Consider the following 144,179-nt stretch of genomic DNA (forward strand, 5'->3'; position numbering starts at 1 on the left):
TAGCTTATCTGTTGGACTGGGAAAGGAGCTCCGAGCATCATCTGCTGTCCCAGTCTCTTCCTTTGCTATCCTCTCCTCCATGAGGCCACCCAGGGTCACTCTGGCTAAGGTAGCATTGGCTCCTTCATGGAGCAACCTGACCCCAGGTTCTCCCCTCTCTTCCTCCATTCTCTCTCCAAATCTTAGATCCTCCCCCTTCTTTCAACATATTTCCCCTCCCAATTCCAGGTCCTCCCCACTCTCCAACCTGAATCCTCACCACCCCCACCCCCACCACTCCCTGGTCCTCCCCTCTTCTACCACCCCAACCTCAGGTCCTCCACTCTGTCTCATTGACATTATATATTACTTCTTATAGTCCCTTCTGAGAGTGTGAGTCTAAACAAACAATTCTGACATCCTCATTCTGGTTCAAACCATACTGAGGCTTCATAGATGACACTGCAGAGCCCTGCACAATTCAAAATGCAATGAGACTGCTAGAATCACTTGGTTTAGACTCAGACTTAGAGGTGGCTACACATGGCATTATGCTTCTCTTTGCTGCTGGCAGCCAGCTAGGTAGAGAAAGGGCAGGACCTGGAATTGAGGATGACCCTGTGAGCTGGCGCACTTACCAGACCCCACTAGGAACTTCTTTTTGACTGAAAGCTGTCATCACAACCGGCACGGTTGGACACCACCATCCCCTTCTAGCGCACACATGCACCAATGCCAGGACACTTAAAAGGGCCTATGGCAGGAAAACCCCTGCAGCACCCTTAGATGACTTCATCAGCCTTCTAATATATAAGGCCACCTCAAACGCCCTTATAATGCTTCAGCAAATAGTTCCCTTGCTTTGTCCCCAGCCTTCAGCCTCAGCTGTGTCTCATCTCCAGCCTTCAGCCTCAGCCTTGTCTTCAGCCTCGTCTCCAGACTCAGCCTTGCCTCATCTTCAGCCTCAGACTTGCCTTGTCTTCAACTTCAGACTTGCCTTATCTTCAGCCTCAACCTTGTCTCATCTACAGAATTCAGCCTTAGGCTTGCATTGTCTTAAGCATCAGCCTTGCTTTGTCTTCAGCCTCATCCCCAGCTTCAGCCTCACCCCAGCCTTGTCTTCAGCTTCAGCTGGGTCTTCAGCCTCAGCCTGGTCTTTGGATCTGACCTTAGTTATAGATTCAGACTTTTCCTTGCCAGCCGCCCGCCCTGACTCCTGGACCATTCTGGACTTTGCCTTAGCCTGGCCCACATAAAGACTCAATAGCCTGCTATTGGCACAGACCTTGGGCTCTGAGGTTGCATCAACTGGGCCACGGCAAAGGGGCTCACGTTCACACTGTTCACAACAATAGGTGAGAGAGAAGTGAAGACCAAAGATTAGTGAGGGTGGAATACTTGACATCAGGGATGGGAAGAAGGGAGTTTACACCTAATCATCTGGAGAGGTAAAAATCCAGATATTTTTCAGGTATTCCCCCTACATTGCTAATATTGATTACCTTAACTTGTTAGTGCTAAATGGCTTCAAGGTATATGTAATTGTGTAAATGTCAGCTCATGCTCTAAATTTCCTTGAATTTATGACTTTACCAGGTTTTGACCTTAAGGACCCAGCGCACATAGTAAGAAGCTCACCTGACTCCATTTTTGTCTATTTATTTATTTATTTTAATACAGTTATATTCCACCTATAATAACAAAATGTCAGGCTAAGTGGATCACAATAACAAGGAACATGAAAGGAATGAGCAATAGAGAGAAGTTTTTGACTTCAGAAGATGTTTACAAGTATCTTATGCCAAAAGTGCAGTGATATATGTATTACTTAAAGTTCATAAATCTGTTAATGACCCACTTGGCCTCCCTATAATCTCTGGGAAGGGATCAGCTCTGGAGCCTTCATAGTTGTGGATTTATTCTTTGACCATTTGTACCTTTAAGCAAGTCTTATATTACGGACACTGCACACGTTTTGAATATTTTACAACCACTTGCAGAAGATATTCAGTCCATCACCTTTGCTGCTTTTGACACTGAAGCCTTGCACACAAATATGCAAGACCAGACTTTACAACGAGTGAAACGTTAGACCAGCTGCCACAACCCCTGCAGGCTCCTTCAGAATTTTTGACGTGATTAGCACAAGTAGTTCTAGATAATAAATATTTTCATTTTGACAGTGATTTTTATTTACAAGTTCGAGGAGTAGCTATGGGTGCTAGTTTAGCACCAAATGTAATTAATTTGTATATAGCCCATTCTGAAGAGAGTTTTTATACTCTTCTGAGTGGTGGAAACATGTTGCTTTATGGAGAAGATATATAGACGATGTCCTTTTGTTATAGCAAGGAACAGGGCAACAGGTGAATAATTTTCAGCACCTTATAATTAATTCTTATCTTTCACCTTTCACAAATTTCATTTTTGTATTTGATCATAATAAAAGTTCATGGGATATTAAAAATGTCTGTTTATTGAAAACCTACTGATAAAAATTATTTGTTGAGATATTAGAGTTGTCATTCCAGAGCATTACACAAATGACTCCCTATTGGTCAGTGTTTGAGAGTTAGACACAATTGCACAGAGATAAGAGAGTTTAAAATTCAAGCATTTTGGAGTAGAGATTAATTATTAGAATGGAGGTACGCCATATATGTGGTTTAACAGCCTTATCTTCGAGCACGATATTTTAATAGAAATCTTTTAATACAAGATCATCCTAAGCAGAAGGATGATAGAATAACATGCATGTTAAAGTTTTCTGATAAAGCACATGAGATTCAAAGTATTATTCAAAAAATTGGCATGTTCTGGTGCTTCAACCAGTGTTTAAAGATTTCCCATGTATTGCTTCTGCTTGTGCTAAGTGAGGGGTGGCCAACTCTGATCCTCAAGAATTACAAACAGACCTGGTTTTCATGATATCCACAATGAATATGCACGAGATAGATTTGCATACACTGCCTCCACTGTATGCAAATCTATTTCATACATATCCATTATGGATATCCTGAAAACAGAGTCTGTTTGAGGCTTTCAAGGACTGGAGTTGGCTACCCCTGCACTAAGTAAACTCATAAGAACATAAGAAATTGCCATGCTGGGTCAGACCAAGGGTCCATCAAGCCCAGCATCCTGTTTCCAACAGAGGCCAAATCAAGCCTCAAGAACCTAGCAAGTACCCAAACACCAAGATGATCCCATGCTACTGATACCAGTAATAGCAGAGGCCATTCCCTAAGTCAGCTTGATTAATAGGAGTTAATGGACTTCTCCAAGAACTTATCTAAACCTTTTTTGAACCCAGTTACACTAAGGGTAGATTTTCAGAGGGTTACATGCGTAACCCCCGAAAACCTACCCCAAACCCCCCCGAGCGTGCCGAGCCTATCTTGCATAGGCTTCCAGCGCATGCAAGTCCCGGGGCTTTCCTGGGGGGGGGGGGCGTGTCGGGGGGCATGTCGCGACTGGCGTGCATCAGGGGGCGTGTCAGGGGGCGTGATGCGGCCGGCGTGTCATCCAGGGCATTCCGTGGGCATGGCCGCGGCCTCCGGACCAGCCCCCGGACCGGAACATAGCGCACGGCAGCCGGCCCGGCGTGCACAAAGTTACGCCTGCCTCGAGCAGGCGTAACTTGTTCAACAAAGGTAGGGGGGGGGTTAGATAAGGCCGGGGGGGGGGGGGTTAGGTAGGGGAAGTTGTGGGGGGGGGGGTTGGAAGGAAAGCTCCCTCCGAGGCCGCTCCAATTTCGGAGCGGCCTCGGAGGGAACGGAGGCAGGCTGCGCGGCTTGGAGCGCACAGGCTGCCGATTTTGGGCAGCCTTGCGTGCGCCGATCCCAGATTTTAATGGATACGCGTGGCTACGCGCTTATCTATTGAACTCCTGCGTACTCTTGTTCGTGCCTGGTGAGCAAACAAAAGTACACGTGTGCGCAAATTTATAAAATCTACCCCTAACTGCACTAACCACATCCTCTGGCAACAAATTCCAGAGCTTAATTGTGCATTGAGTGAAAAAGAATTGTCTCCGATTAGTCTTAAATGGGCTACTTGCTAACTTCATGGAGTGCCCCCTAGCTCTTCTATTATCTGAAAATGTAAATAATCGATTCACATCTACTTGTTCAAGACTTCTCATGATTTTAAAGACCTCAGTCAACATTGCTGCTGGTGCTGGGGACCAGGCTGATGTCAACACTCTGGCTCCCATACCTGTACTGGCATAGCTTGAGGGTCTGTATAATACGTGTAAGGTAAGGAAGAGTGTGAAAAACTGGGGCTGATGTGGCAACCTCTATGTGAACTGTGCATGATACGAGCAATGGAGAGGTGGCAAATGAGAACCATGAGAGCAAATAGGGACTATGTAACAGGAGCTCCGCAATGCGTGTTGCGCATGCCATCGAATCAACAGCAACCCCCCCCCCCTCCCCCACACACACACACACACACAACCTTGCACCAGGTTTCTCAGCACATGCAGCGTGTAAAGCATCATCATGGCCCTATAGGCATAGCTTTACACTTCCTGTTCCATGCATCATAGCATTCCCACATTTACTGGGCAGTTTATTTACCAGCACTTCCTCCCTCCTTATTTTCCAAGCCTCTGGGCCAGGCCTAGGTGTGCGTAGGCAGCACACCCCATAATATCAGCGCTATTTGTCCTACTACAATTAGTTTGTGCTAAAACATCAGTGTGGGGGAGAGACCATGACCATAACAGGCAAATGTAAAGTATAACATTAAATGTTTTAAGCATACTGGATGTTTCTCCATGCCCAATTAGAACACCTCTTCCCCTCTGTGAACACTACATATTAACTGTGAGTGTACTTGTGGAAAATTAGCAGTACAACCAATCAGACCACTCCTACCGCTGTTCATACGCTGCCCTGTCAGAGATACGCCTTCTCCAGAGTGCAAACACTTGATCAATGCAATGCTAAACCTGTCTGTGTGCAGTTTTGGTACACACACTGCCTGCTAAGTGGTATTGGATAGCAGGCCCAAAGGAACAACCTCCGAAAGCAAGAGAACCCACACACACTGATTGAACAAGCCACACGTCCCATGTCAGTCACCGAGTCACACACTCAGTTATGTTAGCAGGAGGGACTCCAAGTTCTAGTTCATGCACCTACACATGTGCAAGGCCTATGTTTCTGCAATGTTTGTCATAAAATAACACAGAGGTGTGTGCCAGCTTGCAGTAACTGCTAATGAGGCTGGGTGAGTTCTTCCTATACAAACATTATCTATAGCTGGCCACAGGAAATACTTCTGTCAAGGGCATGTATCACCCATAATTACTGCAGTGTTCTGAGATGGGGCCCTTGAAGGGCTTAGGTGGCACAAAATGTGGGTCTGTGAAGAAATCAATATATAAAGGCCATCACCTGCATTTGTGTAGGTGTAGCTCTCCAGGGTCCATGTGGGCCGCCATCACACTTATGGCACTATGTCATCCACATGTGAATGGTAGAATGCAGTCCGTTAGTGATGGCTCTCAGGCGATACCATGCTAGGTAGGCAATAAACTTTAATGTCACACAAGCCTCTTTTACTGTCACTATCAGGCAGAACAAATGGTGGCTGCAACATGTCTTTCATGTAATGTTAACTTTCAGTAGTGTATTTCAAGTACAGCGTATTGGTGCATTGTGAAGATGAATGCTGAGTAGCCATAGGTGGTTTAGGCAACAGGATGACTTATACAGCCAACCACTGAGAGGAAGAAAAGGGATAGCGAGGAGAACAGCAGCTAACCAGCCTCTGACGCATCTTCCCTGGAAGGGGAAGTGGTAGGCGAGGCCTATCAGGCAAAGTGTCTTTCTATAAGGTTTTGCCAAATCTGGCTGCCACTCAGCATGCTCTCCTGGCCTCCTGCAGGGATACATGGGGGATCTGGGAGGGAGGTGCGTGGTGGAAATATATGCTCCCTGCATCTCCAGCGCTGTGGCCGCCTGCGTGCTGGACGCTCGAACAGGCTCTGAGCCGGTGGTACTACAGCCTCTGCATGCGGTGCTGGTACTTCCATGAAATGTCTTGGAAGCGGCCTTGACTGTTGTTCTTCTTCTATATGTTCTCGACTGTGACGAGCCTGGTGAGGCATCATATATGCCTCTACAAGTTCACTTGACACAAACAAAATGGCTTTAATAGAGTTGACCTGGTAAAAATTGGCATTTTTTTTGGTCCAGGAAGGCGTGATAGGTGTGTGTGTTATGTTTGGAGGATTTTTCACTCGCAAAATACAATACTGGGTGCGATAACTATTTTTTTTTTTTTGCCTGTAATGCCAAGAAAAATAGTGTAATTATTTGCCACGGTAAAAACCCGCGATAATGTGCGAAAGGGATAGCAGGAAGTGCTAACCAACCCTATTTTACATTTATCATACCCACACTCTGCCCACTTTAATAGTAATGTGAAATTTGCATTTGCGATACGCCATTTATCGCATGTATTACGGAGACAGCGTGCATGATAACACTGTAATGTACACGATAACGGCCTATAGCAAATTGATGAATGACACTGTTAGCTGAATAAGTATCGATAGTCATAGAAACATAGAAATGACAGCAGAAAAGGACCAAACGGTTCATCCAGTCTGCCCAACAAGCTTCGGTAGTATCTGCCAATCTGTATAGGTCACCCCCATACTTAGTTTACTAGACCATAAAAGCCAAGGTGCTTCTTTATTGCTGTCTGAGTCCAATTCCCCATTATTTCTTGCCATTCAAGCAGAGAGCAGTGTTGGAGTTACATCAAAAGTATCAAACTTATTGGTTGAGGGTAGAAACAGCCACATCAGCAAGTTACCCCCATGCTTATTTGTTTCCCCAGACCATAAAAGTTAGGGTCATTGTTGGTTGCTGTCTGAATCCAGTTCCCATTTTCCTCTTTCCCCCCTGCCGTTAAAGCAGAGAGCAATAATAGAGTTGCATCTAATTTATCCGATTAAGTTAATCGGACAAATTAGACCTGACATAGAACAGGTCTAACTGCTGGATATAACTTATCTGGCTAAGTAACACCAAATAGGGGATTTTCAGCAGCATAACCATGCTGATGAATATCCCATGTAAGTTAGCTGATAAGAGTTTTCTGGCTAAATTATCTAGTCATTTTCTTCTGAATACTGATCCCTTTAAATTTTAATGAGTAATCTTGAAAAATTAAAAACCGTTGAATCATTTGGAATGAATTGTGAACTTGAATGGAATTCTTTAGTAAAATTTGTAGCATTGTTTGATTTAAAAAAAAAAAAAAAAAAAAAGATTGCTTGTTTTTATAGAGCAACCTTACTTTAAAGGCCTGCAAATTTGTGTTGTTGGGTTGTTTTTTTTTTCCCACAAAGTATTGATGTGAAGAGTTGAACAGCTCTAAATGAGTGCAGCTATGCAATTACGGGCCGATACAGTAAAAACCACGGGAGATCTGGTGCTCCGAGGCGAGCGCCCGCTCTCCCAACACACGCCCAGGCCACTCTCCTGGGTGCGCGATCGAGTATTTAAATGAGGGCCTGCAGTAAAAGGAGGTGCTAGAGACACTAGTGCATCCCTAGTGCCTCCTTTTTGACAGAAGCGGCAGCTGTCAGCGGGTTTGACAGCCAACGCTCAATTTTGCCGGCGTCGGTTCTCGAACCTGCTGACAGTCACGGGTTCAGAAAACGGACGCCGGCTAAATTGAGCATCCGTCTTCCAACCCACGAACTGTGGGCAGATTTTAAATTAAAAATTTTTCTTTTAAATTTTGGGGCCTCTGACTTAATATCGCTATGATATTAAGTCGGAGGGTGTACAGAAAAGCAGTTTTTTCTACTTTTCTGTACACTTTCCCTGTACCGGCTGAAATTAACTTCTGCCTTTGGGCAGGCGTTACTTTCTGAAAGTATAATGTGCGGCTTCGCTGCACATATTACTTTCTGTTTCGCGCGGGAATAACTAATAGGCCCATCAACATGCATTTGCATGTTGCGGGCGCTATTAGTTTCGGGGGGGTTGGCCACGCGTTTTCGACACGTTATTACCCCTTACTGTATAAGGGGTAAAAATAGCACGTCGAAAACGCGCAGCCAAACCGGGGCTAAAGGTTCGCTCGGCCGAGCGCACCATACTGAATCGGCCTGTTAGTCTGAAGTACTTCTGAAGCAGATATTTGAAACATGGGACCATGTGTGATGAGTTAACAGGTATCCCTGTGCTTAACCGTGGGTAAATCTTTTGAAATTCCCCTTAGTAGGGGTTGCTTGGGTTAAAACAGTATTTAGTATCATAGTATCACAGCTGCCTTTAGGGACTATAATTCCCCGAAAACCCTAGCAGTCAGCTTCTAGGAAAATCTGCTTAGAGAGCAGCTGAAGGCAGGGTAGAATCACCAATGCTTGGTAAAATAAATGAGGTAGCTTGGTGTTTCTAGGAGAAGATACAACCATGTCATGGAGTCTGAGGCTGACGAAGAGACAGAAACACAGCATGCTTAAGCTATTTCACATCCTGTTTTAAAGAGATTGTTACTTACTTGGAAAGAAGGTTAAGTGCTCTGGTTGGGGAATGCAATACCTGTAGGTACTATAAGAAGTTAAAGGAAACATTAGAAAAGGCTAAATCTGCACAGCACAGGTCAGAGAAAAGTCAGCGAGATAGAAACCTCAGTAATTGTAAAAACTTAAAATTAGCACCTCCATATCTCACAGAACCTTAATTAAGTGAGCAGTAAAATTAAAGCAAAGGGGTTTGTGACTTTCTCCTTAGTGGTTTTACGTTATTGACCAAAGGCAGTTTCAAGGAAAAATGCAATGCACACTTAATAGAGAAAGTTGACTATTTATTTATTTATTTATTTAACGTTTCTTTTATACCGATGACCGTTCGCACATCGCATCGGTTTACAGTGAACACAAAACCATTGGGCGGGGCCCTTACATAAAACAGATAATATACTGAACTAGGAAACATATAATTGAAATTAGGGGGGAGCCCTTACATCAAAACTATTTACATCAAAACTATATACAGAATTAGTGCACAGTACCAAATCGACAGGCATAGAGGTGGTCATATCAGGAAATCCGAGTAAGGGTAAGGGTCGGAGGGGGAGTTATGTAATAGGGGGTGTGATGGAGTAAGCTTGTTGGAAGAGCCAGGTTTTAAGTTTCTTTTTGAAAGTGGGGGTATAGGTCTCAGTGCGAATATCATGGGGCATAGAGTTCCATATCGTGGGGCCGGCCAGAGAAAAGGCTCTGTTAATAGTGGAGGAAAGCTTAAAGGATTTAATAGATTGGGCTTGGAGTGTTCCTTGGAGTGCTGGGCGTGTAGGTCTCTTGGAGGTACGGGGTACGAGGGGGGGTTGAGCCAGTTGAGGTTGGAGTTTAATAGACTTTTGTGTATGATTGAGAGAGTTTTATAAAGAATTCGTGACTGTATAGGGAGCCAGTGTAGTTCCATAAGTGCGGGGGTGATGTGATCTCTTTTCTTTGTGTTTGACAGGATGCGAGCGGCGGCATTTTGTAGAAGTTGGAGTGGTCTAGTGTGAATTGCGGGAATGCCAAGTAAGAGCGCATTACAGTAGTCAATCTTTGAAAAGATAATAGCTTGAAGGACTGTACGGAAATCATTGAAATGTAGCAAGGGTCTGAGCTTCTTTATTGTTTGCAGTTTAAAGTAGCAGTCCTTTATAATGGATTTGATGAATGGTTTGAAAGAGAGGTGATTATCAATAATAACTCCTAGGTTGCAAGTGTGAGGTGGGAAGTTAGTAGCAGAGTAGGCAGGGGGGATGACCGGGAGTGGCTGCTTATTCGATATGACTAAAAGCTCAGTTTTGACTAGATCAGAGGTTCCCATGCATGAAATAAATCTGCATGCACTGCCTCCATAGCATGCATTTTATCTCATCTTATTCACTGTGGATATCCTGGGGGTTCTCCAGGACACATTTGGGAACCACTGTTCTAGAATATGTTTCTGCCTGCATGGATGATAACTGGCTGATTTTTGTTCTGAAATTTGTATCATTCATACAGGCTGCTGAACCTATGCTGTTAAAAGCCTAGCATTTGAAAATTGGTTATGGGGAGTTCTGTTGGAAATGGTGGTTTTGTAAACTCTGCAAATATATCTTTAACCTAGAGTGTACAGTGTCATTAATTAACAATACTGTCTGCTGCACAGCACGTGTTTAAACTCTAAGGCTGGAGTCTTTGTTTTAGCTGGACTATCAGAAACTCTGGCATGAACCTGAAGCTATGATTTGGTAATGCTGTAAAGGTACATTTAAATTTGAAATATGCAGTGTCCTAATTATCATTAATTTGGACTGCATAGTGTTTGTTTAAACCCCAAGAGTGGAGTTCTAGCTTTAGCTGGTTCTCAGATACTCTGGCATGGAATGAAGCTATACTTTGCTAAATTCTGTAAACGTACATTCAAACCAAGAGCATGCAGTGTACTAATTAGTATAATTTGAGATACACAGTGTGCTTAAACTCCAAGACTGGAATCCGTGCTTTAGCTGGAGTATCAGAAACTCTGGCATTAACCTGCTTATTATAGATACTGTACTGTATATACTTCATTGTACAAATCAACTCCTCTTGTACCTTTTATCAATTCAAATGATAGAAATTTTTCAGTGATTTAAAATTTGCAGTTAATTCCTGATTGTGTATATAAAACCACCCCCTAAACCCACCTTGAGTTGAATGTGACCATTTACAGTTGATAGGATTAGTGTGTAGGTAGACCCTTGGCCCGAGGTGCGAGTTGATATAGCCTGTGGGGAGGAGCCCCACAGGTCCGCACCATCAGCAGGCGAGGTGTTGGAGTGTAGGGAAGCTCTGAGCACATTCGAGGGGAAAGCCCCAGAGACCAGGAGATGACCCCCATAGGGTAGCAGTCTGTAGATGGCACTTGGAGAGACTGAAGAGAGAGGGCACCAGGCACTTAGTTGTTCGGGCGCCCATCATCCCGATCACGGGATGATGGGCGCCCGAACAACTAAGCAGGATATTCTCCGATGGTGCAGCCCAAGGGGAGGAGCTACAGCACAGTGGGCGTAGAGGGAGAATGTAGGCGAACCCCCCCGGGGCGGAGAGCCCGAGCCCAAGTCCAGTAGCTCACAAAGACAGGTACCTGGAGATCGGAGGGTAGCTGGCTAATGGAGAAACAGGCCCGTGCAGCAGGACAGCTATCAATTGTAGAATCACAAGGAGCAAGCCCCGAGGAGCGGGGAAGCTCAGGGTAGTCTTGGAGTAGGTGAGTGCGGCCCAAGGAGCGGGACGGTGCAAACAGTCTTCGAAGGATACGGCACAACCCCAAGGAGTGGGGAAGGCCGGCTGAGAACTCACAAGTCACTGCAGTAGTTCCCAAGGAGAGCCGAGGTAGAGCAGGAAGCTAGATGGAACCCAAGAGGCGTGGGGTCATCACCCGACCCGGGGGCTGGTCCGGAGGCCTCGACCACGCCCCCGGGCCGGCGCCACGCCCCGGGTCCCACCCCAAACTGCCCCCTGACCCCGGTCCCGCCCCCGGACATGCCCCCTCCCCGCCCCTTTTACAAAGCCCCGAGATTTACGCGCGTCCCGGGGCTGTGCGCGTGCCGGCGGCCTCTGCAAAATAGTCTCGCCAGCGCACGAGGACCCTGCGCGCGTAAATCTGGCCGGATTTACGCGCGCAGGGCATTTAAAATCCGGCCCAAAGTGCATTTAGATTCTACCATAGGCAAAGCTGAAACTGTTTCAAAGAGTGGTAATGTACAAATAGAATTCAAACAACTCACATGTGCAGAAGAAACAGTTCTCACAGAAGAATATGAAACCACATTTTAAAATGCAAGGAATAGACTGTCCCTGAGACATTCTTTTTGTGATGGTAAATAGTGGTTTAGGAGAAGGCATGGTGTATACTGCATGGTGCAGCAGTTACTACCCTTAACAGAAGGCATGGGAGTAACCTGCATGGAGTGTTAGTTACTATCTTTAACAGAAGGCTTGGGAATAACCTGCATGGAACAATATTTACAACTATAAGCAGCTTTCTGGGCAGACTGGATGGACCATTTGGTCTTTATCTGTTGTCATTGCTATATTACTCTACTGTGGATATTCAGTCTCTCAGATCTCAATATAGGTAGCTTCTCTCGCCATCAGGATCTCAGCCACTTAAATAGACTAACAGATGACATCATGGGCAGGATTTCCAATCTCACCAGCAAAATGTCGGCCTTATATTCTCAGAATCTCCCCAATGGCTCAGGTAAAAAATCAATTATGTTGCAATGGTTCCTCCAAGAGGATCTCTAAGGGGCATGAGCCTTTGGTGAGCCACCTAATGGCTGCATGGGTTGAGGTAAAAGGGTGACATCAGGGACCATGGCTTCCGGAGTCCCCTTAAGGAGGTGGAAAAATGTAGCTGGTCTTTCAGACTCCCAGTGGGTAGATGACAAAATGAATCCTGAACCAACTGCTGACGATTGGAGCAGCTGGAATAAACTACCCTTGCCCGGCAATTGTGCATGTATTGGTAGTTACGCACGTGGCCAGGCCCTTCAGAAAATGCACACAGCGCGCACAGGGACCGGCCACGTGCATAACTGCCAGTATTTGTTCACACGGGCCTTTGAAAATTTACTTGTTATGTTTTAAAATGCACGAATTGCACATAAGTATGCTCCTAATTTTAAGAGGTTACTTGAGCATAGCTAGCTTGAGTGTTTCTTCAATAGGACTTTGTCAGTTTATATGCACATATGTAGGTGGATTTTAAATCATGCTCACATGAAGGACAACCCATTTTTTCAAGTCCATAAGTTTGCCCAGTTAATATTGAGGTTTTCCCCCTCTGCACTCCCCCCAGTTGACCCAGACACCTCACCCAGTCCTGTAAGCCCTAAAACTCGAGATCTACAGACTTGCTCCTCATCAGTTGCAGCACTAAAATTACATGGATAACAAGTCAATGCATGCCAGAGTCTCCGGTTTTAAAATACGGAGTTAAGCACATAACTGTTGGCCCAGCCCTGGAGCTCATGCTCCACCCATGCCCTGCCCCTTTTCTGCTATCTTATTTTTGATGTATGCACCGGTATATACACACACACTTCACTTTTTAAAATCTGTGTTGCTCGTGTGCAGCCCACATACACACATAAATGGGCTTTTTTGCATGAGCAACTCTTTTAAAATCGACCTATTACATCTGATTTTCAAATAGAAACATATAGAAACATAGAAATGACGGCAGAAAAAGACCAACCGGCCCATCCAGTCTGCCCAGCAAGCTCCCACACTTATTTTCCCATACTTATCTATTTCATAACCACCAAGTTCAGGGCCCTTGTTGGTAACTGTTTGATTCAAATTTCCTGCCATCCCCTGTCATTGATGCAGAGGGTAATGTTGGAGTTGCATCAAAGGTGAGCATAAGGCTTAATGGTTAAGGGTAGTAACCGCCGTATCAAGCAAGTTACCCCAATGCTTGCTTGCCCAGACTGCACAGATCAATGCGTTGTTGGATGTTGTCTGAATGCAAATCCTGTTTTCCACATTTCCCCCTGCCGTAGAAGCAGAGAGTGACTCTGAATATGCATTGAAAGTGATGTATCAGGCTTAATATAGTAACCGCCGTAATAAGCAAGCTACCCGCATGCTTCTTTGTTTACCCAGATTGTGATGTTCAGTCCTTGTTGGTTGTTATCTGAATGCAAATCCTCTTTTCCATATTTCCCCTTGCTGTTGAAGCAGAGAGCAATGTTGGAGTTGCAAAGGTTTATTGAGTAAGGGTAGTAATCATCAGGTAGGAGCCTCCAGTAGCCCACCTCCATGGCTCTTCTCTTCATTCCTATCCTTTAGCCTTTATGGATCCACAGTGTTTATTCCATGCCCCTTTGAAATCCTTCACAGTTTTAGTCTTCACCACTTTCTCCGGAAGGGCATTCCAGGTATACACCACCCTCTCCATGAAGAAATACATCCTGATATTGGTTCTGAGTCTTCCTCCCTGGAGCTTCAAATCGTGACCCCTTGTTCTACTGATTTTTTTCCAACGGAAAAGGTTTGTTGTTGACCATGGATGATTAAAAGCTTTCAAGTATCTGAAAATCTGTATCATATCACCCCTGCTCCTTCTCTCCTCCAGGGTGTACATATTTAGGTTCTTCAACCTCTCCTCATAAGTAATTTTATGAAGACCATCCACCTTTTTGGTCGCCCTCCTCTGGACTGCCTCTTTCTTGTCTCTGTCCCTTTGGAGATATGGTCTCCAGAACTGAACACAGTACTCCAGGTGAGGCCTCACCAAGGCCCTGTACAAGGGGATCATCACTTCCATTATCTTACTAGATATTCCTCTCTCTATGCAGCCCAGCATTCTTCTGGCTTTAGCTATTGCCTTGTCACATTGTTTCACCGACTTCAGATCATTAGACACTAACACCCCAAGGTCTCTCTCCTGCTCCATGCACATCAGCCCTCCACCCCCCATCAAATACAGTTCTTTCAGATTTCCACATCCCATATGCATGACTCTGCACTTCTTGGCATTGAATCTCAGCTGCCATATCTTCAACCACTCTTCCAGCTTCCTTAAATCCTGTCTCATTCTCTCCACTCCTTCCGGTATGTCCACTCTGTTGCAGATCCACAAAAAGACAGACCTTCTATCCCGTCCACAATGTCGCTCACAAAGATATTGAACAGGACCGGTCCCAACACCGATCCTTGCAGCACTCTGCTTAACACCACTCTGGGGCAGAGAGGAGGCTGGAAACTACAGGCCAGTTAGCCTCACCACGGTGGTAGGAAATGTAATGGAGACACTGCTGAAAGAAAGAATAGTGAACCATCCATAGTTGGAAGAATTGCTGGACCAGAGGAAGCATAGATTCACCAGGGGAAGGTCCTGTCAGACAAATCTGATTGACTTTTTTGATTGGGTGACTAGGGAATTAGATCGAGGAAAAGCGCTCATTGTCATCTACTTGGATTTCAAAAAAGCTTTTGATACGGTCTGGCACAGGAGGCTTATGAATAAAATGATGCAGTATTTTCAAATATAGGAAGAGATTAGAGATGTGCAGCCATACATTTTTTATTCAGTTTGTTTTTTTGTTTTTGGAGGTTTTTCATTTTTATTTGTTTTGTTAAATGTTGTTTTCAGTTCAGTTTATTTGCCAAACCGAAAAAAAATTAAACAAAAAAATAGCAAAAACAAACAAAAAATCCCAAACTAATAAAAACAAAATAGGGACACTGGTGCCCCTGCTTGGGCCTTTCTAGGCCAAAACAATGCCCGGTCTTGGTATCCAGAACTAGGCCCAGTGTCAACCATTTTCAAGAATAGGAAGCTATTTTTTGGTTTGTTCCATTCAGAATGAACAAAAAATAGCCTCATTCATTGTATTTTTGGAATTTTTGGCATTTTCCTAGATTAAATTAAAATTCCATATCACTTTTACTTCTGCAAGCATAGATGTGCCTTCTTTCTTTACCTATTTGTGATGGTGACTTTGCAGCCTCATGTACTCAATAAATCAGAGATCAGAAGATTTATTGTTCCATAGTAAGTTTACTCTGAAATTGCTAAAATACCTTCTCATTTATATGTTGGGGGTTTTTTTCAGTGCTTACTTTCCAAAACAAATGGGATTTGACTGTGGCATTTAATTATACTAATCTTTTTCCACTGGCACTGTTGAGAAGACTAAATTTATCAATCAGTAATGAGTCTTTCTTGCCTGCATATGTTTAATCGCTATCAGTGTACAAAGATGATATATTATTATCTTTTTTTTTTTTGTTTGATTTTAAGGCATGAGTGCCAGAATTCTGCTTCCTTGACATAAACATAAATGACAATTTGAAATTACAATGTATTTGTTTGGGCACAGTCTATATTAGTTTCTTAAAAGGTGAATTGATTAAATGAAAATAATAAAGCATGTTCTCAAATTCCATAAGTTAATAGCTAACGGCAGCATCTTTTGTCATAGCATCATGAGTCACCACATGACTTTATGAAAAATCACTGCTACAGTGATAGCCTGTGGAGGTGAGGAAAGCTTGTTCTTATATGTCAGATTTGAGGCTCAAGGCTTTGAATTTATATGGAGGATTTAACTTGAGACACTATAAATCATTATTGCTGGCTTTAACCTTTAAAATTTGTATCTCTTGGACACAACTGATCTTTTGACGCTGAAAAATAGCAAATTATATTCTCCTAAATGTTGAGGAAAGCAGTCAATATAATACCGCTGCTGCTTTATTTCAAGTTATTGATAGAAATGCTGGATTCTTTTTTCAGCCACAAAGATCTGTGAGCTTCAATATACGCTGAGCTTGCATGATTTACTAATTCAGGTTCTCCCAGACAACCACATCGAGGACAATTTTTAAAAGCAACCTACATGTAATAAAACTAATTAACTTGCCTAGATTGCCCTGTCTGAAAATGGCAGTCCTCTGCCCAGCTAAAAGTATGTATGGGCATACTTTTAGCTTTTAGTAAAAGCTAAAAGTAAAAGTAAAAGTTTCCCATGGCTAAAAGCCTGTTTCCCAGGCTTTTAGCCATGGGAAACAGTTATTTTCCTGAGTATACTGAGGTTGGGGGGGGGGGGGAAGTTAGTGTGCAAACTTGCCATTTTCCAAAGTACATACGCTCTCTCACTTCTTCTGACTACCCACACAAATAGCAGGTACCAAGTATGCAGGTGCTTTTAGCAACATAATTTACCCAAATTTTTTAAGAGAAGTTACTTTTCAACTACAGTGGCTATTTGACAATTGTGTTCCCTCCCCAATATTAATTTAGAGTTGGGGGTATGGGTGTTTAATTTCAAATCAAATAAGGGCATTAGGGCAGTGTAAGCAAGCTCTCTAAAATTGTGAACAGGAGTTTAGTTATGGACAAACAATCCACAGGTGTCTCCACTTAAGTCAAAAGAGCTGAAGCAGGTGGCAGAATCAACACAAATTGCCAGTTTATAACTGCCAGCACTGTAATTATGGACGTACATTTAGAAGATGTGAGTGCATGTCTGTTTGCCTATGCACTAAACTCTCTGTTCCCTATCTTTTAATATATATATTTAGACATTTATTTATTTATTTTTATCGAGTTTTATATACCGTCATTCGGACTCATCATCATAAAGCCATCATAGATGAGCTATTAAAGATTTGCTATCCTCCGATTCCTCCCATTTCAGTTCTTGTTCTTGATATTTTTAGATTGCATTAATTTGATTGTTCCAGTCAGGAGGGCTTGCCATAGCAATTAAGAACCAATCCATCTATTCCAAGAGCAATCAACCAACTTCTTCTGAAGAGAGAGCAAGGAAAACATCACAAATATACTACATGTATACAAAAGGAGCCTTTGTAGGTCATGAAATCTTTTAAAGGACAAACCCCCCTTTTCATGAGACCTGTGTAGTTTCAAAGGTTCATGTACTACAACATCTGTTTAGTCAGTCCTTTGAAAGGTATATCAAACTACAAAGTCTACAGTTTTCTCCAGGACTAATACAGTTACTAGATTTATACACATAGGGGTGGATTTTCAAAACCTACGCGCGTGCGTCCATGTGTGCGCGCTACCCAGCGTGCACACATGGATGCATGATTTTATAACATGTGCACGCCAGCATGCGCATGTTATAAAATGCCAGGTCGGCGCGCACAAGGGGGGGGTCTAATTCTGCAAAATCGTGCAGCGACACATTGGGGCCTTCCCCAGTTCGCTCCAATTAAGGAGCGCACTGGGAGGGAACTTCCCAACACCCTACCCTAACCTCCCTTCCCCGTCCCCTATCCTGCCCTCCCCCTATCCCTATCCTAACTCCCCCAGTTTTTTTTTGTCTTACCTTTTGCTCCTGCCAAGGAGCAGGAGCAAGTTGCGCGCACTGGCACCCTACCGGGCGCCTCTAGCCCTGCCCTGCCCCTGGGACCGCCTCGTCCCATCCACCGGACCGCCCCATTTTAAAGCCCTAGCACTTACACGCATCTCGGGGTTTACACGCGCCAGGGTTTGAAAATCTACCCCATACTGAAGAAGAGGGAAAAGAAAAAGGGTGAATGGTGGGTAGTGGGAAAAAGAGAACATATCTAATGATAGGCAGTGAGTGAAGAGGTTATATTATATAAAAAAAACTGGTTTCCATCTGCTATGTTTCCTCCCATAAAAGGAATGTGGTAGGGATGTGAATCGGAACCGGAATTGGTTCCAATTCTGGTTCCGATTCACATCGTGAATTTTCCTTCGTGCGGTCCGATCGGGTTTTTTTTTATCGGCTGCGCCTGAGCCGATAAAAAAACCCCAACACCCCGACCCTTTAAAACTGCTCCCTTAGCTTCCCCCACCCTCCCGACCCCCCCCCCCCCAAAACATTTTAAAATTACCTGGTGGTCCAGTGGGGGTCCCGGGAGCGATCTCCCGCTCTCTGGCCGTCGGCTGCCACTAATAAAAATGGCACCGATGGCCCTTTGCCTTTACCATGTGTAAGGGATATTGCAGAATCAGCTGCAGCACTGACATTCGGCCTGGAGTGGAGATGACCTGACTATCTATCCTTGAACTGCTGGCACAGATAGTGAGCAATCCTGTCCTGGCATAAACATAAGCTTGCACCTGGCATAAAGATAAGATTACTTCGCATGCACATAAGCTTGCACCTGGCATGAAGATAAGATTACTTCGGCACGCACATTTCCAGCACCTGGCATGAACATAAGATTACTTCGCACGCACCCTTCGGCACCTGGCATACAGTAGACTATAAAAGAAAGGTAACTTTGGACGACAAACTGAGAGAGAGTTCCTTTGCGGAAGAGCAAAGTGATGTTTTGTCCTTTGTAGACGTACAAAGTGAAGACCCCTTTTTTCGCCTGTGATGCGCTCTCTCCTTGCCAGGCTGATGATGAAAAGGGTGTAATGAGTATTGGCCGAAATATTGTGCACGGATACAGATGTATATGCTTAAGCTTAGAACTGTATATGCTTAGAACTGTATATGCTTAGATACTTTTAATACTTGGACTTAAGATTGTATACCAATAAACATATTATTTTACTTTTACCTTATCCTCGCCTACCTGATTCCTTACACCATGTGACAGGGTATCTGTGCCATTGGCCAGCCCCTGTCACACGGTAGGAGTAATGGATGGCCGGCGCCATCTTTAAAAATCGGTGCCATTTTTATTAGTGGCAGCCGACGACCCGAGAGCGGGAGATCGCTCCCGGGACCCCACTGGACCACCAGGTAATTTTAAAATGTTTTGGGGGGGGGGGTCGGGAGGGGGGGAACCTAAGGGAGCAGTTTTAAAGGGTCTGGATGGGTTTAGGGCTTGTTTATGTGTGCCATTTTTCATGCCCTCCCCCAAAATGATAAGAGAACCCCACGAACAATTTCGTGGGGTTTTCCTATTGGTTTCGGGGAGCCCCGATTTCTGACAACTTTGAAAATATCGTACGATATTTTCAATTGTCAGAAATACGATTCACATCCCTAGAATGTGGCACTTTTCCCCTGAAGAATGCATCCATTCTTCCAGGAGTTGAATCATGGAGAAAAGTTGGGCTTGGAGGTGACTGACTTGCAGTTTTAATCATCCACAAAGAATGGTCCTCTCCACAACCTTCTCCAGTGCCTTCCAGCACAAAACACTGCCATTGAAAATGTAGCTGAACCCCCCACTGTGCAATGTTGCAGTACCAACAGAAAAGCTAAAATCTCCTAGTAACCTGTGTGACCCTATCTGATGCTATTATAGGATACTGCAGCATGGCAGAGTTGCCGCAGTACCCAAAATGCTGCTAATACTGCATACAAATATCCACTAGTATGTTCCCAAATACCGCTGTGACCTAACATACCTAATGCTCCTGCGCTGGAAACTTCACCAATGTGACAAAAGACACAAACTCCTCCTAGCTTCTGCCTCAGCAGCACCTCACTGTCAACTACATTGGCAGCACAGTGCTGGTTTTCTCAGCACAGACACTCATGGATGGAAAGTCAAGATGGGCCATATGAGCTTTTTCTGCCATCATATTTCTATGTTTCTATGCAAACACAAGCATACAAACACACACAATTTCCTTCTTTCACTTATTCAGATGGACTTACAAATGCAGCCACATTCTCTCTCACTCACACACACATTCTATACATATCACATAATCCCAAAACCGCATTCTCTCACCCATACACACCTGTAGTCACATTCTCTCTCACATACACATATCCTCCTTTTCTCAACTAAATATGTGCAAGCTCATCCCCAGTCACACATGTACACACATATATTAAATATCAAAATACAACAAATAATATGCAATTAAAATATTTTCTTAAGTCCAAGAAATGGCACACAAAGCAATAAACAAAGGTTGTGACCTAAAAAGGAGGAGGAGGAGTCTAGTGGTTAGAGTAGGGGCTAAGACCCAGGGAAGCCAGGGTTCAAATCCTGCTTCTGCCATTAACAATTTCTTATGACCTTGGGCAAGTCATTTCACCCTCTATTGCCTCAACTAAAAACTTAGGGCTTCAGTTATTGTGTCTATGGGGAGAATGCTTAGTTAATTAGTTTTACAATCTAAGTACCTACTGTACTAAATTTGTAACTCACCTTGAGCTTGGATTTGGAAAGGCAAGTAATTAAATGCAAATCCAAGAAAGTGAGTAGTGACAGCAATAGAGGACACTAAAAAACACTGAGCAGGTTAGTATAATAAGAAAATTAAATGCAGCAAATCATGCAGATACATGAGCAAGAGCAACTCAGGGAGAAGCTGAAAAATGTAAAACTTTGGACATCAAAGGAAGCAAAATCAAAAAGATATTTTAACAAGGAGATATGTTGCTCCTAGAGTATATCCTTACCCTCTAAATCCACTCATGTATTACACCAAGGTGCCTTTGCTTTCAGGTTTTAATTTTTTTCCTGGGAATTTCAATGTTATTAAAAAAAACATCTGGAGAAAAATGACTGTTACAAACAAGAAAAAAATCAGTAGGAAAGTCATTTCTCCACTGATTTTTCTTTTGTTATAACATTGACATTCCCAGGACAAACAAAATAAAAACTGAAAACAAAGGTCCCTAACTATACCATGAAAAAATTAAAACTATGAAATCCTGCCATTTGTTAATAAGACATTTTTCTAGTTTATAATAATGGGCAGTAGATTAGAGATAAAACATGTAACGTTGAACAGTTATTTATCTTTTCAAATGACACTAGGACTAGGGGACACTCCATGAAACTAGCAACCAGCAGATTTAAAACAAATTATACAAAGTATATTTCTACCCAGCACACATTAGGAATTTGTTGCCAGAGGACGTGGTTAAAGCAATTAACATAGTGGGATTCAAAAGAAGATTGGACAAGTTCTAGAAGGAAAAGTCCACAAACAGTTATTAGACAGGTAGACTTGGGAAAGCCAGTGTTTTATCCTGGGATTGAGATACAAAAAATAAATCGGCTATTGGGGATGTGCCGGGTACTTGTGACCTGGGCTGGCCATTACTGGAGAGAGAATGCTTGGCTCGATGGACCTTGGTCTGACTTCTTATGTTCTTATACCGAGCAATGAATTCAATGAGCTATGTAGCCCTCTCTCTTGAACTGTAGGGAAAGGGGATATTCCAGATTTTCCGTGCTCTCTCTCTCCTCTCCCTCCCTGTCACCTTCCCTGGTATAAATATTCAGTTTTATGGTAGACAATGGAATGTCTTTTTATCCCCACTACACGCTTATTAGCTGGGTAGATTAGTCAAAAGATTTATGGGTTTAATAGTCTGAAAAGTATGCATGGTTGCTGCTGCTAATATTGGTATAAATACTGATCTGACTTTTTGTTTTGCACTGTTGGATTAAATACAGAGTGCAAGCTATGCCAAGAATAGAGAAGCAGGGAGTGAAAATGAGCAGATTAATTTACAACATTTATTTTCTTTTATTAGTATAAAGATTAGATAGATACATGAGGAAGAATTTGCACTGCATATTGGCCACACAAATAAGATGAATCAGCCCCTTGGTGACTGTTTATCCTCTTATATAACCTCCTGCCTTATAAAGCTTTGCTTCTAGCCCATTAAATTGTCCATACTGACTTAGAACTCATTTTCTGTATTTCTAAATACTGAGCTCTGTACGAGATGTCACCATTTCTTATATAATTGACCGGACCACGTAAAGACCAATTCAACTCCACAAAGCTGGCTACTCGTGTTGCTAGGCAACGCCTCACTCTCTGTAGCATAGTTCCACCTGCATTAGTTGCTAGCAAAACATGTGCGATGAGAGAGAAGCACTGGAAAAAGAAAAAAAAAAAGAAACCAGCTTTTTATAGGGTGCGCTAGAAATATACTTATCAGAAATGACAGCATTTATGAGTTCTAAACTGTCACAGTGTAGTACACACCTAGTCCATTCCCTTGTAGTCTTACTTTTCTTAAGAAATGCAACAGGAAAATAAGAGCTACAAGAAAAGTAAAAGTCCCTGCATGAATGGGGTAAACCCTAAACTGATTCAATCCTGTTGGATGAATCTGGAGCCAGCTAGCAATCCTAACCCTCCCCCGCCCCTACCCCCCCCCCCAAAAAAAAAAAGACATGATCCATGTTCCCCAGAGCTCCCCCTCTAAACATAAGTAATAAACAATGTGATGAGGCAAGACTAAAGCTAGAGGGATGCTAGAGGGCATAGGGAAAGGCATAACTAGCTAAAAAAAAAAAAAAAAAAAGTAATCATGCCACTGCACAGGTTCTCAGTTTAACACCTCGGTCGGTATGCACATGAAAACAGAGTGCCGCTGAAAGGACAGTCACATTCTGAATGCCCTTGCTCTCGTACAGACACAATCTGCACTTTGGTGCCAATCCCTACTCTATCACTTTCACAAACATCCCCCCCCCATTCCCCTTCCTCACACACATATACAAGCCCCTCCACAACCCCTTCATCCTTTCACCCAGCCAATCCCTCTCATCCCAAGACAGCGTATCCATACATAGACTCTGCCATGCGCAATGTGTACACAGAATCACAATCCACTGGCTGCCCCTTCTTCTCCTCTCCCCCCAGGCTTGCCAACTCACCCCAGGTCTATCAAACAGACTGATCCATTTTTATTTTTGCCACACTGGATACAAGAATTTGCAACTCTGATTATTTCAGAGAAATCAATAGGATAATCAGAATTAGAAAACCATGCATGCAATAGGGCAAAACCAAGTCTATTTTAGATCTGTTTTGATCTAGTGCCACCTGGTACTGGCATCAGATCAATACATAGAACTTGCTTCTTCTTGAGGGGAAGCAAGAGACAATAACCAATGTAAACTAATATTAAAAAAAACCAAACCAAATATAACATGCCTGTAACTGAAAAGCAAAATACACAGGAAAAAAATCACGTTTGGTCAACCTGGAGTGAGCTGGCAACCCTAAACCTCCGCCCCCACCACCATATACACAAGCCAAACTTTCCAGTGATTCTCAAGCCCCCCATCCCCTCCAATCCCTGATGGTCACCAGTTCCACTCCTACCCCTCTACACCCCTAGTAGGAACTTGCCTGCTAGAAACTCTTCTCCTAAACTTCTGAGTTTGCTAGCTGGCTCTCCTCCTCCTCCTGGGCCTGATCGACCTGCTGTGGCCTGCTGTCAGAGAAATGCTAGAAGCCTCAGGGAATGGTACAAGAGTTCCACGATCTCGGCAACTAAAGGGATTTGGGAGGGTGCTGGGAGGGTAGGAGAGTAAGGATTTGTCTAGGGGTGAAAGAGGAGAGGGGGATGAGGAGAAGCTGGAGATAGTTTCTTGAGCAACTATGAGGGGGGCCCCATACTCCTTAACATTTTAATCTATGTTTGGGCCCATTATTTTTAGGCATGGGATGAATGGGGGTTAGGAAATTGGGTTACCAGGCCCACTAAGCTGTTTTATTTTTTAGGTCACATCGCTCCTTAACTGGCTATATTCTTTTGAACATAGCTGGATAAGCTTAAGGCTATCAAGAATGAAAACCTCATCCAGAGTCAGCTGAAAAACTTTTTAGGATAACTCCAAATTTCAGAGGATCCCTAATGGCTAAAGGATAGAAATGAACAGGGGCATTGCTAAGTATTTAAAAGGCCCGGGGCTCATAGCCACAAGCCCTTCCAATCCCTCACACCTCTCACCCATACCTCGCTTTGAGCATTGGAGCAATAAGATGAGTAATAAGTAACCATAATCAGCTTCCTCCCTGCCCCAAGAACAAGCCTGTAAAACACATGATTGGACATCACACATTTAAATATTAAAATTTATGTTTGGCATACACCTCAGTATCAGCAACATAAGCTCCCTCTGCCATTAGGCACATTGTGAAGCAATACAAAATCTTGCAATCCTAACCATGAAGAAGCTGCATTGCGATCTAGAACACCAATACACCTCCTACTGATAAAACAAACTGGACTGATATAGATTACTATACAGAAACTACAGGCTAGCAGAATCCCTCGTCTCAATCACACATGCAAAGCACAGACACACTCTTACAAAATACAGAATACCTGATTACAAACTAGAAATTAGAAATATGGAAACCCCGAGAGGTCAAACTCTGCATACAGTGCTTCACTAGAGAAAGTAAATATATTATTATTATAATTACTCCTTTCCTGGGCAAAATACAAGAGTCGCACATTCCTAATTTGACATATTCCAGTCACTAAGGTGAAAATATTGTATGATTTTATTCTACCTTTGTTCACTGGGCTTTTTATTTTTCTATCACATTGTTCCCAGTCTCTTTTCCGCCTTCCTCTTGCCTATCTTCTCCTAACTTCTAGGATCTCCTTTATCTTTTCTGTTTTTGTTCTTTCCTCCTCTCTTCTTCTCTTTCCCCCTTTGCTCTCTCTGACATTGATCTTTCCTTTTCATTTCTTTTCTGCCTAAGGATGTGCTTCTGTTTTTAACACCAGTAAATTGATGCAAGTCCAAATAGAGAAAATACTGTAACAATCACCACTCCAAACAACTCTTCTCATACATAGTCCCACATACATATATCACTTATGCTACTGTTAAAGAAACCATCATACATACAGGTGTTTTTATATGACTTTATATGACTTTCACCTTGCCTTTTGTGTAATAGGACTCTGTTGTTTTTATATGTTTTTCTTGCACTTAAAAATTGATATAATAAGAGTCCAAAGTTAACTTTAGCTGTCACTGGAAACACCCCAATGAAAATGTCAATGTCAACAGCATTGCCTATTTCATTTTGTTTCTAAATTGTAATGATAAAAAATTTCACAAAAGTTTTTTTTTCTAGTGTGCACTATTTCGATGTATTGCCCAGAATTTGAGTTAGTTCACAATATCACAACTCAAATAGTGTGCACTCACTCACATAGTGTTTATTAATTTAAAATAGTGTGCACCAAATCAAAATAGTGTGCACAAATTAAAAAAATGAAAAAAACCTAATAAAACACAAAAAAATTTAAAAAGGAGGAAAAACAAAATGAACCGCTGTTGGGTTGGTGCATCCTAGTTTGTGCGAGCCTGGATTAGGGCCTGACAAGTAGCAGGCAGACACAAAAAGGCAGGCTAAGGTCAGGGCTGGCAGAGTTCCGGCAAAGACAAGGAGGGAAGCTGAGATCAGAACAGGCAGCAAGTGAAGCAACATCAAAGGGCCAGGTTAGGTCACCAACAAGAAATCAGTCCAAAGGCGAAGCAAAAGCAGTGCAAACAGGAACCAGGATAGTTGAGGAGACAGGAGCAGAGCAAGGTGGGAAAACAGCAAGAGCTGGTGCATTCACAAGAATAGGTAATCAGGCTGGTAGATGAGCAGGAACAGGAGATAGTACCAGGAGCGATGACAACATCTTGGCCAAGGAATCCCAGAAAGACCTGTTGCTGAGACACTGGCTAGGTCCTTGGAACATCCTTAAATCTCAAAATGGCGCCGGCCATATGGCCATATTGCTGTACAGCCGGCGCCATTTTTCATTACGGCAACACGATTCGAGTGCAGGAGGTCGTTCCTGGACCCCCGCTGGACTTTTGGCAAGTCTTGTGGGGGTCAGGAGGCCCTCCCAAGCTGGCCAAAAGTCCCTGGGGGTCCAGGAGCGATCTCCTACGCTCGTGACATCAGGGGATAGGAACCAAAATGGCGCCGGCGCTACCTTTGCCCTGTCATATGACAGGGCAAAGGGCAAAGGTAGCGCCGGCGCCATTTTCTATCAATGCACCCGTGGCCCGAGAGTGGAAGATCACAACGGGACCCCCCCCACTGGACCACAGGTAATTTAAGACATTTGGGGGGGGGGGGGTTCGGGAGGGTGGGGGATTTATTTTAAAGGGTCGGGTGGGTTTTAGGGATGTTTTAGTGTGCCGGTTTTCCCGCCCTCCCCGTGTTACACTAGCCTTGCAGATAGTAGTGGAACCGCCGGTGAGACCGCTTACCTGGAGGTGAGAAACGTAGTACACAGTCCGAGTCAGGGCAGGCGGCAGGCAATCAGGAACCAGAAGCAGATAATCCAAAGGCAGGCAGCAGGCAGCGAAATCCAATACACAGTCCGAGTCAGGGCAGGCAATCAGGAACCAGAAGCAGATAATCCAAAGGCAGGCAGCAGGCAGCGAAATCCAATACACAGTCCGAGTCAGGCAACAGTCAACAGGCAGGAACCAAAGGCACAATCCCCAGACGAGAGCTCAAGAGCAATTGTGGCCGAAGCAGTGAATCAGGGAAACAGCTCCCTTTAAATAGTCAAGTTTCCCGCGCTGAATTGCCTCTGCCGGCGTCTGACGTCAGGGGGGCGTGGCCAGGACCCGAATCGCACGAGAATTGGTTCCCCTAGTCGCGCGGGGGTGCTGGCTGGCGCGTCGGAGAGAAACGCCCCGATCCCTGCCCGATCGCTCTGCTACTGCTGCCAAGTCGGCCCCGCCGTTCCCCGGAGCCCGGACGGTCCCTCCCACACGCCGTCGCGCCGAGACCCGCGCAGCCGAGGTAACAGTACCCCTCCCGCAAGGTCTCTGCCCCCCTCCACGAGGCCCCGGTTTGGAGGGAAAATGAAGATGAAAGGCCCGAAGCAAACGGGGAGCCTGTATATGAGAAGAAGGCTCCCAGGTATTGTCCTCTGGGCCAAAGTTTTTCCAAGAAATAAGATATTGAAGTCGCCCTCTCACACGTCTGGAAGCGAGAATCTCTTGTACTTCATACTGACCATCATCTGGAAGAATGGGTACGGTGGTCCTCCGTCTCCGCTGAGGCCAAGACAGGATAGCAGGCTTCAGTAATGAGATATGGAATGCGTTGTGAATACGCAGCGAGGGCGGTAGGCAAAGCCCATAGGTAACTGGGTTGATCCGTCGCTGAATCGGAAACGGCCCAATGAAACGGGGCACAAACTTAGCAGATGGGAGACGTAAGCGAAGGTGATGAGTGCTCAACCAAACGAGATCCCCACAATGGAGATCAGGGGCTGGAATCCGCGTCATATCTGCCCGCTGCTTCATGGCCGCAGCGTGTTTGGCCAACAAGGCATGAGTGGCGGACCACAGACGAGACATAGAAGTGGCCGTGGCGTTGACCGCAGGGCAATTGGAGACGGTACGAATGGGCAGAGGAAAGTGCGGATGCCTGCCATATACCAAGAAGAACGGGGAGCCGCCGGTGGCCTGGCGAACGTGATTATTATGGGAGATCTCAGCCCAGACCAACAGGGAGGCCCAATCATCCTGGCGTTGGTTTACATATGCTCGAAGAAACGTCTTCACCGATTGATTGGTTCGTTCAGTAAGACCGTTGGACTGAGGGTGATAGGCAGATGAAAAATCAAGCTTCACCCGTAGAAGTTTACAAAGATTAGTCCAAAACTGTGCTGTAAACTGTACGCCCCTATCGGACACAATACTAAGAGGAAGTCCATGGAGTCGAAATACGTGGTGCAAAAAAAGTCGTGCCAGTTCCGGGGCCGAGGGCAAACCAGGAAGAGGAATGAAATGCGCCATCCGGGAAAAACGATCCACCACCACCCAGATTACAGTATTACCACCGGAGGGCAGAAGATCAGTCATAAAGTCGGTGGCAATATGTGTCCATGGGGACATGGGAAGAGGAAGCAGGTGCAGTAAGCCAAGAGGTCTCCGGCGCGGCGTCTTCTGAGCCGCACAGACAGAGCAGGAGTCCACAAAATCCTTGACGTCCCTCTCCCACTTGGGCCACCAATAATGGCGCGAGAGCAGTTCCTTGGTACGAGCGACCCCCGGATGGCCCGCTAGTTGATCAGCGTGAGACCACCGAAGAACTTTGAGGCGCAACCGTTTTGGAACAACGGTTTTCCCTATCGGTACAGTGAAGGTGGCAGCCAACTGAAGTTGAGCGGGATCAATGAGGAAGCGGGGAGGATCCGGAGCATCAATGATGTCGAAGCTACGTGAGAGGGCGTCGGCTCGGACATTCTTTTGGGCCGGACGGAAGCGGACGAGAAAATGAAACCTGCTGAAGAAGAGCGCCCACCGAGCTTGACGTGGATTCAGACGCTGGGCAGTCGCCAAATATTCAAGGTTTTTATGATCGGTATAGACCGTGTCGACATGGCGGGCCCCCTCCAAAAGGTGTCGCCACTCCTCAAAGGCCAGTTTTATGGCCAAAAGTTCTCAGTCACCAATGGTATAATTCCGCTCCGCCGGTGTAAATTTCTTAGAAAAGAATGCACATGTTACCCACTGATCCTCTACTGATCTTTGGAGAAGAACCGTCCCTACGCCCACCGCTGAGGCGTCAACTTCGAGAGTAAAAGGCTTTGCAGGATCAGGGTGGCAGAGACACAAATCGTTGGTGAATTCAGTCTTCAACCGGTGAAAGGCTAATACCGCCTCCTCCGGCCAGTTCTGTATAGAAGCACCCTTCTTAGTGAGAGCTGTGAGTGGCGCCACTAATGAAGAAAAATGAGGAATAAACTATCTATAGTAGTTAGAGAACCCCAAAAATCTTTGTAAGGCTCTTAACCCCACCGGCTGAGGCCAGTTAAGTATGGCATTAAGTTTGTCAGGGTCCATGGATAAACCGGTGTTGGAAACAATATAACCGAGGAACGGTAAGCGTTGCTTGTGAAAAACACACTTCTCCAGTTTGGCAAACAATTTATGCTCCCGAAGGCGTTGCAAAACTTGTCGAACATGAAGCACATGCTGGGACAATGAGGGAGAAAAAATCAATATGTCGTCCAAATAGATAATGACGTGGGAATAAAGGATATCACGGAAGATGTCATTTATCATGTCCTGAAACACCGCTGGAGCATTGCAAAGCCCGAAGGGCATTACCTGATATTCATAATGACCGTCGTGGGTATTGAACGCGGTTTTCCACTCATCCCCCTCCCGGATTCTTATCAAATTGTAAGCCCCCCGCAAGTCCAACTTGGTGAAGATTTGAGCCCCTTTTATCCGGTCAAATAATTCTGAAATGAGGGGAATAGGATACTTGTTCTTCCTGGTGATAGAATTAAGACCCCGATAGTCAATACAAGGTCTTAGGGACCCATCTTTCTTTTTAACAAAAAAAAATCCAGCTCCTGCCGGGGAAGTAGAGGGTCGGATAAATCCACGATCTAAATTCTCAGAGATATATTGAAGTAATGCGGTGGACTCCGGTTCCGATAGAGTGCAAATTCGTCCCTTAGGTGGAGTCTGCCCAGGCAGAATGTCAATGGCACAGTCATACTTTCGATGGGGTGGCAAGGTCTCTGCGTATTGTTTATTGAAAACGTCCTGAAAGTCTTTATAGGGAAGCGGAATAGCACTGGAGAGTTGCGTGGTATATACGGAGATAACCGGAAGTTTCTCAAGGCAGTATTGGAAACAGAAGGGGCTCCATGCTGTGAGCTGTAGAGAAGCCCAATCTAGGTGCGGCTGATGAATCCGTAACCACGGTAGTCCCAGTATTATCTGATTCACTGATGCTGGAAGTACAAATAGCTGAATGTTTTCTTGATGAAGAATACCGGTTTGGAGCAACACGGGCTTGGTTATGTAGGCAATATGCATTCCCACCGGTTGCCCGGAAACAGAGGTTACCGACAGAGGAGTAGGTAATGGTTCCACCGGAATCCGATATTTCTGTACTAAGTGTTCCTGAATGAAGTTTCCCGCTGCTCCTGAGTCTATGAAGGCTTGGAAATGCAGTGATTCGCCATTGAGGCAAATGGTTGTTGGTAGTAATAATTGAGGAGAGGGAATGGTGGAACCCAGGGTGGCCTCTCCCACCCGACCTAGGTCCGGGAGTTTCCAGACTTGTTGGGGCATTTATTGAGGAAATGACCTGCTCCGGCGCAATACAAACAGAGATTCCTTGCCCGTCTGCGATTCCGCTCCTCGGGAGTCAGGCGAAATCTATCAATTTGCATGGGTTCCTCCGAGTCCCCCGCAGCCTGAGCCATTGGAGGTACGACCAGTGGTTGCTGGAACGTAGGGGCCAACTGGAAATTTCTGCGAGTGGCAGCTCGCTCTCGGTTTCTTTCTTGAACACGTAAGTTCAAACGGATAGCCAACCGGATCAAGCCCTCTAAGGTCTCTGGAGGATCCCGACCAGCCAATTGATCCTTGATATTTTCTGCTAGACCTTGTCGAAAAATGGCCGTGAGACTCTCCTCTCCCCAGGCCAGTTCAGCTGCTAAAGTACGAAATTGAATGGCATATTCACCCACAGTTCTGGAGCCTTGTCGTATCTGAAGCAATTCATTTGCTGCGGAAGAAGAACGTCCGGGTTCATCGAAAATCAGACGGAATTCTTTGAGGAACCGGTCCAGTGAATTGAGGATAGGATCATCTCGTTCCCATAAGGGAGATGCCCACGCCAGTGCTGGACCCTCTAGTAAGGACAGAAGGAAGGTAGTCTTCGTCTTATCATTGGGAAAAGAAGCAGGTTGTAAAGAGAAATGCATCCGGCACTGGTTGATGAAACCCCGACATAAGGCTGCATTCCCATTGAATCGAGGCGGAGGGGGCACCCGGATGGGAGCAGGAGTAACCACCGGGCTGGGAGCGGGCCCTGTGGGCAAGTGGGCTAAGGCATCCATACATGCCACCAATCGATCTAGGACCCCCGTCACTTGATCCAGGACTCCCTGCTGTTGTTGGATCTTATTGGCCATCCCGGGAATGGCTTGTAGAGCGGTCAAATCAACTGGCTCCATGGCTTCGGCCAACTGTTACACTAGCCTTGCAGATAGTAGTGGAACCGCCGGTGAGACCGCTTACCTGGAGGTGAGAAACGTAGTACACAGTCCGAGTCAGGGCAGGCGGCAGGCAATCAGGAACCAGAAGCAGATAATCCAAAGGCAGGCAGCAGGCAGCGAAATCCAATACACAGTCCGAGTCAGGGCAGGCGGCAGGCAATCAGGAACCAGAAGCAGATAATCCAAAGGCAGGCAGCAGGCAGCGAAATCCAATACACAGTCCAAGTCAGGCAACAGTCAACAGGCAGGAACCAAAGGCACAATCCCCAGACGAGAGTTCAAGAGCAATTGTGGCCGAAGCAGTGAATCAGGGAAACAGCTCCCTTTAAATAGTCAAGTTTCCCGCGCTGAATTGCCTCTGCCGGCGTCTGACGTCAGGGGGGCGTGGCCAGGACCCGAATCGCGCGAGAATTGGTTCCTCTAGTCGCGCGGGGGTGCTGGCTGGCGCGTTGGAGAGAAACGCCCCGATCCCTGCCCGATCGCTCTGCTACTGCTGCCAAGTCGGCCCCGCCGTTCCTCGGAGCCCGGACGGTCCCTCCCACACGCCGTCGCGCCGAGACCCGCGCGGCCGAGGTAACACCCCGATTTACGATTTACACGATATTTAAAGAAACAAAACCGCGACGATTCGATTCCCTCCCCCCCCCCCCCAGCCGAAATCGATCGTTAAGACGATCGATCACACGATACACATCTCTAGTATTCACTGCTACAACCTGGTCTTGCTTTCTTGGAGTAGACTGGGGGTGGGTTTGGGAAGGGGCAGTTCTTCTAACCCCTGTATAATTTAGTACCATCTGTTAGTACAAGGCTTTGGTATGTAGTTTAGATGTATTGAAAGCTGCAGTCTTTTCTATTTCCATTTGAATTTTGGTTCCAGATATTTGTGTGTATTTTATTGCATTTAGTTGGCTATGGACCTGTCACAGATGCCCCGGCTAAGGCAGGGTGCCAGCCCCCATCACAAGAGGCATGTGTAAGCAGGCATCTCTGCAGTGGCTGTTCCCATCCCTTTTTACCTTCTTCCAGAAGGAAGTTGGGTTGGGTGTGGAGCTCCCAGTATCTTCCTGCCATGCACTCAGCCAGCACGATGGCATTCAACTTTCTGACATCGTAGATGATGCAATCAACCCACAATGGCTAGCCTGAAGGATGGGAGTCAACAAGGGTACCAGGACTGGCAGAAAATGTACCCCCCCCCCCCGCCCCAGCAACCCATGGGATTATGGATTGGGATCTCCTCCCAAATCCTTCTTCTCTGAGATGGGGGTGGGAGTACATAGCTGCTCGTTGATGGGTATACACCTGGGACCAGGGTTCCAGGAGGGAGGATAAAAGGCATTGTTATGGCTTGTTAGTATGTGGACCCTGGGCTAAGGTGAGAGGTGTCACCGCCTACAGGGAGGAGCCCTGTGAGCCTCACCATTGGGAGGCGTGGTCCCAGAAGACGTCAGAGACAACTGTGGAATAGAGTCTTTATTAGATAAATAGAAGAACACAACCCATGGTGTGGAAGTGCAGGAGAAATGATGATGTCAGAGTAGAGGGGTATACAAAGAGGGAATACCTCGGAGAAGGAGATCCGGTAGTTGCCTGCAGGGCGGGGTACACTGTGGAAGTCTCTTCGTAGTGGTGATAGATCGTGGCCTGCAGCGCAGGTACACCGAAGGAGTCTCTCAGTAGTGATGATATGTTAGTGACCTGTAGTACAGGAAATACCCAGGTAGTCTCTCCGTAGTGATGGTATGGTAGTGGCCTGCAGCACAGGGTACACCGAGGGATTCCCCACAGAGATGGTATGCTGGAGGTCCAAGGCACAGGAACATGGAGAGGGTCCTGGAGGTGAAGTGGTAGTGGCCTGCAGGGCAGGGGGTACACAGGAGTAGCTCCTACTAGAGAGAATACGGTGGTGGCCCGAGGATCGGGGTACACCAGAGACGATCCCACAAGAGCTGATAGAATAGATCCGTGGAGTTAGGTACTCACTGAAGGGTGGTTCCAGGAAGGGTCCTGAGAAGCGGGACAGGCAGCAGTCCAAGGCAGAAGGCCCTCCGAGGAGTGGATAGCCAGAGTCGAGGAAGGGCCCCCGAGGAGCGGGTACCCAAGGCATCTCACGCTGAATGCAGGAACAGGAAGTCCATGAGCGAGAGCGTATTCAGCAATGAGGGAACTCCTTGCTAACTCATCGATAGGCAGGGCCAGTCAGGTTAAGTACAGCAGAGTGAAGAAGTCATCCGGAGGCGTGCACGTCATCCGGAGGCATGCACGTGTGCACAAGAGAGGCCCTTGTGCGCATGTGCACGCCTATGTGATTCCTGGGGCAAGATGGTGGTCAGCAGCGCCCACGCTGTCCCGGGAATGCCAGGCAATTGCTGGCAGATGTTGCAATTCTCCACAATACTGACAAGGCAGCAAAGAAAGAGGTGATCATTAGTGGTCACAGCCGTCTGCAACCGACAGGTATAACAGTCATGGTCAGTGGTCAGTCCAACTTCCTTCTTTTTTCAGGGGGTCAGGCTGGGCTGCTGATCTTTGCACCCACACCCTCCCACTGTATTGTGGGTGATTAGAAGGTAGTTCCTTTTGTATTAATTAAACTTCAGGACATGATTCAATTTAAAGAATCTTTCTACAGCATATATAATTGTTTGCTGTTTACCTTTGTAGAGACACCTTTGTCTCCACTAGATGGCCCTGGTCCCCAACCCTTGGTTAATTCTTCTACATAAGGACTATGCATTCAATACTGCACTTCCTCCCAGAGGCTTGCAGGAACAGGAAGTACTTCAAGGCATAAGAGGGTTTGACTAGGAGGCAGTGTAGTTTTGATTTTGAGGCAGAAAGTTGTGTTTCAGTGTGTTCTCCATAGTTAGGCACTTAATCTAGAAAAGGAATGGAGTGACATTTCCCTGCCAGTTCTTAATGATAGACTGGAGTGAAGAGAGAAAAACTGTGTTTTTTGGTAATTTTTCTAAATTGAAAGCTAGGATTTTTGATGTTTTGACATGCACCTTCTAGGAGGCTGAAACCCCTCTCCAGAGGTGCAGGAGGGATTCTATATACCCTTTCACCCTTAGAAGAAGAGTTTGCAGAGACCTGGGAATAAGATCCAGTATTTTTGACAAGACTGAGTTTTTTCAAATTGTTTGGGAAGGAAGTATTTTTTCTGCTCCCTTCCTTGCCCAGATCTGTACTGTAATATCTGTTCCAGAATTGGCCCTTCCCACAGGAGGGTCAGAGAGCTATTCTTTCAAAGAAAAGTTTTGGAGAAGAAAAACATCTGGAGACCCTCAATTGGAGTTTCTACCCTGGGACATGGGACACAGATTGGGAGTGCCGATCTGGAAAGCAGGTACTATGCAGAAGGGGACATCCACTCCGGTTAGGATAGCTTAGCCACCTTGGGACCCATATTCATTCTACACTATGGATGGATTAATAGTTCCAAGTTTCAGTACCAAGGGACACTTCCAAAAAATGTTACCCAGCTTAAACTTGCACTTCAAAATTAACAAGGAAACTGGATGTTTGTACAATATATTTCATTTTATGAATTTACATACAATCAATATCAATAAACTTTATTTTGAACACCCAGCCAGCGAGTCCTGCCTGTTTTGTCCAAGAGCAAGGGTAATACACATATACAGGAGGTTTCCATTGCCTGGGCCCTGAAGGTTAGCCTTCCCCTCACAGAGAAGAATCCACCCCTTGGGTACAGAAGAGTTGGGGAAAGGACTGAAGAGCTAGCCCCAGAAAAGAAATTATTTTATGGCCCTTTGGAACTGGACATATTCCAATTGGAAAAAGGGTTACACCTTTATTTATTGTATATTGTCAGAGTTGGGAAATGTACCCGAGTTTAAAGTGGGGCGGAGGTATAATATTTACGTTTTGGGCACTATCTTAGCCATAAGGCTCAATAAATTACTTGGAATTTTCTGTCACCTAGAAGACAGAAGAGGGTATGGCGGCAGGCTGGTAACTCCTATTCCAGCCAAGTTGTAGTCCAGAGAGCCAACAGCATTCCTAGCATTGGGCAGGCTGTCTAGATGGCCTGGACCTATGTATTCACTGCTCAAGCCTGGCCTTGCTTGCTTGGGGCAAGCTAGGAGTCAGTTGGGGAGCAGCAGCTCTTATTACTAGGGATGTGAATCGTTTTTTGACGATTTAAAACAATCGTCAGATATATTTTAAATCGTCAAAAATCGTTAGAGCTGCGATACAATAACAATTCCCCCGATTTATCGTCGTAAATCGGGGGAGGGGGGGAGGGCGGGAAAACCGGCACACCAAAACAACCCTAAAACCCACCCCGACCCTTTAAAAGAAATCCCCCACCCTCCCGAACCCCCCCCCAAATTTTTTAAATTACCTGGGGTCCAGTGGGGGGGGGGGGGGGTCCCGGTGCGATCTCCCACTCTCGGGCCACGGCTGCGTTAAGAGAAATGTTGCCGGTGGCCCTTTGCCCTTACCATATGACAGGGCAAAGGTAGCGCCGGCGCCATTTTGGTTCCTGTGACCCAACGTCATGAGTGCAGGAGATCGCTCCCGGACCCCCGCTGGACTTTTGGCAAGTCTTGTGGGGGTCAGGAGGACCTCCCAAGCTGGCCAAAAGTCCCTGGGGGTCCAGCGGGGGTCCGGGAGCGATCTCCTGCACTCATGACGTCGGGTCACAGGAACCAAAATGGCGCCGGCACTACCTTTGCCCTGTCATATGATAAGGCCAAAGGGCCACTGGCGCCATTTCTCTTAACGCAGCCGTGGCCAGAGAGCAGGAGATCGCGCCGGGACACCCCCCCCCCCCACTGGACCCCAGGTAATTTAAAACATTTTGGGGGGGTTCGGGAGAGTGGAGGATTTATTTTAAAGGGTCGGGGTGGGTTTTAGGTTTGTTTTGGTGTGCCGGTTTTCCCTCCCTCCCCCCTCCCCCGATAAAACGATTTTTTAACCTAAAAAACTAAGACGATCAGATTCCCCCGCCCCCCCCCCCCCTCAGCCAAAATCGATCGTTAAGACGATCAATCACACGATTCACATCCCTACTTATTACTCTTGCATAATTTAGTACCATCTGTTAGAACAAGGCTTGGGGTAAGACATTTAGACCTATTGTAAGGGTTTAGATTTTGCAATCAAGCTGCGTCCTATTCCATTTCCACTTGAATTCTGGCTCTGGGTATACTATTTGTGTCTCTTTAATTGTATTGAATTGAGGTACTGACTTGACATGGCTACTAGGGATGTGAATCGTTTTTCGACGATTAAAATTATCGTCCAATAATTTTAATATCGTCTTAAACCGTTATGGAACACAATACAATAGAGATTCTAATGATTTATCGTTATAAATTGTTAGAATCGTGAGCCGGCACACTAAAACCCCCTAAAACCCACCCCCGACCCTTTAAATTAAATCCCCCACCCTCCCGAACCCCCCCCAATGACTTAAATAACCTGGGTGTCCAGCGGCGGTCCGGAACGGCAGCGGTCCGGAACGGGCTCCTGCTATTGAATCTTGTTGTCTTCAGCCGGCGCCATTTTCCAAAATGGCGCCGAAAAATGGCGGCGGCCATAGACCAACACGATTCCATGGCAGGAGGTCCTTCCGGACCCCCGCTGGACTTTTGGCAAGTCTTGTGGGGGTCAGGAGGCCCTCCCCAAGCTGGCCAAAAGTTCCTGGAGGTCCAGCGGGGGTCAGGGAGCGATTTCCCGCCGCGAATCGTTTTCCGTACGGAAAATGGCGCCGGCAGGAGATCGACTGCAGGAGGTCGTTCAGCGAGGCGCCGGAACCCTCGCTGAACGACCTCCTGCAGTCGATCTCCTGCCGGCGCCATTTTCTGTACGGAAAACGATTCGCGGCGGGAAATCGCTCCCTGACCCCCGCTGGACCTCCAGGAACTTTTGGCCAGCTTGGGGGGGGCTTCCTGACCCCCACAAGACTTGCCAAAAGTCCAGCGGGGGTCCGGAAGGACCTCCTGCCGTGGAATCGTGTTGGTCTATGGCCGCCGCCATTTTTCGGCGCCATTTTGGAAAATGGCGCCGGCTGAAGACAACAAGATTCAATAGCAGGAGCCCGTTCCGGACCGCTGCCGTTCCGGACCGCCGCTGGACACCCAGGTTATTTAAGTCATTTGGGGGGGGTTCGGGAGGGTGGGAGATTTAATTTAAAGGGTCGGGGGTGGGTTTTAAGGGGTTTTAATGTGCCGGCTCACGATTTTACAATTTTTCACGATATTTTACCCCCCCAAACGGCAACAATACGATTCCCTCCCCCTCCCAGCTGAAATCGATCGTTAAGACGATCGAGGACACGATTCACATCTCTAATGGCTACCCTGGTTACATAGCAAAGGTAAAGATGAAATTCATTTAGGCTGCCTCAATATAGTTTTTACTGCAGTATTTTGGACCACCTGAAGCATGTGCATGAGTCTCTCTGGGAGATTAATGCACAAGCCATTACCGTAGTCCTAATAGAAAACTACCAGCACATAAATAGCAGACTTACTAGATTTTATATCCAGCAAGAAAGCAATAGTTTCCAAACTGCATACAGCTTTAAAAAGCATTGCATACTTCTTGAGCAACCTAAGAAAAACATGGAATAAAAAATAATCTCAAGTGACTTCATTACATCTACTGAGACAATACTTTCCTTCTCCCACAATTAATGCTTTTTTAAAGTATTAATGTGCATAAATGTCAAAATTCTGCGTTAATGTGTGGTAAGTGGTAACACAAGCATTAAAAGTGCTTTAAAACCTTCATTAGCATTAATATCATTTATTGAATAAGCCCCATAGTATGTTAGTAATCTCTGAAGTCATTTTTATACTGCAATAGAATTTATCTAGGGAATTGTATTCAGGTTTTACTGATTTTAACCCTCATTTTGTAACACTCAACTCAACAAGCAGAGATTTGTTTTGGTCTTAAAGAATTTGAGATTGGCTCAGGCTACCCTTCCCTTTTTAATCCTGGTACTCAGTTTGTAACTACTGGGAAATATATACTATCAGGCACATATAGATAAGAATAATACACCCAAGTTTTAATAACAAAAATTTCCTGACAATATTCAGAATATAAAGTTGCATTAACAAGCTAGTATTGTCATTGAATGCAACAAAAACTGCACTTCCTCTCTCTTACTGAACAAAAGCAACAGAGTATAAATGTTATTCTTGAGTTTAATAAATTGTATATTCTTTCCCTTACTTTATAGGTGTAAAGTTTGCCATTCCTTCCTCAGTTGTCTGTTGGAAGAGGCATTTTATCTTTAGTTTCTCTGGTTGTTATCCATTAATTTCCCTTTCTTTTCTAGGCAAAATTTGAGAACATACCATTCTAAGCTTAAGTTAAATAAAATGCAGGGAATGCAAATCAGAAGCCTAATCTCAAAATCTTGGATTCTTATTTCCCCAAATTAATCTCCAGGTTAATTAGCTATCATTGTAATGTATGAATGGGCTAACCCTTAAAGTCCCCCACAAGACTTGCCAAAAGTCCCTGGTGGTCCAGCAGGGGTCCGGGAGCGATCTTGCCGTCGGCTGCCAGTATTCAAAATGGCGCAGATAACCTTTGCCCTTACTATGTCACAGGGGCTACCGGTGCCATTGGTCAGCCCCTGTCACATAGTAGGAGCACAAGATGGCACCGGCCATCCATTGCTCCTACCATGTGACAGGGGTTGACCAATGGCACCGGTAGCCCCTGTGACATAGTAGGTCAAAGGCTATCAGCACCATTTTGAATACCGGCAGCCGAGGGTGTGAGTGCAGAAGATGGCTCCCGGACCCCTCGCTGGACCACCAGGTAGTTTTGGTAAGTCTTGGGGAGGCAGGATGGTGGGGGGTTATAGTTAATTTAATTTTAGCTGGGAAACAAATAAGAATTAACGTATAAACATAGCGGGGGGCCCCCTTGCCGAATGCAACGTATCTGCCCCCCGACGAATACGAATCCTGAATGCAACGTATGGCATCCCTCTGCACATCCCTAGATCATAATATTCTTCTCAATAGATTACAAGACATTGGACTAACAGATACTACCCTAAAATGGTTTAAATCTTTTTTAAATAATAGAACTTTTATGGTTAGGATTAAAGATATTATGTCGGGAAAGATAAAATTGGCAACAGGAGTTCCGCAGGGCTCGGCCCCATTGGCCACTTTTTTAATGTGTCCTTGCTTCCGTTATGTCATTTGTTAACCGGTCTCGGCTTAACTTATTACATTTACGCGGATGATATTCAACTGCTATTTCCGATAGAAAGCAATATTGAATCTACCTTCAGGATAGCTGAAATGTACTTAAAAATTATTGGCCAACTTCTTGTACAAATGAAGCTTATTTTAAACGTAGATAAATCCATTTTTATGATTTTAGATAGAAAAAATGTCAATTTAGAAAAGAAAATAATCACCCTTTATGATCAACATGTTTTAAGTTAACGGATATAACAAGAAATTTAGGACTTACCATAGATTACAAATTAAATTTTAAAGCTCACATATCTAAAAAAGTAAAAGAAGGTTTTGGTAAATTAAGGTTGTTGAAACGTCTGAAACCGTTGATCTCATATAATAATTTTAGATATGTTGTACAGGTGTTATTGTTTTCAGGACTTGATTACTGCAATTCTACTATGCTAGGACTCCCAAAAACAACTATACTGTCCTTGCAAGTAATTCAAAATGTCGCAGCAAGGATCCTAACGAATACAAGAAAAAAGGATCACATTACCCCAGTTCTGAAGTCTTTATGCTGGCTCCCAATTGAATACAGAATCAAGCATAAAACATTATGTATGGTTCATAAGATCATATATGGGGACAAAACAGACTGGCTGAACTCAATTATTAAACTCCATGTACCTCAACGAGACCTAAGGTCAGCGAATAAAGGGTTACTTTCAGTAACTACTGTTAGATCTGCTCACCTCAGAGAAGTGAGGGACAGAGCTATTTCAATCATAGGGCCAAAACTCTGGAACAGTTTACGACTTGAACTTAAGAAGGATTTAAAAACATGGTGCTTTCAGCAAGCATATGGAATCAATGCCAATGAGGGTAATTGAGGAACAGGAGATCGACAGAGGGTCTCTTATTTCTATTCTCTTAACTATATTTATATTTTATTTTCTTTAATAAGTAGATTTTAGGTACTTAGTTTTTATTTTATATTGAAATGTATTGTATTTTATTCTGTTTCTAACTTTTTATGATGATTTTTGCTTATGTAAACCGTAAAGATAGAATCTTGTGTTCTGTGTAACGGTATATAAAAATTGCGTAAATAATAAAATAACTGAGGATGTCTCCCTCCTGGCTGGGGTTTTTTGCTATCCATGAGTCCAGGGGGCAGATGGGATGGTGGCAAAGAGATAGAGAGTAGGAGAGCAGGAGAGAGCCACTTTAACAATTGAAAATAACGGGGGAAGGGTAGGAATTCCTGATCTGCAAATCCTGCAACATTTTCTTTTTTTTTACAGATAGGAGTTTTTGTGCAGTGCATGGTCCAACAGAGCTTTTTGAGAAATTTGGGGGGGAAGGAGTAGGGAAATTGGACTACAGGCCTGCACTATGGGCCTCATTTTCTAAAGTATCGCAGGCCTGCGATACTTTAGGAAATGAGGGGCGGGGGGCCGAAACGGGGGGCGGGCCTGTGCTAGCCGGCAGCGATCGCACCGTTGCGGTGCGATCGCTGCCGGTTTCGCACCCAATAGCGCCACCATAGGAGGTGTAGCTATTGGGAGCGAAATAGGACGCGAAAAGGGCCTTACCTTTTCGCTGTCCGTGGCGTCGGCGCAGAGTCGGCCCCGGTGGCGCCCCGACTCCTTCTCTTCCAGGGCCAACTCCGCCCCCATCCTGGTATCGCACGCGATAAGGGACTTTTCGCGTGGAAAAGGTCCCTTATCGCTTGCGAGCCTCTTAGAAAATGAGGCCCTATATCTTTTGTTTTCTCTAGCCAGTGCTATTTCATTGGCTATCTTTTAAAAATATCCAGTTAAGTAGCAAGTTATCTGGCTACACAAGGCCAAATAACTTTAGACCTGCTCTGAGGTAAGTTTAAAATTTTCTGGCTAACTGCTGGATAGAACTAAAAATCGTCTATTAGCTGGATAACTTACGCCAGCCCTGGAATACCGCAAGAACGCCTCTCTTTCATTCTTTAGCTTTTAGCCAGATAATGACTTATCCAACTAAAATCTAGCCAGATAAGTGGCTCAGTGTTAAAAAAAAAATACCTGCTGCTTACCTGGATATCTTGCGCGTTATGCAGCTAAATGCCTTTGAATATTGACTCTTTTATTTTTATCTTCTGCCATATCATATATACCGGCATGATGTGTTTGCAACATGAATGCCGGTATATAAAAATTTTAAATAAATAAATAAATAAATAAATATCATACAGACATCAATAAGAATCTGTGCATTATTTAGCCTCATCTCCATTCTTAAATTCATTTTCAAAGAGATACATGGTGATTGCGCACATAAAAATAACATTTATGCATGTAAGTAGCATGTATACGTGTATATGATATTTTATATGCCTTTTGAGTATGCACGAGCTTGCAGTATGATACGTAAATTTTAACAGGAGCGAAAAAGGAATGATCTGTGGCATTACAGAGTGGGATTCAGAAGTACCCATATAAGTTGTAACAAGTAAACATGCATACATTATCAACCTTGTCTGAACACTTTTACACCTGTTAATTGACTTGCACAACTGAAACCAGACATGCCTTTTATCTACAGTTTTTGGGTGGGAGGTCTGGGAGAACTGGTGGAGGTATTGTACTGATGATTCTATGTATGTTCACAAATTAGTATTTTCAGAACAGTTTAAGCACATATTTTAAAATATACCTACCTCTGCATTTAATTCTGGTGTATTACACGTGAATTGTTACAATTATTTTGCGCATACAGTATGGGGCGGATTTTAAGAGCCCTGCTCGCCTAAATCCGCCCAAATCCGGGCGGATTTAGGCGAGCAGGGCCCTGCGCGCCGGGAAGCCTATTTTACATAGGCCTACCGGCGCGCGCAGAGCCCCGGGACTCGCGTAAGTCCCGGGGTTTTCGGAGGGGGCATGTCGGGGGGCGTGACGGGGGCGGGCCCGAACCGCGCGGCGTTTTCGGGGCATGTCGGGAGCGTTCCTGGGGCGGGCCCGGGGGCGTGGCTACGGCCCGGGGTGGTCCGGGGGCGTGGCCGCGCCCTCCATACCCGCCCCCAGGTCGCGGCCTGGCGCGCAAGAGGCCCGCTGGCGCGCGGGGATTTACGTCTCCCTCCGGGAGGCGTAAATCCCCCAACAAAGGTAAGGGGGGGGGTTTAGACAGGGCCTGGCGGGTGGGTTAGGTAGAGGAAGGGAGGGGAAGGTGAGGGGAGGGCGTTAGAGGATTCCCTCCGAGGCCGTTCCGATTTCGGAGCGGCCTCGGAGGGAACGGGGGTAGGCTGCGCGGCTCGGCGCGCGCCGGCTATACAAAATCGATAGCCTTGCGCGCGCCGATCCAGGTTTTTAGCAGATACGCGCGGCTCCGCGGAGCGGCCTCGGAGGGAATCCTCTAACGCCCTCCACTCACCTTCCCCTCCCTTCCTCTACCTAACCCACCCGCCCGGCCCTGTCTAAACCCCCCCCTTACCTTTGTTGGGGGATTTATGCCTCCCGGAGGGAGACGTAAATCCCCGCGCGCCAGCGGGCCTCTTGCGTGCCGGGCCGCGACCTGGGGGCGGGTCCGGAGGGCGCGGCCACGCCCCCAGACCGCCCTGGGCCATAGCCACGCCCCTGTACCCACCCCCAAAACGCTGCCGACACGCCCTGAAAACGCCGCGCGGTTCGGGCCCGCCCCCCCCGACACGCCCCCTCTGAAAACCCCGGGACTTACGCGAGTCCCGGGGCTCTGCGCACGCCGGTAGGCCTATGTAAAATAGGCTTCCCGGGGCGCAGGGCCCTGCTCGCCTAAATCCGCCCGGATTTGGGCGGATTTAGGCGAGCAGGGCTCTGAAAATCCGCCCCATAGTGTACCCGTGGAGAGTTTGAAAATTGGACTGATAATGTAGAATTTTCTACAATGTTCCTCGGTACACATTCATTGAGTATTTGAAAGAATATGTGTGGGTAGTGTACTCAGAGACAGAGAGGATAAAATGTGTAGAAAAGAAGGGTACGTTATTCTTGTTCTCCTTTCTTTAGATCTGCTTCACTCTCAGTCATATATAGGAGATGAAACTGCAAACACTGCCATAGGCCAGTATGAGCTTCATAAAAAAATAAAATAAAATAAACATAAAAGTGTACCTTGACTTGTATGAACTTAAAGTTTCTAGAGATTTTCTTCCTAAGATTGGTATGCAACTCTCTTGTGCCTAGAAATTAAAAGCAGCTTTTCTTGATAGCTAAGCTATTGATGCAGGAGTCTTATGCAACTGTTAATTCTTCTGCAAAATAAAAAGGACTGCTTGCCATAGCAACCCATGCATTAGCATACCACATTTCACTTTCAAAGGTGCTTCTTTAGGAAGAACACAAATACTGAAAGTGATCATATTTATAAATCAGGCATGCATAAAATTAGCGCACAAATGGTAACGGATATGAACTGTATGTCAATGGCTTAGATCCAGCAAATAATTTGTACATCTTTTTAACACAGGGCTGAGTGAAGCAATACCAGTGCTGCTCATCTTTGGCTACCAGGACCGGTGCAAATGTATTTGGTGCCCTAGGTGAACCTTTGGTCATGCATCCCTCCCCCAACTTTCTTCTACCCAGCGCTCCCTCCTACTGGCAGCCCTAACTCCAGAATAGAGTTCTCTTTTTTCGCAGTATTAGCCTTCACACAGCATCCCTCTGGACCTAGTGCTTGCAGGATATTTCCATCCCCAAAATTCTAGTGCTCTAGGCGACCTCCTAGTTTGCCTAATGGAAGCACCGGCCCTATTGTCTACTACATGTATTCATCCTTTAAGAATTTGCTCATGTGAGCTTTTCTCTTCTTTTTAATCCAATCTTAGTGTATAAGAGTCGAGAAAAGTAATCAAGGTAGCAAAAGCTTGAGTGGAAGAAAGCATCGCCAAAGAGGTAAAGCGAGGTGACAAAACATTTTTCAGATATATCAGTGAAAGGAGGAAAGCTGGAGGTGGTATTCCTTTTTCTTAATTTAATTTTTATTATACCATCAATATCAGTAACAGTTATATATTTACATATCTATATCACATCAGTCATATATTCCAAATATAGACTTTTAGCAATATTTTTTTTATTTTATACCGCCCCTTACCCTCTAACTTGCGCGCGCCGGGCCAGCTGCCGGCGCGCCGTGTTCCGGTCTGGGGGCTGGACCAGAGGCCACGGCCATGCCCCCTGGCCGGAACCACGCCCGCAGCCCACACCCCCGGAACGCCCCTGATGACGCGCCAACCATGGCACGCCCCCCCCCCCCCCGGAAAGCTCCGGGACTTACACGCGTCCCGGGGCTTTGCGCGTGCCGGCAGCCTATGCAAGATTGGCTCGGTGCACGCAGGGGGGGGTTTGGGGTAGGTTTTCGGGGGTTACGCGCGTAACCTACGTGCGTAATCCTTTGAAAATCTACCCCAAAGTGTCTTACCATGTACTGATTTGGGAACTCTTTTTGCTATGGTATTGGCGATCCAGTTAAATAATGATATTTGATTTAGAATTTTGTGAGTGGGGAGGGAGAGTAGGGGATATGGGGCGGTATAAAATTAAAAAAAAAATTAGTAAAAGTCTGTATACTTGGAATACATGACTGATGTGATACAGATATGGAAATATATAACTGTTACTGATATTGATGGTATAATAAAACAAAAACAAAAGTACGTACGCGCGTAGTTTTATAAAATCTGCCCCTTTATTCTTTCAAATTGCTGTGAGGTAACTTAAGTAATGAACCTTCCAAATTCTGGGGGAGATTTTAAAAGGAGTGCGCGTGCTACCCGGTGCACACAAATGTACGCCCAATTTTATAACATGCGTGTGCAAGGGGATGCACAATTGTGCAACTTGCGTGCATCGAGCCCGCACCAAGCCACGCTGCCTTCCCCCCATTCCCTCCCAGGCCACTCCAAAATCGGAGCGGCCTCGTAGGGAACTTTCCTATCCCCCCACCCCACCTTACCTTCCCCTACCCCGCCCTTTCCCCCCTACCTTTTACTTTGTTTTTTTTAAATCTCGAAACAAGTTGCGCGCACTGGCTGACTGCAGTCAGCAGCAAATACGGCCGCTGTGCCGGAAGCCTGATCCCACCCCCTCCCTGCCCCTTTTTGCAAGCCCTGGGACTTACGCGCGTCGCCAGGCCTTTTTAAAATAGGCCCGGCGCGCATAACCCTTTTAAAATCCGGCCCTTAATGTATAAGCATGTGCACAACTTTTTTTTTTTTGTTCGGGGAATGGACAATTTCGGTCCACTCCCCAAACCCGGAAAAGTTTTTCGTTTCGCTTTCAGAAACGGACCGAAAAAAAAAACAAAACACCCCAACCCTTCAAATTTTCTTAATTACAATCCCCCCCCCCACACACACACACACCATCCTGATCCCCTCCTCCCAAGCTTACTGAAAGCCCTGGTAGTCCAGCGGGTTCTTGGGAGCGATCTCTCCCTCTCGGGCCATCGGCTGCCACTAATCAAAATGGCGCTGGTGGCGTTTTGCCCTTACCATGTGATAGGGGCTACCAGTGCCATTGGTCTCCTCTTCTGGCCAGCTACTCGGATATATGGTGAGAAGAAACATTTTTGGGTTACAAGGTATTTGTATAGAAAGCATATCTTTAACAAGTCAAGAGATTAGAATCCAAAATCCTGTGACTCTCTTACAAGACCAAGAAATGTGATAAAATGTTCCCGCATCTCCACATTTTCTCCAACAATGTTCACGAGCATCTGGGTAAATCTTATGGAGCTTATACAGAGTGAGGTACCATCTATACAAAATTGTATAATTGGTTTCTTTAATCCTAGTGGCTAATGAACTTTTGGTTATTGTCACATAGCATTTTTTCCAAACATTTTCAGTCATAATTTTCCCAACATCCTGTTCCAACTTACTGATATGTAGGATTATTCCCATTCATCATCTTACCCTTAAAACATAACTCTTCAAATTGTATTAAATTACGCACTACTGGACTCTTAATGGCTCTCCAAGCACATAGGGGGTCATTTTCCAAGGTGTTATCGCGGGAGATAAATTCACAAATCGCGCTAACAGCCGTTAACGCGATTTGCGAATGCAAATTCGTAATTTTATATTCAGGGGGCGGAGTTGGGGGCGGAGCATATGTAAAACGGGAAACAGTTATCGTGTGCCACGAAACAGCCGCAGTGTTAGCGCGGCTCCTATCGCGGCTAATAGCTACAACACTTTCATTTGCGTTACCTTGTGCGCTACGGGTCAAATTTCAAATAAAACAAAATTAATAGAACTCGTTTAATTCACGGGGGCCCGCTCAATTTGGTTTGGGGCCCCACAAAAAAAAATGAATTGGTCCCTATTCATTTTGTTTTTCTATTTTGTTTTAAACTAATGCACGTGCCTAGTGGCTTGCTTTCCTTTTCCATGGGAGAATGTGTTTATTCTTCCTATCTGTTTGGAGTGGATTCCAGGTGAGATCCATAGGGATTTCTATCCTACCAGAATTCCTATCCCAGTCATCAGACATAGGAGACTCTCCAGGATTCTGCTTTACCAGTCAGGATTTTGATTAGTTTGTCAAGAGGGAGCAGCTTTAGTTCAAGCTGGAGTTCTAAAAGAGAAAGGGCCCTGTGAAGAACCAGAGGAGATCCAGGTTTTCCTACTAAAGCAGTGTGAGACACTGTATTTTTGGACTGTTGACCTTCACAACTGTCCTATATTTTTGTAATACTGAAATGGATTTTGTCTGCAGTAAAAAAATTTCTGGTTTGTAACAAATTCCACAAGAGAATCCTGATTCAGAATTGCAGCCAGTTTTTCCCCTACTCTGCAGCATCTGAAGGTAGTGCCTTGCTTTCTACATGGAGTGCCCTGAGAAATGAGGTTACAAATTATTATAGTTAGTTATTGAGTTATTATATCTGCTATCAAAGAAAGAATGACTGTGTCCTCCTATAAATGACTTGAAAATAGCAGGAACAGATTCAATGAAAATCATTAGATATCTAATTATCTACATCCTAAACTTTCCCTAGAAACTACCAGGTCACTCCCTGAATCAGAGTGTCAGTAGTTGGGGAGTCATTGAAAAATATGATTTATTACTGGAACAATTGTTGCAGCACATTCTGGTTCTGTTCTGCAGTGCAGATTACAGGATTTTTTTCTATAAGATATACAGGACATATTTTCTATTTTTATTCTGTTGATTAATAACAGTGTGCCATGCCAGAGTGTTTGCAGTTTTCTCAGGAGGTCTATAAGTCAGCTGACTTACTCTTAATTCTTTATTACATTGCCACCAACAAAACTGTGAATTAGGGATGTGCAGACCAAAAGTTTATGTTCATAAGTCCATAAGTCGAAAGGGGGGGTCATTTGCGGTCAATATGGACATATGGAGAATTCCATAAGTTGAGTCTATGTCCATATGTGCAAATAAAAATTTAAACCCCTCACCCTCCTTAATCCCCCCCCCCCCCCCAAGACTTACCAAAATTCCCTGGTGGTCCAGCGGGGTCAGGACGCCATTTCTGAACTCCTTTGCAAGGAGCACGTGATGTCGGCGTCACGGAGTGACGCGGCGTCACGTGATTCCCCACGCGTTCGCTCCGGGACCCTCGTTCGACCCAAAAGGAACTTTTGGCCAGCTTGGGGGTGTCAGGAGGCCCCCCTCCTGACACCCCCAAGTCAAAGGTAATTTAAAAAAAAAAATGGAGTACCAAGTGGGGCTCCAGGTCAATGGCTGAAAAAACCACCACAGAAGAGAGCCACAGGAATTCTAATTTAAGATAGTAAACTACAACTGAACTTGTCATCTGTATAGTGTACAAGAGCAATGGGAAGAACATAGGTTGAGTTAATATATTCTATGTTGTAATTACTAATCAAACTTGTAGCAAATGTATTTGCATTTAGTTTCAAATGGAATAAATATTCCCTGTTAAATCAAAAAAATATCGCAAGCAACGTCAGTCAATAATGTTAACACTTAAGAAAAAGTAAAATATGCTCACTACCAATCAAGCAATCAATTTTTGTATAAAGAAAGGAGTGTAAATTAAATTCTCTCTTGTTTTCAATATCAAGGTAAAATTCAATCACTATCAACATGCAACTGAGAATCAGGTGTTGATTAAAACATTTTTATCTTGCTGGTTCATAGTCACATTTTTTAAGGTCAGAATAATTAACATTTATAATGAACAAATAAAACAGAAATTAGATAAAAAATATAAATGCTAAACTTGGAAAAGTAGTCCAAACAATATATATATATATATATATATATATATATATATATATATACATACATGTCCAACAGCCAACTGAGGCTTTCTATGCTCCTGCAGCTCCTATGTTCAGCCCCAGGAAGATCCACCGTGCCTGTTCCCCCCCCCCCCCCAAACTGTGGCCCCGCCCACTTGTGACATCATCGAGGGTGCCGGCGGGAACAAAAGAGCAGGTGCAACACCGGAGGCAATTTCCAGCCTGCCTCTTTCCTGCTCACTGCCTCGACAGCCACCTGAGGCTTTCTGTACTCCTGCAGCTCCTGTTTTCAGCCCTGGGAAGATCTGCCACACCTGTTCCCCCTGATCTGTGACCCTGCACACTTGTGATATCATCGAGGGTGCCGGGGGGAACAAAAGCACGGGTGCAACACAGCAGGCAATTTCCAGCCTGCCTCTTTCCTGCTCACTGCCTCGACAGCCACCTGAGGCTTTCTGTACTCCTGCAGCTCCTGTGTTCAGCCCTGGGAAGATCTACCGTGCCTGTCCCCCCCTGAACTGTGACATCATCAAGGGCACTGGGGGGAACAAAAGTGTGGGTGCAATGCAAGAGGTGCTGCGCACCAGGTGATGCATGCCAAAGGGGTGTGACAAAGGGGCCTGCCCTTTTGTGTGTCCCTTCGTGTAGCTCCAATTAATTATTTCTATTTACTTCAACTTCATTTTTGATCATTTACAATGGTATAACTAACTGAATATCCAATAGATATTTCTTTAAACAAAGGGAAATACAAGGCTATGAGACAGCAGGTGAGATTGAATAACTTTTCATCTGTTAAAACAAAACATGTAAGGCAGTGAACTTTAATTCATATTCCCTGTAAGAACACTCTATCTCTAGTTATCTAGTGTTGTCCCTTTACTAATCAATGCCAGTCAATTGTTTAAAAAATTCCTGTAATTAATGATATTCTAAAAAATTTTCACCCTATTATATTTGCGATCACGGAGACCTGGTTAAAGGCCAATGATGCAGTTTTAGTCAACCAAATAGCAAATAATGATTATAACATCTTTTCTATTCCACGAACTAATTGTAGAGGTGGAGGTTTGCTTTTAATAGCTAAGAAAGATCTCAAATTGAAACTAATACCTATTACAATTGCCCCCCTTATGAGGTTGACTTATTTAAATCCAGGGTCAGCGCACCCAAGGGGATGCACAATTGTGCACCTTGCATGCGCCGAGCTGCACAGTCTTCCCCCGTTCCCTCCCAGGCTGCTCCGAAATTGGAGGGAACTTCCCTACCCCTCCACCCCACCTTCCCTTCCCTTCCCCTACCTTCCCCGCCCTTTCCCCCTACCTTTTTCATCTTCTTTTTTTTATCTCCAAACTTACTTCAGCCCTGGGGCTGAAGTAAGTTGCGTGTGCCGGCCGACTGCCGGCACGCGATCCCCGGCCCAGCAGCCATGCGGAGGTCTCTGGACATGCCCCCACCCTGCCCCGCCCCTGGACAGCTCCTTTTGTAAAGCTCCAGGACTTACATGTGTCCTGGGGCTTTATGCACGTTGCCAGGCCTTTTTAAAATAGGCCCAGCATGTCTAACCCTTTGAAAATTTGGCCCTATGTTTTTAACTTACATAATAAACATTTTCCCCAAACTAAGGGTTAAATGCATATTTATATGATCTCTCCTGGTGACCACTACCACCAAACTCCAGTTTCTGACAGCTTTTAATCACTTTTCATTCACAGGGACCCCCGTGGTAAAATGGTAGGGATAACTGAATAAATATTCACTTCTGACCCCAAACTCCAGATATGGTCAGGTCACAAGTACCCGTAATTCATACTAACACTTGGAAAATGTTAATTTTTATTAATAGGCAAAAGTTTATTAAATTTATTGGTGCCTGGTTCACCAGTGTGCTTCCTAGGGGCTGACTAAGGTGAGAACCTTTCTACGTGCTCCCCTTTTGAAATATCACCTTTTTACACTTTAATGTTCCTACAGGCACTGTGTAGGCAGCATCTTGCTGACATCATTGCCCCACATCTGTGAAGACCCTTGGCCTGCACTGTAATTGTGCTGGGGCTTCTGCAAAATCACCATGCATGTCAACCAGTTGTAATAAATACTAATTATCAAAGACAATATGTAAAAAACACTCATATCTGGACAAACTGGCACCTTGCTTTGCTCTGTGCCTATGCTTCTTTCTCTATATAATCATTTGTCCCCTAATAGACAATCCTGATGATACAGAGAAAAAACATAGGCACAGAGCAAAGTAAGATGCCAATTTGTCCATGTGTGTGTGTCTCTTACATATTATCATCGATAATTAGTATTTACTACTATTTGATAGAATGTGGTGGCTTTTGAAAAATGTGGATATAGTTGGATTTCAATGACATTTAACATTCTAGCATCATTTAACACGTTTTCTTCTTTTCCTTTCTAGGGAGACATTACTAGGTACTTAAAAGACACACCACCCTGAGATTTTAATGATTAAATTCAACAACTGAAATAGCCCCCTTCTCCAAAGTATCCTACGAAAACACAGAATAGAGTGTAACTGAGCTTCCGCTGGCCTTACAATTTGCATCAACTAGGGGTGTGCATTCGGATTGACCGCATTAGTAAAACGCAACTCATATTTTTTTTTTACTTAAAAAATTGATTCGACATAAACGATCGGATTTCCCACATATCGAACATAGATATGTTCGATATGTGGGAAATCGCGATTGTTGAGCCAAAATAAAAATATAAACCCCCTCACCCTCCTTAATCCCCCCCCCTCGACTTACCACAACTCCCTGGTGATGGAGCGAGGAGTGAGGACGCCATTTCTGCAATCCTTGGCGAGAAGCATGTGACGTCGGCGGCACGTCGAGTGACGCCGGCGTCACGTGATTCCCGGCTCGTTCGCGCCGGACGGCTCGTTCGGCCCAAAAAGAACTTTTGGCCAGCTTGGGGGGGTCAGGAGGCCCCCCCAAGCTGGCCAAAAGTTCTTTTTGGGCCGAACGAGCCGTCCGGCGCGAACGAGCCGGGAATCACGTGGCGCCGCATCACTCAGACGCGATGTCACGTGATTCCCGGCAAGTTCGCGCCGGACGGCTCGTTCGGCCCAAAAAGAACTTTTGGCCAGCTTGAGGGGGTCCCCCAAGCTGGCCAAACCGACGTCACATGCTTCTCGCCAAGGATTGCAGAAATGACGTCCTCACTCCTCGCTCGATCACCAGGGAGTTGTGGTAAGTCTGGGGGGGGGATTAAGGAGGGTGAGGGGGTTTAAATGTTTTTTTTGCACATATGTACATATACCCAACTCATTGGATTTTTTTTATGTCCATATTGGCCGCAAGTGGGACCCCCTTTCGGACATAAAAAATATGAACATAAAATTTTGCTCTGCACATCCCTAGCATCAACCACACTAGAAGAGCCAAGGGGATGCACCATTCTAGTTGATTCTTACACCGTCAGTGAATTACTGCCAGTTTCTTAACAAGGGGCTCTTAGCAGCTGGGTTCCACTTGGTGAAACAGTCTTTGTTTTCACAAAATTATTTAACCCTCCCCCATCTCCTTCCAGATAACAGAATAAATTGTATGTAGAATATACAATTACTTAATACTGAAAATGACATTCCAATCATGGGGTTCCTGGCAGATTCTGAAAGTGTTTAGTGGATAACTATAAGAATTATCTAAAAATATTGTACCCAAGCTTTTGAAACTACATCAGGGACATTCACATCTGAAGATGGGACCCATATTGTCTTAGTAGCTCATGTACAGTATTTTTGGATAATACTTATATAGATCAAATAAAAGCAATCACAGCTTGCCAAGAATTTGGTTTGCCCCAGGAGTCATACATCTACTAAATCACTTTGATATGTATTCCAATCAGTAAATTGAAAATAAAATGCTCCCAGGAAAATCAGTGTGCATTAGTAAGAATCAAAATACTATATTTGCAATAGATTTTACATGAAAAAAGAGAATATTTATTGTATATTCTCATTTTTCAATTTATTTCATAGTTTTTACACAATGTGTACTAGAAGAAATGAACATTAAAAATTACTTTACATGTTTTCAGTTCAGCAAATGCAAAAAACAAGTTTCTTAAGATCAATGTTTAGGAACAATTTTATGTTGTATTGACTAGGTGGATAGCCCAACAAGCCTTTCTTGCATCATTAGTGAATTAATGTATATTTTGATCAACTTTAGCTTGGAAATGCTTCTCTAACTACTGGCCACAGAAACAGGGAGGGTCAAGAAAATGCAGAGCACAATAAATGCTTTAGGGACACTATCCATCAGCTTATTTTTGTTTACAAAGTTCAATACATCTTGTGGTGATGCACACTTTGGAACCTGTTTTGCAATGGTTTACAATTCACTGCACAGATCTGCCATGTCAAAATAACATTAACTTCCAGGACTCAAATGGCAACAACCCTAATCAGTAAAACGCAGCACTACAAATATTGCAGTGGGCACTAGAAAACCAATATACCTCCTATTGAAAAAAAACATTTTTAAAGAGAAAAAGTCAGACTGTTATATAGCACAAGGGTAGGCAACTCTGGTCCTGAGTGCCACAAACGGGTCAGGTTTTCAGAATGTCCACAATGAATATGCATATTTCCATACAATAGAGGCAGTGCATGTAAATCTCTCTCATACATATTTATTGTGTATGTCCTAAAAACCTGACTCGTTTGTGGCATTTAAGGACTGGAATTGCCATCCCCTGCACTAGCAGAATCTCTCACCTCAGTTACCCAGACCTTCACAAATACAGGACAAGGAACCACAAATTAGAACTAGACATGTGCAGACAAAAATGGAACTGGAAACTCCAAGAAGCCAGACGCTGTAATGCAACACTGGAAAAATAAAAACATCACCATTCCCAGTACTACTGCCCTCTGCCCCTAACCCTGACTGTTCCAGATGCTGCTAATCTTAGGCCTGGACTAGGGTCAAAGGTACCTCCTCTTCTCACTCCAGAAGACCATCCCACTCTCTACCTAGCACATCCCTGACTGCCCTCACCTCTCCTGCTCAGCTTCCCTGACCTCCCTTTTCCCCCCTACCCTCTGGCCCCCATCACCCTGATCTCTACCCTCTGACCATCACCCTCTTCAAGTTTGTTTATTTATTTATTTAGAAACTTTTATATACCGGTATTAGTGGGGACATCATACCGGTTTACATTCGAACAATAAGGCTTGAAAATACATGTTAACAGGGAAGATAAAACTAGGAGGGGGGTTAACCAAGGGCAGCGTGGAAGATATAGATTAACAAAAAAGAGAATATTAACAAAATAATTGGTTCCTTAATATGAGGAATGTGTGGTCACGGTCACCATGGAGAGGTGCATGGGATGATGTGATGGGGTTGATCTATTCTGGATAAGCTTGTTTGAACCTCCTCACTTCTTCCCACTATCCTGCTGACTCTGCACTTTCGCCTATTCTCTTCCTACTATCCCTTTCTCCCAATCCCTCTATTAGCCATCCCTCTGAGCCTCAGCACGATTACAGTGCAGGCCAAGGGTCTTCACAGATGTGGGGCAATGGTGTCAGCAAGATGCTGCCTACACAGTGCCTGTAGGAAAATTAAAGTGTAAAAAGGTGATATTTCAAAAGGGGAGCACGTAGAAAGGTTCTCACCTTAGAGTCAGCCCCTAGGAAGCACCCTGGTGAACCAGGCACCAATAAATTTAATAAACTTTTGCCTATTAATAAAAATTAACATTTTCCAAGTGTTAGTATGAATTACGGGTACTTGTGACCTGACCATATCTGGAGTTTGGGGTCAGAAGTGAATATTTATTCAGTTATCCCTACCATTTTACCACGGGGGTCCCTGTGAATGAAAAGTGATTAAAAGCTGTCAGAAACTGGAGTTTGGTGGTAGTGGTCACCGGGAGAGATCATATAAATATGCATTTAACCCTTAGTTTGGGGAAAATGTTTATTATGTAAGTTAAAAACATAGGGCAAATTTTCAAAGGGTTAAACATGCTGGGCCTATTTTAAAAAGGCCTGGCAACGTGCATAAAGCCCCAGGACACATGTAAGTCCTGGAGCTTTACAAAAGGAGCTGTCCAGGAGCAGTCCAGGGCGGGGCAGGGTGGGGGCATGTCCAGAGACCTCCGCAAGGCTGCTGGGCCGGGGATCGCGTGCCGGCAGTCGGCCGGCACACGCAACTTACTTCACCCTCTTCCCACCAACCCCAAATCTCCCCTTCTGCCCACTATCCCTCAGAGTTGCCTTTCCTCCACATCCTCTGTCTCCTTTCTCCACCTTCTTCCCACTATCTCTCTGATATCCCTTTCCCACCCTCTTTATACGATCCCCAACCCCCAACCTCCTCCCTCTGACCACTCTCCCCACACCACTCTTTTCACCTTCTGCCTCCTCTCCTCCCACATTCTTTCTACCATTCTCCTAAACTACCTATCTTTCTCATCCTCTGCCCATCATCATTCTGAACCACCTTTTCTCCTCATCTTCTAACCACATACCTCTGAGCCTTTTCTTTGGCAACCTCTTTCCACCATCATCCTGATCATTTTCCCAGAATTCTCCATTCTCTTACCTCCATCTTCCTATCATTCTCTCTCCCTCCCCACTTCCATGCCCAGCAATATGAGTATCTCCATTTCCCCCCTCTTCCTGACTCCTAGATAACAGTCCCTTCCTCCTCCTTACTGGGGTCGGCTGTCTCCTTTGGTCTGGCCAGCCCAATGTGGACATGATGGCAATGGGAGATAGTGGCCACCAAAGGAGGCAGCACATTCTCTTTCTCCTTCAGTCAGCAGGAGGTGGCCATTGTCTTTCAAGCTAGCCCAGCAAATGGAAAAAAAAGTAGGTAGCATCTCCATGCAGACTGATGTGTATTTTATGCTGAGTCACTGCCTCTGAGTAAAAGGGAGTGCTGTGTCAGACATTCTGCTAAGAAGTGTGCCAATTTCAAATTTTGCATAGGGCACCAGTTGACTAGAGCTGGGCCTGATGAAAGAACAGAAGCCAAGAGAAAACTCTTGCAAAGAGAAGGAAAAGAGATAAAAGTTCTGACAGACTATTTTCTTTTTGGTTTACTATGAAAAACTTTTAAACACTCAACTGAAATCAAAAGTGATAGAGGTCCACCTATGTCAAGGAGAGGATGCATGAGTATGAAGCTGGGAGGAGAGGGCCTTATGTGTATAAGTCATTGTTGTGAGAAGAAATCACGTTTGTGATTTTGAAGAGCTAGGATAATAAGTGCAAATAATAAGACAATATATAAAGCAAACACTAGATTTTTCAGGACAACCATTTGTTTACAGTGGAAAACAGCTCTTTTTGTATTTGGTGGAAAAATGTTTTCATAGTTCTTCCTTTCAGTGATGTCTCCTGAGAATCCAAGCTCCACCTCTTAAATGAAATCTCAGCACAAGAGACGTAGAATCCTCTCAGCTTTCTCTAATTCAGGTAATGATTTGTGTCATCATAAAATGTTATGAAGAATAACCACTTTACATGTTAAATGGGACTATATTTTGAATATCAAAGGCTTCCATTAATTTGAATTTCAGTGTCATATAGAAAATGCAGCTCTCATTCAAGATTCCACCTGATTCATAGTTCAGAACTATCCAGATAAAATCTCAGCACTTCCCAGAAGAAAGACATTGAAAACAATATGTTGGTTGATGTAATTGGACATACCTAAAAGAATGGAAACAATTCAGTTCTTTATTATTCTAAAAATAAGTAACACGTGCATTTATACAGAACAATCTCTTTGCAGTTTTGCATAACATAGTACAAATCCACTAGGGGTGTGCATTCGGATTGACCGCATTAGTAAAACGCAACTCATATTTTTTTTTTACTTAAAAAATTGATTCGACATAAACGATCGGATTTCCCACATATCGAACATAGATATGTTCGATATGTGGGAAATCGCGATTGTTGAGCCAAAATAAAAATATAAACCCCCTCACCCTCCTTAATCCCCCCCCCCCCCCGACTTACCACAACTCCCTGGTGATGGAGCGAGGAGTGAGGACGCCATTTCTGCAATCCTTGGCGAGAAGCATGTGACGTCGGCGGCACGTCGAGTGACGCCGGCGTCACATGATTCCCGGCTCGTTCGCGCCGGACGGCTCGTTCGGCCCAAAAAGAACTTTTGGCCAGCTTGGGGGGGTCAGGAGGCCCCCCCAAGCTGGCCAAAAGTTCTTTTTGGGCCGAACGAGCCGTCCGGCGCGAACGAGCCGGGAATCACGTGACGTCGCGTCTGAGTGACGCGGCGCCACGTGATTCCCGGCGAGTTCGCGCCGGACGGCTCGTTCGGCCCAAAAAGAACTTTTGGCCAGCTTGGGGGGGTCAGGAGGCCCCCCCAAGCTGGCCAAAAGTTCTTTTTGGGCCGAACGAGCCGTCCGGCGCGAACGAGCCGGGAATCACGTGACGCCGCGTCACTCGACGTGCCACCGACGTCACATGCTTCTCGCCAAGGATTGCAGAAATGACGTCCTCACTCCTCGCTCGATCACCAGGGAGTTGTGGTAAGTCTGGGGGGGGATTAAGGAGGGTGAGGGGGTTTAAATTTTTTTTTTGCACATCAATGTACATATACCCAACTCATTGGATTTTTTTTATGTCCATATTGGCCGCAAGTGGGACCCCCTTTCGGACATAAAAAATATGAACATAAAATTTTGCTCTGCACATCCCTAAAATCCACACTATTTCATCCACATGATTTCTTAAACATATTCTTAGCTAAAAAGAAAAGTGCATTATGCATTCTTTATTTCTGTGATTATATTTTTCTCACACCAAGTGCAATATTGTTTAACAAGATACAGGTGTGTGACAGCAACCAGCAATAAACAATCATGCACTTTAATTTTTAGAATATCTTTATGATTCACTTGTCGATTGGCGGGAATAAATGACAAAACTTAAACAACATAGCTTCCCTTCTTTTTGAGAAAGGTCAAGTTTTTATGAACAGTGGGATCTGGGGATTTTGTTAAGCACTGTACACAGGATAACTTTTATTCCCATCAGATATAAAAAGTGCTGGAAGAGCATGAATCAGATTACTACCAAGGATGTTATTATTGCTTGATAATGTGTCAGCTTAAAACAAATGTAAGTTATGAAAATGACAGCATAAGAGGAGGCAACTCAAACCTGTGGTGGGGTGGGAGGTAGTTATTATTTCAACAGCTCATGATTTGCTGAGAGACAGATTTATTGTCTTAGAACAATTCCAGAACATCTTAGGTTTTCTACTAACTTAGAAGACAATTTTCGAACTGATAGCTTAGACATGGGTAAAAGCCCAGCCTCAGTGAGGCTAACAGCACATGCATTCACCAGAACGTGCAGACTTTTAGCTGCATTTAGAGATGGCATTTCTGTGAGTACTTTAAGATGGTGGGAGAGCCATAACATGTGTAGATTATATTTTGAAATCTAGATGCGTTATTTTCAATGGAAAAAAGCACCCGCACAAAAAGCAGGTGCAAATGTCCACAGGTACTCTGTGTCCATTGCAGATTTCAAATCAAAAGTATGTACATTGGTAAGAGGAGATTGACTGGGCTAAGGATGCAGCCCTAATGGAATCCTGAATTTAAACCTGCATAGTCTCAGGGATTTGCTACCACATTAGAACATAAGAATATAAGAACATGCCATACTGGGTCAGACCAAGGGTCCATCAAGCCCATCATCCAGTTTCCAACAGTGGCCAATACAGGCCATAAGAACCTGGCAAGTACCCAAAAACTAAGTCTATTCCATGTTACGGTTGCTAGTAATAGAGGTGGTTATTATCTAAGTCACTTTAATTAATAGCAGGTAACGGACTTCTCCTCTAAAAACTTATCCAATCCTTTTTTAAACACAGCTATACTAACTGCACTAACCACATCTTCTGGTAACAAATTCCAGAGTTTAATTGTGCGTTGAGTGAAAAAGAACTTTCACCAACTAGTTTTAAATGTGCCACATGCTAACTTCATGGAGTGCCCCCTAGTCTTTCTATTATCCGAAAGAGTAAAAAACCAATTCACATCTACCCGTTCTAGACCTCTCATAATTTTAAACACCTCTATCATATCCCCGCTCAGCCGTCTCTTCTCCAAGCTGAAAAGTCCTAACCTCTTTAGTCTTTCCTCATAGGGGAGCTGTTCCATTCCCTTTATCATTTTGGTCACCCTTCTCTGTACCTTCTCCATCGTAATTAAAGGTCTTGAGAATTTTAGTTCCCTGCTGTTATTCTGTCTTCTCCTCAATTCCTGTAACTGATCCTTGCTTGAAATATGACTCCTGGAATCCTGCCTAGAACCCAGTTCCTAAAACTCTAATAGCGGTCTTCTGCAATCTAGCTCCTAAACTCCAGGTTTTAATTCTTGCTCTTGACCTAATTCTTTATATTGTTTCTCATGCTTATGCTGGCAATTCAGGCCTTGAACCTTAACTTCAGTCCTTGACTGGAACTGGACACCCATGCACCAGACCAGCATTTACTAAGAACCTTGCTCCTGAACTCAAAACTCTATGACTCTGATGCATAGTTCTGAATGCTAAAGCTCTAAGCCAGACCAAATCTAAACATCCTGCTGTGGGCTTTTAAGTAAATCACCTGCCTCTGACTGCCCATGTCCCAGTCAGTCCTACCAAGGGGGTACTCTTGGGTAGAGATGTGAATTGGAACTGGTATCGGTTCGGATTCCGGTTCCGATTCACATCGTGAAATTTTTATCTTGCAGTCCGATCGGGTTTTTTTTTTTTTTTTTTTTTATCGGCTGCACCCGAGCCAATAACCAAAAAATATAGCCAACTCTTTAAAATGAGTTTGTTAGTATCCCCCCACCCTCCAGACCCCCCCCCCAAAAAAAATTTTTAAATACCTGGTGGTCCAGCGGGGATCCCGGGAGCATTCTCCCGTGCACGGGCCGTCGGCTGCCAGTAAACAAAATGGTGCCGATGGCCCTTTGCCCTTAGCATGTGACAGGGTATCTGTGCAATTGGCCAGTCCCTGTCACATGATAGGAGCAATAGACGGCCGGCGCCATCTTTAAAAATGGTGTGGGCCATCCAGTGCACCAACCATGTGACAGGGGCCGACCAATGGCACCGATACCCTCTGTCACATGGTAAGAGCAAAGGGCCATTGGCGCCATTTTGATTAGTGGCAGCCGACAGTCCGAGCGCGGGAGAATGCTCCCGGGACCCCCGCTGGACCACCAGGCATTTAAAGAAAATTGGGGGGGGGGGGGCCGGAGGGTGGGGGGATGCTAACAAACTCATTTTAAAGGGTCAGGTTGTGTTTTTAGGTGGGACCTTTCTTCCCGCCCCCCCCCCCCCCCAATAACGATAAGAAAACCCACTAAATTAATTGTGGGGTTTCCTATCGCTATCGGGGACCTCCCGATATCTGTCGATATTGAAAATATTGGATGATATTTTCAATTGTCAGATAAACGATTCACATCCCTACTCTTGGGACCTATCTGATCAATCAACGAGGAACCATGGATGGTGTATTGGGTCCAACTGTCGTGTCATTAGCAGTGGGAGGATTACTGTCAGTGTAGTCATGCTGGAGAGTGCTACAGAAGAAAGAGCAAGAACAGCTGCAACATAAATGGAAGAAACAGTCCTGAGGGACCCTAGACTGCTTCTTACTCTTCCTAATTCACATAATTCCATTATGGTCTCTACTGCTAAAGATGGAATTGATTGCCCATGTGGATGACCATTTGGAGGAAGGACTAAAAACCTCTGGGCAAGAGACTAGGGATGTGCAGGGGGAAAAAAATTAATTTTCATTATTTGGTTCACTTTCGGGAGGTTTTTTCCCCCATGAATTTTGGTTCATGGATTGCTTAATTTGTTTCATTCATGTAAAAAAACGAATCAAGCAATAGAAAAAGAACCCCAAAATGGCCAAAAATGAAAGCAAAACCTCCCTCCCACCCTCCTGGAAAAATGCCATGACCAGGATCCCTCCCAGCCCCAACTTATCGGGTCTGGTGGAGATCTGCCAGCAAGGACTAAGCTGATGCTGTGACTTCTCCCTGGATCCTGGCCCGACACTGCAATCCGACCTAGAGTAGGACCTCGGTCCAAACTGAGGCCTGAAGCTATAACCCAACTTGGAGGCTGGGTCCTGACGCCAGGGACTCAGCTTGGACCCAGCCCAATGCCATGACCTACCCGACCCTAGCCCAAAGCCCGAGCCCAGGCCTGATGTTATAACCCAACCCAAAGATCAGATCCCAGTGCCAGGGTCTTGGCTCGGACCCAGACTCAATACCATGATTCAGCCCAGAGGCCAGGACCCAACCTTGGGCCGCGACACAGATCCAGATCTGATGCCATGACCCAATCCAAATAAGGTTTGTTTCTTTCGGGGGAGGGGTCCTAATTTGGTTCGAGGCCCGATGAATGAAACAAATTAGTCTTGTTTTCATTTTAAACAAATGTACATCCCTACAAAAGACTCAATTTCTTTTTAGTAATTGACTAAACCTATGGTAGATAAAGCTACTGTTGTTGAGAATGGAAACTTGTTCTTTTCAACATTTTTGTGAGCGACATGGAAGGATTGTCAGGAAAGGTTTGTCTTTTTGGTGATGATACCAAAATCTGTAATAAGGTAGACAGCCAAGAAGATGTGGAAAACATGAGGAGGGATCTAGCAAAGCTCAAGGAATTGTCTAAGGTCTGCAGCTAAGATTTACTCCTAAAAAATAAAATACAGAGTAATGCATTTAGGATGCAATATTTATTTATTTATTTAAAGGCTTTTATATACCGGAGTTCATGCACTTGTGCATACCACTTCGGTTTACACAGAACAAGGAACAGAAAATTACATCAAACAGATTGAACAATTAAACAAATATACAATTACATCCAACAATTGGGTATAAATATCATGGCTAACTTAGTAGGAACTTAGAGTTTGAGGTAAAGGAGAGAAATAGTACCAAGTGGTAGGGATGTGAATCGTTTTAGGACGATTAAAATTATCGTCCCAAGGGAAAAGTACAATATTGACAGTGAAATTTTTCTAAGCACAAAGGAAGAGCAGGATCTAAGGTAATTATATTTGATGATCTTAAGTTGGCTAAATGGGTGAATAAAGCAATGGTAAATGCCAGAAAGATGCTTGGCTGCACAGGGACAGAAATGGTCAGCAGAAAAATGCAGGTGATATTGCCTCTATATTGGTTCCTGGTGGTATATTATGTACAGTTCTGGAGACTACACCTTCAAAAGGATATATATACAGGACAGAGTAGGTCCAGAGGGTGGCTACAAAAATGATCAGTGGCCTTTATTCTAAAGCATATGAGGATAGACATAATGATGGTCTAAACATGCATACCCTAGAGCAGAGCTTTCCAAACTTTTCATGTTGGTGACACACTTTTTAGACAAACATAATTTCACGACACGGTAATTCAGTCTACTAGTAAACCAGAGGTTAAAGGTTAAACGAACGAAACATATTTCGACAATTTATGTATGTTTCCTTAAATATATACATAAATAAAATGTTTCAGGACACAACCTATCTCATGAAAACCTTAAATTTATATTAAAAATATATATTCCAAGATTCATGTTATTGTTATAATTTATGAGAAACAATAATAAAACAAATTGTCTGTCCCCCACACCTTCATCTCTCTCCTCCCCCCAGCACATGTCTGGCCCCCACACACTCATATCTCTCCCCCTCAAGCACATGTCTGTCCCCCCAGCACGTTTGCCCCCCACTCACTCATCTCTCTCTCCCCAGCACATGTCTGGCCCCCACACTCATGTACCTCATATTTTTGAGTGTTGCCAGTTAAGTGCTTCACTCCCTTCCATGATCACCAGACACTGCTGCTTGCAGTCAGTACTCCTCATGGCCAGGCCTCATTGGCAGCAGCAGCCAATGCAAGGATGGCTGGGCTCGTTCCACCCACCAAGCCCCCCCAAAAAACGCGATTGACAGCAAAAATCACCCAACAATAAGCAACCCATAAACTGAAAAAAAAAAGTGAATCTCTAGAAAAAAAAAAGCCCAAACTCGCATCAGAGTTGACCGGGCTTGCGCGACACACCTGCACACTGCAGGCGACACACTAAAGTGTCCCGACACACAGTTTGGAAAGCTCTGCCCTAGAGGAAAGGCAAATAGGGGAGATATGATAGAGACATTCAAATATCTCAAAGGTTTCCATGGACAGGAAGTAAGCTTTTTTCAAAGAAAAGCAGGCTCTAGAACAAGGGGTCATGTGATGAAGTTGAAGGGGGTAGACTCAGGAGTAATCTTAACAAATATTTCTTTACGGAGAGGATTGTGGATGCATGGAACAGCCTTCTAGTGGAAGTGGTGGAGACAAAAGCAGTATCTGAATTCAAGAAAGCATAGGATAAATACAAGGGATCTCTAAGAAAGTGATGAGAATTCTAATGCTAAATTAATTCTAAATTCTAATGCTAAATTTCATGCTAAATATGGTCTTTTACTGCCATCATGCTTCTATATTTCTATGTTTCTATGAAACATAGTAGTCAAAATGGTTTGTCCAACTAAGCTTTGGACTTAGCCAGCAACTATGTGAATTAAACATGTCCCCCTACTGACTGGATACGTTTTAGTCAAGTAAATCATTATCCAGCTAAAACTTATCCAGATAAAAAAAAAAAAAGATGTTTTGGGGGCAGGGCTTAAAGTTAGTGGGGACATACTGAATATCAGAGCTAACCAGCTAAGTCTGGTTGTGTTGAGAGCAGTCCTCAAGTTATCTGGGTATATGTCAGATGGCACAAGTCCTGAAACCCTTCAAGAATGCCATAGAGAATCTTAGTTCAACAACAGCCACCCTCTGTGAGGTCATCACCACAGTCAATACCTTGCAGAAGAGGGTGGAGGGTTTCCAGAGGGAATAGGGACTGACACCACAAGAGTTGGTTCTCAAGGCTTCCTTGCGGCAGTAAGTGGAAAAAGGCTCAAATTACTCACCCAGTGAGATCATTCCTACTATTTAAATTAAGTGACCCATTTATGAAAGGGATTATTGCTTTCCAGTTCAGCATTCTGATATACTGGTAGAAAAAGTTGGTGGCTAAGGTGCAGGAATAGGAGGGTCAGAGGGGCAGTGAAGAAAGAGTGGGTACCCCACACAATACTTTCAGCATGAGTAGCATACTATCAGCTAACACATCCTCCCTCCTTACCCCCATCTGTTATAAGTTCAGACCATGCACACTGGTATCCTGCCGAGGGGCTCTGGCCCGGGGGGGGGGGGGGGGGGGCTAATCTCATAAACATACAATTACTGGGATTTAATTTGGGAGCTTGAACCCAGGGATTTATCTCCTATACAAATGGCCACACACAATTACTGGGATTATACCTGGGAGCTTCAACCCAGGAACTTAACCCCTGCACAAAAAGCCACACCCAAACTTTGATTCACTATGTCACTGTTCCAGGGAAAGTAGGTTTATTTGAACAATAGGAAGATAGAACAAATAAAATCAGATCATATAGAAAAAGTAATGGTAGATAATAACAATTGCTGCATAGATATAAAAAGCTTATATTTCCAAAGGATCAGCCGTACCATCACGTCCAGGGTTCTCTCTCTCTCCCCTCTCTTTCTCGCTATTAGGGGTGTGCATTCGTATTGAACATAAATGTAAAACGCTACTTTTTTTTTTTTTAACTTAAAAAAAGTGATAAGACATAAACGATCGGATTTCCAACTTATTCAACATAGCTATGTTGAATAAGTTGGAAATCGCGATTGTTGATCCAAAATAAAAATTTAAACCCCTCACCTTCCTTAATCCCCCCCCCCCCCCCAAAGACTTACCACAACTCCCTGGTGATCCAGCGAGGAGTGAGGACGCCATTTCTGAAAGCCTTTCCGAGGAGCACGTGACGTCGGCGCCACGTCGGAGTGACACGGCGTCACGTGATTCCCCGCGGGTTCGCGCCGGAACGCTCGTTCAGCCCAAAAGGAACTTTTGGCCAGCTTGGGGGGGTCAGGAGGCCCCCCCAAGCTGGCCAAAAGTTCCTTTTAGGCCGAACGAGGGTGCCGGAGGGAACTCGCGGGGAATCACGTGACGTCGGCGCCACGTCGCAGTGACACGGCGTCACGTGATTCCCCGCGGGTTCGCGCCGGAACGCTCGTTCAGCCCAAAAGGAACTTTTGGTCAGCTTGGGGGCCCCCCCCAAGCTGGCCAAAAGTTCCTTTTGGGCCAAACGAGCGTTCCAGCGCGAACCCGCGGGGAATCACGTGACGCCACGTCACTCCGACGTGACGCCGACGTCACGTGCTCCTTGCAAAGTTGGTCAGAAATGGCGTCCTGACCCCGCTGGACCACCAGTGAGTTGTGGTAAGTCTTGGGGGGGGGGATTAAGGAGGGTGAGGGGTTTAAATTTTTATTTGCACATATGGACATATACTCAACTCATTGAATTCTGTTTATGTCCATATTGACCGCAAATGGGACCCCCTTTGGACATATGAACTTAAACTTTTGCTCTGCACATCCCTACTCGCTATCTCCCCTTATACACTACAAAAGCTTGTGGGAAAAGCAATGTTCCCTCTCTCTGAGTTCTTAACAGCTTTCAGACACAGCTGTGGCCTTCATTCTCTCTCTCAAGCTTTAATGTAAGTTTATTGCTAGTTTTCTCATCATAGACTTAAATAAGAATGTGTGTCTCCCAAAAGCTTAAATCTTGTATGCACTAGTATCCATAGGACAAATCTTGTGTGCAGTTTATACTGTGCCTGAAAACTAAATCTGGGCAAACCTTAGGTGTTTCCCAGCTCTCAGTTCCAGCAGAGCTGCTTGTACTATGCTTCACTGAGAATCCAAGACAATATTTTAACTCCATATCTGTCAGCTGGTTTGCTTTCAAAGCCAAGTGTTGTTCTTATTCTCTAAGTCTTGTCTTCATCTTATATTTTGCATTTCTCTGTCTGTGACCTTGAAGTGTTCTAGGCTGCTTCTAATCAGACTAGACGGAAGGGGGTAGAGGCCTCTCTTTTGGCACTTTGGACTGTTCATGCAATTGTTATTGTATTTGATACAGGGTGGCCCATGGAAAAGTAGCCTGCCTCCAATGCACTGGTATTAGAGGTGGGCTACTTTTCCATGGTCCGCCCTGTATATTACAAGAACAAACAAATCCAATCAGTTTACATACTAAATTATATATATAATCTCATTGGGGTCAAAATTCAAAGCTATTTAGCCAGAGAACTCACAAGATATCCATCTAAATGGCAAGTTTTAATTATTTCCCTTCCTTATCCAGCTAAAAGTTAGCCAGATAAGTCATTATTTAGCTAAGATTTAGCCGAATAAGAAAGGGGCATGTTGGGGACATTCTAGAGTGGGGTTGAGGTAGTCAAATAATGTATCTCGTTAACTGATATTTGAAGTTAGTCAAATAAATTATTAGGCTAATTCAAGATGTGCCTGCTAGCAGGTCTAAGTATTCTAGCCTTGGGTAGCTGGATAAAAGAATATAGCCAGTCACTTAATTGGTAGCTGCAGATTAAAAAATATTAAAAGTTGCAGACATGGTTGCTATTACACAGACCCTCACCCACTCAAGCTAGAAATATAGGGCCCTGCCTGACCAGGATGTGGTGGTGCTGCAGACATGGCTTGGCAGTACCCTATATTTCTAATGTAACCAAACCTACCTATTGAGATATTCTGTAACAAAGAGTTCCCCTATATTCAATTTATGCCAGCCACAGCTCCCTCAATAATAAGAGATTTAGAAAAATAACAATATCTCTCCATACTGTTGAATTTAGCAATATGTTACCCTGACTATAAGGGTGTGGGATTAGTGTAGTAAATTACAAATCTAAATCTGTAATATAAAAATAAATAAATATTTACATACCAAATTTAAGGAAATTAATTGTAATATATATATATTTTAAATATAAAGCAGGAAAAAAAAAGGTTCTTCCTTATAAATACAAGTGCTATCACTTGTTCCTATTCACATAACATAAATACAGTTCCTATTCAAATAACATAAATACTTATTCCTTATTACTCTTTTAGCTCAGGAAAATATATTTTTTAAGTTCAGGAAAGTATATAATGCAACTATTTCTTGCCAAAAATATTATCACTAAGTAGTGTGACAGTTCAGTTTCACTTCTCTGTTCTGATACTCATGTGTTCAGGATGCACCTGGGAACTGCAGTTCTTCTTGATTCACGATCAACAAATTCACTGCTTCCCAGATCAACAGATCCAATCTCTCTCTCCCAGAAAACCTACTCCCTATCTTTAATGAAATCAAAGAGATAGGCTGCCTAATCTGATCCCACCAATCTTGTGAAATTTGTATCAATATTAGAGATGTGCATTAGGTTTTGCTGAATTAGATAATTTCAACAAAATATATGCCTCGTTCTTCAGGAACACTAGTGTAAACAGTGAAATCTAACTAATCAAGTGTTTCCCTAACTAAACATTCCCATTAAAACCCTGTGAGCAGAGAGAGTCTGAATTAATGAATACAAATAATACCTTGGAGACTCTTTTACCCTAATACAGTCATAAGCACATTTATTTATTTTATTTATTTAGCATTTTTATATACCGACTTTCCAATAACAGAATTACTGATCAATTCGGTTTACATTTTAACAGAACAATAACATTGACAAGTAAATGTCTTACAAAGAACAGGTCGATATAACTTGGATAAGTAAATATGGGGTTAACCAGTAAAGATACATTGCCTAATATAGGTATAAGTAAAAGATACAGTGCCTAATGTAGGTTAAATAAACAGTTGCTAATTATAAGACTAGGTTATGTCTTCGACTGCCATAGATTAAGTGAGTTCTATAGATGATCTAAATAGCTCTCAGGTGGGTAATCAATAATCATTGGCCGAGATGTTCCACAGGAAGCTGTTATGGGAAAGCTTGGTTGAACAACCAAGTCTTGAGTCTTTTTTTAAATGTAGATGAGCATTGCACTGCTCTGAGTTCTGGTGGGAGAGAGTTCCAGATTTTGGGGCCCGCTGTAGAGAAGGCTCTTTTGCTTTGCATTTATTCACCTAGCACTCTCCCTGATCAAGAGAATTTCAGTAACAATTTACTTCAAAACAACTTCAGAATTATCCTGTAGCAAACTAACAATATTTCAAAAAGTGACCTGAATTATTTTTTTTTTTAATTTTTCCTATATGGTCAGCTGTCAGCTAGTGCCAGACTGTCCTAGCCCAATCTCTCAGAGTTTCACTATATTTAACAGCTTTCCATTTGCTGGATCTATTTTCTTTCTCAGGATCAGAACAACTGCAATAAAACAAACTGACAGAGACTGTGACACTCCTAAAATCCTCTAGTGCTTTCAACCAGGCTTTCTTGCACCTCTTAAATAGAAGCAGCAAATTTACTCCAGAAATTACTTTTATTTCTGTGTTATTTTAATCCCTCTAGTTTCTCTAGTTTCAGTAAGGCTTTTTTTACTTCTTCCTTACTGATTTTCCTTTTCACTATTTAACCCACGGTTGGACATGTGTTGTGTAAGCACGTCAACAGCCCCTTATGTATAAGGAGATTAGCACCTCCACAACGCATGTCCAATGCACTACAAAACTATTAGTGCACATCACAAGCAAATCCATGTTATTGAGGCTATTAGTTATTTACCCCATATGCAAAAAAAAAAATGTGTGTCCAATCTGCACATTTTTATGCTCAAAAATTAATGCCCGCCCAGAGCAGGCATCAATTTCTGAGCACCCCAAAATGGTGTACAGAAAAGCAGAAAATACAGCTTTTCTGTACATCCTCTGACTTAATATCATGGCAATATTAAGTCAGAGGAACGAAAAGTTTAAAAGATTTTTTAAAAATTAGAAAAAAAAAAAAAAAGAGTGCAGGCGATCAGGTTAGGGAAACAGATGCTCAGTTAACCAGTGTCCGTTTCCCTAACCCGTGGTTATGAGCCGGTAAGGAAAACCACCGTTGATAAAGTCAGCGTCTGTTTTCTTAACCTGCAGACAGCCAACTTCTCCTGGGTGCCCACTGCCAAGGAGGCATGAGGGGCACACAATCGAGCCTAGTGCCTCCTTGGAAGCACAAACCCTAATTTAAATATTGCATGGCACCCCCAGGAGAAGTCAGGATGAAGAAAGGAATAGATGCCAAATGTCTTATAAAATTCCTTTATTGCAGTGGAGACACAAAGGTAGCCCTTTGGGTCTCCACTGCAATAATGGAATTTTATAAGACATTTGGCATCTATTCCTTTCTTCATCCTGACGGCTTTTATAGATCGCCTTCCTTTGTGTTTTTTGGGTCCACCCCCAGGAGAAGTGCCTGGGTGCGTATTAGGAAAGCGGGTACTGAACACTCAGCACCCTTTTCGGTGCATATTTTTTTGCAGACAACCCAGTATGTTCTTTTGTTGCCTAGCAACACAGCACAAGCCCACCTCTTTTTTTTTTATTCACAGAGGATGCATCAACAATCCATTCATTTTAAAAGGAATAGCACATAGTTATCGACTGTAGCAAAATCTAATTTTGTTATTTTATTACACTAGTTTAGGTAGGATGGGGGTTGTGAAAGGGCAAATAGGAGCACAGCTTTTTGAGCCTACAATTTGGCACTTAACCAGCTATATTCTTTTGTACTTTAAAGCTAATAAGTAATATTCAAAAGATATCTGGTTAGCTTTAAAGTTATCTGGATACTGGTAGCTGGATAACTTTAATCAGGGTTATTCAATGGAACATTTTTCCCACTGAATATCTGGGACAAGTTATGTGGCTAACTGCAGCAGAATAACTTGTCTGCTTACCAGCTTACTGAATATTGGGCCCATTGTAAATAATGACAAACTAAAACATTCATTTTGCATTGTTCCTATGATAATGCCTTGGGCTACTGATGCCACTTTACCCCAATGCTGGTGTCTTGGCATATTCTTCCGCTGCTGCTAATCTCAACCTACAAGTTTCATTAAAATTGGATAGAGGTTAGAGCCCCAGTTAGAATGCATTAGATCGTCCATTGACTTCAAAGGAAAATGAATGGACAAATAACACGAATAAACAATTTGCTTTCTTTTGAACTAAACAGAACATATCATGGAGACAAACAAACTAAAATAAATCAAACTGAAATTTTTTTCTGCACACATCCCTAGTGAGCTATTTCAGGGAGAGATGGAAAAGTGAACAATCATGGGGGGAGATGAAGATATGAGCAGTAGAGAGATTGATGGAGAAAACAGACTTCAGATGGACAAGAGAAATAGAAGTGATGGTAACATAGAGGAGTGAGGCAGGCAGACAGCAGAGATGTGGAATATGAAGGAAAAATAACCCTTGTTATAGTTACACAATGTTAGGTTCCATATTAGGTGCTACAACCCAAGAAAGAGATCTAGGCGTCATAGTGGATAATACATTGAAATCATCGGTTCAGTGTGCTGCGGCAGTCAAAAAAGCAAACAGAATGTTGGGAATTATTAAAAAGAGAATGGAGAATAAAACGGAAAATGTCATAATGCCTCTGTATCGCTCCATGGTGAGACCGCACCTTGAATACTTTGTACAATTCTGGTCGCCGCATCTCAAAAAAGATATAATTGCAATGGAGAAGGTACAGAGAAGGGCTACCAAAATGATAAGGGGAATGGAACAGCTCCCCTATGAGGAAAGACTAAAGAGATTAGGACTTTTCAGCTTGGAGAAGAGACGGCTGAGGGGGGATACGATAGAGGTGTTTAAAATCATGAGAAGTCTAGAACGGGTAGATGTGAATCAGTTATTTACTCTTTCGGAAAATAGAAAAACTAGAGGGCACTCCATGAAGTTAGCATGTGGCACATTTAAAATTAATCGGAGAAAGTTCTTTTTTACTCAACGCACAATTAAACTCTGGAATTTGTTGCCAATGATGATCGAGGGGTTAAAGGGGCACTTAGAGAAGATAAGGCCATCGCGGAAAGATTAAATGATTTCTTTGCTTCGGTGTTTACTGAAGAGAATGTTGGGGAGGTACCCGTAATGGAGAAGGTTTTCATGGGTAATGATTCAGATGGACTGAATCAAATCACAGTGAACCTAGAAGATGTGGTAGGCCTGATTGACAAACTGAAGAGTAGTAAATCACCTGGACCGGATGGTATACACCCCAGAGTTCTGAAGGAACTAAAAAATGAAATTTCAGACCTATTAGTAAAAATTTGTAACTTATCATTAAAATCATCCATTGTACCTGAAGACTGGAGGATAGCAAATGTAACCCCAATATTTAAAAAGGGCTCCAGGGGCGATCCGGGAAACTACAGACCGGTGAGCCTGACTTCAGTGCCAGGAAAAATAGTGGAAAGTGTTCTGAACATCAAAATCACAGAACATATAGAAAGACATGGTTTAATGGAACAAAGTCAGCATGGCTTTACCCAGGGCAAGTCTTGCCTCACAAATCTGCTTCACTTTTTTGAAGGAGTTAATAAACATGTGGATAAAGGTGAACCTGTAGATATAATATACTTGGATTTTCAGAAGGTGTTTGACAAATTTCCTCATGAGAGGCTTCTAGGAAAAGTAAAAAGTCATGGGATAGGTGGCGATGTCCTTTCGTGGATTGCAAACTGGCTAAAAGACAGGAAACAGAGAGTAGGATTAAATGGACAATTTTCTCAGTGGAAGGGAGTGGACAATGGAGTGCCTCAGGGATCTGTATTGGGACCCTTACTTTTCAATATATTTATAAATGATCTGGAAAGAAATACAACAAGTGAGATAATCAAATTTGCAGATGATACAAAATGGTTCAGAGTAGTTAAATCACAAGCAGATTGTGATAAATTGCAGGAAGACCTTGTGAGACTGGAAAATTGGGCATCCAAATGGCAGATGAAATTTAATGTGGATAAGTGCAAGGTGATGCATATAGGGAAAAATAACCCATACTATAATTACACAATGTTGGGTTCCATATTAGGTGCTACAACCCAAGAAAGAGATCTAGGTGTCATAGTGGATAACACATTGAAATTGTCGGTTCAGTGTGCTGTGGCAGTCAAAAAAGCAAACAGAATGTTGGGAATTATTAGAAAGGGAATGGGGAAAATGTCATAATGCCTCTGTATCACTCCATGGTGAGACCGCACTTTGAATACTGTGTACAATTCTGGTCGCCTCATCTCAAAAAAGATATAATTGAGATGGAGAAGGTACAGAGAAGGGCTACCAAAATGATAAGGGGAATGGAACAACTCCCCTATGAGGAAAGACTAAAGAGGTTAGGACTTTTCAGCTTGGGGAAGAGACGACTGAGGGGGGATATGATAGAGGTGTTTAAAATCATGAGAGGTCTAGAACGGGTAGATGTGAATCAGTTATTTACTCTTTCGGATAGTAGAAAGACTAGGGGGCACTCCATGAAGTTAGCATGGGGCACATTTAAAACTAATCGGAGAAAGTTCTTTTTTACTCAACGCACAATTAAACTCTGGAATTTGTTGCCAGAGGATGTGGTTAGTGCAGTTAGTATAGCTGTGTTTAAAAAAGGATTGGATAAGTTCTTGGAGGAGAAGTCCATTCCCTGCTATTAAGTTCACTTAGAGAATAGCCACTGCCATTAGCAATGATAACATGGAATAGACTTAGGGGCGGATTTTAAAACGAGCGCGAATAGCCTACTTTTGTTTGCGCTCCAGGCGCAAACAAAAGTACGCTGGATTTTAGTAGATAGCGCGCGCCGATCCGCTAAAATCCTGGATCGGCGCGCGCAAGGCTATCGATTTCGTATAGCCGGCGCGCGCCGAGCCGCGCAGCCTACCCCCGTTCCCTCCAAGGCCGCTCCGAAATCGGAGCGACCTCGGAGGGAACTTTCCTTTGCCCTCCCCTCACCTTCCCCTCCCTTCCCCTACCTAACCCACCCGCCCGGCCCTGTCTAAACCCCCCCCCTTACCTTTGTCGGGGGGGAGGGGAGGGAGGCGTAAATCCCCGCACGTCAGCGGGCCTGCTGCGTGCCGGGACGCGACCTGGGGGCGGGTCCGGAGGGTGTGGCCACGCCCCCGGGCCCGCCCCCGGAACGCCCCGAAAACGCCGCGCGGTTCGGGCCCGCCCCCCCAACACGCCCCCTCCGAAAACCCTGGGACTTACGCGAGTCCCGGGGCTCTGCGCGCGCCGGTAGGCCTATGTAAAATAGGCCTACCGGCGCGCAGGGCCCTGCTCGCGTAAATCCGCCCAGTTTTGGGCGGATTTACGCGAGCAGGGCTCTGAAAATCCGCCCCTTAGTTTTTGGGTACTTTGCTAGGTTCTTATGGCCTGGATTGGCCACTGTTGGAAACAGGATGCTGGGCTTGATGGACCCTTGGTCTGACCCAGTATGGCATTTTCTTATGTTCTTATGGTTAGTTCAGTTAGTGCAGCTGTGTTTAAAAAAGGATTGGATAAGTTCTTGGAGGAGAAGTCCATTACCTGCTATTAATTAAGTTGACTTAGAAAATAGCCACTGCTATTACTAGCAACGGTAACATGGAATAGACTTAGTTTTTGGGTACTTGCCAGGTTCTTATGGCCTGGATTGGCCACTGTTGGAAACAGGATGCTGGGCTTGATGGACCCTTGGTCTGACCCAGTATGGCATGTTCTTATGTTCTTAAGGACAAAGAAGGGAAAGACATAATGGAATGGAGAACCAGAAAATGAAGTAGGTAAAACGAAATCAGTGGAATAAGAACAGCGAGCAAATAAAATCTCAGACAACAGAGGTAGAAAGTTTTTATATATTGGATTATGGGACTTTGGAAAGTTTTAAAACACATATAGTTAGATTTTAAAAGCCCTGTGTATGCCATAAGCGGGAGAAACACACACAAGTTGGGCGTCAAGCAGATTTTATAAGCCACCCATGTATCTCTCATGCACGCACAACAAAAATGTTTGCAAAAAGTGGAGGTAAGTAGGTATGGTCTGGGCGGGGCATGGTTGTGTTGGAGGAAGGCCAAGAGATGTGCACATAAATACTTACATGCACAAGTACTTGCCAGGGTACCCTATCACCTAAATTTAATTCTACTTGGAGGACATCTAAGTAGTAAAATAAAAAAATGTGGGCCCAGCAGTGGGATTTTAAGGATCGGGGCTAATGGGGAGGGGGGGAGGTTGGCTATAAAATTAGGGTGGTTATTAAGTCCTATCCCTAAACTGGGTGAACTGGGAATGAACTGGGAAACTACCTATGGCGTCGGCTTGCATCCCCTGTAAAATTTCCTCAACTTACATGGTAGATGCGTGATTTGCACGCACATGCACACAGCCATTTTAAATTGTGCATACATGTACATGCGTCCAGGCTATTTTCTAACATGCATGCATATATGCATGTATGTTATAAAATGGACGCATCTCTGGGCGCAAACCAGTTTTTTCCTCTCTTTCAAGCTGAGTGCAGCTTGAAAGAGAGGAAGGAACTAGCACGCCATGGATCAGCATTTATTAACCTGAGGCAAGAAATCAAAAGAAGCACGCCACAGAGCAGAGTTTTCAGAACCTGAAGAGTGTGCATCAAAGAACGGATACAAGCTCCCCTGATGAAGAAAGGACACCTTTTCGAAACACAGCTGTGTTAGGAGATACGTCTTAAAATCTAAATTACGGCATTTGAATGAACAGTTCTTTGTTAAGAAAAAAGTGAAAAAATGTTTTCACCCGTTAGGGGTTTAAGGGAGAATGAATTACTGAGAAGTCTGTACAGGCATAAAACAATAGTATGATATCAGCGTTTTGGTTACAAAATTAAATTGGATAACAATAAGAATTCATGGAAAAGCCTACAAGGGCATCATTAAATGAATATTAACAGATTTTAATAAAAATTCATTAATAAAAAAATTCTTCAAAAAAATAGAATAAAAAAATAAAGGGAGTGGGAGGGAGGTAAGTTAATGATTACATCACACAAAAGAAGCAAGGCCGTGGAAGGCATGCATTCAAGCGTATGAAACTTACCTTTCCCCGCATCATAATATTTTTTAAAAGAATTGATTTTTGAATAAACAAGTGAAGGTTTAAAGGTGGGTGAGATTATTATTGGGATACACAGATATCATTTGGCCTAGACATGTCAAAATCATCATGTTTCCAAGAGAAAACCTCAACATGGATAGAGGATGGCAGAATCGTAAGATTCAGAGATCTCAACTGTCAGCATCACAGGTCCAGCCAGACTTTTCACCTCATTATCTTCCTCAGTCGGACCACCATGCCTCAATTGTGGAGAAATGGGCCATTTCACCAGAGACTATCTCTGCAGGGAAGATGAGGCAATGGACATTAATGCTGTGACCCCCACAATTTTATAACTTTTACCTGCTGTAGCTCCTCTGCTACAGTGATGGCATGGGAAAAGCACCAATGGGGGAAGGAGGTTGAGAAAGAAGCACCAATGGTGCTTTTGTCAGATTTAGGTTCAGGAATCTTTTTCATGACAAAATGTATATGTGTTGTCATGGAGACAAAATAAGATTAGATAGATAGATAGAAAACAGATCGGGCAATATATCAACTAACCAGTGCTTAATTATTGCAAAAAAAGACACTTTAAAAAGAGTGGGATACAAGCACTTTTTAGATTACAAACATTTTTTATAATCACTAAGGCAAAGTCATTTATCATCTACTTAAATGACTTTGCCTTAGTGATTATTAAAAAATTTTTGTAATACAAAAAGTGCTTATATATATATATATATATATATATATATATATATATATACATACATACATACATTTATATAAATATATTATTATGCTAACAATAATTAAAATGACAGGGTATAGAATGCTTAATAGTATTGACTATTACCAGATTCTGGTGCTGTTCTGTATTATCCCTGGTCATGGGATACAGGACTGGTACCTCAACTCTATTAGCAAGTGCCCAAGAGATAACCGAGTAGAGATACTCTGCTCCCTAATCCAGTCCCTCTTGTCGTGTAATTTCTCAGGGTCCGATGCAAAGAGGAAAAAAGGTAGCAGTACTAAGCACTCTCTCACCTACTAGCAGACAAAAAGACCTGCTGACGCCCATTCTTCCCTTCAGAATAGAAAGTATTCTAATATCTGGCAGAGCTGAGAGGCTGCAGCATGCCTTTCAAAACATAACATGATAGAAAGGTTTGATGATAATACTTGTGAAATAAACTTACAATTTATCATGTCTTGGGCAGCTCTGAAACATACAGACTTAACAGTTCAATACAGTTTTCCATGTCACAGAACTATTCTAATCATCTAGATACTGGCAATCATTGATCAAATAACTATTGATAAACTACTATATAAAATAGCTAAGATTTCATTCTATGCAAAATACATTACATTTTTTATTTTGTATTCTTGTTAATTTTCAAAGTAATCTACAGAGGTTGAGTAACTATAATAAAGGTTAAAGTTGTCACGCGCCCGCACCACCAATTTGCAAATTGAGCTCTACCTCTATTACACTCTGCACTCTCCAGCTCCACCCCACTCTCTCTGTATTGTCCAATTATCTATTACTACATATGGAAATAGAGCTCCGCCCTTCTCTTTCACTATATTCTCTAGCTCTGCCTCTCTCTGAATTATCGAATCTACTTTCTACTACTGCACATCTCAGTTATGCACTGCCTACACTTCACAGTATTTCCCTGTCCTTGGATGAGCTTTTACTACTAGTGAGCCTATAATCTAGAGAAATGAACTTTCATTCTGCTTGCTATTAAACAAAACAGATGATGACATAAAACAAAAACACTGCTAGTGTTGGCTTTGGGGTAAAGTGTTCAGTTCCATTTCATCATTACAATAATATGCTGAAAAATGTGAAGTTGTTTTGCCACTCAACATTTACAATGAGATATTGCCTTTTTTCTAGCCTAATTTAATCCATATATCAAAAGACATACCATTTCTTACTTACAGACTAGGAACAATATGTGCTTTTGTATGCCTCCAAGTCATTTTATCTTGAAATATTTCAAAACAAAGATATTATCCTCAGACATTCAGGGTACTATAGCAAGGACTTGATACAGTATGTTTTCTCTTCATAGCATATTACCTATGATTAAAGACTAAGATTGCGTGCCTGATTCATTATAAAAAATTGTAATCTATAAGTACTGGTAATGGTTCCACTAATCTAGTATATCCATATGCTAAGTTTTTTCTTAGCTTCAAATATAACTTCAATACACACAGCTTTTTAGAAGGTTTTTATAGTGAAAATACCTTTAACATGCAATACCTTTAACAGACAATATCCCAAAGCATGTTGGTCAGCCTGTTCCCCTTTCTACTAGCCATCCAACTCCTCTTCTGTGTCACAAGGTTAAGGCTACTCTAGTCTGAAGAGGTTTGCATTAAGTGTTGCGGAAGAGGACCCTTGGACTGAGGTTGCTGCTACCCACAGGGAGGAGCCCTGCAGGTTCTCACCATCAGCAGGCGGAGCTGGCTGGAGCAGAGGCCCAACCAGAACTTCACCAATATCATAAGAACATAAGAAATTGCCATGCTGAGTCAGACCAAGGGTCCATTAAGTCCAGCATCCTATTTCCAACAGAGGCCAAACCAGGCCACAAGAACCTGGCAATTACCCAAACACTAAGAAGATCCCATGCTACTGATGGAATTAATAGCAGTGGCTATTCCCTAAGTCAACTTGATTAATAGAAGTTAATGGACTTCTTCTCCAAGAACTTATCCAAATCTTTTTTGAACCCAGCTACATGAACTTCACTACCATATCCTCTGGCAACAAATTCCAGAGCTTTATTGTGCGTTGAGTGAAAAAGAATTTTCTCCAATTGGTCTTAAATGTGCTATTTGCTAACTTTATGGAATGCCCCCTAGTCCTTCTATTATTCGAAACTGTAAATAACTGATTCACATCTACTCGTTCAAGACCTCTCATGATCTTAAAGACCTGTATCATATCCCCCCTCAGCCGTCTCTTCTCCAAGCTGAACAGCCCTAACATCTTCAACCTTTCCTCATAGGGGAGCTGTTCCATCCCCTTTATAATTTTGGTTGCCCTTCTCTGTACCATCTCCATCGCAACTATATCTTTTTTGAGATGCGGTGACCAGAATTGTACATAGTATTCAAGGTGTGATCTCACCATGGAGCGATACAGAGGCATTATGACATTTTCCGTTTCATTAACCTTTCCCTTTCTAATAATTCCTAATATTCTGTTTGCTTTTTTGACTGCTGCAGCACACTGAGCCGACGATTTTAAAGTATTATCCACTATGATGCCTAGATCTTTTTCCTGGGTGGTAGCTCCTAATATGGAACCTAACATCGTGTAACTACAGCAAGGGTTATTTTTCCCTATATGCAACTCCTTGCACTTGTCCATTCAAATTTCATCTGCCATTTGGATGCCCAATCTTCCAGTCTTGCAAGGTCCTCCTGTAATGTATCACAATCCACTTGTGATTTAACTACTCTTGTTCCCCTTAGGCTGAGCCCTTGGGTGCTGGGGCCAATTGGACTTAGGTGCAGACCTCTGGGAAGAGATGGAGTGAAACAGAGTCACTCCAAACACTGGAACCCGGCAGGCAGTAGACAGCAGAAACTGGCGCAGGCTGAGATCAGGAATAGACAGAGTTTGTGCAGTGTCTGGGTCCAGGCCAAGGTCTGGGCAGGCAGAGTACAAGCAAGACAATGAGCAGGTAGTGGTCACAAGGCAGGCAGAAGGCAAGCAGTGCTGAAAAGCAGTCCGAAGTCAAGCCAGAAATCCAATTGAAGAGAAAGCCAAGAGTTCAAACTGAAGCCAAGCCAGGAGGTCAATCCAAGGGGGTAAGGCAAGGCAGAACAACAGGATGGGACACTTAAAACAGATAAGGGACTACAAGACACGAACTTGGGAAAAAGTCAGAATGAAGAAGGGCCAGGAACAAACACAAGAATTCCGATGACAGAGGGCAGAACCAGGAACCCAAAGACAAGATGCAGGATTGAGGTCAGAGACAGGAACCAGGAATGCAGAGGTAAACAGCTACTCCAAAGAGTTTGACCTATTTCTGAGGTGTCTGAGGTAGGTCAGAGCAGACCTTAAAAAGGGGAAGGCCTGTGATGTCTTCTGAGGGCACTGCAGTAGATTTCCCACCGCGGTCCCTTTACATTTGTCTGAGCTGCGTGCGTGTCTAGGGACGCCCCATTCAGCTAAGCAGCGTCCCTAGTGTGGCATGTTGGGCCTGCGAGGCAGCCTACTGCTTCTTCGTTCGGGACCTAGCCGTGACGTTGGAAGGCCCCCTCTGACCTGAGGCTGGAGGTAAAAGCAGCTGGTCACAGAACAGACCCGTGACAGGCCAAACGCAATATTAAGGAGTAGAAATAGTTAATAGTGACAGCATTGATTACTACTAAGAAAGACTACCTTAAATGTTAGTACCTCTTTCCACTCTTCAGGTCTACTAGGTCTCAGTCCCCTGGGACAAGGGGAGAGTGGCGCTGCAATTGTCACTTCGTAGCCTCATATAGCTTGATTCTAATGAACAACAGGGAACCCTCTAGTCCCACTGTTTAGGAGACAAAGATTGTTTTAGTTACAATTACTTAGAAGCCCCAATTCAACATCCAGAATTGAAAAAAAATAAAAACTAAGGGCCAGATTCATTAAGGCTTTTCTCCCATTTTGTGTCTATGGGAAAACTCTTAGTGAATCAGGAGTGCAAAGGTATGCATAATTACATCTAATTGGAAGGAGACAGAAGGATTGGAAGGAGAAAACAAAAATCAGAGGAAAACTCAAGAGAGATATCTACTTGGAAAAATATCCTCCAGTACTGAACATTTTCTGATTGGAAGTTGTGGAGTATAAGTTTTTGAATAAATAAATAAAATTTCAGGATTCACTTGTATAATTTGCTTAATCTGTAACCATAGGTCTAAAAGTGTGACCTTAACCTCTACTTAGACTTAACCCCTTTTTCTAAAGAACAATAGTCTCCATTCGTTCAAGCAGGAGCAGTTGCATAAGGAGATTTGTGCCTTTAAGCCTTGATAACATCAATAGTGACATCTAGGGGTAAAGAAGGAGACTTGCAGAACTGTGTGTACCTCTCTCTTTCTTTTAGTTTCACTTTCTTTTCATACCTTGTTTTGTTTTGTTTTTTTGTTTTAGCCCTTGCAGCTCTGGTTCTTTGATTTCAATGCTTGTTGATGCAGAACCCTGTGGCAGCATATTTTCCATAGGAAGAGTGACTGACCTACTCTACTCTTACGCTTCGGGCCTAGTTTCTTTCTCAAGAGTCCCTTGGAGGATCATGGGGACTCAAAGGAAGTTAAGAGCTATTGGAAGTCTCATTATTTATCTCAACTTCTGAAGGGAGTAAGTGAAACATCTGTTACAAATTACTTATACTAAATTTTGCCAGGAGAAGAACTATTAAGAGTAGCAAGATACAATTGCAGCTTCAGTATTCCTTTGTTTTTTGCTGCCCTTCTTGATATTTTGCTATTGAACCTGTTGCATGATTCCTTTGGGGGTAGAAATATTTTTTCTTTAAATACATTTTAGCAAGTTGAATTAAGCATTTTCAGGCCAATGATATATCGTGTGCTGAGCCTAGCACACAGGGTAACAAGTTTTTTAATGAGTGTTTTGGACGTGCTAAGCTAACACCCAATGCAATAAGGGGATTAGCGCATCCAAAACCTGAGTCCAAACCAGTGCGTAGCTAGTAGTGTTATGGTTAAGCAGTGTTTGGGTGGATTCTTGGGTAGTGTGGCATATGACCACGCCCACGGGGAGGGGCCCCGTGGGGAGCCACAGTACTGGGTTAGACTCAGGACGCACAAACACAGAATTAGATCTTTTATTGTACAGCTTGAGGTATACCTCCAGGTGGCAGTAGTGAGGTAATCTGGATGTAGCAGTCTCGGGACCCTCGGCAGAGGGGACCCTTCTCACCCCATTGGTATAGGGGAATTCCGGTGTAGGTTTCCCAGCACGGCAATGCTCTGGAGGAGACAGACTGAGAGTTAGATTTCTCACTAGATGGTAGCTGTAGGTATGCGATTCTACTAGGCTGAAGTAGATGGTACTGGTATTGAGGCAGGGAGAGCAGGCCCTCGAGGAGCGAGTACCTGATCCCTGTAAGACATCTGAAATAAAGCAGAGGGCCCCCGAGGAGCGGGTACCCAAGTTAGTCAATACCCCAAAGGGCAGGGGGAGAGCTTTAAGCGGCAGCATAGAAGCGGCAGAGTGGCTTAGACAGGACGAATCTGAGTCTTTGCTAACTCAGTGAGTTAGCAATTGAATACAGGCTAAATACCCGGATGGCGTGACGTCACTAGAGGGGGACACCCCCGAGGTTCGCGCCAATGCTGGAATAAAGACGTGGGTAGCGCACACACCCTAGAAGGCCCTTGGGAGGAGCATGGCGGGAGGCAGCACAATTGCCGTTCCAGGGACGCCGTTCCAGGGCGGCTTGTAGATGCGGTGGTAGCCATTTTCCCAAGGTAAGCGAGAGGGGCTGTGTACAAGGGGAGGCAAACGTGGCGAAGCCGTCTAGGACCGACGGACGCAACAAGTAGTGCTCATCACATATAAATGCATGTATTAGCTATTATTCCTGACACAAACATCACCATGCGCTCAATGCACATGTTTAAATGTGGAAAACTTAACGCCAGCGTCTTTACACATTCCGAGCCATCTAAAAAACCCACCCACAAAACCACAAAAAAAAGCCCAAAATACTTCTTTTCTGTGGTTCCTTCTACTTATTATCATTCCGATACTAAATAGGAGGAACCACAGGAAGCAGCATGAAAAAAATATTTTGCTGATGAACAGGTTAGGGAAACACATGCCCCTTAATTGAGCTTCCGTTTTCCTAACCAGCTCACAACCACTTCTCCTGGGCGCCCAATGCCATGGACGCACTAGGGACGCACAATTTATATCTAATGCATCCTTTTTAGTGCAACCCCTCATTTAAATAATGCATCGCATGCCCAAGAGAGGTGGCTGGGCACGCGTTAGGAAAGTAGATGCTCATCGAGTGCCCATTTTACACAAGTTAATATTGCATCGGTCTGTTTGTCAAGGTATGGGTTCACCTGAGGTGAAATTGCCAGCCAGTTAGTGGTCATGAAAAAAAGCTACACACTTAGGGGGTTCACTGTTCAGCCATAGAGGGAGAAAGTCTTCCTGTCCAATAAAGAGATCATCTTGGGAACAAGGTCCTCTACAATAACTGCTTAACCACCCTTTAAGAACCTAGTGGCGAGAGAGATATTTGTATTTTTCTCTTATCTGTATCAGGTTACATTTTACATTTTTTTACATCAACTTTATGCAGAAGTGTCATTTAGGGAGAGTTACCCCTCTGCAGTCCATAAGAGAAGACATTGGAGCAGATTTCTGGAGTCCCCTGAGGGTTGCTGCTAGTCAATGGTAAGTGGATGTCCTGGAAGAGGTGTCCAGAGCCCTCATAGTGTGCCTGATTCACAGCAATAGAGCTCAAGTTCCTGGACAAAACTTTGCTTGGCCTGGAGGGTAGTCATGAAGCCATCAAACTAAGGTGCTGTGACAGGGCAATTTGCAGTCCTCCTCCAGACATGGATTTTGCATGTGGTAGATGGCCACATACTATGGGCTTCATGTCCAGGAGTGGAGCACCATGGAGAGCAAGGAATCAAGGATGTGGAAGATAATCAATCCCTGGGATCAGAGATGCACCAGCAATGGGAGTTGTGGATTGTGGTGCAGCATTGCTACTGGAGAGATCCCTACCATACGAGAAACTTGAAAACATGACAGCAGAAAAAGACCTTGCAGCCTATTTAGCCTGCCCCTCCACATTAACTCTTCACCTCAACAATCCCTTCCACTCCCTCAGAGATCCTTTATGCTTACTCTATTATTTCTTGAATTCAGTAACTGTCATCTCCACCACCTTCACTGGAAGGCTGTTCCATACATCCACCACTGTCTCTCCCTCTCTCTGTAAATAAATATTTCCTTAGATTACTCCTGAGTCTACCCTCTTTCATCCTTATCCATGTCTCCTCATTCCAGAGCCCTCTTTCTGGTGAAAGATGCCTTCCCCTATGCATTAATACCTTGAAGATATGTAAATCTTTATATCTTATTTCCCTTATCCTATCTTTGCTCTATGGTATACGTATTTGTTTAGATCTAAGTCTGTCCCATTGTCCATTTCAATAGTCATCCTCTGGACCAACTCCATTTGGTTTATATACTTTTGAAGATGTGATCTCCTGAATTGTACACAGTATTCCAAATAAGGTTTCACCAGGGACATATATAGGGGCAATATCACTTGTATACACCGCAAAGAAATTTAAGATCTTCTAATCAAGGTTTCCTTGTAATACCCTCAATACATACAGCCCACCTTAGTGAGGCGGAGAAATAGCTATTTCAATTGCAGGATCGAAATTGTGGAACTCAATCCTTATGGTATTAAGAATGCCAGCGGATTTTATAGTTTTTTGAAAGCAATTAAAAACATGGTTATTCAAGAAGGCATTTAAAGATCTTAGTTAACCATTAAATTAACAACATATATCAGCAGTTCAAATAGATATGGTAGGATGGTATGAAGGCATCTATTTTTTTTACCTTTTCTTTTTCCTTTTTTTCTTCTTTTTACCCACTCTTGGTTATAGCGTACTGTTTTATGATTTATTTTATATTTAATTTTTAAAGCTAAGTTATTGTTTTATGATTTATTTTATAATTAATCGGAAAGTTTTTACTAATACTTTTGTATTTGAATTGTTAATCTCTTTCAGGTACATTTTGTAAGGTGCACGCTCGCGTCCATGTGAACGTGCTTCCTGGCACGCACACATGGATGTGCTAATTTTATAACATACACGCGCTAGAGTGCGCATGTTATAAAATCCACGGACTGTGCACACATGCACGAGCGCATGCAAGGGGGGTAAAATTCTGCAAATTCACAAAGTGATGCATCGCAGCCTTCCCTAATCTCCTTTCCCCTTCCCCTCTCCTCCCCAGCCCCTAAATACTACCAATTCCTTTTTGTTTGTTTGTTTCAGTACTTACTTCAGGGCCCAACCTGAAGTAAGTTGTGTGCGCCAGCAACTAGCTGGCGCGTGAGGGTCTGGTACATCAACGAATGGCGCTTTCCCGACCCACTCCCCGCCCTGCCCTGGACCACCCCTCCCTGACCCTGGGGCCACCCCTTGGAAGAGACCTAGCTCTTGTGCGCATAACGAGGGTTACGCACGTGGCCGGGCCTCTTCAAAAATGGCTGCGCGCATAACCTCTGTTTTTTACGCATGCCAGCTATTTAATTAAAATCAGGCCATTAAAGTTTATTTAATTCCCCTTTGAATTGTATGTTAATTTTGTAAACCTTCATGATTGTTAGAATGACGGTATATAAAAGTTTTTAAATAAATACATAAATATCACTTCTTTTCTTTCTACTGATCATTTCTCTCCCTATGCACCCAAACATCTTTCTGGCTTTTGCTGTCACCAACCCCATCACTTTAGTTTAGTTTAGCTAGCCCCTCATAAACACAATCTTCTGAATATTGTTTAAAGTTTACCTTCCTTCCAATCCTATTTGTGTCTATTTTGTTTGGTCCTACTCCTGGCCTTTCCTCAGCGAACACTGTACAGAAATATTTGTTAAACAATTCCACTTTTTCCTCATCAGCCTCTGTATATTCCTCCTTTTCACCTCTGAGTCTCACAATGCTGCTTTTGTACTTTTTCCTATCACTAAGATATATTTAAAAAAATCTTGTCCCCATTCCCGGTTTTACTGTATTCTCTCTTTTCTTCATGTTGCATTGTCATTCTCCTGACCATCTTTCCAGTTTTTCTTAGCATTTCCAGATATTGTCACATCTTCCTCTTTCTGAGATCTTTTGTAGTTTATAACTTGCCTAATCGACTCCACTGTGTAAATTGTATATAATTCGTACCATGTAAGCAATTACTCTCTGCTTACATGCACTGCTCTCCAGTTAGAAAAAAAGGGATAGATTAACAATTTCTAACAGCCTTGTTCCACATTCCCTGTTGTAATGTAACTTTCGCTTTCAGTGTTAACTGGTTTACCCCCTAGTTTATTGTAAACCGATACGATAAGACCTGGTCTTGAGCATTGGTATATTAAAAGAATTTAAATAAATAAATTTATGATTGCTAACCTTTTTTTCCTTACCTTTCAAGCAACTTTTTTCAAAAACCACAGGGGTAGATTTTCAAAGGGGTACGCGCCTAGGATACGCGCGTAACCCCCAAAAACCTACCCCAAACCCCCCCCCTGCGCGCGCTGAGCCTATTTTGCATAGGCTCAGCGGCGCGCGCAAGCCCCGGGTCACGCGTATGTCCCAGGGCTTGCATGGAGAGGCGTGTCGGGGGTGTGTCGGGGGGCATGGCGGTCGTGATGCGGCATTTTGGGGGCGTGGCACCGGTGACATGGCGTTTCGAGGGCGGCGCCGTGGGCATGGTTTCGGCATGGGGATGTTCTGGGGGCATGGCCACGCCCTCCCGAACAGCCCCCGGTCAGGTGATGGCGCGCCAGCAGCCCGCTGGCGCGCACAGATTTACATCTGCCTCCGGCAGGCGTAAATCCGGCAATAAAGGTAGGGGGGGGGATTTAGATAGGGCCGGGGGGGTGGGTTAAGTAGGGGAAGGGAGGGAACGGAGGTAGGCTGCGCGGCTCGGCGCACGCAGGCTGCCCAAAATCGGCAGCCTTGCGCGCCGATCCCGGATTTTAATGGCTACGCGCGTATCTATTGAAATCCCGCGTACTCTTGTTCGTGCCTGGTGCGCGAACAAAAGTACGCGCTCGCACAAAATTATAAAATCTACCCCACAGTGAACTCTTTTCCCTCTTACTTTTATTTACTTTTCTAACAAAAATGTTAATTGCCTACAATATCTGCTTTTAGTTTTGCCCACTCTTCTTTTTCTTCCCCTACATTTTTACATCCAGACAATTGCTGCATGAGGTAGTCCACCATTTGAACAAAGTTAGTTTTCCTGAAGTCTAGTATCCTCACCATTGAATGAACTCTTACTGTCTATTGTCTAATTCTGAACCTTACCAGTCAGTGATAACTGGATCCAAGATGCTCATCCACTATGACATCAGAAGCACTCTCCCCATTGTTAAGCACCACGTCCAGTATCTCCCTCTCCTGTGTGGGTTCCATTACCAGTTGATAGAACAGTTCTCCCCGCAGAGAATCCAGGATCACCCTGCTTCTAAAAGACACTGCAGCCTGAATGTCCCAATCAACATCCAGCAGATGGAAATCACTTAGCAATAGCTAAAAAACTGGATGCTCAATTTTGCCGGCGTCCGGTTTCTGAGCCCGTGGCTGTCAGCGGGCTCGAGAACCGACGCCGGCAAAATTGAGCTTCGGCTGTCAAACCTGCTGACAGCCGCCGCCCTGGGTCAAAAGGAGGCGCTGGGGACGCGCTAGTGTCCCTAGCGCCTCCTTTTGCCCGTTTCTACAGCACTACCTAATTTAAATACAGAATTGTGCGCACAGGTGAGTGGTCTGTGTGCATGCCAGGAGAGTGGGTGTTTGTCTGCTCTCCTGTGGACTTTACTGAATCAGCCTGTAGGTAACTTTACTACTGGTCCTGATGAGGCACAAGTCTGGAGATTTTGGGCCAGAGGGATCATGAACAATGAGAGAGAGAGACTCTTTTAAAGAGCCACTCTGACACGCTATATATATATATATCCCACTATAAGAGGGGCACTTACAACTCAGGGTGGGTTTTGGGGGGCTGCCAGTGTTACATTGGTCTGCCTAAGGTACAAGGGTCTGAGACCCTTGTAACACTGGGATATATATAGAGAGAGAGTCAGATAGGCCCTTTAAAAGAGTCTCTCCCTCTCTCTCTCTCTCCCTCCGCCCCCCCCCCCCAATGAGTATGTACATAAAGGCTCCAGCACATATGCAAAGTAGGAATATTTTAAATGGTGTGTGTGTACTTGAACTCACAATATAAAATTGAGCGTATTTTTGCTCACGTGCCCAATAGGTGCATTTATGGGTGCCCGTCCGCTCCTTTTAAAACTTACTTGTTTGTTTAGAATTAACGTCATGTGAGAACTTTATTGTGAAAGACTGTATAGGAGGTGTGGTTCATGGTACTCTATCCAGGACTTGTCAGCCGGGGGGGGGAGTTACATGGAGTTTTCTGGATAGGTTATCCAGATATCTTAGCCCCAGGCCACATTTCTGTCTTCCACCCCTTCACAGGCTCACATCTTTCCACTGCCTCTTACCCCCTTCCTCACTCCTCTATATCATTCAAGCACCTCTCATCCCCTGCCTACCTCGTAAGTCTCCCTTCTGTTACACCATCTCACCACCGGCGTTGCTGTCAGAACAATGTTCGATGTGGCTGGAAGTTCAATGAAACTCTAGTGGCTCCTGGCTTAGTCTTGGGGTTTGGGTAGTGGGTTCTGTGTAATTTGAAAGGGTCATATAGGGGATAAAAGGGGGCCTGGAGCCAGGACTTTGACAAATATCGTGGGGGTGGGGCCATGGACTACTATGGACCACAGTTTTTAAAATTTCATTTTGGGGGGGTTAGGGGAATCAGACACTATATCCTGATGTTTTTTTTAATTATTTTGATGGGAGGGGGCTGGGTGATTGTCTTGCCAACCGGCAGGTTTTATTTTTAAGTTACTTGGCTATATTTTGAATATAGCAGGGTAGGTTTAAAGTTATCTGGGTACATATACACAGATAATTTTAGGACTGTTCTCAGGCATGACCAGACTTACTAGATAATTCTGAATATCAGAGTTATCAGGCTAATTTATCCAGATAACTGCACCCTACCTAACCCCCAATTTAACTGACTACATTTTTCCTGGGTAATGACTTACCCAAGTAAACTTTAGCTAGAAGGCCGGGATATGTAAATCTCAGGGTTTGTCCAAGTAATTTCAAATTTACCTAGACAAATCCTTTTGAATATGGACCTCTTTGACTCTTGCTTCAGGACAGTGTGTATTCAGTTGATAGTCTCCGGAAGGCTTTGCTTGATCTCAGTTTAGCTCCTCTTGCTTAGAAGAAACTGTAGCTACAGGTGGCTACCGCATCTCTATATCAAACCAAGGCACTTAGAAAGGTACTGCCTTCTTACGGGCTGCCTGTGAACTGCATATCCTTTCCCCTCAGCTTCCAGCTACAGATTTTCTTCTTTTCCCCAACTTTTACTGATTTTATGTTGCTTGTTTTATTGTATTATCAAACACCAACAACTAAGTGAAAAAAATCTATCAACAACTATGAAAAAATTACTCAGTGTGACCATTTTTTCTTTCAATATTTTAATGAAATAGGGAGGGGTTGTACTCATACAGGAATACCACCTAAAATACATATCATGTGGTGCCACTATATCATCATCATGCCCCTTCTACCAACATAACCCATCAACAACTTTTATATTTTTTATTTTGTTTTTATGCGGTATTTGTGAGAACTTTGCACCCTTGATGAAGACAAAACTCGAAACGCAGCCCATGTTGGGTACCTGTTGATTGGATGCCTGGATTCATGCTGCCATTCAAGATATGTTATTTATTAAGAACAGTTTTTAATTGTATAAAAATAAAAACAAAAATATAAAAGTATTTTTCATAGTTGGCTTGTTTTATTGCAATATACAGTAATATCTCATGTAATTTCTTATATGTATTTATTGTATATCACCTAGGAAAATTGATAGGCAAGTAATATAATTATTAAAGAAATAAATATATAAATAATGCCCTTGCTCTGATAGAGTGGAAACTGTTATAAAGAATAAAATCACAAAATATTTAGATAGACATGGTTTGATGGGACACAGCCAGCATGGATTCACCCAAGGGAAGTCTTGCTTCACAAATCTCCTACTTTTTTTTGAAGGGGTGAATAAATATGTGGACAAAGGTGAACCGGAAGATATGATGTATTTGGATTTTCAGAAGGCATTCAACAATGTTCCGCATGAGAGGCTTCTAAGAAAACTAAAAGGTTATGGGATAGGAGGTGATGTCCTTTTGTGGATTGCATGTTGGTTAAAAGACAGGAAACAGAGAGCAGGATTAAATGGTCAGGTTTCACAGTGGAAAAAGGTAAACAGTGGAGTGCCTCAGGGATCTGTACTTGGACTGGTGCTTTTTAATATATTTATAAATGATCTGGAAAGGGGTACGATGAGAGAGGTGATCAAAATTGTGAATGACACAAAATTATGTAGAGTAGTTAAATCTCAAGCAGATTGTGATGAATTGCAGGAGGGTCTTGCGAGACTGGAAGATTAGGAAGATGCATATAGGGAAAAATAATCCTTGCTGTAGTTACATAATGTTAGGTTCTTTCTTAGGAGTTACCACTCAGGAAAGAGATCTAGGTATCATAGTGATAATACATTTAAATTGTCGGCCTAGTGTGCTGTGGCAATCAAAAAAGCAAACAGAATATTAGGAATTATTAAGAAGGGAATGGAAGATAAAACAGAGGATATCATAATGCCTCTGTGTCACTCCATGGTGTGAGACCGCACCTTGAATACTGTGTACAATCCTGGTCGCCATATCTCAAAAAGGATATAGCTGTACTGGAGAAATTGCAGTGAAGGGCAACCAAAATGATAAGGGGCATAGAACGGCTGCCCTATGAAAAAAGGCTTCAGTTTGGAAAAGAGACAACTGAGGGGGGATATGATAGAAGTCTACAAAAATCATAAAAGGACTTGAACAAATTAATGGAAATCGGTTATTTACTCTCTCAGATAATAGAAGGACCAGGGGGCACTCCATGAAGTTAGCAAGTAGCTCATTTAAAACAAATCAAAGAAAATTCTTTTTCACTCAGTGCATAGTTAAGCTCTGGAATTCATTGCCAGAGGATGTGTTTACAGCAATTAGTGTAACTGGGTTTTAAAAAGTTTGGCTAAGTTTCTAGAGGATAAATCCATAAACTGATATTAATTACCATCATAAGTAGCTTGTGATCTATTTAATGTTTGGGTACTTGCCATGTCTTGTGACTTGGATTGGCCACTGTTGGAAACAGGAAACTGGGCTTGATGGACCCTTGCTCTGACCCAGTATGGCATATCTTATGTTCTACCTTGATTTTATTACCTCTTGTTAAGCACCTAGAAGTACTGCACGGTCCTTTTCTGGATTCATAGGTATAGCCTATAACTAATTATTCCTCGGCCACCCAGAATTGCTGATAATTGGGAGTCAGTGACTGATGATGTGAAGGTGGGAAAGCAATACGACAAGGTGATGGCTAAAGAGAAAGAGATGCTGGTCTGCATTGAAGGAGGCATAAAAACAGAAAAAAGAAGTGATAATGCCACTGGAGGCGATAAGGCCTCACCTGGAATAATGAGTTCAGTTCTGAAGGCCTCATCTCAAAAACAAGGAGAAAATGGAAGTGGTCCAGAGAAAGATACCAAATGGTGTGAGGTCTGTACGGAAAGTCATATGAGATGAAACAGAGGGACCTTAATATGTACACCCTAGAAGAGAGAAGAGATAGGGGAGATAAGATACAGAACTTCAAATACCTGAAAGGAATTAATTATGCACAAAACTCAAATCTTTTCCAATGGAAAGGAAGCTGCAAAACCAGGGATCACTGTTGGGGATCCATAGGAAGGAACACTAGGGAGCGCTCCTGATCCCTGGGAGACGTGTGCCCTTGGGCCCCGGCGAACCAGGAGAGGAGCTCCAAGGAAGCGCCGAGGCAGGTCCCATCTGGGTTGGGACTGGAAGCCCAGGACCCCGCCGACCTGCACAGCCTTGGTGAAGCCAACCACGCAAGGTTGGTCTCTGAGTGGTCCTCCGATCACTCAAAGCCCTTTCGGGCCTGCCGCTGGGAACGGCAAAGGCGGCAGGCCAGGTAGGAGACAAGGGCGGATGGAGGCTTTAGAGTAGGAGACTCAGACGTGGAACTTGGAACGAAGACTCAGACGTGGAACTTGGAACAAAGACTCAGACGTAGAGACAGAGGGGGGTGAGCAAGGCCTTCAGGCGCCCTACACAGCCCGGAGGCTGGTCGCGGACCACACTGTCCCCTACACACCCTACAAAGCCAGATGGCTGGTCGCAGACCACGAGGGGAGCGGGACGAGCTCAGGACGTCTTACAGCACAGGAGCGAAGTAACCCCTCAGATCCTCCGGAGTCAGAACAGGATACAGACGAAGATAAAACTTGGAACTTGGAAATCGGAACTCGGATTTAAAAACAAGGAACCTCTGGAGGCACAGGTTATTCAGGACCTGGAGCATTAGGACTAGATACATCAGGACTGGGAACACAGAACATCTCAGGACTTGGACTCATGGAACATCTCAGGACTTGGATCATGAACATCAGGACTAGAGCACGGACATCAGGACAGGAGCATAGACATCAGGACTTGGATCACAGAGATAAGGACGACAAAGAACCAAATGCCTTGAAGAAGAGAGGAAGGACATCATTGAAGACTCCTGGACCGGAAGCTGGAACGGAGGATCCAGGAGCAGTCCAATTTGGAACTGACTCCTTGTGAAGGCAAAGCTTAAATGACTGCAAGGCCGTTAAATAGGGCTGAATGAGGAGACGCCTTGGAAGGAGTTTCAGAGGGACTACGCCCTACTGACCCTTTAAATGCAGGAAGGAGACGTGGCAGCACCCCCTAGGCAGAGGGGGCAGGACCATGGACAGAGGCCATGCTGCCACTGAGAAGAGAAGCAGGGCTGGGCCAAGGAACAGGCCCCGACGCAGGAAGGTGGCTCCCTGCCGCCATGGAGACGGAGTGAGGGCGGCTCTGAAACGCCGGCAAAGTCCTGCCATGTCGATGAAGGAACACGGCCTCCAGGCCGCGTGGGAGTGGCGAACATCAGCATCGGGAGTCAGGCCAGCTGGCTGAAGAAAGGTAAGAGGCCTCCTGTGGCTCTGGCCAAGGGAGGAGTCGCAACAATAACAATATGAAACTCAATGACAATGTCAGGAAATATTTTTTCACAGAAAGGGTAATGGATGCATGGAATACCCTCCCAGAGGAGGTGGTGAAGACAAGAACAGTAATGGAATTCAAAAAGGCATGGAACAAAGACAGAGAATGGAAATAAACAAATGGAGTAACTTTACTATAACTCCTAAAGTTTACATTTAACAGAAGGCTTGGGGGCAGCCTGCATGGAGCGGCAGTTGCTACTACACTTAAAAATAAAATAGAAAATTCAATTTAATTTAAAAAAAAATCTTGCTGGGCCATTTTGGTCTTTATCTGCCATCATTCATTCACTAGTGGTTTTTTGATTAAACAGAGCCTTCTGCCAACAGTCTCTACCACCTCTGCTGCTTTCCCTTCTTATGCCACTGACATTGCCATTTCAACATCTCTCTTACTCCATGGCCTCCCACTGACCTCGTTCACAGCCGAGTTTACCAACAGTACTGTCAATTGTTGGTCCCTGATGCTTTGATGGATGTGCTTCTCATTTTTCTTGTTGGCACCTATGAGATGTGGAAATGCTATTTATGCTACTGTTCATCACCTCACCTTCTATAATATATTACAAACAATACACATTTATAACATTAAATAAAATGCTGGTTTTGGTTACTGGCTCTGTTATGAGATAGGGAGAAGTAAGCACCAACGGTAGGATGGGGGAGGAAATACATCATGAAATCTAGATTGGGGGAGGGGGAAGAACAATTTTAAGTGTAGCATTTATGCATTATGTATTTTCTCCATCTAATACTAAAGTATTTTATGCCCATTATGTAGAGAAATAGTGTTTAAAGTTTGTTGGCATCTGGAGAAATGAAATAAAATAAAATCTCTCACTTCGATGGCATTCACCTTACAACCAGCCCAAGCACTTTTCTTGCTGAGAGGATGTTAACAAAGAAACTCATTTTCTCACTTGGCCCATTTCAAGCTATTTAATCAAGCCAAGGATGCTCCAAGTGGGCTAGAGATTCCTTTTATAACTGAGAGGAAGGTGAACTCTATACCGCACTGAATCTCAGCCCCCATAAATTTTCTGGATTGCCAGGAAAAAGAACAGTCAGGCCAAGGCTGTTTCTTCCTCTCAGCACTGAGGGAAGACTGTTGTCTTGCAGTATTTTAGTCTCAGGTTTGCCATAAACAAGAGGGATTTTCTTGCCCTGCTGTATAATAAATTAAGGCTAGCAAGAGACAGTGAAGTACTAATAAGAAGCATTCATCAATGTGTAAGACTCATTCTGCAATACAAACATGCGCTGCATGGTTTTACAGCATTTCTCTCTCTCTCTTTTCCTCCTGCTCTCTCTAATTGCTACAAGTATGCAGCTACCAACCTCTAAATCCTGTATCCCCTCCCAAGTGCTAGAAGCTGGCACATTTCAGTGAGGAGATGAGATTTAATATCCCCCCCTGTCATGCCTTTCAAAGCACCAACAAACTTCATGGCAGGCTGTCTGAAAAACCCCAGGTATCCACAGGGCTTGAAAAGCAGCAGCCTGCAGCAGGATCAGCGAGTTGACAGTGATTCAGAATTACTGCTATGTTCCAGTCAGGCAAAATAAAAAAATCAGCTCGGGTGAAATAATTTTCTTCCCCTTTCCAAAGATGTGAACATTGATACTTACATATGCATACTTGTACAATGTGACACGATATTACAACATTTTATTACATTTGGATTCTATAAATCATCATCATTTTAGATACAGTTGATTAGAATATTCATGGCTTTCAGCACATTGGAACTGGGCACGAGTGCAACCCCATGAGTATGCAAGCAACAGACCTTCTGTTCCACTCAGATCCCTCATTCGTAGGAAGCAAATTAAATTCTGATTTCTTTTTCTACATGCACAGTTCCTCCTTGTGAAAAACAAACAAAACACTGCTTTATTCCTGAAGAAAATAAAAGATCTAGATCAAGCCAGAACAGGAATTACAGGTCATAGGGATAAGCCTGTAAAACACTTTGCCAGAAATGATTTCACGCTGTATAATAAAACTATGATAAAAACTTGGAGCATTTGCACCAGCCAATCAGCTGTGATATCTAGCAGGCATTTGCTCACAGTAAAAGGCACCTGGAACTTATCACTGATCTACCAGTTTAACATAAAGCACCTAACATTATTTTACTTTTTAAAAGTTATTTTCCTAAAAGCAGTAGCCTTTTAGGTGGCAGCCTCTGCCACCAGATCACTTTCATTTGTGATGTTCAACTTCAGCTTAAGGAAATGATCTGACTGTGGAGCCTGAGATTATGGCTGCTATCAATCAATAATGATTTTCTTATCATTTTCATTTAGAACTCTTCAGGTCTGTGGCATTTTGGTTTTGGTTTTGCCAAATAGTTACAATTTGTTTTTGGAGTCACATTTTTCAGAGGCTATTCTATATGTTTATTTATTCATTTAAAAATGTAAATGTATATACTGCATAACCAGTAAAAATACAGTAAAAGTGGTTTACAATTTTCACATACATAGTAAAACCACAAATCAAAAACAATACAAAACAAAATCCACACAAAGCCTACTACCTGCCACCCTTCTGCATCATAACTCCAAATTTCACGTCTTCATTCCCCACCAATCAACCATGACCAATTGCTCACATCCTCAAATCCCACCTACTACCTTAACCCATCATCTCCACTCCTGAAATAAATAAGGTTTAATCAACTTCCTAAATTTAAAATAATTTACTTCATTTCTATAGATGAGCTATTCCAGGGGGCTTCAGATGTAAAAGCTTGTTTCAAGCCACAGCTAGATCTAGATTTATAACCATAGAAGAATTCTCACTGTGCTCCTTGAGAACCCCTATGAACATGTTCAGGCCTATACCACGCCAACCTTGCTGAAAAATACCTCATACCATTAGCAAATAAACACTGAAAGATCAATCACAACTTAAATTTAGCCCTCTCTGCAATTGGAAGCAGAGAGGCAAGTAACGGGGATACCCTTTCTTTCTAGTCTTCTCACAAACAAGCCTAGCTGCATTATTTTGAATCAACTGCAGCTTCCTTATTAAAGAATTTGATAACTCCACTAACAGGCCATTAAAATAGTCTAAGACCCCAATAATTAAAACCAATACCATGATCTTGTCCACAGCATTATCCAAAAAGGGCTTTAGCTGATGTATTCTCTTCAATTCCATATATGCTTTTTTGCAGGTTTTCTCTTCAAAAGCCTCCATAGAGAATGTTGAGTCAAAGGTGACTCTAAAACTTATCTATAGGTAAAAAAAAGCACCACATGTCCTCCTAAAATTGATTTAGTTGATAGCATCAAAGACTCTGCAAAAATATTCTCAACACTGAAAATCTCCATTTTTTATTTATTCACCACCAACCATATCGTAACCAGAGATCCTTTCTATACAAGCATTTAACCAGCAAATTACTTGCTCACCCCCCGCCCCCCCCCCAAACTCAGTTGGAGTTAAGAACTGGTTGTCATTGGCATAAACTTATCACTTGACACCCAGCTCCTGTTCCACTAGGGATCACCTAGGTCACTAGGGGCTACATAAAAATATTTAAAAGGAGACAAACAAGAATCCTGTAGCAACCCTATCTGCACTCAGTCCACCTGGGAACAGTCTTCACCTATTTGAATCAGCCTGGATCAATCACGTAAAAAAGATGAAATCCAATCAAGAACTCTGGCTGCCCAGAAAAACTTGTTGTTCTAGTTTTAGACCACATGGGGACTTGAATCCGGGGACTAATCTCGCTGGGAGTTCCTGAGGGTCTTATCACCTGCATGCACACAGATAAGCCTTGAAGGCTTTCTCAATGTAAACATACACACACACACACACACACACACACACACACACACACGCGCGCGCGCGCATGTGCATATATTTGCACATGCGCACACACACATACACCCTGAACCCTGGAGCTTATTCCCCATAAAAATACTCACACGCACACTCTGACTCAGGTTTAATTAAGCAATAAGAGGATAGAACATAGAATAAATAAAATCAGATAATACTAAAGAAATGACCTACACATGTATATACAGCAAAGCTTACATTTCCAAAGGATCAGTTTGCTTTATCATGTCTGGGAAGCAATCTCTCCCCCCTCTAGCTATTCTCACTTTTTTTATATACTAAAAACTGTCATTTGCCTGGGATAGGAGCAATGTCCACTTTCTCACTGCTTCTTATCGGTTCCAAGCACAGCTGTGTGAGTGTTTACTTGTATATTTTCTAACATAATTACAGTTCACAGATTCTTGCTTGTTCGTAAGCATTTTTTAGGATTTTGCAGTGCAAAACTAAATATGAGTTCACTCAGAGGTTGGTCTGTGGCCTTCAAACTAATCTCAGTATATTCCATTACACTTGATGACATCTATTAATCAAAATGTTATAGTCCACTAAATCAAAGGCACTGGATAAATCTAACAATAACAGCATCACAGATTTCCCAGCATCCAACTGCCTCAAAATATCTGCTAATGACACTAATATCCCCTCAATGTTGTGTCCTGGCCTAAACCCAGACTGAAAATCTGCCAGTCCCCCAGTATTTTCCAAAAATTGAGAAATCTGAGTAAATACTGTTTTCTAAAAAAAAATTTACATAAAAGTCAGATAAGAACATAAGAAATTGCCATGCTGGGTCAGACCAAGGGTCCATCAAGCCCAGCATCCTGTTTCCAACATAGGCCAAACCAGGCCACAAGAACCTGGCAATTACCCAAACACTAAGAAGATCCCATGCTACTGATGCAATTAATAGCAGTGGCTATTCCCCAAGTAAACTTGATTAATAGCCGTTAATGGACTTCTCCTCCAAGAACTTATCCAAACCTTTTTTTAACCCAGCTACACTATCTTCACTAACCACATCCTCTGGCAACAAATTCCAGAGCTTTATCGTGCATTGAGTGAACGTACCAACAAATACACTTGGCTCACTCTTATTAACGCTAAACATTTGCATCAACTTCTGTTGTAGCCCATATCATACATAAGCACAATTATCTAAGTCTGAGGTCCATAACCAGCACATTTGCCCAGCTAAGTCTGGCACTTAGCTGGACAAATGCTGGGATTTAAAAATCCCACTGGTCTGATTGCCCTGAAATCAGCCAACTAACTTTTTATATGGCTAAGAAATTGGCCAGATAAGTCTGAAGTGGAATGGGTATTCCATGATAGGACAGGTTATCTGGCTAAGTTGGGGAAAATTGTTGGTGTTCCAGGGTAGGGATGAATTAGCCAAATAACGTATCCTGTTAATTCTGATATTTGGAGTTAGTTGGATAAATAATTTGGCTATCTCTGGATGTGCTTCAGAGCAACTCTAAAGTTATCTGGCCTTTTGTGTCTAGAAAACTTCAGCCTTAACTGGCCACATTCCAAACAATACAGCCATTAGGTGCAGCAGCAGCTTAAAAAAAACAAGCAAAAAAACAAAAAGAGGTCATGGGCCTAGAGACCTACAGTTCTCACAACAAGAAGGATCATATTGTTATTTCTTTACTAAGAGAGACATTACCAACCGCTTAAGCATCATTGGAAAGAGACATTAACCATCTCTACCAATCACTCCAAATGCTGTCCTGTTAAAGTCTTAACTGAACAGGGGGAGTATGGATCTAATAATCTCCTTGAAGGCTGCATACTCTTCAGCATATACTTCCAACTAACCAGAGGCAGCAGAAAATTCTACCAGGCTTCCCTGACCAAACACATTATCTAGGCTCCTCAGTTAAAAGTAACCCAGCTTCATTTCTAAATCACTGACTTTTTTTTTTTTTAAAGATGTTAACAAAATCTGTACAGTAGGGCATTCCTATTGGAATCTTTTTTTTTAACTTCCCAAAAGCCTATTTATCGCCCTAAACAGCTCCCTAATAGAATTACCTGATGATTTTATGCAATATGAAAAAGCCTATTTTTTTCTTGCTACCATCAATTTGGTGCGGCAGCCGGCACACCACGGCAAATGAAATCGCACCGCCGTGGTGCGAAGGCTGCGGGCTTTCGCAGGCCCACTCCCCGCCCCCTTTTTCGCTGGATTCATCATTCTGCGAAGAATGATGAATCGAGGCCTACATTTTTTAATATCTTCTCATTTAGAATACGCATTCTTTTTTGGCACACTTCTTTCCCCAAATCCTTTCATGTACTTTTTTTTTTTTTTTATTTCTCAAATTTTCAAACAACAATCAAGAATTACTTGATTCAGATATATGGCCACACATTACTTAATCTTAGTCATGCAAAATTAATCTTAACATACAAAAATCCCATGCACCATATTTTTTTCTAAGTCCTCATTGAATGGGGGAATATAGATGAGAAATATTTCAAGGCATAAACATTTCATAGAAAACATTAGGCAATATTAGATGAACTAACTAGGTTAGCCCTATTTCTTTCCTTTATTACGAACAGAACAGTGGTCTCTTGTGAAGATTTGATGACCTACAGAGAGAGGAAACTCACTCCAAGAAGAGATTTGTGCAATGTTCTCTCAACCTAGCTTGTTGTTACCCAGGTAGAGAGTCCATCAAGCTAGGTTGAGAGAACATTGCACAAATCATCAAGCTAGGTTGAGAGAACATTGCACAAATCTCTTCTTGGAGTGAGTTTCCTCACTCCGTAGGTCATCAAATCTTCACAAGAGACCACTTTCTGTTCGTACATCTCATGTTGAATGTGAAAGTGGCCCCTAACCCCCTACACTAATACTTAACCCTCACCTCAAGTTACTAGGTGGGCCTCCAATAGGGATACAAATACCTGTCTAGGGAGGAGGCACTATGACAAGGTTCTTTCTCTCTCTCTCTCTCTCTCTCATTTTGCAATACACATGCTTATTAGCATAAGGTACACCCCTTTTTTGTATCGCATGCGATATTGGAAAATGACGCCCTTAATGGCGTTATAGATTGATATAATTGTTCTTTATCTGATGTGATTTTCCATGAAGGAATATAGTATACTTGAGTTCGGACAGGACGTGCTTGCTGTGGAATTTTAAGAAATTCTAAAGCAAATTTATTCCACATTTCTTTGGCTGATAGGGTTGGCAGCTTTGGGAAATTTACCAACCTTAAATTTTTACTTCTTAATTGATTTTCCAAATTTTCCATTTTTCTAGAAAGATACTGGTTTTCTTTCATAATTAACTCATTTTGATTTGTTAATTTCTTTAATTCTACAGAATTCTTCTCAAGAGCCTGATCTCTCAATTTATCATCAGTAATTACCTTATTAATTTTAAATTCCAACTTTTCAATATTTTTAACTATAGGATTCAATTGCACAGAAACATTTTTATTCAGTACTACTAACGTTTCCCAAATAACTTCTAATGAGAAAACAGGTGGTCTCACAATTGGTATTATATCAAAGTCCTCCCCTTTTTTTTTTACCAAATCCTTGAGTTAACATTGATCCCTCTATGACCTTCCCCTCTGATCCACTAGAAATACCAGTTTGCTCTGCACTTGGAGCCAAAGTTGTTTCCAGTCAACCTTCCAAATCATCACTTTTTTCAAGAGACAATGAGGTGACCTCAGTTGGTTCAGATTTTAAAATTGCAGGATTCTCAGGGGGGCTCTATAGTCCAGGGACAACGAAGGGTTGCAGTGCCTTCCTGCAAATCTTCAAGCGACGTTTCACCAGGTTTTAAGACTCCCCTTCTGATGTGGGCATCCATAGGGCCCAACACCGGACTAGTTAATGTACTTTCAATAGCGGACCTCTCTCTCGCCCTATGCTTACGGGCTGAGTGAGGCATAATTTATGCAAAAGTCCAAGAGAAAATGAAAAAAGAAAGTACTTAGCTGAGTTGTTCGTTGTTATACTTATTCTCCCGATGGGGAACGAGAGGTTATAGAGAATTTCCACGCGACTCCATGCGAGACCATGTGAAACCAGGCTAAGCCCGGGAGAAAAGTCCAAGGGCCCATTCTTTAGGACCACTTCCGGGGTCCTGCCCTCAGCATTGCAAATTATCCACAGCTGTATAGAGGCCGTCGGGGCACCGAGCACTCTATACCCCCGGATTCCTCAGAGAGACAGGCAAAACAGGTAATCCCTCTCCTCTCAATCCCCTTCATGTACTTTTCTACCCCCATTCTTTTCACTCACCTTTCACCAAGCCAAATGGTAAATAAATTTACAAACCCTTCCTTTTTACACCAGCAGATTGACTTTCTTAGATCTGACATTCCTCTCTACTTGGGTTTATTGGGTCTTCTCAGGAATGGGATTCAGAGCTTCCTCTCTTCCATCCATCCCCCACCCCAGCTTAGAATGTTTTCTCTGTTTCCTCATGTCTCACAATTCATGTCTCACTTTGATTTTTGTTTCTCATCCTTTTTTTCTATCTTTTTTACCCTCGTTCTCCTTTCTAATGCATCTCTTTCCCTCCCTCCTGGTCCCTTTTCCTCTCTTCCTTACCTCCCTTTCCACACCTCCATACTTTTCACTCCCTTCACCTTCACATTCTCCAATTTTCATGAGCCCTCCACTCGCACTCTCTCTTTTCACATGTGATTTAACTGCCAATTAAAGGTTGGCATAGATACAGAAGAAAAGGAACTACCAGAAGTTATTGTAGACTGACATGCATTGAAAATATGTTGGCTAGAATGTCATCCAAAATACCAGGAAAATCCCTATTCTTGTGTGCCTGGGCTGAAAGCAAATTCAGCCAGCCATGTGATATTAATCATGAATTCTCCAGCCAAGTTTACATTTGAATAAATTCGAACACCTCAGATTTTTAGATGCTGGGATTTATTCACCTTGTAGATTTGGTGCATTTATATTACAATTATAATTCCAAGAAAATAACTTTTTAGAATTTGTATTCTTTTTTATTTATTTTTTTTATCAACATGAAAAGTAAGCAATGCTGCTGTATGTGTCTTTTCAAGATCTCGGAGGTCCCTTCTTTAGAAGATCACACACAACTATTTTGTATAATTCTCATATTGATCTAATAAAAGGAATCATAGCATGCAAGTTTCATTTAGGACCAATGCAGCTGCTGGAACAATGTAATAACAAATCAAAAGTAACAAAGCAAAACAAAATCTTTCACCAGCATTCATGTTTATTTAATTTATATAACTCTTTCTTGATCAGGTGCCCATTCAAAGTGGTGCACAACAATAAAAAAAAAAAAAACAATTAAAATATATTCAATGCATCAAAGAAAATTAAACAAAAATGATTGAATAGCTCCATAATAAATCAAGAGACAAGTCCCTGGCTTTAGATAAAATAGCTAATCCAATCAATCCCAAATCATCCATACATGTCAGCAAAATAATTCTCAGGATCCTCATTCTTACATTCCAATACAGACTATACCCTATAAAGTGAATTTTCAAAATGTTATGCACATAAACATTAGCATATATGTGCATAAGTAGCTTCTACTCCCATATTCCATGATTTCTGAAAGTCCGAAATATGTGCATATTTTCTCTTTTGCGTGCATGTAAACTTATATATAAAAGGGACGATCGAGGGGTGTTCCTGGGCAAAGCCAATAGTTATGCACTCAAGTTACTATTTTAAAAGACATACACATTTTCCAATTTATTTGTGTATTTTTACACCTGCTAATTATCTGGTAAAAATTGTTATTAAAACTGTTTATTGTGTATTACTGACTGAGTGGAAGGTCTGAGTGAACTGGGGGTAATTCAAGCTGAAGAACCAGGAGGATCTCAATGATCTGGAGAACGACTGGGCAAACTGGTGAACTAATAGGTAAAACTGGTAATTTCATAGATTTGTGCATGTTATAAAATACACCGACTTTACTTAACACTCTCAAATAAGGACTTATGCAGGTAAGCACTATTTAACTTTCATATGTAAAATACACACAGATATATTTTTAAAATAGATAGGTAAAGAACACATGCTCAGTGCTATGATATATGTGGTTTCAATAATTACATGCATTTGCCTGTAAGCCTACGTATGCATGTATGTTGTGAGATAAACATACATGGGTTTTCTAATATACTTGTATGTGATATGCACATGTTATAAAATATTATGGTAAAATCTCTTGTGGCCACATACACGTGCATTGCTGTAGTGTGCACTTGTTTGCGCACTTGTTTGTAAGTTATCTTCACCGTCTGACTACCTTCCAAAAAGAAAATAATTGGGGCTTTTCCAAATTATATTATGGGGAAAATGCTAAGTTTTTAACTTTTTCTTAAACCTTACTAGATTTTTCTCCAGTCTAATATCAACTAATGGGCTATTCTAAAAACCTGGTACTGTAAATAAAATGGCTCTCACCCTACAGAGAATGAAATGTATCTTTTGCAAGGGTAATGTCTCCTGAAAGGCTCCCTGACGTGTTGTTAGGATCCTATTCATATTGTACCACTGTAATCTACCAGACAAATAAACAGGGCCCATACCATTCAAAGCTCAAAAAGCTAACATCCAAAGTTTAAACTTTGCTCCTATTAAGAGGTATAATTGCTGTAAAAGTGGCCTTTGTCCACTGGAGCTACCTGTGACCAACCTGTGAGGACCTATTGGGCAGTTCTGAACACCTACCACCAGAGGGTCTCAGTGGACCTTTTGGACTGTCTGCTTACTCCTCTAAGCCTGCTGCCTAGACACTCTGATTATTATTCCCAGCTGTATGTTCCTCCTGCTGCCAACCCTGCTTAGACAGATATATTCTAGCCTCAGAGTCTGCACCTTACCAGATCTTGGCCTAAGTCATGTTCTTGCCTTCTGCCCTAGTCTTGCTCTTGTGCCTCCTCTCAGGCCCTCATATTCTGCTCTTGTGCCCCTGTTTGCTTTAGTCTGTTTTTGTGTTCCCCGACTGATATCAGCTTTATCTCTGTTCCTGTCTGGTATCAGCTTTAGCTCTGTGTTCTTCTCTGGTCCTAGTTGTTCTTGTTCCTATTGTTTTAGTGAATGCCTCCCTGGTTCTGGTTTCTGAAGTGGCTCTGTTCCTATGGGCGCTTTCAAGTACCCCAGCAAGTAGATTTGGCTGGGAGTCCCCATACAGCACATTGGAATATTCTGTGAAATACTAAGAAATGGACCACATTTTTAATGCTGTAATATTCAAAAAAGGATGCCATCATTTGATCGAATGCAATGTAAATTACGTTTTACGGCAACTGTAGAAGTAAAGGACTCCATCTCAAGAGCATAGTCAAGCTCTGCCACTAGTTCTCTATCTTGCAGAGTCACAGGTACTAGAATCCCCAGGTAGGACTCTGAACTTGTAAACTCCAAAAGTTTAAGAATAAATCTTCTCAACAAGGAGAAGGGATTGTTTGCGTAGTTACAGTAATCTAACTACCACCAAAATTCTATGCTTTAATAAGTAGATACACTTCATTAAAACAGTAACTGTACCAAAATTAACTATTCTGAATATAGGAAAAAGAAAATGATGGTAAACAAATAATGTTCATTTTAATTTGCTGTAAAGTATTCAGACACCTTTATAGGTCAGTAGATATTCTATGCTGCAAATAAAATGGAATAGTTATGTATTAAAACAGATAAAGCAGCTGATGCTCAACTAACATGAACATACAGAGCTCTGCTGTTAATCTATTAAATTATGCAAGCAAAGTCTGTAACTGACATGTGAACGAATATCTGTGCTTTCAAGAGTTTTAAAAAATAGTGCACCAAAATTCAGGCAAGGAAGTCCAAACAACACTGTGTTTTCCTCTCAGCACTTGGCAGGAAGACCCATGTGGCAAATTGTTTGTTAAATTGAATCTTACATGCTGAAAACCAATAAAAGCAAAGGAAGAAAAAAGTGCAATTACATTCTCATTCACTGATTACCTGTCAGCATGGATGCAATAAGCGTTCCACCATTTGTTGCTCCATGGCCAATTCATCTTTAAACTAAAACTGCATCCTAATTGCATCTATTAATAGACTAATTCAATCAGAAATCACCGCAGCACCAGAGCTTAGTCCGGCTGAAGAACAAGCTCCTACAATTCTCTGTGCAAAAATAAAGGTAGAACTGCTGGAGCTTTTGCTTTGGTGCTGTGCCAAGTGACCCAGATTCCAAAGTGTCTTAGGATCACTCCTTGTTTCAATCAGATATTTCAGTAAAGGGAATTACTTAGACGACATGCTTCAGACAAGCAACAATTTACTGCATGAGCTCCTGCTATGTACCAAACCTTAGAGTGACATTGACATATATCAGACAAAGGTAAGGCAGCCTGCAGTTTTGGAGGATGCAGACACATTTAAGCCTCCCTGGACCCAATGATGAAGTGGGGATTCAGTAAGAAATTGCATTGTTCAGAAAGAAATTCTATAAACTCCTCGTCATTGCCACCCAAATTAATTTCCCTCATTTCACTGTATAACCGCATGTTTTGATTTTGCTGTATTTTAGTGTAGAAGAGACTTAATTTTCCTGGTTTGGCCAGAATTGAAATCATTTTGTGTCCTCCGCATTTTGAGTGGGAGGGCATTAAAGCTACCCCCTTCACACACACACACTTTACAGCAATTCAGTCTCAGCCCAAAGGCCAAGAAAGTCTGGCCTCTAGTTCATGACTCAGATCTTACACTTGATCTCAAACAAAATCAATCTGGCCCCATCAGATCCAGCATCCATGAGATAAATGTATGACTAATTAGTGTGACTGCTTACAGAGGCATAATGGAATTGCAGGGAAGCAGCTTAAGGAATTTGAAACTCAATGGACTAATCACAGTTAACCGATACAGGATATTTATTACCCTTGAGTCCTCCTATCAAGATATTGCATGGTCTGCAGACTCTTCTATTTTCTTAAGGTTTATTCCACACTAATATATTTGCTTATCCAAAAATACTACACATTTATGCATATTTAAAGGTAGCTGACGGAATCATCTGCCACAAACTAGCAAATCGTTTCTTCATGGGTTTCCAAGAAATCCTGTCTCAGATAACAGTTTAAGAAACTGTTTGATGATTGGAAGCTAAATCTTCCATATCTTTAGAACAGTTAATATTTGATACTTTTAGATGCCCAAAGTGTAAAACTGATACTTTGTGGGATTCATTAGAGACCAAGAAAACTATTGACAGTCTCCCCCCCCATTTATACCTCCACATAAGCAACAGGACCAAGATTTATGTCCTTTTAGCAATATCAATGCTTTACAGGATATTTTATATGTTTAGATCCCTATTTCAAAGTGCTTAGCTTGAATATAAAGAAGTTCTAAGATATGCTTCAGTCATACAGCACGAGGCAGACATTGGGAACTGACACAGGTCTTAGGTTCCAGCGCTGTTTGCTACACCACATGGCCAAACTACAGCAAAATCAGCATACACCAACTGGGACAAACAAGGATGCATCTTCAAGCAGAGCTCCGAAATTCAAAAAGTATGCATGCACTTTGGAGGCCACATAAAAGAGTCAGATTTTAAGTAGAAGCTGACCACATACATATTGATTTAATATGGGCTTATTATGTAGCTAAAGGTACACACACACACACACACACATGTGGTATTGAACAATGGCATAAAATAGGCCCATTACAGGAATGTCTAAAATACACATACATTTTAAAAATCGAAATGTAGGCATATAGTAGGGATGTGCATGGAAAACATTCTCTCTTCGGATCCTGATTTCATTTCGAGGGCTTCAGACTTCTTTTCATTTAATGTTTATTTTGGTTAGGTTCATTTGTCAAACTGAAATAAATATTAAAGAAAAAAACAAAAAAAACCCTCCTATAGCCCCCCCCCCCCCCCCCGGCACCTCCTGTGCATTGGAGAGAGTCTCCCTTATTCCTTTCATGGTTGGGAGGTCTCTGGGCTCTCCAGTGAAGAAAGGAGCAGAAACAATCCCCAGTCAGTCCCGACCCACCAGCTCCTGGTCAGAAAATGGTACCAGACATCTCTGAAACCAGTGCCCAATTCTTTTATGGCTATAAAGAATACAGCAGTAAAATACATGGTACCAGTCTCAGATCCATCCAGTGCTGTTTTCTAACTGGGAGCCACCAGAGCAGGAGTAACTGGTGATTGTTCCTACCTCTTTCTTCATTGGAGAACCTAAAGACCCCTGTGGAGTGGTTGCCAGGGGTGCAAGGGTCACTGTTATTTTACAAATGCTATTTGCTAATAGTGCATGCTATTTAATGAACCAAACCAAAAATTGACTCATTCGCAGCAGGACCAAGCTTGTACAATAATTTGCCTGATGAGATTTATTTGATTCAGTGCTATTTCATTTTCAGGAAATAGTCAAAGCCTTCTTTTTCAATCCGGCATTTGTTCATATTTCACATTAGTGCCCACAGCGACTACTTTTGAGATATAATCATAGGAAGCCTGCTTTAAGTGTTGCTTTGATTTGATGTTATTTTTTATCCTGCAATTATTATTATGTAGTTATAATTTAGCACTTTTTGTCATTATATTATTTTTTAGTCTATCATACACATTTTTATGTTTTTATAGATTTTTTAAACTTTTTTATTGAGTTGTGAAAAAGGCACAACATATTTGAATATTATGCCCAACTTAGCAAACCAACCATAATGCCTGCACCCTAGATAGGTATTTATATCTCTATGGGAGGCCCACCTAGTAACTCGAGGTGAGGTTTAGGTATTAATGTAAAGGGTTAGGGGCCACTTTGACATTCAATGTGAGACGTATGAACAGAACAGTGCTCTCTTGTGAAGATTTGATGACCCTCGGAGTGAGGAAACTCACCCAAAGATGAGATTTGTGTAGTGTTCTCTCAACCTAACATCAAGCTAGGTTGGGAGAACATTGCACAAATCTCATCTTTGGGTGAGTTTCCTCACTCTGAGGGTCATCAAATCTTCACAAGAGAGCACTGTTCTCACATTGAATGTCGAAGTGGCCCCTAACCCCCTACACTAATACCTAAACCTCACCTCGAGTTACTAGGTGGGCCTCCCATAGAGATATAAATACCTATCTAGGATGAGGGCATTATGGCTAGGTTTTCTCTCTCTCTCTCTATGTAGGAACTACCATATTCAGGCACTTATCTCAAAGTGCAAAAAAGGTATCACAATTTGCAGTAACTTAGCTCTTCACATAGGTATTAGCACTAAAATCAGCATTCATGCTGTGCAATAGGACTTTGCAAATTGGTGCATCCTAACTCCTCCTCTTCTTCAGATTTGCATCACACCATACGATATGGTGTGATCGCATGCGTTAAGGGCTTATCACATGTGAAAAGCACCGTTAACGCGTGCAAAAACGCCTTATAGAATTTTGATAAATGACCCCCTAAGTCCTCTGGCTAGCTTTGAATATTGGAGTTAGCTGGTTAATTTAGCTGGCTAACTCAACTCCTCTTAGTTACGCCCCTGGAACACCCCTAACTTATCCAGCTAAATTCTAGCCACCTAATTCATTTGCTGGCTAGAAATTAGCTGGATACATACACAAATATTCATTTAACCGACTAAATTCTGAGTTAGCTGGCTAAATGCTTTTGAACATCGACTGTGGTACCTGAAGACTGGATGGTTGCCAATATAACGCCAATTTTTTTAAAAGGATCAAGGCGTGATCCAGGAAGCTACAGACCAGTGAGTCTGACGTCTGTGCCATACAAAATACTAGAAACTATCATAAAGAACAAAATTGCTGAACATATGGATAGGCATAGTTTAATGAGACAAAGCCAACATGGATTTAACCAAGGGAACTCTTGCCTTACAAATTTGCTAAAAAATTTTTGAGGTGTAAATAAACATGTGGATAAAGATGAGCCAGTTGATATAGTGTATCTGGATTTCCAGAAAGCATTTGACAAAGTCCCTCATGAAAGACTTCTTAGGAAATTTAAAAAAGTCATGGGATGGGGGCAGTGTCCTATTGTGGATTGCAAACTGGTTAAAATTTAGAAAACAGAAAGTTGAGCTAAATGGTAAATTTGCCCAATGGAGAAAGGTGAATAGTGGAGGGGCCCCAGGGATCTTTTCTGGGTCGACTGATTTTTAATATATTTATATATGACCTGGAAATGGGAACAAGTGAAGTGATCAAATTTTCTGATGATACAAAATTATGCAAAGTTGTTAAATCATAAGAGGCGTGTGAGAAATTGCAAGAGGACTTTGCAAAACCGGGAGACTGTACATGCAAATGGAAAGTGAAATTTAATGTGGAAAATGCAAAATGATGCACTTAGGGAAGAGTAACCTAAATTATGGTTACACAATGCAAGGTTTCACAGAAAGGATCTAGGTGTCATCACTGAAAATATGTTGAAATCTTCTGCTCAATGTAAAGCCGAAGCCAAGAAAGAAAATAGAATTCTAGGGATTATTAGAAAAGGGATGGAGACTAAATAGAGAATATCCTAATGCATCTGTATTGCTCCATGTGCGACCTCATCTTGAGTATTATGGGGCAGATTTTAAAAGCCCTGCATGCGGGCGCGCCTATATTGCATAGGCCGCCGGCATGAGCAAAGCCCCGGGATGCGCATAAGTCCCGGGGCTTTGCTTGGGGGGGCGTGTTGGGGGCATGTCGTGGGCGACGCGGCATTCGGGGCATTCCGGGGGTGTGGCCAAGGCCTCCGAACCAGCCCCTGGGCCAGGGATTGGCACATCGGCAGCCGGTTGGCGCACACAAGTTACGCCTGCCTCATAGCTATGTTGAATACGTTGGAAATCCGATCGTTTTCGCCTCATCACTTTTTTAAGTTAAAAAAAAAAAAAGTAGCGTTTTACATATAAGTTCAAAACGAATGCACACCCCTAGTAAACATTAAGAAGCTGTTGACTCTTTCAAAATGTACAAAGATCAAAGGACAAACTATAAAGTTACTAGGTAATACATTTAAAACTAATTCTAAGAGAAAATATTTTTTTACTCAATGCAAAATTAAGTTCTGGAATTCATTGTCATAGGATGTGGTGAAAGCTATTAGTGCAGCTGCATTTAAAAAAGGTTTGGACAAGTTCCTGGAGGAAAGGTCCATTAACCATTATTAAGGGAGGGTTGCAGAAATCCACTGCTTATTCTTGGGATAAGCAGCTTGGGATCCTGCCAGGTATTTGTGACCTGGATTGGTTTTGTGTTTCACGGCTTGCAGGGTCCTTCCACAAGCCACGCTACTCACCCCAGTGTTGCTGGGCCTTTCCTCTGGATGCTATCCCTGCTGGCAGGGCAGGATGCCCGTGGCCTTCCCAAGGGTACACGTATGCTGATGCTCTAAGATTTAAAGAGCCCATGACGGGAAACCCCGGCAGAACCTCACCCACCTGTACATATTTAAAGGCAGGCCACATGCCCCTTAGATACCTCAGCAACAGGATCTCCTATGACTTGTAGTGTGTATTGCATCCTGTTTTGTCTTCCCAGCCTGAACCTGCCTCATCTATCCAGCCTGTTCCTCTTGCTGACCTGCCTTTAGCCTGCTTACCCCTCAGACTGATATCTGGTTTTGACCCTTGCCTGGACTTCCATTTTGCCTGTCTGCTGTCCCTTACGACCCTTGCCTGGCCCTGGATTACTCTACTTCACCTACATCCAGAGACCCTTGCCTAAGTCCTGCTGGCCCCGACACCCAAAGGCTCAACCTGAGAGGAGAAGGGGCTGGTAAAGGTGAAGCCTCTACTTGATCTCTGCCGCATAAGGGTCCCCTGATCCCTGGAGGTCTAGAGGTCGAGCCAATTTCACGCCAGCCAAAATTTCCACAGACAAACAATTGGCCATTGTTGGAAACAGAATACTGGGCTTGCTGGACCTTTGGCTGACTCAGTATGGCAAATCTTATGTTCTTGTGTACTTCTAATAAATACATTTTACCTAATTGTGTAAAACAAATGCACATCCCTGGCACAGTTTCCAGCCATGCCCCTGAAACATTCCCCAAAATGCCTCTTTTTATGTGCAATTGTGAAAGTACATCCATATTTTCAAGGCAACTGAAAATCCACTTATGCAGATTCAGCTAACCTACCCACGTAACTTGTTTTATTAGGTGCATAGATTCCACCTTAGCATTTGAAAATTAACCTCACAAAACCTTGAATACATATGGCAACATATAAAACTGGAGTAAAATGGAAATATACTCAAATCCAGTATCAAGTCCAGTATAATATTTAAATATGTAGTTTGAAAATGTGAGCTGAAGCACTCACTACAGTCCCTGACCTCCAGACGCCATTGAAGTCATCCCTTTCTGCAATTTATCACTAAGAAACCTGTATCAAGTCTTTCAGAAATGTAACAAGTACATGCTGTGGTGGCAGCATTCACAATCCCAGGGAGAAGGGAGGTCCAATCATTGAATAACAGTGATACCTAAGGCCAGGTTTAGAACTCATAATTGTACATGGTCCTCAGCTGAGGACTGTTGCTGCACTGACCACTGGGCTAGGTGAGTTGAGAGGAGACACATAATAGAGGAAAAATCCACAAGTATTTGCACGTGAAGTTTCATGGCACCATATCCCAATTCTGGTTCTGATTGATCCTCAAGCCCAAAGGAGCAGGATGTCTGCAACACACCCAGCTCCAATCCCCCTAAAAAAGAAAGAAATATGGCCGCTATATAATCTTTCTTTTTTTTTTTTTTTTTAATTTACGAGGGGGAGTCAATAAATAATGTGGATTTAAGCATAGCAACAATGCTTAAAGTAACCTTATTGACTCCCAAGCATGTTATTTCTGCAATGCTTTTCCCGTGTCTACATGATACATTTCAAGTTTAATATTTTTGGTAATAAGAAAAAGATGTTATTTTATTCCAATATTCTTTCATTCTTTAGATCTCTCTATTATTGAGGCAATGTTTTATCTGAAGAAGAAACCTACTATATATGATCTCGAAAGCTCATGTACTGTAACATTGGAGAATGGGGTAGGAGGGAGAAGACCCAGAAAGTGTGTGTGGCAGGGGGGGAATTAAGAGGGAAGCTTTGGGGTAGAGATGGAGGAAGAGGATTCAGAAAGAGATCCTGGGAAGATGAGAGAAGACCTAGGAGGTAGGATGTTGATAGGAGAAGATCTGCGAAGGGACCATGGGGAAACGAAGGAGGAGGAAGGGAAGAGAACCTGGGATTAGGGCTTCACTCCCAAGTTTCTTCCCTGAGACCCAGCATGTCTAACTCAGGCCCTGTACTCCAGACTTGTGCCCTGCCTTAGGACAGGAGACAACTTCTGTGGATGGCTTATTTCACATTTCCTAGGTCCTTTTATACAAACAGTGTACGTACTGTGAAATTACATGTAAATTATTATCTGGAAAAGCATGCAAATACCCTACTGGTCCTGTTGATTTGTATGAATATCGAAGTCTTAAAATGCAGTTATAGCAATGGTCATAAATAATGCTACTATAAACAAGCAAGGATATAATTTCCAGATTTGAATTACAGTGCAATCCAAGGCCTGAGACAGATGAAACTGCCTTGCATACTTTAGTTCTTTTATGTAAAATATGTTCTGCTCCTAGGTATAAAGAAAAACAAATGATGTTCCCTGTGTTTACAGCTCGCTTCTGTCACCTTAAACTGATTTCATCAGTCACAAATTTTATTTTCTAAATACTTTCTTGTGTAGGTGCCAAGCTATATTTTCTGCACAAAATCACACTGTAGCTAGCATTATTTACTAACATTTGATGAAATGCATTAAATGGACAGAATAACTTTAGGCACTTGAATAATAAGTAAATGATAATGGGTAGATTTTACTGAGAATTTTATCAGAATCCTTGCCTACTTAAAATGAGCTTCATCGATCATTTTGTCAGTCAGTAAGAGTCTTCATCAACTACATGCAGTAATACCTTATAAAGTCTCTATGATGTCACATTAATATGCACAGTTTGATATTATATCCAAAATTGAAAGATATGCAGATTGCAAATACAATACAATATGCACATTTTGATTAAATGTATACATTTTCAATGTTATTTTCTATATTTCCCAGTATATTTTATTTCATTTGTGGGCAGCTGCATATTCATTTTGAATATATATGCACACATTTTTTTTCAACCTTCCAAGTGTGTGCAATATAGAAAATTACAGTATGCATGTATGTACTTTACTGTGTGTATATATATATATATATATATATATATATATATATATATACACACACACACACACACACACACACACACACTCCTATACAAGAAACTGTACAGTTCTTAACTCTCTTAATCAAATAACCCTGAAAAGGCTTTAAACCAAGAAAAGATATTACTATATTCAGAATGGTATTGCACCAGGTAATATGGTTCAATATGACAAATGGTATTTCCACCACATGTAAGCATTCTATTTGTCAGGTACAAATGGCATTATATATAGAAAGATGTTAAATTAATTCATAGTGTCACTGCTTATAACTATTTTGATTTGAAAGTTATTGTCAGAGTATGTTTATGCTGTGAACTGATGACACATTACTTGAAGATCAAAACATAGGGGTAGATTTTCAAAGGTTTGCGTGCGTAAGATATGCGTGCAACCCCCGAAAACCTACCCCTGCCTCCCCCTGCGCGCGCTGAGCCTACCTTGTATAGGCTCGGCAGCGTGTGCAAGCCCCGGGATGCGTGTAGGTCCCGGGGCTTGAAAAAAATGGGCGTTCCGGGGTGGGGCCATGGGCGGGGTGCCGATCAGGGGCGGGGTGCCGCCCGGGGGCGGGACTGAAGCCTCCGGAACAGCCACCAGGCCGGGGGATGGAGAGCCAGTGCGCACAAGTTACGCCTGCGCAGAGGCAGGCATAACTTCTTCAATAAAGGTCAGGGGACTGTTTTAGTTAGGGCTGAGGGGTGGCAGGAAAGTTCCCTCTGAGGCTGCTCCAATTTTGGAGCGGCCTTGGAGGGAACGGAGGCAGACTGCTCGGCTCGGCACACGCAGGTCGCACAATTGTGCACCCCCTGTGCGCGCCGACCCTGGATTTTATAACATGCACATGACAGCGCACGCATATTATAAAATTGGGCGTAGATTTGTTCACACCAGGTTGCGTGAACAAATCTACACCCTCGCGCATGTTATAAAATCTGGCCCATAATCTATTATAATATGCTAATGCAGTGATGTCACACTCAGAATGTAGATCCATATGGAATGAGGTGCCATATATGGACCTGAGGTGATGTCACTCTCTAACTGATAACGTACAAACAAACCACAATTCACACCATTCCTCAACAATCAAGAAATTAACCAAAATTCAGCCAAGAACATTGTACAAAAACCTTCAAAAAAACTGAAAACTTGGCTATTCAAGTCAGCCTATACATAAGTATTGCTCTCACCCCTTGCTTTCCCAACATTCCTATTCTCACCCAATCCCCCCCCCCCCTGCCAAAGAATATAGAAACCTAAGCTATTTATATCAGTTATACTCAACTGTATATAGTTTTTGTTTTACTCCAATCTCTTATTTAACTGCATTCCTTAAGTCCACTGGACCCTGCTTTTTCCTCTACTCTCCGCCCACCTTGTTCCTTCATCTCTCTGTTACATGTAACTTTTTATTTTCTTCTTCTAAATCTTGTTATTTTTCACCCTGTTAATTGTAAACCGATGTGATATGAAAATGAATGTTGGTATAAAAAGGTTTAAATAATAAATATCAATATTCCGTTAAGAATATAAAAAAATAGTTTTGGAAGAGATTGATGGTTTTATATAAAGTAAAGGCTGTTACCATCCTGGAACTCAAAGCTGCACTGTTTATATAATCATGAACCATCAATCACCTTCCTCCCTATAATCATTTTTTTGTAAACAATTTTTTTTAAAAATTTAAAAATGCTGCAAATAGTTTCCTTGAAAAATGTGCAAAAATAACACTCCTATATTAAACTGGTGCCTGTGTCCAATACATCAAAATGGCAATTTTTAAACATCAAGCTGGCAAAGAATAAATTAATGGCATTTAATGGTAATATCTTACTGCCCTCCCAACGAGGCCACATTTCAGATTAAATCCTTCATCAGGGAAAATTTCTTCTGTTATGTCGTACTGATTATACACGGTTGTAGACAAAGTCTCCTTCACATTAAACGCTGTATACACAGGTAGAGTGTTACATCCATTTCTTTCTTTTTTTTTAATTCTTTATTTATATATTTTCAAATTACAAATGCCACAGTAATATTCATTAAGTATATTCAAAGAATTGAAAATAAATCTCATTTCTCATAAACTATTATATTACCATCATAGTTAAATAAAAAAAACATTTCCCAACTATATCTTCCTTCTCTTTATGCAATATAACATTTGTAAAAATCAAATATTTGTAATTAACTTTAACTTTAGGAAATATCGAGCATTGCTGAGACTCAGTTGTAAAGCTATTTACATAGCTTTACAACTGTTATTCCCAATTCATACCCTATTCATTTGAAACCATTGGGGATGACGTAACTGGTACTTGTGCTTCCAAAAATTTCTGAAGTTGTTCTATTTGAAGAAAAACAAACATTTTTGCCTCTATTTATCTCACATTTACATGGGTAACACAGAAAGAATGAATAGCCCAAAGACTGAACTTTTTGTCTTGTAGCTAGAAATTCTTTCCTTCTAGTCCTAGCTACAGGAGTTAGAACCGGATACATTTTCACTGTTTGACCATAGAATTGTATTGGAAATTTCTGGAAATATCTACGCATAACTTTATTCACATCTTGTGACGTTATAAACGAAACAATGTATTCCTGTCTAAAACGTCTATACTTGAGTTTGAGAAAACTAGTTAAATTGGCAGGTATTGTTTGTGGAATAGAACATTTTCTTTCTAATGGAAAACATGTGTTAATTGTAGGAATATCTTCATCTGTAAACATTAAGCTCCTGCTCCCTTCCCCAGCTTCAGTTTCTTCCTCTGTATCCATCTATTCTGCCACTGCAGTTACTTCCTCTGACTAGAGAATACAATGAAAGTCACAAATTTTGCATGACGTATCGTACAGAATGAACACCTTGCAGACTTTTACTGGCACAATAGTAAGAAAGTCTCTGGTATGATCTATTGAGCAAGACTGGCTTTTCAACAGCCTAATGATGCACTTGATAAGGCTCATCAAGAGCAATGGGCACACTTATATCACTTTTCAAAAGCATAGGAAGAATGGAGGAAGGGATTTAGCAACTAGGCCAAGAGGAACTAACCATTTTTACCTACAAACACAGAAAGAAATTAGCACAACTCAAAACACTATAAGCTATGAAGACATCTCTAGCACCTCTAATGGCTGCAGCAGTTGTAATACTTGCCCAGAAGAATTCTGAGAACATATACAGTTATAATATATGGGAGTCATGGCAGGAATCAATAAGCATGACCATTTTCAGTAATATCTCTTTAAAAAGTAGCATAAAACACCTCAGAAGAGAGACTTTTTCCCAGCTCTTTTCTGATTTCATTTCAGTGGACTTGGCAAGAGTAAAGGAAGGAGAGTAGCATGGGCTGGATACCTTGTTTTCCCATGAGAGTAAAAGAAAATAAAAAGTTCCATTTGTCTCCTATAAGAAAGAATAAGAGTTAGGCAAGTGAAGAAAGGCTATACACTTTGCCTCCTGCTTTAAGCAGAATGAAATATATTTGAGGTAGAGGTCTCAGGGAGACAAGCAGCAGGTGGGTGGCTAACTCATTGTGAGTGAGGCTGGATGCAAAGCAGAACCCATAATGGACAGCACAGGCAGGATTTTTCTCCACCAGTCTTCAAATATCTTTTTTGTTCAGGTCTCTTATAAATAATCTTTGGAATATTTCAAACACACCAAATAACAACCAAGAAACCAGATTCAGATAACTTTATTGGTATGACAATTTCACATGTATTACCAAAGTAATGCTATTCTGATTGGCTTACTAAATACTACTATCAGATCTTTACAAATAGTACAGAATGCAGCGGCGTGTTTACTTACAGGAACCAAGATGCGTGAGCATTTTACACCAACTTTAAAAGCCCTGCATTGGCTTCCAGTACAACAAAGAATTTATTATAAAATAATATCCATAATCCATAAAACTCTGTAAAATACTTCTTCACCATGAGCTGACACTATCCTTCACATCTACAAACCAATTCGTGCTCTTAGATCTGAAGGCAAAAATCTACTAGAAATACCCTTGGCATTACCCATGAAAGGGAAATCTTGTTGCGCTTCCCGGTCGTGCTGGTGCCACGACCGGGCCTGTCACCTGGCGCAACTGTCTACCAGCTCCTCTCTCAATCCCAGCTCTGCTCGACTGCAGCGTCCCCAAGCATCCCCAGGCCCATCGGGGCCTTCCAACTCGTAGCGCTTCTCGGTGTCGGCCGTGCCCCCTAGCACATGCGTGGAATTCTAGCAAACTTAAAGGGCCAAGCGAGGGAAACCCTTGGGCGGTGCCCGATTCTGACGTCACCTGAGCCCTGTATGAAGGCAGGGCTCAGACACTAGCTCAGTGCCTTGGCCATCGGTCGTAAACTCCGGTGTTCTCTAGTTTGCCTGTTCCAGTGCCTCCTGTTCCAGCATTTCTCCATTCCTGGTAGTACCCTTCGGACTGCTCTCACAGTACTGACCTTTGCTTGCTCTTGACCTCGTCTGACTGCTGCATGGATCCAACCTCTGCCTGTTCTCTGACTACTCTTGATCGCTGCCTGGAACCGACCTCTGCCTGTTCACTGACTACTCCTGATCGCTGCCTGGAACCGACCTCTGTCTGACCTGATTACTCCCGGATTGACTACAGGTACTGACCCCTGCTTTGGCTGACCTTTCTGGACTGATACTCTGACCTTGATCCTTGCTATCCACTCGGACTCTCTCTTCTGGCCTCCTGCGACCTCTGGACATTCTTGCTTGGACATCAACCATGCACCCTTGTTCGTGGTGGGCACTCCCCTGCGCTTCCTCTCTAGGAGACCCTGTGAGGCCCACCTAAGACCAGGCGACCGGGCAACCAAGGGCTCAACCTGAGGGAACCCTGGGTTGCTATTGGTGAAGATCCAGCTAGCCTCTGTCTCCTCCTGTGCTCCGCCTCCTGGTGGCAGGCGCTCTCCGGATCCGACCGGAGGGCTGTACCAATCCTGCACCAGGCCCATTATCTTGAATGTAGTCCCAGAAAAAATACATATAATAGCATGCAGCAAGATGTTCAAAAAAGGATTAAAAACCTATTTAAAATTGCATTTGAAGATAATAAAATCATTAGAATATTTTAACTATTTTACATTTAGTTTAATTTTTAACATCTTATTTAATTTTATTTTGTCTAAATTAAGTTGTATTTACTTAGTAGCAGCCAAATTTCAAACAGCGAATCAAGCCCAAATGATTAGATAATGATTATAAGAACATAAGAAATTGCCATGCTGGGTCAGACCAAGGGTCCATCAAGCCCAGCATCCTGTTTCTAACAGAAGCCAAACCAGGCCACAAGAACCTGGCAATTACCCAAACACCAAGAAGATCCCATGCTACTGTTGAAATTAATAGCAGTGGCTATTCCCTAAGTAAACTTGATTAATAGCAGTTAATGGACTTCTCCTACAAGAACGTATCCAAACATTTTTGAACCCAGCTACACTAACTGCACTAACCACATCCTCTGGCAACAAATTTCAGAGCTTAATTATGCATTGAGTGAAAAAGAATTTTCTCCGATTAGACTTAACTGTACTACTTGCTAACTTCAAGGAATGCCCTCTAGTCCTTCTATTATCCGAAAGTGTAAATAACTGATTCACATCAACTCATTCAAGACCTCTCATGATCTTAAAGACCTCTATTATATCCCACCTCAGCTGTCTCTTCTCCAAGCTGAACAGCCCTAACCTCTTCAGCTTTTCTTCATTGGGGAGCTGTTCCATCCCCTTTATCATTTTGGTTGCCCTTCTCTGTACCTTCTCCATCTCAACTATATCTTTTTTGAGGTGCAGTGACCAGAATTGTACACAGTATTCAAGACTGAAGCTTATTCACAAGATACCAACATCTGCATCAGTGAGTGGAGTTTTCATTAGCAGGCTTCTTCAAAAGAAATTATGTCCAGAGGTGATGAACTACTGTACATGTGGACCCTTGTGCTGAGGTGGGAGTTGGTGCAACCTGCAGGGGAGGAATCCTACAGGTCCCCACTGTCAGCAGGGAAAGTCAGAGGCCCTACTGGAGCTTCACCTATACCAGCCCATGTTCCCCTCGGGTTGAGCTTTGGATGCCGTGGCCAACAGGTCTTAGGTGGGGGCCTCTGTTAATGGTTGGAATGTCCGTTGAGCTTGCTGGGTGATTCCAGAAACAAACGAGGGTCGAAAGCAGGTAGCATTCAAGGAGATCCAGAAGTCAAGCCAAGGTCAATACTGGGAGTCAGTCCGATAGAAGAAGCAGACAAGGAAGGCGAGGAGCAACACAGGAGGCAAGGCACACTGAAGAACTATGGAACTGAAGACAGACCACAAAGAGATGAATGAGATGAGGACAACAAGAACTGAAGAGCGAAGACGCAGGAATTGTAGACAAGGTCTCAGGAGAAGAAACTGCAGAGGCAGGACCGCTGAGGCAACTCATGCTAATAGGCAGTAGGGAGACTTGTTGCCAAGGTACTGGAAGGATGTTTGCAATGGCCTTTTATAGGCCAAAGAGGATGATGTGAAATGAGAGCACCACTTGTGTTTTCCCACCACTGGTCCTTTAAGGCTTGAGAAATTGCTGTGTGTACGCTCTAGGGGCAGCAGGGACCAGCAGCGTCAGCAGATCCTGCAACAATGACCTTCAGTAGCATCCTACCGCATTGTGCTGCTAGAACCTGCCATGTTTGAGGAAGACACTAAAAATCTACTCTAACACAATACAGTGATTTATACTTATAATAAATCAAAAAAGATGGACAAAAAATGTCCACACTATAATTATTTTCCAAGAATAAATTTCCCTTATTTGTATACTATGTTTGAAATTACTTATTTTATACCACACACTCTGGGGTAGATTTTCAAAGGGTTACACGCGTAATATACACACATATCCCTTTAAAACCCCCCTGCGTGCCCCTAGCCTATTTTGCATAGGCTCGGCGGTGCGCGCAAGCCCCGGGACGCGCGTATGTCCCAGGGCTTTGAAAAAGGGGTGGGAAGTGGTGGAGCCGTGGGTGTGGCAGCGGTCTGGGGGTGGACTGAGGGCGGTCCTGAGTCCTCCGGCACAGCGGCCGTGCCGGGGGATGGCGCGCCGGCAGCTGGCCAGCGATTGCAAGTTACGCCTGCCGGCAAGCGTAACTTAAAAAACAAAGGTAGGGGGGGGATTTAGGTAGTGCTGGGGGTTGGGTTAGATAGGGGAATAGAGGGGAAGGTGGGGGGGAGCGAAAGGAAAGTTCTCTCCGAGGCGACATGGTGGTTTCGGCCCGGGGCCGTTCCGGGGGCGTGGCCGCGGCCTCCAGAACAGCCCCCGGGACCGGACCACGGAGCGGGGCAGCCGGCCGACGCGCGCAAAGTTACGTCTGCTGAAAGCAGGCGTAACTTTGCCGACAAAGGTAAGGGGGGGGGGGGGGGGGGGGGGGAGGGGGGGAGAGGGCGAAAGAAAGTTCCCTCCAAGGCCGCTCCGAAATCGGAGCGGCCTCAGAGGGAACAGGCAGCGCGGGCTGGGCTCGGCGCGCGCAGGTTGCACAAATGTGCACCCCGTTGCGCGCACCGACCCCGGATTTTATAAGCGCGTATCTTATAAAATCCAGCGTACTTTTGTTCGCGCAGCAGGCGCGAACAAAAGTACGTGCTCGCGCAAGTTTTAAAAATCTGCCCCTATATTATTTGACTTCCTGAATGCAGGAGAATTGGTGAATATTAGTGACTATCGGCTAATAAACTCCGTGTTACAAGGGACAGCCTGACTTTCTTAAAGAAATCTATTTTATACCATAAAAAGAACTGACCCCACCTAATCAAGAATACAAAAAGTTAGTGCTCCCTTCTAAATAGCAATCTAAACAAAAACTGGCTATAACATGACCGTGGATCCCACATGAAAAACAACGTATGAGTATTAAATATTCAAATGCAGAAATTATAATCTGGAGGGCAAGGGGTTGAGACTGCAATCCTCTCATACCTGTTTTCCTGGCAATAATTGGACCAACAATGCTTACCCCATCAGATTTCAGATCTAGGGACTCAGACCATCCATGATCCCCTTCCATGGTGACTGGGGAAATGAGATTGTAACTCTCCAACAACCCCCCAAAGCCCATGCTGCCCCCTTAGGCCCTTGATCCCTTCCTATACGCATTACCCATCTTGAGGCTCCCTAATTCAGCAAGGTCTTTTCCCCATAGGAACAAAATGGAAGAACAGTCATAATGAATCAGATCAAATAGAAAAATGCAGAGTGGCCCAATGGGCCCTATGTTGTCCATTAGGTCTTATTCAATACATTATTTTCCATAGGCACAGAATTAATTTTGTTTTCCTCCTTTTGTTGTGTTTTTAAATTTTGTTTTCCTTTTTTATGCACATATACCCTTGCATAAGCACAGAAAATTGAATTTTTGCACATAAATATGATTTTACGTGCATAAAAAATGTATGCACATGAAGTAGCAAAATGAAATAAAAGTAATTCATATCCCTAGAATATATCTGTTGCAGTTTTTTATGGCAATGGTCATGGATTTTAATTAAATACCGTATAGCATATTTGACAGTAATCCAATACTTGAATTACTACTCAAGTATTTGATACACCCTCGTATAATTAAATATGGGAAATCTATTTTCAAGAGATTTTTATTTACTTCTACTCAGTCTTGTTTGAGTTATATTCTGTATCCTGTCTCAGAGACAGTGTTTTTGAGGGGCATAGTTATACTATTATCAGTACAACAGGTACCCACATTCTCCAAAAATGCACAGTTCCTTATTTTTTTTCACCTTCTTCCTCCTCTGCTGACTCAATCAGCTCTTGTGATTGACTTCCATTCTGAAAAAAAAAAAGCAAGTAAAATACATTTGGATTGCAGAATAGTTTTAAAGGCAAAATATTTTTCTGTGCAGTTTCACCAACTCAGGCCTGGATTCATCATTCTATGGCAGAATGATGAATCCTGCAAAAACGGGGGGCGGGCCTGTGAAAGCCGGCAGCCTTCGCACCACCGCGGTGTCTTCGCTGCCGGCTTTCACACCACCGTGAAAGGTGGTGCATTTTGGCGCGCTACTGGCGACAATAAGGTTACTAACCTTATTGCTGCCAGCGAAGACATCGCCGAGTCCGCTCCCTCGCCACCCTGACTCTACCCCCAGCCCTAGCATACTTAAATGAGAGCCGAGTAGCGCGCGCACACGCCTAGGAAGGCCCAGAGGAGACATGGCGGTCGGCGGCGTCCTTGCTGCCATGTGAAGTCCCGGAACAGGGCAACAAGCGTTGGAAGCGGCTAGCCACAGCCGCGAGCTCACCCAAGGAAGAGAGGGCAGCAGCACATGATGTAAGAGCGGTCGCAGCCATCTGCGACCGAAGGTCATAACAATGTGATTGGGTGCATGACATGCAATTGTTAATTTTCCAAAGTGTCCAATTATTTTGTTGTATGAAATGTTTTTAAAAATTGTCTGAGGTTTTGAAGTTCCAGTCACATCATTTCCTCCTATTTCAAACATATATTATCTGTCTCTGGGCAAGAGACAACCTTGAGCGGATCAATAACCTTAGTTGTCTTGTAATAATTTTAATTTATACAGATTTGTAGAGAAATCAGAGTCCGGCACATCAGTTCTTTCATCATTATTTGTTCAGTTAGCTTTGGATAAAGACAGAATGGCTATTGAAGCTTTTCTTTAAAAATAAGGGAAGTTTTGTTTATGAATTATAAGATCTGTATGTTTCCCGAATCTGCCTGGATTACGCAGAAGAAAAGGCGGCAATTTTTGATAATGAGACCAAAGGTTGTGCAGTTGGAGTTTCCTTTACCTTGCATTTCCTGTGTGTATTGTCAGATTTCATGGTGTTCATTACATATTTTTTGATCCTCCATGGCTTACTACTTTTATGCTTAATAAAGTAGTTGTTCCTGTTTCCCCACCTCAAGCTCCCCAGGGTATGATTGTGGAAGACCATGCTGAAACATTCTTGACCTCTTTTGTTCAGTCACCTTAGTTAGTTACCATTATTTCCATTGGGGTAGATTTTCAAAGGGTTACGCACGTAAGATACGCACGTAACCCCCGAAAACCTACCCCTGCGCACGCCGAGCCTATTTTGCATAGGCTCGGTGGCACGCGCAAGCCCCAGGACGCGTGTATGTCCCGGGGCTTTAAAAAATGGGTGTTCCGGGGCGGATCCAGGGGCGTGGCGGCAGTCCGGGGGCATTCCTGAGTCCTCCTGCACAGCGGCCGTGCCAGAGGTTTGTGTGCTGGCAGCCGGCCTGCAGCCATAACTTTTGAAACAAAGGTAGGGGGGGGGGGGATTTAGTTAGGGCTGGGGGGTGGGTTAGATAGGGTGAAGGGAGGGGAAGGTGAGGGGGGCCAAAAAAAAAGCTCCCTCCAAGGCGCTCCGATTTCGGAGAGGCCTTGGAGGGAACTGGGAAAGCCATCGGGGCTCCCTCGGGCTCGGTGCGCGCAAGGTGCACAATTGTGCACCCCCTTGCGCGTGCCGACCCTGGATTTTATAACATGCGCACAGCAGCGCGCGCATGTTATAAAATCGGGTGTACATTTGTGCCCGCCGGGTAGTGGGCACAAATGTATCCCACGTGCGTAATATTTAACATCGGCCCCAATGTGGTGTTGTTATGAGTAAAAAAACACTGTCCTTTAGCGTCCCCCCCCCCACCATATGACTAATTATAGAGTCCACAGTTGTTTATTTTTTGGTAATATGTTCTATTTTCTAATTTTTATTATTCTATGTATCTATATTATTTTTAAGCATTGTTAATTCTGCACATAAGCTAAATTTTTTAAATTTTCTATTTATTAATTTTACAAAAATTCCAAACACCAAAATTGAATTGAAATGCATATCAATCAAAATCCAATGTTTTAACATAGAAATCTTACACTTTCCTTTCAGTTTAGCAAAAGAAATTAACAGTATCAAATATAATAAGCTAATTTATAAATACAAGTTTAAAAAGGATAAAGTTAATAAAATAATAGAATAAATGCTAAATAGATATGAAAACAATGAGCTGCCCAACTTCATGTCACTGAAATCAGAGGGGAAAGTCTTCTGTTGTCAGCAACCTCTGATTAGCAAAGTTTCCATGGCTTATTTATATTCCACTTGTTGGCACTTCAAAGTGAACTACATTCAGGTATGGGAGGTATTTCCCTATCCCCAGAGGGCTTACAATCTAATGCAGGGTAAAAAGTGACTTGCCCAAGGTCACAAGGAGTAGCAGTGGGATTTGAATCCTGGTTTCCAATCTCCTGCTCTAACCATTAAGCTACTCCTCCACTCCATTGACGTTTTCCTCTGATTTTTCTATAATATAAATAAAAATATCCTCCCTGCTCTGATGTCTTTCTATTAAATGTTTCTCCAACTCTATTTTCTCTACTTTGCTCTTTTTTGTCCATCCCCTACACCTGTCTTAGGCCTGGACATATCAAAATGCACTAAATATTGCATACGATAGGAAAAGGGGTATGTTTTATGGTAATAGCCTATCTATCGCAAAGTGTGCTATCTTAGTGCTTCGCATAGGTATTACCGCCGAGTGCGATAACTTTTTCGTACTAAGTACCACAATTGTTGCAATTCCTACCTACAACCACAGGAGAGAGAGAGCGAGAGAGGTAGATAGTGAATTTCCTCACTCTGAAAGACATCAAATCTTCACAAGAGAGCACTGTTCTGTTCGTACGTCGCACTCTGAATGTCAAAGTGGCCCCTAACACCTACACTACTACCTAAACCTCACCTCGAGGTACAAGGTGGGCCTCATATAGAGGTATAAATACCTACATACTATAAAGTCATTATAGCTAACATCGCACAGCTTAATGCAAATGAAAATACCATAAATCAGTTTGATAAATGAACCCTTAGACACCCTTCTCTGTGTTATACCTTATACCTACAGTTCCTGAATGTAATCTACTTTGAAGTGGCTGAAATGCAGATTATAAATGAAATAAATTAAAAGAGTATTTTTTTTCTTATCACTTGGTCACTCTTCTTTACATCCCCTCCCCTTTTCCCCATGTTGTTACCTCTGCCATACTCATTGCCATCCTTCCAGCTTTCTTCCAGCTCTCACACCTCCTTCTTTCTGTTCTCATCCCCAGAATCCATCTTGCTCTCTTTCTATCCTTTTCTTTCTCTGTTTGCTTTTTCTTCCTTTCCTCTTTCCTGAGGGAAGCCTAAAGCCATCTTAAAGTGATTCCCAACTTCTGATCTTCCAATACAAAATAGGACATTGTTCCCTCTTGTCTTCCAGTCTGCTCTAACTGTAGCATGGGGGTGAGCATTTATTCTAATTTTATATTGATGCCCAAGCAGGATAATTTGTCAATATAAACTATATAGATATAGATAGATTTAGATATATGTCATCATGACATGTGAGTTACTGACTATTTAGATAGTCACAAATCCTTTTTTCTCTCTCCATCTTTCTCAAATACAGATTTCTAGAACTCTTTCGGAAGATCTGACTTTTACTGTATCTGTATTGCTGCATGGTGAGACCACACCTTGAGTACTGTGTTCAATTCTGGCCACCGCATCTCAAAAAAGATATTGATGCACTGGAGAAGACACAGAGAAGAGCAACCAAAATGATAAAGAGGATGGAATGGTTCCCCTATGAGGAAAGGCTAAAAAATGTTAGGGCTGTTCAGCTTGGAGAAGAGATGGCTGAGGGGAATATGATGGAGGTCTTTAACATCATGAAGTGGGCTAGAATGGGTAAATGTGAATCAATTGTTTACTTTTTCAGATAATAAAAGGATAAGGGGTACTCCATGAAGTTAGCAAGTAGCACATCTAAAATAAATCAGAGACAATTATTTTTCACTCAACACTCAATTAAGCTCTGAAATTCATTGCCAGAGGATATGGTTAAGGCAGTTAGCTTAACTGGGTTTAAAAAAGGTTTGGACAAGTTCCTGGAGGAGAAATCCATAAACTAACTATTAGTCAAATTGATTTAGGGAATAGCAAGTGCTTATTATCAGAATTAGTAGCATGGGATCTGTTTAATGTTTGGGCACTTGCCTAGATTGGTCACTGTTGGAAACAGGATGCTGGGCTTGATGGGCCATCAATCTGACCCAGTATGGCAACTTCTTATGTTCTTATGTGCTAACAGAATTCATATTTCTGTTTAGCTCAAATTATGTTCTTCAAGTCATTTCATTGAAAATGCATTCATCCATCTATGTTTATGAAATACATATTGGCAACTATATTCCTCAACTACACCCCATACAGCTCAGCAAATTCTCAACATAGTTTCCAATGGACCAGATGTACTAAGCTTTATCCATACCACAAAATGAGAATAACCCTATAGTATGTCTGGTCCAATGTGCTTGATGCATTTGCATGAACATCTACTGTTATGAGTGTAACCCTTCTTCTTCGGGGGTCACTTTCAGTGGCTGAAAAGGTGGGAAAAGATCTTTCTGCAGCCCCATAATCAGGATTCAGTCAATGGGGTTAGCAAAGCTAAAAGGCCCAAGGGGAGACTGCACCCAACAAGATAACTAGATACCCACACCAAAGAAGTTTTTCCAAAACAGAGAAAGAATATATTAAAATTCCAAAAAGTAAAGTCCATTCAGATAGTAGGAAAATAGCAGAACAGTCCAGGAAATCATAACAAAGATCAGTAGCAGTCTCAACACAGCTCAAGATACTCCAAAGATTTCTCACAATGCTTTCACTTGTCTAAGCCCAAGGTCTTTGTGTTTCGTTGGTGGTCCGTGGGTCCCTCCCCAAACTTCCACACTTACCCCTTGTGCCGAGCCTCTCTCATCGCTCCCAGATGCTGTCAGACTCCCTTTCTCCAAAAACGCAGCAGGACGCTGCACATCAATGCAGCAGGACACTGCCAACAACTCCCGTGTCAGAACACTGTTGACGCCGCCAGACTCCACTCCTCCTAGGATACACGTGAGCCTGATATCATTAATTTTAAAGAGCCGGCAGCAGTAATGACCAGGAAGCACCTCTTGATGACATCACTCTTCTTAGTCAATATAAGGCCCCTGCAGACACTCCACCAGTGCCTCAGCAACATGTCTCCCTACTTCCTTGTAGAGGAGTTGCCTCACTTTTTCTTGTCCACATTCTCGTTCTTGCACTCCATGTCTTCTGTTCCAGTGATTCTTGACATAGACTCCAGTTCCTGTCTTCAGTTCATCAGTTCTCTACATCTTCTTATCTGCTCATCTGTTCCACTCCTTGCCTTCCTGGCCTGCCTATCCATCCCGCCTTTCCCTTTGTACGGATACCCAGTATTGACCTTAGCCTGCCTCCTGGACCTTCCTAAATGCCACCGACCACTGCCTGCCTCTTGGATTATCCTGAACATCACCTGCCACTGACAATTGACTGCCTCCTGGACATTCCTGAGTGCCACCTGCCACCTGCCACTGACCCCAACCTGCTTCCGGATTCACCTGTACCACATCTGCTCCAGCCCAGTGGCCTCAGCAGATCTTCTGACCATCAACAGAGGCCCCCACCTGAGACCTGCTGGCCCTGGCACCAAAGCTCAACCCAAGGGGAATGTGGGCTAGTATAGGTGAAGCTCCAGTTGGGTCTGTACCTCATCCGATTTCGCCTGCCGATGGTGTGCCCTGCAGGGCTCCTCCCTGTAGGTTGCACCAACTCTACCTTGGTCCAAGGGTCCACAAGTTCAATACTTTGGATCAAACACTCTTTCTAGCTCATACTTTGGGTTCTCTGTTCTCCTCATGATCTCACTGAAGGAACACAGAGATCCATATTCAGCTGCTGTGTGGCATGGCTAGTGAGCCAGATAAACCTATACTGCTAACTTAACATATATTCAGCGGTGCAGTCTTGCTGCTAAATATACCTGGCTATTCTAAAGTTAGCTGGATAAGTGGCAGCTCAAAAGTGCAACAAATTACCTGCAATGCTTAGACAGCAGCAAGATTTTAAAACGTTTAGAAAAGCTTTAAAGACAGCTCTCTTTCAAGAGGCATTTGGATGAACTAGTTCATTTTAAGAATTTTAAACATTTTAGGAATATTTATATGTATGTAATACTTTAAATGTCAATTTTTGTATGTTGAATTTTGTTTAAATATTTTATTATTGTTCTTCTGTAATCCACACCAAATAGTTGTCTAGAGGAGGAGGAATATAAGTTATCTTAAATAAATAAATAAATAAATAAATAAATAGATAGATAGATAGATAGATAAATAAATAAGTCTGTCCTCCTAACTTTAGGACAGATCTGTCGCATGGCAAGATTTAGCCAGAGAAGTTATCCGGCTAACTCTGAATATTGGAGTTAGCTGGACAACTTATCCAGCTAACTCAGCTCCTGCCAGTTACATCCTCACCCCATCCACCACTTAGCCAGCTAACTATTCAGCTGGGTAAGTAGCTATCCAGCTAAATGGTGGCCGCTGATCCCAGGCACATATTCAGCCTTCGCCACTTAACTGAATAAGTCAGCTAAGTGATGCTGAATATGGATCTCACAGTTATCCAGGTCTCTTTTTCTTCAGGCTTCTCTGGCTGTGGGCTTCCCCAGTTAGGATGATGTCCTCATAGATCTTGAGGTCTTTATCTTCCTGGCTAGCACTCAGACAGTACTGGCAGGAATGTTATTTTGTTCCTCCAGCAACCTCAGGCTTCCACACTCCAGCCCTGCAAATCTTCCAGGCTGTAATGCAGCTCTCACCAAAATCTTCAACAACACTCTGTGCAAACCTTCAGCCCACAACTTCTGAGAACCCTTGGATAGGATTCCACTCTGTCTGTCTATCTCTCTTTATCCCTTCAATCTCTTCCTATGCCTCATGAAAAGCATTATTATACCTCACTAAAAACCCATCCCCTGAGGGGGGAAGGAACTTCCCCCCGATCACTGTCAAACTCACACCTTGCACTTTCCATGAATCTTCCCCTGCTGGAAAATTCTTAGAGCTGAAAACACATGTAATGACCCCCCCTGGGGTTCATTACCATTATTGCCTTAGTTAACTCCTTTTAGCTAGGGACAGACAGGTGGAGTTTGAGGGGAGGCACCATTACAGCCCCAGTACAGCTGGGATGGCCGTTATTTTTCTGAGAGCTTCTGGCAGTGGAAATTTGATAGTTAGAGGAGGTGGAGCTTTGCATTCATTGGATTTTTGGCCTTCCTTTTGGGCACAGGCACTCCAGCTTGGTGTCCCTGAGAAAGACTGGGAAGTTGCCCTTCCAGTCCACTCATTGGCTGGCTGGGTTGCCTCCAAGGTTGTTTTGGGTCAAATTTGTCATGGCAGGAAGCTTTTTGAAACTCCTGCATGTTGCCTGGAGAGAGGTCACAGGGAAACATTTTCCTGAGAGGTCCAAGATAAGGAAAAATCTATCCCTCTGCACCCTCCTGGAAGACAGAAGAATGGTGGTGACCCGATGTAAGGAACTTCCAATGTTCTGGAATCAGTTGTTGGGAAGAGACTTTTTGTTCCTGGGTAGACCCTTTCAGCTAGGAATCCGGAGAGAGAGAGACTTTGGAGAACTGTGAGTAAGACCATTTTAAGATCTTTGGAGGATCCCCTCTTGGAGTCTTCACCCTGGGGAAGAGATAATGTGGGACTCTGTCAGAGACCGTGTTGCCATTTTTTCTTACCACTTAGAGGAGTTTTTCCTGTCCACATAAGGATGCCCTGACCACTTGGAACCTCTTTCATCCATGCCCTGGAGAGTGAGTGTTTTCCCATGCCCTGGTGTTTTCCCTTGCACAGATAGAGGAAGGACCATGAACTGTACAGATCACCTGTGATGATAAGAACTATTTTTGGAACTGTGTCATTCACTTAACAAAGCTATATTCAGTAAAATTTACTTTTTGGACACTCCATAAGAGTCTCCTGCGTGTTATTGGCACCTACAGCATTCACAGTAGCAAAGTACTTATATCTCTCCAAGGTACAATAGTTACAGTGTCACCCTGCCACTCAGAGTCTTGAAGGAAGAATTCCTTCCCTCCACCGGTAAAGAGCCCAGGTCCTGGGGAAAGGAGACTTGAGAGAGATCTAGTCTGAGTGGATCCAGCCCCAAGATATATAAATTCTTTTATGATCCTGTTCCTAGCTAGCGGCTACCCCAAAACGGAGTTACACACAGAATACATTCGAAGTGGCCTGAAAGGGGCCACTAGCTGTTCTCAAATCATTTGTGGATAGATGAGCAACATAGTTGTATGTGAGTATTGGCAAAGATCACTCATCATGCTGTCATCTAGTTGTTGAAAAAGGAGAGATCATCTCCATGAGAGTTCCAACAGTGCACAGTCATCGGGAATATTCCCTTTATACTGACAAGAAATAGGCTGATAAATGAAAGCTCAGCCAGAAGTCAAGTGACAATCACCACAGGTCAAGCCATCCCACAGAGGTTACAGCAGAAGATAATGCGGCAGGCCAAAATGTTTTGAGGGACAGAAGAGTGGAATTAAAGATTAAGCATTTTATGTTTCCTTTATATTGTGGGTTCTTTTTTTATTTTTTTTGCAGTTGAAGAACATCAGGTCTTAGGCTACAATTAGTATTTTCATTAACTTGTCATGACTTGCATGTAGCTTGCTAAATTGTCTTTTTAAGTTTACCCCTTGACCTGATGATAGTTTATTGTACAGAAGTAACACCTCACTTATTATATACACTAGCCGTTAAGCCGTTACAACAACCTACATTTAAACATTTTTTTCGGTCCATTTCCTTCCCACTCCCTCCCCCTCATTCTCCCTCCCCCTTCTATTCTCCCTCCTTCCCTCTCAACTCCCCCCTCTAACCTTCCCCCCTCCCCTCCCTCTCCCCCTCCCCTCAGCTCACTCTCTCCTCCCTCCCTCCCCCCTCCCCTCACTCTCTCCCCCCTCCCCCTCTAGTCCCCCCTCCCCCTCTACCTCTCCCCCTCCTCCCACTCTCTCCTCCCTCCCCCTCCCCTCAGCTCACTCTCTCCTCCCTCCCCCTCCCCTCCCTCACTCCCACCCTCTCTCCTCCCTCCCCCTCCCCTCACTCTCTTCTCCCTCCCCTCATTCACTCCCTCTCTCTCAATCCCCTCCCCTTTCAGCTCATCCACAACCGGCAGACGGAAGATCTCCGGGGGGGGGGGGGGTCCCTCCCTCCCTCACACTCGTCGCCGTCGCCGCTACTGCTCCTCCCGCTCATGCTCCTCACCGCCGCCACTCCTGCTCCTCCCAGCGCCATTTATTTTTTCGGGCACGCTCCACTCTGACCGATGTGCTCGCCCGCGCATGCGCGGTAGAGCTGCTCTCTATTGCGCATTTGCGGGCTGGTCAGAGCCGATTTATAAGGTAGATTCTCTGCTACAGGGTATAACTTCTCTGGTTAGTAGCACTGTCTTTATTATTTAAAAAATACAACCTTAAGTCTTTCTGTTGCATCATTTGAAAACCAGGTTTCGCTGACATTACCTAATGATAAAAGGATAAAAACATTAAAATGGCAATTAGAAAAATAAGCAATTTGTGGGTAAAATGAGCAACATCATGTTACAAATTATTTGTCACTAAAATATTATACATGAGGTGATAGTTCTGGGTTCAGACTGTAGTGCCTGCATGCTGTGGCACAAGGTTTGTGGATTCAGATCCCCATTCCAAGGAGCCTGGACACACCCTAGAAGTTAAAAGCTCAGACCAAAAGTGGATGGGAGGGAGGTCAGGTGTCACTGTGGTGGAGGAGTGCCAAGAGTATGTCTTAGAAGAGGTACCCCTCCAGTCTTCTTGACTACAAGGATCCTCTGAGTCTTCCAGGTTATGCTATCTGGAGAAGGGGAAGTAGCCTGTTACAAATCTGCCCCCCCCCCCCCCCCCCGACCCATACTCATACTCATTCTAGCCACCATCTTGAACACTGCATGACGCAGCGAGCCCTGCCCTATATAAAAATCTGCCTTTCCTAGCATTCAGGGCCTCATCATCGAGTTACCTCAGCTCTTTGCTCTGTATAACCTTGCACTAGTTTTTGTTTCTGTGTGGCCTTCGCAACCTTCTCGCTTGCCTTGTTTCCATGTGGCTTTAAAAGCCTTCTTACCTTGGATGACCTTGTGAGACTGGAAAATTGGGTATTCAAATGGCAGATGAAATTTATGATGGATAAGTGCAAGGTGATGCATTTAGGGAAAAATAATCTATGCTGTAGTTACACGATGTTAGGTTCCATATTAGGAGCTACCGCCCAGGAAAGAGATCTAGGCGTCATCATGGATAATACTTTGAAATCGTCAGCTCAGTGTGCTGCGGCAGTCAAAAAAACAAACAGAATGTTAGGAATTATTAGAAAGGGAATAGTGAATAAAACAGAAAATGTCATAATGCCTCTGTATAGCTCCATGGTGAGACCGCACCTTGAATACTGTGTACAATTCTGGTCGCCGCATCTCAAGAAAGATATAGTTGCAATGGAGAAGGTACAGAGAAGGGCTACCAAAATGATAAGGGGAATGGAACAACTCCCCTATGAGGAAAGACTAAAGAGGTCAGGGCTGTTCAGCTTGGAGAAGAAACGGCTGAGGGGGGATATGATAGAGGTCTTTAAAATAATGTGAGGTCTAGAATTGGTTATTTACTCTTTCGGATAATAAAAGGACTAGGGGGGTACTCCATGAAGTTAGCATGTAGCACATTTAAAACTAATCGGAGAAAATTCTTTTTCACTCAACACACAAACTCTGGAAATTGTTGCCATGGGATGTGGTTAGTGCAGTTAGTGTAGCTGAGTTTAAAAAAGGTTTGGATAAGTTCTTTGAGGAGAAGTCCATTACCTGCTATTAATCAAGTTGTCTTAGAAAATAGCCACTGCTATTACTAGCATCAGTAGCATGGGATATACTTAGAGGTAGATCTTCAAAACATACGCGCGCGCGAACAAAAGTACACCAGATTTTATAAGATACGTGCGTAGCCACACGTATCTTATAAAATCCAGGGTTGGCATGCGCAAGACTGCGCAAAATCGGCATCCTGCGTGTGCCGAGCCACGCAGCTGCCTCCGTTCCCTCCGAGGCCGCTCCGAAATCAGAGCGGCCTCGGAGGGAACTTTCCTTATGCGTCCCCCCACCTTCCCCTATCTACCCCACCCCTACCTAAATCCGATTCCAATTCACGCTAATTTTTTTTTTTAGGGAGGCCCGCGCCGCTAAAAAAAAAACCAACCCACCCGACCCTTTAAATCGACCCCACCCTCCCGACCCCCCCAAAACCTTTTAAAATTACCTGGTGGTCCAGGGGGGCCTCGGGGAGAGATTTCCCGTTCCCAGGCATCAGCTGTTCTAAAAAAAAAAAATGGCGCCGATGCCCCTTTGCCCTTACCATGTGACAGGGGCCGGCCAATGGCACGGAACAGCTTACAAAAACACTCTCCAAACAGCACACGTCAAAACTTCGCTAAGCAAACGTGCCTTGTCTTCAGCAGGTCCATCAATCTGGAAATCGCTACCTTCTTTTCTCCGGTCAGAACATTGCCCAATCAACTTCAAAAAGAGACTAAAAACCTGGCTTTTCGAACAAGCGTTCTGATCATGATAATAAGTCACATCAACGTCCACGCACTAGCAAATAATCTATCCAAAGACTCTCAATCAAGCCTGAAACATAACACTTTACAATTAAGATAATTTTCAGTTTCTCCTTCATCTATTATGTTATAAGCTATTTTACCCATGTATTCTGTTCCTAGTTTTTAAGACCCTGTTCTATGTAACTTGCACTCTTCATGCATGTCTTTTTCAGTTGCAATGTAAACCGAGCTGATATGCAAATTTTGCATGAAGCCCGGTATATAAAAATGTTAAATAAATAAATAAATAAATAAATAAATAAATAAAGGAACTTTTGGCAGGTCTCACATGTGTACTCCTGTTTCCTTCACTAGCTGGCCAAATCTGTAAATCTATACTCTCCCATTGATATATGCTTACCCCTCTCAATTACTTTGAAGATTTTCCACATTTTGCTTTTTACTGTGGATGCAATTTAAGAAACTTACTTGTGTCCTCTGATTTCAACACAGACGACAATACACCTCAAACTCCTACTGAACATCAACCTTGTGGTAAATGCCATGCATGCAATTTATCCTTGACTCTCACTACTTTTGAACATCACACCTTGATGTTCCCGCACAAAATGCAGTTTTCGACCAACCATAATTCAACATGGGTAGTAAATATAATCAGATGCCCTTGTAATTTATGTGGGGAAGACATCCCGCTGTCTGAAAACTTGCATCTTTGAACCTCGCAGTGCCATCCGGTGACATATCAAGTTTGCTCCTCTGACTGTTCATTGGCACAAAAAGAATCATTTGATTACACATCTGCATTTTTGTGCTATTAATGTAGTCCCTCCCAGACTTCGTGGTGATTATAGGGATTGTGTGCTAATACAGAAAGAACCAAAATGAAATTTTAAATTACAATCATTACATCTGGCAGGTCTCAATCGAGAAATAGAATGGTCTGCATTCATATAGATCCATGAAAAGGGTGATTCTCTGCAGAGGGTGATTTCTGTTCTGTAATTGGCTAGCCTAATCCACTTGACTTTTCATACATTTTTTTTCATTTCTCTGTTCTTAATTTGGTCAATCCCTAATCTCTAAGAATCTCTAGGGTATCCTTTATAGGTATTATGTCATTGTCCTTTAGCTATTTCAAGGCTATTGACCTCACGCACCATTCTGAAGGGATCCTTAGTGTATCTGTATATTTATTTATTTTTATTTATTTTAAAAGTTTTTATATACCGCGAATTTGCCAGGTCTGGCCATCTAGGCGGTTTACAACAAACACACACAATTTAAAATCATCAAATACATTACATTTGTTCAAACAAGACAGCATTAGAATCAGATAGATGCTAATAATAGTAATAAATGACTATTAAATGAGGTGGGAATAGCATTAAGGTAAGACAAAATAAAATAAATTCTACCTATTATTGTGCATATCTTTCTATGCAAGGGGCAATGTTGGTTGGGATGTATACCATCTGGTTCTGGTGATTTGTTCTTCTTTAGTTTGTCAATTTGCACTATTTTATTTTCCAGGCTCACTATAATTTGATTGAGTTCTTTCTGAATCATCACCCTCAAAAAATATTTCAGCATACAAATCTTCCATCATCCTACTCAGTAAAGAAATAGCTATGTGGAGAATGCAGGAGTTGATCATGGTAAGGCAAGCTCTCTACCAGTGTTACCAGTTGGGCAGTTTTCATGCCCAATTGGGCTACTTTGAGATCAGCCATTGGAAATTTTTTGCTTTTTTGGGTTGCATTTTTTGGGTTACTTTTAAGGGCATGTGCATTTTTGGAGGTGATTTTTTAAACCGCTTTTTAAACTTTGTCATCTGAGTTCTGAGCTCTCCAAAGTGGGATTCCTTATTCTCCCCACACATTTGCCTCTTGTTAATTAAAGGGGTAGAAGGGACCCCACACATTTGCCTCTTGTTAATTAAAGGGGTAGAAGGGACTCTCCAGGAGCGGTGCCCTCCCTGGGAGCTGCAGCTGAGCTATTTCATTCTTGCCTAAATTGTCTCCTGAAAATTTGATGTTTTGATAAGAAACCACCATGGAGGTTGATCTGACACTGATCGCTCCCTGGGGGGAAAATTGCAATGATTTCTTTTGTCAAAATAAAAAATGTGCCATCACTTAATGTTTATTTGCTGATTCCTTGAAAAGGTATTTAAGGAAATGTTAATGAGAAATGCTCAGTGAAAAATTCCTTCCCGTTTAGGAAGTGTCTTTAGATTAATAAAAGCACCCACATAGTTTGCAACTACGTGATTTATTTGAAAATGGCCACCAAGAGCTTTGTGGATAGTTGATCTGCAACATCTTTCCAAGGGTTTGCTGATTTTATACAAATTAGATGGTTTGTTTATTGTGAAGTTGTCATGTCATAAAGCTTGTTGTGGTGTTGCAGTAAAATTTTCTTCCTTCCTTTGTAGCCCTTCATTCTTTTACTCTCTTTAACTCCTCAGGTTCAGAGGCCAATGTGCTTAACTACACATTTATAATACTACTGTTGCAGAATTTATAATACTACACATTTATAATACTACTGTTACAGAATTTTAAAAGCAGTGCATGCCTTTCCATGTGCACGCGTTTCCCAGCATGCGCACATGGATGCGTCGATTTTATAACATGCGCATGCCGGTGCAGGCATGTTATAAAATCCAATGGCCATGCTCATGTGCTGATGGCGCGGGCAGGGGAGGGAACATCCCTATCCCCCTACCTAACATTACTTCCCATTCCCCTCTCCTCCCCGCCCCCTAAACCAAACCTGACTAACCCCAAATTCTTTATTTCAATAGTTACTGCTCCTCTTGAGCAGAAGTAATCTGCGCACACTGGCAATCTTACGGCTCGCGCTTCCCAGGGACAGCGTCAAATGGCACTATTCTGGCCAGGCCCCTGCCCAGACTCCACACACACACACACACACACACACACACACACACCCCCAGCCAGCCCCTTTGGAGAGGTCTGGCCCTTGTGCATATTTGCGTTTTATGCACATGGCCGGGCCTGTTATAAAATGCATGCAGTGCCCGTAAGGCCTGGCCACGTGCATAAACCCTGGTATTTGTGAGCACGGACCTTTGAAAATGTACTTGACTATGAATAACATATTTGTTCACAAGGATGATCATGTAACACAATGAAATGTTGATTAGATTTTCAAGAAACATTTTTGGTAGATTTTTAGAATAAATGATTATAGGGAAGGGATGTAAATATTTTCCCTGATCAGATTTCCTAGATGAATCATTTATTTGTTCAAGTCTTTTTGTTTCTTACCGAATCCAAAGGCTGTCAGACCCTGCAAGGCTGATCACATAACACAGTTCCTTGGAAAGGTCGCATTATGTAACCACAGAATTTGCTGGCAGTCAGGCTGAGAGAGCTGGAACTAATCACATGATTTTATAATCTTGCCACAAAAGAAGCTAGAACAATCTCAGCCTAAAAAAGTTCATTGTAATCGATTTTGTTTGTAAAGGATGTTTGAACGGAGCTGACAAATGGATGTGCAGATCTCTTTTTTTTTTATATCCATAGTTATTAGATGCAGGATTTTTATGTCAATTTGTCTGTGAACAATATAGGACTTTGTACAGAATCTTGCATAATTAAAATTTGATTTGAATTTTTAAATTTCTGTATAGAGGTTATAGCCTAAAATAGGAGCTATAAATTTTGGACTAGAGTTTGTGATTGGTTGGGCTATAAAAATTTTTGGCATCTGACAACACTGCGTCTACACCACTTAAACTAACTTCCCCATTCCAAAGGGTGTTTAAATAACACCTAGAAAGGCAGTTGTAGCAACTCACAGAGAACTTTATGATAATGGCATTTATAATTGCTCACTGGGATAAGTTCTGCTGCTGTAGCTTCCTCCTGTGGTTCCTTGCTGCAGTATCCCAACGTCTCCCAATGTCTATGACTTTAAACAAAAGGTGAGTCCAGCCACACTTGGGTTGTAAGCAAAATCGTTCCCGCAAACAAAGTCCAGCCAGGCTCTGCCTGCCACCTGCACCCCGGCCTACAGCATCGGTGGCCTTAAACACAGGTCCAAGAATTCGGCCCTCACCAGGACCAACGATTCTTCACACTTGTGCCCTCCGAAACAAAGTTCAGTTCCAGTTGTGCCCGTTCCAGCCCCACTGCTTGCAATAGCCAAACCCTTAAATGCAGTTCCTTGAAACTAGGCCTGCTTTCAGTGGTCTAATCCAGTCACAGTCCCATCTATGACTGGATTAGACCAGCTCAGGTGTCTCTCCAAAGCTGAAGTGGATTGCCTCCTCCCCTTCAGTAGGAAAATTCAAAAGCTGAAGAGAACACGTTTCAAACAAATACACATACCTCAGCATTTTCCTACTCCACTCCAAACAATCCTCCAGGGCTTATTGCTGTCGTTAGGTATTAGTTGCTCCCTCCTCCGCCGCCGAGCTTCTCCTTCTGCCACTCCCACCAGTCTTGTATGTGTGGCTGCTCTCCTTTAATCAGCCCAGCACCTGGTTCCTGGCCTTGCTCAACTTTCTCTTCCCTTAGCCCCTTGGCCCTCTGGGATTTGTAGTTCTCCCTTCCTCCAGCTGAGCTTCTATCTAACTCAGCCCTAGTCTATATTCCATTCCATTAGCTGTCACAATGGGATGTAACTCCCATTACACATTGTAACAAGAGATTTTTTTGTGTGACTCCAGGCCATTTACATATTAAGCAAATTGCTTTTGTGGGCAATTTTTGTGGTAAAATTTGTATGAAATCACATACTTTGAATCAAACAAAATTTGCTGCACCTTTATAAGGTATATCTAAATTTTAAACATTTTTGCACATGATATTTAGCAATGCAAACATAGGGAATTAGGTAATTTGTATGATTTTTTGATTCACATGATTTTGTTTATATATCACATTAAATGTGACTGTAACAGTAGTATTATAAATGTGTAGTATTATAAATTCTGTAACAGTAGTATTATAAATGTGTAGTTAAGCACATTGGCCTCTGAACCTGAGGAGTTAAAGAGAGTAAAAGAATGAAGGGCTACAAAGGAAGGAAGAAACTTTTACTGCAACACCACAACAAGCTTTATGACATGACAACTTCACAATAAACAAACCATCTAATTTGTATAAAATCAGCAAACCCTTGGAAAGATGTTGCAGATCAACTATCCACAAAGCTCTTGGTGGCCATTTTCAAATAAATCACGTAGTTGCAAACTATGTGGGTGCTTTTAACATGTGTAGTTTATGCATCTCTTTGAAAATTGATCTCTTAGTGAAACTGGGTGACTAAATTTAGCCCTTATGCCCCTCGTCAATTTTCAAAGGGATGGATATTACTAGGTGATACTGAGTTACCCGGTAGCTAAATCTCTTTGAATATTGAACTCACAATGTATATATAGAAAGGAGAAAATCTTCTGTCATATGATACTGTGTAACTCTCAGCATCTCCAAGGAAAGTAGATGCTGTGTTGAGACGTGATAAAAAATGTAAGAAAAAAAAAAGACCTTTAGTCACATCATTGCAAAAACGTTAAATAAAACAAGAAAATCACTTCACTCTCTTAAGTGAATTTCTGTAAAGGCATTTAAGAAACTCTTTTCAAAAGGAATGAAGAATTGAAGGCACGATGGCTGGAGGCATGTCCTTTATCATCTCTGGGCTCTCACGTAGCATTCTTTAAATGCATTTGAACACTACAGAGTGAGGATGTTGCTCTTTTTTTTAAGTTTGTCTGTTTTGTCCCTTGTAACCTTTTTATAGGCTTGTGAGGAATCAATTGAATTAGGTTTGATTCAGTGGGAATGGAGAATAATGGAAACTGCTTGCATGGAAGTGGTACAAAGGCTGCATTCATTCATCCCCCAAGGAACAATGAATGAAGGTGAGAATTGATTTTGACTGCTTGACCTAGAAAGTCAGGGCTTCCTATGAATCTTGGAAAGTAAGACAAATTGCATTCTGCTCTATATAGCATTATATTCTTTAAACTAACCATTGGTTATTTTGAATAACACTCAGGCAGGTGATATGATGAGGGAAATTTTCACCATTCCCTGTAGCAGCTGATTATAAGGAAGGGAAACAGAAAACTACAGTCTACTGCAAATTGCCTTTTTCACATCTAAAGAAGTAAAAAATGGTATACTATCACTAAGAGGATGACTTTCACACAGCTGCAAGTGCCTCCATGTTATGGGCATGTGAAAATATACTCCTGGAGTTTATAACCTGCATGTATATGATATATAAGGTTGTAAAATATACACAAATTTATTCTACAGCATACATGCTGTATGCTGTAGAATACATATTGTACTTATCTGGATAAATTTTGATTTATCTGGCTAAGTAGCAGCAATTATCTGGACAAGTTCCAATTTATCCATTTAAGTAGCTGCAAAGCTGATACTTAGCCAGATAAGTCTTTAAAGCGCTATTTATCTGGCTAAGTCTGATAGCTGGATAAGTCTCAAATAAAGCTATTTATCTAGATAAGTAAGATAGTCTGCTATTTATCAGCATACGTAACTGTATTTGAGACTTATTTGTCTATCTTTTTTATCCAGATAAGTTTTGAAATGTATCTATTAACCTATCTTACTTATCTGTATAAGTAGCAATTTTCAGACTTATCCAGCTATCTGACTTAGCTGGATAAGGAGTATTTTTGAAATTGGAATTTATCCAGATAAGTAGCACTCAGCTGCTATAAGTACATAAGATTTGCCATACTGGGTCAGATCAAAGGTTCATCAAGCCATTATTATGTTTTCAACTGTGACTAATCCAGGTCACAAGTACCTGGCAGGATCAAGGGTTGGATAGATTCCAGGCTGCTTATCCCCGGGATAAAAAGTGGATTTCTGCAACTCCAGGTTCATAATGGTTTTATGGACTTTTCCTCCAGGAACTTGTCTAAACCTTTTTCAAAAGCAGCTACATTAATAGTTTTCACCACATCATCTGGCAATGAAATCTAGAGTTTAATTATGCATTGAGTAAAAAAACATATTCTCTTTTTAGTTTTAAATACATCACATAGTAACTTCATTATGTGTTCCCCTTCTCTTTGTACTCTTTGAAAGAGTAAATGTCCAATCTGTGTTTCCCTGTTTAACTCTACTCATTATTTTACAGACTAGAGATGTGAATCGTGTGATCGATCGTCTTAACGATCGATTTCAGCTGGGGGGGGAGGGAATCGGATCGTCGCGGTTTTGTTTTCTTAAATATCATGTAAATCGTAAATCAGGGGAGGGCGGGAAAACCGGCACACTAAAACATCCCTAAAACCCACCCAACCCTTTAAAATAAATCCCCCACCCTCCCGAACCCCCCCAAAATGCCTTAAATTACCTGGGGTCCAGAGGGGGGGTCCCGGTGTGATCTTTTACTCTCGGGCCTCTGGTGCGTTGTAGAAATGTCCCACGACGTCAGGAGCGAGGGGGATCGCTCCCGGACCCCTGCTGGACCCCCAGGGACTTTTGGCCAGCTTGGGGGGGGCCTCCTGACCCCCACAAGACTTGCCAAAAGTCCAGCGGAGGTCCGGGAATGACCTCCTGCACTCGAATCGTTTTGCCGTACAAAATGGCGCCGGCCATACACCGTATGGCCGGCGCCATTTTGTACGGCAAAACAACGTCAGGAGCGTAGGAGATCGCTCCCGGACCCCTGCTGGACCCCCAGGGACTTTTGGCCAGCTTGGGGGGGGCCTCCTGACCCCCACAAGACTTGCCAAAAGTCCAGCGGGGGTCTGGGAACGACCTCCTGCACTCGAATCGTTTTGCCGTACAAAATGGCGCCTGACGTCGGGGGACAAAAAACAAAATGGTGCCAGCGCTAGCTTTACCCTGTCATATGACAGGGCAAAGGTAGCGCCGGCACCATTTCTACAACGCACCGTCTCCCTGCTGAAATCTCTAAGCAGGGAGACGGTGTCGGCGTTCGAAAAATTGACGGACCCGCAGCATCTTGCATGAATTACCATTGTTTAAAGATCTGCCTTATATCCCCGCTAAAGCAAGGGGAAGTGCTGGATCAGGAGAGCTTGAAACGGATGTCTCTGAAGCAGCTTGTGTGGCGAAACGCGCGCGTCGGACAAGTGACTCCGACAGCTACGGGATGAGCAAGCCCGACAACCTACAAATAAGGAAAGTCGACCCTTTTTAAATATATAGTAAAAAATACACAAAAAAATACAAATAATTGAACTTTGATGCTAGTTCCTTGGACCAATTGATTAAATATGACCCTGTGAAAGTGCATGAAATGCAAGTTTAACTTGTGAGCACTGGGGGTGGTATGATGGTCCTTAAATTCATATGAGAAAATTCTACAGCGTTGTTATTTTCTAAAAGATTTCTAAATACCACATGTTTTCATATACTAATCTCTAACCTTCCCATATTGGGAAACATTTAATAAAGTGTGTTTTGCATCAATTAGAAGAATTTTGGTAAAATAATAATATTCTGGATCTTCAACAATATGGATTCCGCAAAGCACACAGCACTGAACTGTTGTTGCTATCCCTTACTGATTTTTATATGCAAGACTTGACTGGGGGGGAGAAAGGAGGGTTAGTTCAATTAGATCTATCATTGACATTTTATACAATGGTCTATGAGCTAATTATTTCATGTTTATAAAGAGTATAAATAGGGGGAAAGGTATTACCTTGGTTCAGCTCTTTCTTAATGGTGTTAAAACAGTGGGTACAGGTGGAAGAGACCAAATCACAATGGTTTGATGGGAGCTGTGGGGTGTCCTAAGGATCATTGTTTTAGCCTATATTGTTTATTATTTATATGTAACCACTGGAGTTGGTCTTTAAATCATTAGATCTCCTATACGTTTTATAAGCAGATGACATTCCAAGTGTACAGAAAAGTGAGATTCTGACTTCGGATTGTTCATTGTTTTCTCAGTTTTTACTGTACCACATGTTCATTGCCCTCGGCGACAGTTAAGTTCTTTGTAAACCGTTGCGATATATATACTATACAGGAACATTGGTATATAAAAGTTATAAATAAATAAATAAATAAATGGAGGTGGTAAACGACTGATTAAAGAAAAATGCATTGATTTTGAATGTAGCTAAGACAACAGTAATATGGGTGGGTAGAAACCTACCTCAGAATGGATCTGGTATATTATGTATGGTCATATGCAACTGAGTGATCCATGAAACCAGAAACTTGGGAATTATCAAGGATTCAAAGTTGACTTTTAAAGTATATTTGCAGAAAATAGTCAAACTAGTTTATTATAAACTGAAATTACTGAGGCCTTTAAAGTTTACCTTACCTCCTGATGATTTTTGTTCTGTCTTGCAGACACTGTTTTTTGGGCAGTTAGATTATTGTAAGTTTTTGTGATGGTCTTTCTACAATGCATGTAAGGGTATTACAATTAATTCAAAATGAGCCACCACATTACTACTTTTGTAATCTGTGATGAATTACTTTATTCTATAGGCCTCTTATTCTTGATGAAACATCCATGGCTTCCTTCTTCTTCTTCTGCTAAATCTCTGCACCTTTTGAGATGAATTCTCAGTGTAAAATGTGTCTGTGTTTTGGAAAGGGTTACGGAAAGCCTTGAGGGCCCATCAGTGTTTCAGGGTATGGATTATGGAAGGACACATTAATTTGTGTTTCTTGCTTACTTGTGAGTTAATACACATAGGGATGGTAATTTCAAAGGGGAGCACAGGCATATACATTGATGTGTGTGCATTGGCGCATTCCCAGGGGCACAAATATTTTATAACATATGCACACATATGCTAGAATGTTATAAAATAGTCTGAGCATGCAGATGAGGAATGTGCATTTATTTTAAAAGAATTTGCAAAACATAACAAATAAGGGGCAATATATTTCATTCCGGGGCCCCAAAATGAATTGAGACCCCCTCCCAAATTAAGCTAATCTTAGTTGTTTAATTTCTTTGAAACTTCCGGTTGGGCCTAGGCCTAGGACTGAGGCTGGGCCTCACCTAAGTCATAGGCTAAGGCCCAAAGCATGGGCTGTGGCCTATGTCCAAGCATGACACCAGTAACTCAATCTAGGCCTAGGCCTAGTTCTAAAGCTGGGGCTTTGCCTAGAGCAGGGCTTCCCAAACCTGTCCTGGGGACCTCACAGCCAGTTGGGTTTTCAAGATACCCACAATGAATATGCTTAAGATAAATTTGCATATACTGAGATTCCATGGTATGCAAATGTATCTCATGCATATTTATTGTGGATATCCTGAAAACCCGACTGGCTGTGGGGTCCCCAGGACAGGTTTGGGAAGCCCTGGCCTAGAGCATAGGCTGAGGCCCTAAGCAGGGACTTCAGCCTAGGCCTGAGAGTGACATTGGGGTCCTTGGCTGATTCCTGGGCCAATGCCAGAGCCTCAGCCAAGACCTGAGCAAAGGCCCAGAACCCCACAAAAAATAACTTACCTGATCCATCGGGGATCTGAAGCCATAGCCAGGCTGGGTCCCGACACCTGAGCCTCAGCCTAAGTCAAGCCCAGGCCAAGGCATGACACCAGGGCCTGGACTGGAGGCTAGGTCCCAGTGCCTGGGCCGCATCTGAGGCCAGGGCCTAGGTCTGATGCTGCCGCCCGGCCCAGAGGCCAGGTCCCGATGTTGGGGCCATGACCCGGACCCAGGATTGTTGCCAGAGTTTGACTTGGAGGCCAGGTCTGAAACCTGGGCCTCAGCCTAAGATCAGCCACAGGCCCAGAGCCCAGGCCTCAAATGTCCTTTTCTTGGGTCTTCTGTCTTCTTTCTTTTTGCTGGTAATGATGCCATCTGCTGGAGTAGCACCAGAGTAGATTTGCTCCAGGGTGACTCAGCAAATGGCATCATATCCAGCAAGAAGACAGAAGATCTATAAAAAGGATGCACAAAGCCCAGGCTCTGGGTCTGGATCTGACCCTAGGCTGAGGCCCAGGCGTCAGGATCCTGCCTTCAGACCAGACCCTGGCATCAGGCTTGGGTCCAGGCTGAGGCCCCGGCATCAGGACCCATCCTCCAGGCTGGGTTGCCATGTAGGGCATGAGCCCGAGCCCTGGCACAGGGCCACGGCTGAGGCCCCAGGGTCGGGACCCAGCCTCTGGACTGTGCTCGGCATCGGACCTGGGCCTGTACTTGGGCTCTGGTCTAGGCCAAAGCCCAGGCATCAGGATCCAATCTCTGGACTGGGCCCTGGCATTGGGCTGGGCTCAGGCTTTGGCCAAGATCCCAGCATCCAACTTAGCCCGGTGTCGGACCTAGGCCGACTCGTCAGGACCAAACCTCCAATCCTCGGCCTTGCATATAGCATCAGTCTATACAAGGCTGAAGCTTTGGCTTGGGCCTAGGCCTCCCGGCAGATCCCCACCAAACCGGGTAAGTGTGGGCTGGGGAGGATCCTGGACCTAGCCTTTTTCTGGGTGGGAAGAATGGGCGGTGGGGACGGGAGGCTCTTTCCTTTTTTTTTTTTTCCTTTTGGAGTGTTTTATTTTAATGTTTGATTCATTTTTTTTGAAACAAAAGAAACAAAGTAAACATTAAATGAAACAAAATTTATGGGGCAAAAACCTCCTGAAAACAAAATAAAAAACAAAAACACATTTTTACCCCACACATCCCTAGTGCTTATGTATGCACCCTTTTTTGCAT

The sequence above is a fragment of the Rhinatrema bivittatum genome, chromosome 3, assembly GCF_901001135.1.
Source record: "Rhinatrema bivittatum chromosome 3, aRhiBiv1.1, whole genome shotgun sequence".
Taxonomy (NCBI): domain Eukaryota; kingdom Metazoa; phylum Chordata; class Amphibia; order Gymnophiona; family Rhinatrematidae; genus Rhinatrema; species Rhinatrema bivittatum.